The 144,179-nt window shown below is 39.4% G+C and overlaps 8 protein-coding genes across 12 annotated transcripts in view; 6 read left to right on the top strand and 2 right to left on the bottom strand.

Moving 5' to 3' along the window:
- Positions 1-94, top strand: part of LOC140317775 (neuronal acetylcholine receptor subunit non-alpha-2-like) — a 4,748-nt gene extending 4,654 nt beyond the window's left edge. The window contains exon 5 of the mRNA XM_072395286.1: positions 1-94. This exon is cut by the window's left edge and continues 848 nt beyond it. The gene's annotated coding sequence lies outside the window, so the exon portion shown is untranslated.
- Positions 95-331: 237 nt separating this feature from the next.
- LOC140318031 (uncharacterized protein C3orf85-like) lies at positions 332-1,660 on the bottom strand. The gene is made up of 5 exons (XM_072395633.1): positions 1,629-1,660; positions 1,497-1,532; positions 1,038-1,162; positions 866-951; positions 332-579 (listed from the first exon to the last, which is right to left on the bottom strand). The coding sequence occupies exons 2-5, from the start codon at positions 1,528-1,530 to the stop codon at positions 501-503; spliced, it is 324 nt and encodes a 107-aa protein (XP_072251734.1). The 5' UTR covers positions 1,531-1,532; positions 1,629-1,660; the 3' UTR covers positions 332-500.
- Positions 1,661-7,496: 5,836 nt separating this feature from the next.
- Positions 7,497-40,078, top strand: LOC140318032 (neuronal acetylcholine receptor subunit alpha-7-like). The gene is made up of 9 exons (XM_072395634.1): positions 7,497-7,603; positions 20,246-20,385; positions 24,319-24,363; positions 25,462-25,571; positions 35,242-35,489; positions 36,616-36,810; positions 37,438-37,524; positions 38,879-38,988; positions 39,099-40,078. The coding sequence occupies exons 1-9, from the start codon at positions 7,534-7,536 to the stop codon at positions 39,699-39,701; spliced, it is 1,608 nt and encodes a 535-aa protein (XP_072251735.1). The 5' UTR covers positions 7,497-7,533; the 3' UTR covers positions 39,702-40,078.
- A 12,688-nt stretch (positions 40,079-52,766) lies between these two features.
- On the bottom strand, positions 52,767-56,155 carry LOC140318029 (uncharacterized). The gene is made up of 5 exons (XM_072395631.1): positions 55,776-56,155; positions 55,495-55,671; positions 55,315-55,414; positions 53,923-54,053; positions 52,767-53,653 (listed from the first exon to the last, which is right to left on the bottom strand). Exons 1-5 carry the CDS (start codon positions 55,827-55,829, stop codon positions 53,366-53,368), a joined length of 750 nt encoding a protein of 249 aa, XP_072251732.1. The 5' UTR covers positions 55,830-56,155; the 3' UTR covers positions 52,767-53,365.
- A 172-nt stretch (positions 56,156-56,327) lies between these two features.
- polr2g (RNA polymerase II subunit G) lies at positions 56,328-60,110 on the top strand. Its single transcript, XM_072395632.1, has 8 exons — positions 56,328-56,562; positions 56,756-56,865; positions 57,130-57,289; positions 58,893-58,943; positions 59,054-59,119; positions 59,402-59,473; positions 59,643-59,676; positions 59,780-60,110. The coding sequence occupies exons 1-8, from the start codon at positions 56,551-56,553 to the stop codon at positions 59,791-59,793; spliced, it is 519 nt and encodes a 172-aa protein (XP_072251733.1). The 5' UTR covers positions 56,328-56,550; the 3' UTR covers positions 59,794-60,110.
- Positions 60,111-60,267: 157 nt separating this feature from the next.
- eef1g (eukaryotic translation elongation factor 1 gamma) lies at positions 60,268-68,036 on the top strand. The gene is made up of 10 exons (XM_072395630.1): positions 60,268-60,372; positions 61,204-61,362; positions 61,539-61,602; positions 62,130-62,272; positions 62,405-62,548; positions 62,680-62,809; positions 63,583-63,787; positions 64,499-64,671; positions 66,407-66,531; positions 67,656-68,036. The coding sequence occupies exons 1-10, from the start codon at positions 60,361-60,363 to the stop codon at positions 67,812-67,814; spliced, it is 1,314 nt and encodes a 437-aa protein (XP_072251731.1). The 5' UTR covers positions 60,268-60,360; the 3' UTR covers positions 67,815-68,036.
- Positions 68,037-79,595: 11,559 nt separating this feature from the next.
- ahnak (AHNAK nucleoprotein) lies at positions 79,596-111,450 on the top strand. 4 transcript variants are annotated; one of them, XM_072395628.1, is made up of 12 exons: positions 79,597-79,873; positions 86,570-86,634; positions 91,177-91,235; positions 91,357-91,513; positions 91,649-91,875; positions 91,986-94,140; positions 94,684-98,289; positions 98,848-98,925; positions 101,374-104,957; positions 105,516-105,693; positions 106,252-106,437; positions 106,612-111,450. In XM_072395628.1, exons 4-12 carry the CDS (start codon positions 91,357-91,359, stop codon positions 110,472-110,474), a joined length of 14,034 nt encoding a protein of 4,677 aa, XP_072251729.1. In that variant the 5' UTR covers positions 79,597-79,873; positions 86,570-86,634; positions 91,177-91,235; the 3' UTR covers positions 110,475-111,450. The 4 variants fall into 4 exon arrangements, with proteins under 4 accessions (XP_072251730.1, XP_072251729.1, XP_072251728.1 ...); XM_072395629.1 differs by having other exon boundaries at positions 79,596-79,873; positions 94,684-99,989; positions 100,287-105,231; ... (1 more) ...; positions 106,106-106,883; positions 107,064-111,450; XM_072395627.1 differs by lacking the exons at positions 105,516-105,693; positions 106,252-106,437 and having other exon boundaries at positions 79,598-79,873; positions 101,374-105,321.
- Positions 111,451-115,444: 3,994 nt separating this feature from the next.
- On the top strand, positions 115,445-138,696 carry klhl4 (kelch-like family member 4). Of its 2 annotated transcripts, none has more exons than XM_072395625.1 (11): positions 115,445-115,559; positions 126,900-127,061; positions 128,203-128,339; positions 128,787-128,983; positions 131,344-131,556; positions 132,670-132,856; positions 132,939-133,163; positions 134,509-134,671; positions 135,714-135,926; positions 136,746-136,917; positions 137,317-138,696. In XM_072395625.1, exons 2-11 carry the CDS (start codon positions 126,925-126,927, stop codon positions 137,374-137,376), a joined length of 1,704 nt encoding a protein of 567 aa, XP_072251726.1. In that variant the 5' UTR covers positions 115,445-115,559; positions 126,900-126,924; the 3' UTR covers positions 137,377-138,696. The 2 variants fall into 2 exon arrangements, with proteins under 2 accessions (XP_072251726.1, XP_072251725.1); XM_072395624.1 differs by lacking the exon at positions 115,445-115,559 and adding an exon at positions 118,618-120,076.
- The last annotated feature ends 5,483 nt before the right edge of the window (positions 138,697-144,179 follow it).

Raw genomic sequence — 144,179 nt, 5'->3', positions numbered from 1 at the left:
TTTCCCACAAGTGACTCATCAGAGCTGTTTGATTAGCTTGTGCGGGTTTTTCTGTTCAGCAACACATGAAACGGGTGTTTCACATACTCATCGAGCGCTGAGTTTAATTTTTTTTTTTTGCCATTTCCATTCTAAAAACTCAATGTTAAAAAGAAGAGTAGTGGAGTACTGAACATTTCAATGATCTAGTGCTCAGAGGTACAGAATTTAAGTTATCAAGAACTTTATCACATTAATAAAGTTGGTTTAAATGCACAAGTCTTTAAATGTTGTGATTTATACCATTTTTATTCCTGTTCCATTCAGGACATTCATACCAGCATTGCAGAAAGGTAAATGAAAGGTAAATGGTGAAAAATGGGTACAACTGATAGCGCCACCTGGTGGTAAAGCAAAGTACATTCCTTGTCCTTCTGTAGATCTGTAATTTTGGCTTTCCCTTAGGAATCTACTTTAGTTTTGTCCTCATTGTGAAGCCAAATCTCCTTCCTCTTTGTTTCCTATCTGTGTTGACTCGTCTGGCTGTTCAGGTGAGCTTGTGTATTGCGCAGCATCTCCATATAAAGCCTGGTGTTGTCACTGCAACATGGCCAGATAAAAGGAAAAAAATAGACAAATAAATATTTAACAAATCAATGACAAATCTTTTTGGCATCATATTTGGTCACGCTACAAACTTCGAGTTAAAACAAATTATTAAAAATAAATTTTTGTATGCAAACACGTTTTAAAACAATATGTAGTTACTATGTGGTGAACCTGATGGACAATGTCCCATGTAAGCCAGCTCCAGTAAAGTATAAAGAAATAATACAATGAATGTGCTGCACTTTGAGCAAGAGTGGACAAAAGTTATCTTACTCACTCAGCCACAGAGCGGTCAAACATCATGTTACTCATGTCCATGTAGTACTGAGCATTTGTTCGAAGGGCTGTCCACTGCTCATTAACCTGAGGAGGAAATACGAAAGCCTTGTTTGCTATCTCTTGTATGACATTATGTGACTTATTCTATCTATTTATTACATTACCATTACCAGTTCCTGATGGGTGTAACCCCACTGGTTCTGAGAGTGGTGTGGATCCCAGTATCCCGCCTGCCTTTTCAGCCTGATGAACTGCTTTGCTGCCTCTTCCTTCATTAAAGGAGCAGCAAAAACCCCTGGACACAAGAGTATAGACTTGCATTTCCAAAAAAAGGAGGAAAATACAGTCACAAAAAGTCATGATTTGAATTAAAAACATTCTGTAACATCTAAAATATCACAACTTTAGAACTGAAAATATAGAAAATCCCAAGTTGGACGGAAAAAATAGCTCAAAATGTTATCATCTTGAGGAGCTGTTAATGAAAATGTAGATGATGAGAGTAGGGTTTAGGATGTGCTTTCTGACTGTTTGAATGCGTTCATATTCAGCTAAGATCTAGAACTTTAAGATCTAGATCTAGAATATCAGCACATACTGAAACACAGCTGAGATAGAAAATGACTTACCACTCACAACAGCCAACAGGATCACAAACTTCATGTCTATTGAATTTTAGATACAGCAAATAATTTAGAAAAACTAAATAATCCTCTTCTCATGAGTACAAAAAGAAGCAAGTTGCAGAGAGTTATATTTACCTGCAGCGTGAGCAGTGAGCTGCTGGTCTGAAGCTCTGACTTTCTCGTATAAATGTGAAAGTGAACAACAGTTTCTTTCTCTGTTTTTTTTTTTTTTTTTACCAGGAACCAGAGATGAATGAATGAACTCTATCACCTGGCTGGGCTGCTCCATCAAAGTGAACATTTATCTGGTGCCAATGCTACACCAGCCTATCCAGACACACACAAGCACACACACGAAAATAAACAAGACACTGTGGCACTCACCCCCATGGGAACACATCAGGCTGTGAGACTGAGCAGAAAGGCAGCACTGTGTGGACAAATGTAAGCAAACAAATACAGTGCTGAAGTCTTGGGTTGAGAAAATCCAAATTTGAGCATTTTCCTCTCTGGATTTTTAAGTCCTAAAAGAAAAATATTTGATCAAAACATTCATTAAGAGCAACAAAAAATCAGTTAGTGTTAGTGCACAAAGTTCACTCATAAATCCAGTTTGTTTCTGTTGACTGTGATGATACCCTGAGTTTTGTTGGCTGCATTTTAAAAGTGGCCACTGATACTCAAAAGCATTTTTAAAAACAACAGGTTTTTACGACAGCATTTTCAAGAGCTTTCTCCATCTTTTATTGCTAACGTACTGAAACTGTTTATTGAAATCCTCGTGTTTTACAGTCCAGATGCAGGGCTGCAATTATTATCATCATTCATATGAAATCATTTGGCGTACATCAGCAGTGCTTCCACTGGGTGGGGTCATAGCCAAAGCTGAAGGCACTATGCGTTTAACTCTGTGTGTGACATGTGGGGGGATAAAAATAGAACTTTGGTCAGCAAACTGAGTTGGAGAAGACAACCTGTTATAAGAGTTATTCACAAAAGACACAGAAATATATCTGAGCACATTATCTAGCAAATTATAAATGTTAGGGATAAAAGTGAGAGAATTAAAGATATTATCTAAACTACAGGTTTTTGTGTGCTTTTAGAATAAGGGGAAGCTAACAACTTACAAAATATATGATCTCCAAGAGAATCAAAGGCAGAGACTTAAAAGAATTCAAAGCAAGTCCAACAAGTAGTCATTTAGAATTCTTTCTCGTTGAAGTGCAGCATTAAGTCTCTCCTTCGGAGTATGTGCATTGGCCTTCATGTGAATTTCTTTGTGTGATGTAATATTAACACGCTTATACAAATGCTGATGCAGCCACATGAAGATGAGCATACAAAAGCTGAAGTGGGGGATAGGCGTTAATTCACAGAGACAATAGCCAGAAGTTCAACGGAATAAAAATCATTAATAATTCAAACTACCTGTGAAGTGTGAGAGTGTGGGCCCTTCTTTGAAGATATATGTTTTCATCCACCCACACCCATAATGTGCTAACTCTTGTATGTATTGCTGCTGTTTAGTTTGTTTTCCAAAATGTGAAACTTTCTGCCTTCTTCATATATGACCTTTTCCTCAGTAAACTCCAAAGTGTGTTTGAAAGGTCTGACCTATTGTTGACATCCCATAATAATATGAAGTGTAATGGAGACAAATGGCAAACTGGCAGTAAGACAACCGAGGAGGAGCTGTTCCAAGAAGACCAAAGCTGCACTTCAGGCAGGCGAGATCTTCGCATATATGAAAAAAACTTTGCAGGCAGCAGCGACGTCATTTTGATTGAGCTTTTCATAACTTTTCAGGTTGAAAATATATGCACATATTTCTGAAAAAATTATAAAAGATCACACACACACACACGCATCTACACAGAAATACAGATTCACAAATGCACATTCACACCTTCGTTTCTTTTGCATATAAAACTGTAGCAACTCAAACCAGAACTAAAACTGACCCCATTCTATCAAGCACCTGCTCACACTGGCACCCCACAAGGACAAATATTTCAAATATTTCATTTAGAAACATCGGAAGGTGTAGATTTCATCTTTAACAACATCCAAATACAAGAGTGAAATGTTCAATTTTGACATTTCTTAAGGGGACCATCTGAGATAAGAAGAATATGCCTGTTACTATTATTCCTAACCTCAGCTCTGGTTGTGCGGTTCACAGATGTCGTCAGAAGAACATACTGCAGCTCTGATTCTGTTGTCAGTAATTATGTACGCTAGATTTGTTTTATGTACGCCAGGTTTACTGTAGAAGAATAACACAGGGGTGTAAGAGAAAAAAAACAGCCAGAGATGAGGGGGGGAGACAATGCAATTCCACAACATTAAGTGCAATAACAGAACATTTCTCATTTATAAAATATAGATAATCAGTGGCTTGCCTTTGTCTTCACACAGATATATGTGCCTACATTTCTTCTATGGTGCATTAAAGAAACATACCTTGATGCACACGTCTTTTCTGTACCAGCTCAGATGGTAGAGTTTTCTTTTATTCTAGTTTAGTACTAAGGAAGTAAAAAAAAATTGTTAGAATGTGAAAAATATGAAAGGAATCTACAGTATTATACTTATCGTTTTGTGCTTTAAAGAATTTGGTTGCTAAATCAAAATGTTGCACTGCAAAAGTCTGTTAACCAGGCATTCTGGTACAACAATCTTCCTCTGGACTCCTTTAAAGTCGTAGTTAAAGTTTAGTTTATCTGACTCAACACCAGAACAATGTTGTAATTATATATGAAACAGTTTGAGGGGAAGGAGATTCATCCTACCTTTGACCCCAGAACTCTTCCTGCTGCCACATCATGAGCTGACCAACCAAAAGAACACCTCATGAAATCACTTTTAGCAGCTCCCTTCTCAAGTGTAAGATTTATTGAGGTTGCTGTGTTTTATCTAAACAATAAGTTTGCTTCCCCTGATGAGGAAATCTTAAATTCAGACACTCTGTCTTTGCACACAGACAATTTGTACTGGGGTGAAAATCACTATAGTGCTTTGCTTTTTGTTTTACTTGATAAAGATGTGTTTTAAAAAGAAGTGGGAGCAAAGCTCATTTTCTGCGTCTGTGGTGTTTGGCTGAATAAGTTTCATCAGTTACCAGTTTGCTGTTGGCCAGACACACTCCAAGAAGAGAGATGTTTTTGTTTGTGTGTTTGTGCCGTTGCGTACAGCGAGCGTTCGCTCACAAGCTCTCCCTCCAGGGGTTCGAAATTATGTATAGGAGGCAACAGACACAATCAGGCTGGAAAAATACTCCTGCGGTGTAAATCATCCTCAGACTCACTGTATAAAGCCACCACAGTGCTTGAACACTGTATGCACACTCATTTGTAAGCTCCTCCAAACATAGGAGTTGCTGTGATGAAACAAACCTGTAAATGGGATGCAACATCAGACAAGCCCATGTCATGCTTTCAGACTTTTGTAGTTCAAAGCCCTTCTTGAATTTTAACAATGGTTTGACATTGTTTATCTTTCATGTTGTTTTGTTGTACATGTCATGCTGTCACACATGCCAAATGAATCTGATCCTTCAAACCAAGAGCTGTGAGATTAGGTTGTTGAACAACAAAGCATCACCAGAGTTTTTGTCAAGTTTCCGAGTGGAAATACTGTGATTTTTTTTTTCTTCCATTTTTTGTTATTTTTGACATTTTGATACCTTTAAGCATTTGCACACTTCTTCTGGTGATTTCAGCACTCTGGATAGATCTTTCTTAAACTTCAGGAAAATTATGGATGTTATAAGAATACTTATTCATTTTTAGTTGACAGTCAAAATATCTTCTGTGGCACTGCCTTTTAACACTTGCCCAATGAGAAAGCAAACAAGTCTGAAATCAGAGCTTTCATAGAGCCCACTGCGGGTACTGGTATAGATATGGAGATGTGGAAAGCTGCACCAAATCAGATCTAAAACCATAAATGTCCTCGATGGAGCTCCAAAACATTTCTCCACTCGTGGGGCAAAGAATAAGAAGAACTGGTCAGCACAACTGGCACAAGACTGGGTCCTCCCCTTTTCATTGGGAGGAGAGGGGAAACAGAGCCAGACGGCAAGAACATTTGGAGAAATATTTCCCCTCATTCCCTGTTGGATTCTATTACCGAATGAAATTATTTATGAACTGGAATAAATAGGCCACTTGGTTATGAGCCTGCTTGGCACCAAAAGGAGACAAATACAACAAAAATGCGTAACACTTGGAAGCAGGAAATTGCTGTGCGACACATGGCATGTTCATAAAAGCCAGTCGACAGCTGTGAGAAAAAGAGGGTTGACTGGTGATCTGTGCTCTCTTTATGGGCCAGAGAAGCTATTATTGTCCTGTACTGAGATACACAATGTGATAAATGATGGGTGTCTTTCCTGTGTTTGGCCTTGACTTCAATTCATTCGTAAAGTAACTGTTTTTGTTTTACTTCTTGGAGGAGCTAAACACATTTTTCTCATTATATTTAGCAACTTCATTGAAAAGCCAATAAATTGAACCGATTTAATAGATAAGCATGCAGTGATATGCACTATATTTATATAAGGTAAATGAACCCTGGGTCATATGTGTTACTCTCTGGTTGCAGATCGATACAATATAAGAGATTTGTTCAACCAGTCCAGACATACTATGTAAAAAGATGCTTTACTTGGGGTTTTATCAGATTGTTTCTTAGCCAGGTGCAGAGACTATAAAAATACAATTTGTTTTGTTCGTGCAATTCGGTTTTCATGCTGAATAAACTGACAACACCTAACCAATTAGTGAAGAAACAAACTGAGCCACACAAGCTGTTCCCTCCTGCTTCCAGTCTGTTAATCATCCCCTGGCTAAAGCTTACTGTTCAGACCTAAGATTAGCACGAATTTTCCAACCAAATTCTGTAAACATGGAAATGAGAAGATTTCCCAAAATGTTTAACCACTCGTCTCTATGAAAAACAGTCCTCTGGCATCACTGAATGAAGCACAAAAGCCATATGTCTTCATGAAATCTAACACCAAGTATCTGACACTGCATGTAAGAAATGCTTATTCATAGCCAGAAACTGGAAGGAAAGCAAACATTTAGGTCTTTATTTTAGTTGTTATGTTGGCCATTTGCGTAAATCTGTCCAAGTTTTTATTAAATTGGATTGAATTAGTTTATTAATTGTTAATTCAAGTTTATTTTGTTCAAAAGTTTCACCTCATGGGACTGAAGCATAAAATGGAAATCTTCCATCTGATTTAACCCAAGCAAAACTCCCTTTTAAGACAAAGAGACCTCCAGTGGACCCAAACTCAGGGATGATTGCTATCTGCTTTGACTGGTTTGATGGTTGAGAGGACAGGGCAGTGACTCTAACAAAGAAACAAGGGAAGGAGTACGTGCTGTGGAAGAGAAAGAAAGACAGGAACTGATTGACTGCAATTATGGCATGTATGGGGAATAAAGAGAGCAGAGTGAGGAGAGATGCTCAGTACATCATCAGAGTCAAAATTAAGTTTATCCAAAAGGAAAAAGTTAACTTTTAAATGGACTGAATCCACAAAAGTATATCATCAAACTGGAAAACTAAATAAAATCCATTTTTAAGAAAGACGATATCAACTATCATTTTTATAAAACCAGAATATTTTTTTTAACCAGCTCTACACCATTTTGTTAAATGTAAAATAAAAACAGGTTCAAACCAGTTAGATACATAACCATACATGCTAAATCTTAGTCCACATAGTCGTTTGTGAAACTTGAAGTTTTAATCAGTCATATACCGTATATATTTTTTAATTTTAGGCAGAACTCAGTCTGAGCATGTCTCTGTTAGCGCGGGACTGTGTGTACCTGAAGCTGCGTGAACGCGCCAATCTGAACTCCACACTGCTGTCTGTCTATCTCTGTTCTACACACAGTGTCCTCCTCCTCTTTGTCTTTCCCCAGCTTCGCGTTCATTCCTCCTCTGAGCCGCAGTCGAGTCCTTGCGTTGCCGACACGGAGATCCCACTGGCGGGTGGAGTTCACTGAGCAGTGCCAGCATGCGGTGCCACAAGTTTTGGGAAGCGTGTTCGGTTGGATTTTATATTTGGACATCCATCCTTTTCAGAGGTATGTTCGAAGTAAAGCCGTTCTTGGTTATTACTGGAGGTTGATTAGGGTCTATGAGAAAGATATACTGTATTTTTCTATCTTGGCTCAAGTGAGCTTTGATGCAGTTTTGCAGAAATTGTTCAGAATAATGGGAAGACGCAACCCTTCTCACGTCATCATAAACAAAACCAAGTTGGTTTAAGGTTTCATTTTCGAAGACTTACATGTAACTTTTATTTTTACATTGCTATATTAATTATGAAGGTCACAAAAGAGTTTGTGAAGGACTGCATATCTGTAATTTGTTAGTTGCCACTTGTGTGACTGAACACTTGCTGTTAAATATTGCTGTGATTTAAAAAATCTACTCGAGTCTGTTGTTTTGGACTTATTCATGGAAGAGCAATTCATCACCTAAATAGCTGTTTTCAAATATAAGACATGTCTGCACGCATGTGTGGATGGTAAAAATGTGCACATTAGCCTTTGCTTTTCATCTGTGAAGAAATGTGCATGCATGGCTCTGTAATTCTCCCCTAAGCCCTATCCCATCATCATCAGCAGCAGCAGCAGCAGCAGCAGAATCAGCAGTAAAGGCATCATCTGTAACATCTGGCTTGTGTACTTATCAGTTTCTAACATCGAAGCTTTGCTGAAGTTATGCTGTCAAGCCTCAGACTTATGTATGAATGTGCATGCACACACTGTTCTTTATAGCCACTGAGCACAAATGTAGACCCGCAACCTTCCACTGACCTCACCTCACTTTGTTCAACCAGTCAGTGGGCATGCTGTGGGGGAGAATGTGAGTGGAGAGGAGGGGCATCGGTGACTGAAACAATGACATGGAAACCCATGACAGGAGGCCTCTGCTGTCTGTTATTGCTTCCTCACGGTGGCACATTAATTGGTTCTAGTCTAGTGGCAGAAACACAGCAAAAGATGTATAGAAAGCTATACAGGTTGTATAATTTTTAAGTCTTTTCTCTTTAGTAATTTCTCCAAAAAATCTAACAAGGGGAAAATTCAGCAATCTTTAAGGATAATATACTGACATCTATGTGAAAAGAAAAAAAGGAAAGCTAGATAGATAGATAGATAGATAGATAGATAGATAGATAGATAGATAGATAGATAGATAGATAGATAGATAGATAGATAGATAGATAGATAGATAGATAGATAGATAGATAGATAGATAGATAGATAGATAGATTTGTCTCGATAATTTGGTACCATGCTGTTTCACTGTTGGAAGCTGAATAGAAGGTTGTGAGACTTTGAGCTTGGGAATTCAAGAGCGAGCTTGCCTCTTGTAAATCTTGTGTGTGCACATTCATTGTACCATTGATAAGCAGCTTTAGTCTGTCAAGGAAAGCGCAAGACAATTGGTAAAACTGGAGATAAAGGATATGGCAGCTTTCTTGAAGCTGAAGTGGGATTCTTGTAACAACTTGTGCTCCACACTGCTACACACACTTTTTAGACTCTTGACAGGGTGACTTTCATTCACTGATTCCTTTCCATCTGCTGTTGCAATTGTCACGGAATTAATTTACAGCTCAGTGGCTTACCAATTTTAAAGAATTATCAGTGATTCTGTGTTTAAATGTTCAAAGCAAAAATACAACCAGATCCAGTCACAATGAGCATCTAATGAGAGGGAATCTGCCTGGCACAGATGCTTCAATAATTTCTGCTTGAGTTCAAACCAACGCCTCATCTCCCTCAATGTCTTCCTCCGCCTGTCTTGTTGAAGCCTGTTTGTCTTCAATCTTCAATCTTCTACAGTTTGCTCTCTTCTTCTGTTTGCCATGGCCAGCCATACATACACTCTTAATTCATGGAAATTCATGGAAATTTGATATTGTCAAGCATTTCAGTCATTGTGTGTATGTGAGAGTGGACATAATGATAATAATAATCATTATTATTTTGTAGATGGTACAAAATGGTTAAAGGTTTTGCTACCTTTAGGTCAACCCAAGCTTCAAACCATTTTTGGATGCTAGAAACTGACAAAAAAAGACATGCTGATGAATCTCAGGGCCTCCTTTGAGTTGAATTAGTTGTACATTGCTGAGATGTGGCAGCCATCCACTCAATGTTGCCAGGCTCTTGCTCCTGGATTAGGATTAAACATTTATTGGTCTTAGGACCATAGATTATAAACCTCTCCCATACAAATTCATCCATCCTAAACTCCATTAACACACAACGCCCTTCGCTCTCATCCCCGCTCAGTACGGAGGCCACTCACATGATGCTGGAAATGATGTGTTAATGGATGAGACCGTGGCTTGTCAGTTAATCTAAACATCCCACACAAAATGCATCTCTGTGTGTGTTACACGGAGAAACATTACTAGTCAGTTACTGAAGTGTAGATGTTTAAAAGCCTTTCTGCTAATTGATGTTTTCAGTATTAATATTATCTCTGTGGTCTACTTTAGTGCTGGTTTCACTCATCTGTCCCTTTTACGACCATCGTTACTGATGTCACTACTATTTCTTGTCATAGACATACCGTCCGTGTCATTCAGCCTAACTCAGAGCTCAGTAGAAAAGGAGTGATTGTGGGGTAAGTAGGAAAGTACAAAGAGTGTTCAAGACATTGTACAAGCTGAGTATTGAAACAGCAATCGTCTGCATGAAAATGTTCAGAGCATCACAAAGGTCTTTGGATTAGTGCTCCCTGCCGTCACCTCCTCTCCTCATTCTAAGTGTTTGTGTTCATATAAACACTAGTGAGATGTGGAAATAGGATATCCTCACATAAAACAGAATAAAAAACAAATGTGGTGACATACAATGACAATGTGCTGACGCATAAAAACTTAAATTAAATCTGTATAATGTACATATTAAGCAAAATGTAATACTCCTAAAGTTTAGTAGAGTTTTTAAGCCTTTATTATGAACGTGCAAAGTCTGTGTAGGACACTGTTTGTACCCCTTAACACATTTTTTTTAAATCATCACAGGTCAGATTGATTCATTTCTGAGACTGTTGTCTCCACTCTGTATCTCCATCTGTATTTTGAAACAGTTTATGTAAGAGGCTAACCACCTGGACCAAGAATGGAGCATCTGGATTCTTTACTGCTGACCTCCCCTGACACACTCATTCCCCTTCCAAACGGCTGATAGTGAAATAATGAGGTGCAACACCACTGCCAATGTAGATGTGACCTTAATTCAAATCACTGCATTTTTTAATCTATCCACAGTGCTTTTTAATTTTTTTTTTTACAAACACACAATATATGTGTTTGTTGAGGCCCTTTGGACATAATAGCATCAGGGTATTATTTTTTTTTCCGTTTACTATTGGGTGTCAAGATGAGCCATATTCCAACTGATAACATGACAGAATGTAAAACACTGCAGAAGGACTATGTTTTCCTAACTCTGTTCCTCTTACAGATGCAGCTTAAGTTTGGATTCATCAGCACACTGATGTCCTACCTCTCCATATATGTTCCTCTGTAATGTAGATCATGTCCTCATTTTCTGTCTTCGCAGTGTTGAACTGATCATAAATGCTGATAAAGACAAGGAAAGACAGAATTGTGGAAAGAGCTACTTCACAAGCCTTAAAGGCGCTTTATGTAGAAAATTATAAAATATAACCAATACCTTTGACTTCATGTAAAAAATTATATTAATATACGATTCAGCTGAAATATACAGCTTTGAGACTTTAGGTATGGACTTGTATTTATATGTAATATCACTTTGTACCACTAGATGGGACATAAATCACCAGTTTATAGTATGCAATGTAGTCTTTAGATCATAAATCTTTGCTAGTTTGTTGAGAAGAAAGATGCACACAGCTATCTGTTGTGTGTTTTTAAAATCAAGGTTTTGTTAGAGCAGAACCTCAGCCTAGTGACTATGTTCAAACACTTAGTATAAGTGGTTTAGTATAAAGAAATACCATGTTCTAATGCATAGAAAAACACAAGATATCACAAATATGTTAATCTTGAATCTCGAATAGAAATAGAAAAATACACCAAGTAAAACCCTTTACTATACTGTCCTTTTGTGGTGATAATTTCTGAGGAACAGAGCTAAAATTCACTATTAAGACTTCAAGACATCACTAGTAGGAGTATGAGTTAACATTACATGGTTTGGGATAAAAAAAATGTACATAATTAGGTTTACATTTTATAATATATATTGTCACCTCAATTCTGCCTCACAGAAAACAACAACCTAGTGGCATAACCATGGATTGTGACACTTCTGCACCCTGAACCTGTCATAACTGTCATAACTGTTACATGTTGTCTGGTGATAGATAAGACCAACCTTTTTGTTTTGCTCTGTTATTCTGCCGAGGTGAAAATAAAAGCAGATGATATGTGACAGAAGCAATTTTTCTGTCTGTTAGCATGATTATCCAATAACTACTGGGTCAGATTTCATATAAGCTAAAAGCTCCTTAAAGCTGGTGGAGAGATGGGGCATGGACAGTTGGAGAACCCTTTAAATTTTGAATACAGCTTTCTCTGACAAACAGTTATCTCATTCCACATCACAGTTTGCTGTTGTTTCAGAGACCTTTCAGTCTTGTTTTATTTCAACATTCACACTGAGGACATTTGCATCAGAAAGACTGAGAAAGGCTCAGATATGTAGCATTTGTCATGGTGTCGACTGTGCAGGCTCTCATGGGCTGGTGTCTGTCAGTGAGGTCTTTGTGCTGCATTAAGTCCCCACCCTCAGGTATATAACTCTGGTCCTTGTATTTCAGAGCATTGTGGAATCAGAGCCTTTTTTATGTTCCAGAGCACGTAATAGATTCAGCTTTTTGTATCAATTTCTGAGATGTCATGCATGCATGATGAATAAAATAAAATTACTCGCTAGTAGTGAGATAAGGGATTTGTTGTTTATGTATTGTTTTAGGGATATGACTAAGAAAAGATCTTCTGGCAGAACAAATTACAAATTTTGAGCTAAACCAAAGTGATCAAGCGTTTAACTCATCTAATTTTCTGTACCCTCACATCATTACAACTCTGCAGTGTTCTTAGGGTAATTACTCAGGATTCATGTTACATAACTTGGGTCCCATGTTAATCCTGTCTACAGACTCTTACTAGAAACAACAGCTGGTGAGGTAAGTTACACTTGAGGCATTAAATGTCTTACAGAATGGAAATATTTTGTAGCCATTTTAAGTTTCTAAAAAACACCAATAATACATGTTTAGTATGTTAGTACGTCCTATCACACAGTAGTCAAGCCTTATCGGTGCAAAAAGGAATCCTTGTTAAGCCACCTCTATAGCGCTCTGGGAATTCACATGGACAGATCCAAAGTGCCTCAGCGCTACAGAACAACTTTAACCTCCCATTCCGCCTCTTTTCTTTCACACAGGACGCTGATGTGCAACAGAGGCCTGTCTTGAAATGTACTGTGTGAAAAAGGCTTGTAACAGGACTTATCACACACAAAGACATAAAATAAGAAGAGGTGAATCTTTTTATATGCTTGCTTGAGGAAGTTTTTGCTTTTTTGAAAAAAAATAAAAGAAAAAGAATTGATGTGTATGAATGGAACTCAAACATCTTTGCGAGTTAAGTCTGATCTGGCAAAGAATGAACTGACATGACTTACCAGCTATTTCTGGTTTTAGCCTGAGAACAATAAATTCACATGACTGACCAGCGTCTGCCCATTTATAATCTAACATCCAAGATATTCCCAGAGATGCAAGTGATTTCCTGAGGAGGAAAAGCTCGTCCTGAAGCTTTCTCACTGTTGTTGCAGTTTTTAACTCGGCAAGGTTATTTTCTGATTAGGACAACTATTTCTTCGAGTGAATTTCAACCACAAGCAATGTACTCCACCGTGTCCCATGTGTTATCCCACCTCCATCTAGCAGTACAACACAGCCAAGTTCATTAGTTTCAAACCAGTTAATGAAAGTATGTGATTCACTATTCTTTTTTTACAGCTTTTGAAAGAGCACTGAAGATTTGCTTTGTGGTGAATGGAATATCCAGGGTAAAACAATAGCTCAAAAACAGTTTCCTGCAGAACTTCAGACTTGGGTCTGTTGGGTCTGTCCCGGAACGGGCACTTGTTTGTTGATTGATGAAGATGACATGTGACAAAAGTTGCAGGCATGGATACAGAGAAGGAGTTTAGTTTCTTAGAGTTTAGGATCTTAAATTATATAATGTGCAATTCAAAGAATAAGGATTGTAGATTTGTTTCCCTCCAGTTGTGTTGTATTGCAGTTAAAGGAATCTCTTTGTTGTTAGTCCAACGAGTTGGGATTTCTCAGTCTAAATGTGTGCGAATGACTGCATAAAGACGAGAATAATCCTACTTGTGAGAGCTTCTCCATATTGGCCTTGATGCTCAGACATTTATCTGTTTTAGAAGTTTGGTGACATCATTTATGGATCTCCCCAAAGTGTAAGAAAGACCCTAATGGATTACCTAATTCACATAAGTGTGGCAGAAAGAGAGTCAGGAACCAATCCACTTTCATTTTTCGGCATCCCCTGTTTGTGTGTGTTCGACAGCACCTCTGTCTGGATGGGTTCAATAAGCCGCTTCGAGGGCACTAAAACACCCTAATGTGCAAGGTGGTCATTTCACGCTCTACCGAAAATAGCATTCCAGTTTTTTTGTTTTGTTTTTCTTGTTTTGGTGTATATCTATGATGTGTGGTGTGAGAAAGAGAGAGAAAGAGCCCCTCAGGCATTTGTGTGTGGATAGCCCAGCTGATGAGCATGTTTGGAAGACTCATCTGCATGGACTGACCCGGTATGAATAGGCCAGAATTGCATGGTCGAATTCCTTAGTATATGTTAATTTCATTAATTTTGGAATTGGATACAGATCAAGTTGGGTTGGTTGCCTTCTACCCATTATTTGGCTTCACATGCCCTCTTGATTAAGGGACTTTCTCTGCAGAGACAACGCTAACTCACCATGAACGTTATAAATCATGACAATATCATTTTTTTTTTTTTTTGCTTGATTCCTTGCAACCTAATCAGCTGTAGAATGTGCTCATTCAATGCAAACGAGAACTGAAAGGTTGGAAAAGCTTGTAAAAAAAAAAAAGGCACTGGAAGAGGAAGACAAGGGCAGTCCAAACAAAGAAGAATTAGGAATGTAGAGAAGAGCAGAGGGTAGAGGTGGGAGGCAATAAAGACGGATGTAATAAAATTAGATGAGAGATGGAAAACTTAACAGGGAGTGAAGGACAAAGAAAGGATGGGGATAATCTACAACTGATTTCCCCTTTATTAGTGCACCTAACATTTTAAAGTGCTTAAGAGTGCATTTATTTCCCTGAGATGTGAATGTGTGAGCATTTATCTATCCATCCATCACCTACAAGCTAAACTATATGTCATTTTACCATTTGGTGGAGAGTACTACACACACAGAGAAGTAACTGTGCAGTAGCTGTAAAAGAGTTGTATCCTTAACTTTGATCAGTCTTTACATTCAGGCTTTCGTTAAGTCAAATTGAACATTTAACCGATACTTTACAAGCTTATACCCAAGACAAAACCTAATTTAAGGTCTACTTAAATGCCTTTTTTGGAGGTGTTGGTGTATTTGTTGGTTCTTCAGAAGATAACTGCTGTGAAACAATTATTGTGCTCAACAGTTTGATTTTTCACATGTACTGATTTGTTCTGCAATTGCTTTCAGTCTATACTTATGTTAAGTACTTATGTCTTAAACTCACTTAAACGCAGCAGAAAGGCCAAGTTTCGGTTCCGTGTTTGCAAACATTTGTTAAAAAGAGTGGCATATATTAATTTCAAAGCATCTAACTTCGTTGCTACTTTCAACAAACCAACTTCAGTGGAGTCAAATGCAATATGAGTCTCCAGGAGTCTTCTCCCTTTCCCATCTGTTCTTTGTGTCTGAAATTTGATTCTATCATTTGCTTGCTCAAACTCAGATCTCCTTTAAGCTTGTAATATTTAAATTATTTTATCATAATCATTTTATCGCAACAGCTATATCACGTCAGTAAGCCATTGCTACCTGCATCAATTTATTGGACCATGTCCCTCTGCCGCTGGTGTCAGATAAGCAGCCTCAATCTCACAGAGATATAAGAAATAAGCACAACTTCTGTAACAGTGCATGTAATTGAGTTGTGGCCTATTGAAATTACATACTGGCATCACAGGAACAAAGTCAATAGAAAGTCACCTGTCAGATTAATATGGTGAGCACACAAATCTTGCTCGGTTGAGAAGTGATAGAGACACAAAACATTAGTTTTCTGGGGGAAAGTGAGGACGACTGTGGTGCACAGGAAAGGTCCCTGCTATAAATTTGAATTGGAATTTAAATTCCAATAGAATTCACATAAAATTTTACATCTGGTGCTCAGCTTTTTTCAGAACACCTTGATTAAAAAGATCAAAACATTGATAAAAGAAGCATAGGACTTAGAATGCAAAATGTCCAAATTAACATCTCACTATGTCTCAGATTTTTCATTTCCTGTCCAATTATTTTCACAATAATATGTTAGATAACGCCCACATCCACTATTCTTCATTCAAATGTTGATTTTCACAAAACACACTTAGTTAAAATGCAACTGGTATCAACAGAAAATTTTTTTGAAAATGTGGTAGATATTATTATTTTATCCTCTTGTTGATACCTTCAGGGACCACCAGGGGTGTTGGATCAGCGAGGGCCATTAACATGCACAGAGGTGTATACCAGATTAAAGACATCACTGTACAACATCAAAACCACCAATTACCTGTTTCTGTGGAATTTTCAACAGAAGTAATTCTCTATGTGCCTATGTGATATAGTGATATACATACATTTAAAATACATGAAACTGACACTTCAGGAATGTATGCCACATTAAAATCCATCAGTACACTTGTTAGGTGAGTCAAAGAAAATGGCCTGTGACATATATCTGTGGACTGTTAAGTTCTTTCACTCTCTATGTTCGCTGTCACTTGTGATTGATTCGATTTTTGGTTAATGGTTGGAGTTTGCTGTTCTGCGTCCATGTCCAAAATAATCGACAAAAAGTCGTCTCTTAAAATTAGGAAAGACTGTTTGATTGGTGTGTTCCTTTTTTTTTTTAAAATGGCATGTCTTTGTCACGGTCTTACTGAGAAAAACTGTCACAAATTCCTAAGCAATCCCCTGTCGGATTTTCTGTGTTCCCCTTTGTTTAATACCCGTCCCAGTCAGCAGTGCACTTTGTGAAACATGCAAGTTGAGCTGTTATGTTTCATGGTGCGTGAGCTGTGTAAATTTCATATGTGCTTAGCAACAGTGGGGGTGTGAAACACTAGGCTAACTAAAGAAACATTATCATTTTGCTTTTTTAATTTCTTCTAAATTCAGACAGAGCATTGAAGTTTTACTCAGTTTACCTCAGTTGTTTCATTCATGCTTCACTGACTCAGGTAGCAGTTAACTGTTAATGAATGTCCAGTCATATTTATGCAGGTGAGAAGGTGCCAGCTAACTGTAGCTTCCCTCACCCCTGTATCATACATAGTGTTTTCTATAAATAATTAATTTATTCAAGCTACTGGACCTGACTGAGATAAGTTTTAAAGTGAAACACGTAAAAATATGTCCGCTTCTTTTCAAAGATAAACATACAACTGACTTTTAACGGAGACAAAGTGACTAAAAAACTTCCTTTTTTCACAGCAGTGCTCAGCAGCTCTGTTGTGGTGTCTGAGTTATCTATAAGAAGGATTTGCAACCTTTCTCTGGATGTCAGATAAAGCCATTTTTTTTTGCATTTTCTAGTAACATTGCTGGGCTCTACATTTAGAAACATTCTAACTCAGCGTTTGGATGTAGACTGCGAAGACTTGTTTCCTGGTCTTCTCTTTTCTAATGATAACAACTTGGCTTTTTATATTCTGAGATTTTAAAAGGCCATAAACACGTTCTCTTGTGATTCACTAATTTTCAGTGATTTAGATAATTGCTGAGATTTTTATGGTCCTGATCTGGGCACGCAGGTATCCTGTGACATTTCCTATAATGACTCAGATGAAGTTGACAATGATCTGCACTCTATAGTTTCATTATCTTAATTTAGCAAGTGTCTACTTGCTAAATTAAGATTTAGCAAGTAGACACGGCTTACTCATGTAAGCGTTTCCTTTTTATTTTCTCTTTAAAAGAAATTCAATATTTCAATATTTCTTGTAGACGTTGACCATCACATACATCTTTATATTTTAACAAGACAAGAAAGACTCGGGACTGCTTAAGAGCATGTTTTCCATGTTTTCAAGATAAAAGAAAAGGAGTGGAGGGAAGGATAAAGAGAGAAGGTTCTTCTGTCGCCTTTTATCACCTCCTCTGTCTGCCTCTGCTGGGGCTTTTTAATGACTCCTCTCACTGTGTTTGGAAAGTGAAGTCCTCATGCCAACATGTAATATCAGCTTCATTAGTGAGATGATTAAAAATGAAACAAAAAGTACTCCTGGATATGTCCCTTCATCCTGACTTTACTCTACACACAGTTTCATGGGATTATCTAATTCCCACTGAATACATTTTCATGAAACAAGCAGCTGCAGAGTGCGCGCTTTCAATTCTTCTTCACTGCCTTTATTAGTTTAGTTGTGTTCACAACTCAGTTCAAATTTCACAGTAATGAAACATAAGAGACAGAGTTGGGATGTTGGCAGGATAGCAGCTGTTGATGAGGCTGCATTCTGAATTTGTGCACTCGCATCTATTAAAATGTTATTGTGCATGTATGGGCAGATTTATGATATTGCTTTTTATGATATTGCCTCTTGATTTCTTGATATTATGTATTTATTATGATATTATGTATTTATTATGATATTATGTATTTATTATGATATTATGTATTTATTTTCCTTTAACAGCTAAGTGACTATAATGGAATATTTAATGTTCAATACCTTAGATGTCCTGGAAAATGAACTTGAGCTACAGATTCAGAACTGAATAGCATTCAAATGGATATAAGCTAATTCCATCTGTGGAGGAACATGACTTTATGTTTAAAGCTTCAGAAAATATTATAGTAACATTGCAAGTTAACTGCACCCACTTAGGAACATGCGACATGTGAATAAATCCTAAAAAAAGCTAATGGAGTGAGGGAGTGAGTTAAGATTTTATTTTTAGAATATTAACAGTTTTCAGGGGTCCTTTGTGATTGTCCTGATGTTGCAGATCTGCCATGTTGTAGATCCCCCCCCCCACACACACAAAAAAAATAAATTGTATATTGAAATGGCAACAAAGCTTATTGTAAATGGGTTGTAATGTTGTTGAAATACTTCACAGACCCCACAAGATTAACGAAAAAGAAAAAGAAAAAAAAAATGATATGGTGCAAATATGGAAATCATCCATGTCTCATGTGTGGAGTCATAAATCCAACATTACAGCTTCCACAGAGCATAGTGTGGCTCAATAGAAGCAGCTTCTCAAAGTGCTTCTGCGTCTGACCTCAGGCTCAGTTATACCATAACTCTCCTCATTACGGCCTTAATGGGCCAATCAGCAGCATTCAGGCCGATGGCATACGCCTCACCTCTTTACGGCTGTATTTTTTATTTCCATAACCCATATTTCTCGTTCATGGTAATCCCCTATTTCTGATAATCATTTTCCCCCTTTTTAACTGGTTCCCTCCATCCTTTATTTCTCAGGGAATTGACCACTGAATGTTACTATGTGAAAATCATTGTGCTTCTTACGTCTGGATGTGACGTGCTTAGCATATGTTGCATCTGCCTGTCAGTTACCGTTTGTGTAGGCGTATAATTGTGAGTGGATTAGCGGCTGTCACCTCGCAACTGGCTTCAAGTCCATTAAGAATATGGTGTGATTGTGTATGAGTTACCTGGAGTAGTAGAGTGTGTGTGTCTGCTTGTTTTTGGGACAAATGGATAGGGCTAAATGTGTGTGAGAAAGGAGATAAAGAGGATCGATAACGGTGATGAAAAACGGGCCAAAAGACACATCATCCTAATCAAGATATTAAGACTACACAGATTCTCAAGTCCTGCCACCCTGTATGTGTCTGGGTATGTGTATGTGCGTGCTACAGTCAGCAGATATTAATGCAGATGTCAGCATGTGTTTATTTATTCATTATTCATAAAAACTTCGAGCTCAACAAATACACACTCTCCTCTTATACACTGTTCTTAAGTTTACAATATAAACTGCTGAAAACAAAGTCAAAGCCAGCTTGGCACAACGGAGTGTTTGGGCACAGTATGTGGAAGAGTGCTTGAAACTCCTCCAACTAAATTATAAACTGGCTTCAAGCAGGTGCCAAGAAAGGAAGGGTAAAAGGTCAGATGACCATTAAAGCTATTTTCTGGATTAGAATTCAGCCTCAGAGCTGATTTAAAGGAAACGAATGAGTCCAAGCCAAAATACTTAAGGAATTTTATATTTATTTAAAAAAAAAATCTTTTCTGGTTTGTCATCTTTAGATCTTCAAAAATTAAGAAATACGTTAAATAACAAAATAAAATAAAACAAACTTTTTTACTTTACCAGATTCTTTGGTTACTTTGTGCTGAACATGCAACAGATGTTTCTCTGTATTTAGTTTTAACACAAACCTCCCTTCCTTTTGCTTGTTTCCTCCAGGATCCTTGCAGGGAGAGCACCAGAGGAGGCTGTACAAGGAGCTGATGGCCAACTATAATCGATTAGAGAGACCTGTGGTCAATGATTCAGCTGGTATTCTGGTGGAGCTGGGCCTCACACTGCTGCAGATCATAGATGTGGTGAGGGAACTGCTTTCATTTGTATTCTATTTGTCTGGCAATGTGTGGGGCTTAATGTTAAGTGTGAGTTTTGTTGACACCTCAAGCAGACATGTATCGCATTTGTCTTAGCAGCTAAAGAAACTTTTGGACTATTTTTCTCAGATCAAGCCTTGACTCACTGAATACCATGTTGTATCAAAAACTTTTGTTACACTTCACAAACAGTATGTGCATTTGTGAGTCAGCCGCTCAGGAGACAGTGGAAAGAAGTGCTCAGTGCACCGTGTTTTACACCAGCCAAACGTCTGACCTCATCTATTAGAACAGTTTGTGTTTGTGTGTGCTTCTCCCACATGGTTGCATGTTTTTCACCTTGAATGGCTTAATGTCATTGTTCCTTGTAGTTCTCTCATAAAATGTCTGAGTGGTATGTACCTTAGTTGAATTCTTCAGAGCTTCTAAAAGACGATTTTACTTTGTTGACAAGCTGTGGTCGTTACTCTGTTGGAGAAGGGGAGGTAAGACTGCATTTGCACATCCTCTCAGTCACAGGGAAAATATGGAGGGGAGTGAAAATAAAGAATTTTCACACTGAGCAAGATATTAGAACATATTTGAGGATTCAATCCAGTCTATCAGTTTAAATCCTTATATAGGCTGAAATAGATTTCTGGCACGGATTCATCCACTGGAGCATTGCAAAGATGTTCAATTATCCTCTCCACAAGACTCAAGTTTCAGTCTACACAAAGCCTCTTTTTGCACATCTCTGAGCAATCAGCTTACATATGACACAATGTGGGACTTGTATGTTGGTATAGCTGTTGTCATATCTTTTACAAATCTCAACCTTTCTATGGCCGGTAAATTTAGCCAGAATAAGACTAAGTCTAGTCTGAGATTAGCTGCTGCTTTCAGATATGTGATCCTTATGTGAATCTAACTACGTCTCGTGTTGAGCCCTGCATGTTTAATCGTGTTGTTGTCTGGTCCAACTTTATAAGAGTTCACCCAGTTACAGGAGTGCAAGAGCTGTGTTTATCCTCTCCATCTCAACAATGAATGTCATTACATGAGTTGAGAAGCTGGTATGCAGATATTTGGGTTTCCAGGCAGCATGTTTTTTAATTTTTTTTTTTATCTCTTTGCATTTTCTTTGCACTTTTTACGTTTTTAACTGAGACACTGCTTTGATTTAGACGCCTATCTTTGCCTGTTGCAGCAGTTCCTCCACCACTCACACGTTTGGTTTTCCCGAATTCACTCTTCGGACATAAACCAAGAGCTCTTGTCCATACTGCACCATCCAAACTAGGTCAGCATTCTTGAGTGGAGCTTTTTTCAGTTGAACAGACTGGCCAGAATGTCCATCCTACCGCTGCAGTATTATTTGCAGTTGTCTAGATAACATTAGTGGATTCCAGAGGAATAATTTCTTATCTCACCATGATGTAATCGCCAGAGAAAAACGCACAAATGCAAATCATTCTGCAACTGTAACTCTGAGTTTCAGGGATCCTTCTTGATGCAAATAGACACTACCAAATAATAAAGGAACTGACTATCCTCTTTATGTTTAGAACTGGAGAAACAGGAGTATCAAATCCAACCACATTGGTAGTCAGTATTTGTTAATGAGTTTGTGGACCTCAATGGTCTCTTTTCTTTGCTTTTTGATAAAGTTTATGTCACTGTGATCTGCAGCTTTCTGCAGAATCTTAAGGGGGTTATGGAAACATTTGAGATCAGAGCCATAAAAGTCTACACTCATTCCTGAAAAAACACATTAAAACTACACAAAGGCAGTATGTATACACATTCTTTTAATATTATTAGCCCTATTGGCCTGTCTTTTTTCCCTTTTGGAATTTGTTGCAGGTCTTAAATGCAAAATTATATATATGTTAACAAATTAAATTAAGTTTGCCAGACAAAACATGAAAAATCTTAGCTTCATGCAGTCTGCAGTGAAACAAGTCAAGAATCACTGCGTTTTTTAATTGGCATTTAGCATGCAATTCTTTTTCTTATTTGAGATTGTATGTGTCGAGTATGCATATTCTGTCATTATGAATACCAGTTTATGTGGAGAAAAAGCTGTTTTTTCCATAGACATAGACAAGTGTTCAGAGAAGTTCTTGCTTTGATTAAATTGAGTCCATTTGAAGCTTAAATGAAGCATCTCCATTACTTGCGCATGTTTCCTCAGAGGAGATCCAAACCCTTGCTTTCCATTTATGTTCTTAGTTTACCAAAATGCCTGAAAAGAGCCAGTCAGAATTGGATTTTCATCACTTCTTGAAACAATCTAAACACGTGTGACTGGAAAAACTCAGTAGTGACATCCAGGAAAAATAAAGAACCGTATATGCCTATTTCTGTATGACACACTACATGATTTATAAGCTTGGACATTTGATGTCCAACTCTCCATCTCTGTGCATGGAATAATGATGATATTTTGTTTCATGTGTGGTTAATCATGTGTGTTCCCTTTTCACAGAATGCCACAGGCTTTCTGGCTCTCAATCAGCAAGCAAAATTTCTAATTTAGTGATACATTTTTATCTCAAACCGATAATTCCAATGTCATAATCTTATCTTTGATACACAAACAAATTGAACATTTCCAAATATTACTTTCACCAGTGACCTTTGCTCTTCTGGCTCATCTCTTTCCAGAAAACACTGTAATAGAAAAAACTGATCCAGATGTGCCCTCATCAGGTAAAGGTATAAAATGAAGAGAGTTAGAGACTTTTTTCTCTGCACTGGAAGCAGAATTTCTGATCTGAACTTCTGGTTTATTCCCACAGCTAAAAACAAAGCAACATAATTTCCTAAAGGCTTTTGCCATCTATCCATCCATCCATTTTCTATACCAGCGTAATCCAATTTAGGGTCACCGGGGGACTGGAGACTATCCCAGCCGTCATTAGGTGAGAGGCAGGGTACACCCTGAACAGCTCACCAGTCCATCACAGGGCCACACAGAGACAAACGTGACAAACGACCACACACACGCTCACACTCACTCCTAGAGACAATTTAGAGTCACCAATTAACCTAACATGTATGTTTTTGGATGGTGGGAGGAAGCCAGAGCACCCGGAGAGAAACCATGCATTCACAGGGAGAATAATAATAATCTTTTTATTCACTAAAATATATATTTCTGAACTTTATGATTAATTTAAGATACAGACCTCAGTGTTCCAACTGATTTTTTAATTTGGTTTTAGCTTTTTTTGTGTTAAAGGTGAAGAATAATTATATATTTAAACATATTCAATTTTAGTTTTACTTTTTCTAAATTGCAAAGGTCACAAATCTGTCGAGAGAATAACGTTCGTGAATGACAAATTACAGGACTATTTTCAATTCAGCATTGCCTAGAGCAGCCAAATACATATTTCAAATGTGCAGTTGCAGGAATATCCTTAATGCACCATAATAAATGCTTGCTTAATATTTGCTTTGTGAAACAAGAATCCGTTGTGTTCACCACTGTGCTCAAGGAATGTTTACTCTCTGTGCGCATGTTGGCACGTGTCTTAATAAAATCAATAAACAGACTAATGAACTAATGTGATTGTTGTTGGGCGAACAAACAAAAATCCATGATTAAAACTTTAGTTTGATTGTGTTGCGTTGTTTGATCCTTATAAGAACCAGTGTGACATTTTACAGTTCATCACCACTGCTCAAACCCACAGGGACCGGCAGGATTTCTGTTGTGTTTTAAAAGTGTTGCAAAACTGTGAAGCCCTTAAACCGAGCTTCACTTGAACCAGTTCTGCTGTTTTGCCTGATATGTTCTTCTTTAGAAATTCAAAACAGCTGCACTTGCTTGCTGATGACAAAGGCCTTTTCCACTTTATTTGATATAAATTGGTTTTCTTAAGAAAATAAAACGTCTGTCTTTTACTCTCCCTCTTATTTCCGTGTCAGGACGAGAAGAACCAAGTGCTGATGACCAATGCCTGGCTGCAGCTGGTGAGTCAAAGCTTTAGTGGAACACATTATCACCACTCTACTGTGATTTCATTATATCTTTATGATACCATTAAAATTACAGAGGCTTTGTTTGATTGTGTTTCTCAGATTATGACTGCCACAACATGAAGTGGATGTTGATGAATTAGAAGAAAAATCCATTTCTCCATTAAAATCTCAAAAGGCTCTGTTTATGATCTAAGTCTAACTGTTTATACAGCTAGCTCACACATCTGGGCTATCTGAAATCATTTTGTCTTATGTCCCTTGCTTTTCTGAAATGGATCTTTGCTTTGTTCCCCACATTTATTCTCTGAAAGTATCCAAAAATGTAAAAATGCAAGAAAAACTTTTTAAAAACATATAGAATGCTTTTATGTGTGTGTGTGTGTGTGTTAAATGCAAGCATTACCACACTCAAGACTCAGAATACACAGTGACAACAATATGCCAGAAAGGTTTGCACTCCTCGTGTTAGACGTGAGAAAAAGGAGATATTGGCAAGTCTGAGCACGCTTTTGATACCACAGGATGATACATTCCACAGACAGATTCACAGCCTCGAGACAATTCAGTCGACGCATCAGTTTTTTCAAATGCGACACAGTTTTGTTCTGCTATCAAATGAGGATTTGGGAAGTCTAGATTGCATTAAGAAATGGATGGGTTTTCATGAAGCAGAGAGAGACAACATCTCTGGCATAATAACCAACAGTGTTGTTGTTTTACAATGTTTCGGTTAGAGTTTCAAATGAAAGCCACATGAGATAAACAGCAGCTGTTTTACTTTTAATGTGGCTTGGGGTCTGAAAATGTGGACCACAATCATATGAAACAGCGTGGTATGTCCTTATGATTAGAGACACATTTCCAAGAAAAGCCTCCCCTCCTTCTTTGATCAGTTGTCTTATAATTCTGAAAACTTTTGAAAATGTGTGGAACTGTTTCTTCTAGGAAAGACGAACGGCCATCTTTGTTTCTTACACTTGCATAGTGACCCTTCACAGTTCTGGGTTTCGCACAATGAATGGCATTGTGTTGACACTGTATCCTCTCAGAGTCCTGTATCCAGTAAAAAATGTTCTCTCATTTTCTCAGTACTGGACAGACGTCTACCTGAGCTGGAATCCAGAAAACTACCCTGGTGTTCAGAACCTTCGGTTTCCCTCAGACCAGATTTGGACTCCTGACATCCTCCTTTACAACAGGTCAGAACTGCCTCCTCACACGCATCAAAGCCTTACTTAAGGTAGAAATATAACCTCGATCATTTTTCCATTGAATATTCTCCTGTTTTTCCTGTGGAAACCAAATATATGTTCATTATGACATTGTTAGTCCTCGTTAGCAAATAAACTCACTGGTCAATACATATTTTCCCGCAAAGCATGTTTTGTTTTTACCAGAGTGAATAGAATCATTTATTTATGACACTATTTTTTAAAAACCCAGAGCAGTATCAGGAATGCTTTGAGCCCAAAGTGATAATCGATCACACCAAATAAGATACAAATCCATCCCCTGCATTTGAATCATTCTTATGTACACACTAGAGGGTCCTCGTTTAAAGAACTATACTCAATTTGCACAATAAAATTCTATTAGGAAATACAGAGATAAATATAAACTGCCGTAGTGTTAAGCAACACAGCAGATATTACTTAACACCCCTTCCATTTTTGGTCATTGACTGAGTGGTGCCATCCTTTTCACATTAAAATAAAACTAATAAAACAAACCAATTAAAATTCATTTAATATGAATTAATGAGACAAACAGTAAAAATAATGAGCTCGAAATCTCAGTTTTTCTACACGAGACTGCATGGACTGACTGCATTTTGGGATTCAGGTCATGTTGGTGCTTTTCTTGAGGCTTCTTTGTGAGGTCAATTAAAGATTCAGACTTGTTGTTTTTCTCCAAAACAACTAATTGCACTGCATATGTAGGCTTTATTGCGAGACGGATGTTTGGGTTTGAGTCTGTGGGAAAAGATAAAGCCTATTCAGTCACAAAGACGGAGACCATTGCATGAATTCATTTTGAGCTAAACATTGTAAAAGCGAATGAATGAACTGATTTGAACTTTTCACATTGAGCTGAGAAACAGACAGCTTTGTAGGCGGTCCACATTGATGTCAGTGACGGATTGGCAGACACGCTTTTGAGGTTTCTCTCTATTACCTTGGATGACACACACCAACACACTCACATTCACACTCACAACAAACATGTCACATGGAACACATGGACAAAACAAAGGTTGGCGAGTATTAACCTAAATTTTAAAAGCTCAGCTTTTAGAACTACCAGGATTACCCATCATAATCTCCATGCTTCCACCCTCTCTTTTCTCGATCTCTGCCTTTCACCCTCAGCCTCCGCTCCTCTCTGTCCCTCCGCCCCACCCTGTTCCACCATCACTCTTTTCTATTTTTGTCTCCCTGCACCTCTCTTTCATAACTCACCCTCTCACCATAATTCACTCTATTGAATCACCTTTTTTTCCCTCCATATTATATAGTTCCCAGCCTTCTCCAACTCACCACTATGAATCAATCTACCTGTGTCCGTCAGCATTTCAGTCTCATGGTCTACCTGTCTTGTTTGACAGCTGGCTTCTCTACTACCTGCTCAAATATGCGAAAACGGCAATCTGATCTTTCCAGAAAACATAAAAACATTAGTAAACACCCTGTTTTTTGTTCTTGTAATAAAAAGTGTCTACTACCTTGGCAAATTGTTAAGGTCAGTTGTTGTACGCAACTAATTGAGCAGTTATGTCATCTAGAGAACATAACTGCCAGTAATTCAGGTAATTGTTCCTCTGTTACTGCCAGAGCAGAAGACTTGCTCTTCCTCTGGTGCTTTTAGATACTCACTCATGCATATTACAGCAGGCCAAAAGTGTTTCAAAATTTGTTTCAAACATACAACAATGCTTCTACAAAGCACTGAAGGATCCTGGTTTGCAGCATGCAACATGAATAGGTCCACACTGATGGGATGTCTTTCAACCTGCAAACTTTAATCATAATGAAATGAGCCACGCTGAGTTTCAATGAAAAGAAGAAGACAATAGCATATTTTAGCGTATTTTTTTCTTTTTTCTGTCTACATAAAATTTATGCAGCTTATATCAATCATTATAAGCTGTAAGGCTGGCAAGAATGACCTGCTGTAATGTTCTGTGTATGGCTCCGTCTCTATAGACATCTGTGTGAGACATCAAAAGCCAAGAAGGTACAGTTGGATATTGCTTATAAATTGAAATTATGCAGTCATGTATGAGTATGAATGATGTTCCTCCTGCACAATTCTTGCAAAGAAGCCAAGTAATTTTCTCAGTAGCACCACCTACTTTTTTAGAGTGAAGCATGTATAAAGCTCAACTTTTCAGTATCAATGGAAAATTTACAGTTTCAGCAGGATTGTTCTGGGAAACTCACCCCACTGCGTATAGAACGCAAAGGCACACACTGTCCAAGTCACTAAGTGCAAACACATGCTCAAAAGTTGTAAACATAAGTGCCAAATTAACTTGATTTAAACTCTTTACCAACCCACCTCATGCACACACATTCAATATCATGCAATTACAGGGAGCCATGGTACAACACACATCATTACACACATTGAGTCATCAGTGTGCAGTTAATAACATGCAGTGTCACAGTGCTGAACAACAACAGATGTAGTCAGACTTATCATGCTGCTCGGGCATAAGTTCCAAATCCATTTTTCATTTCTACAGTTTTAATATAAAGTTAATGATGTTTAGGAGAGCTCAGGGTCTGTGCAGGAAGTAGTATTCATCTGCTGTTGTTCTTGTGTAATTGAAAAATCCCAGATTAGGGGACATTGCCTTATTTCATTGTGTGAATGCATATTAATGTTGATGTCTTTGAGCATGTTCCACAGTCGTCAATGCTGCCTTGTTAACATGTGCTGTTGCATTGATTGACAACGTTCAATGCAGTTCAGCATGAAGTAAAAATTAAACAAGGATGAACTATGTAGTTTTGGGCTGTCTTTTGTTCTGCCTCCCTCCACTACAAGAGGAACATGGAACAATGCAAAATACTGGGGGAGATATTAGACACCCAGAATGACCCTGGTTGGGAGGTAGTACTTTTAAGAGAACAGGTATTTTGGAGGTATTGGCTAAACATTTCCAATTGGTCGAGTACTCACGGTGTTTTATTTAAATCCTTCTGTTTCCTGTGTTATATCTGTATTTAATTCCTCATTTATACATTTATGACCTTATGTGCATGCAGAACATGTGCTGAGTCATAATCCACCAGAAAGATTTTTATTTATTGATTTATTTTTATTCCTGTTGCCCATTTAAAAGAGAAGACAGTAAACTTGGAGTATTTTTTACACACTGGAGAGCTTATCAGAATAATTACTGTGACAAGTTCGCCAGCAATACAGACAAAGTTAAATGTGGATTCAGTTATTAATCTTGTCTATTATTTAGTTGAGCTCACTTTAAACTGACTGCTGTGCTCCAGAACTTGCAACATTTACTTTCAATGAAAGCTTTCAGGTTCTTGACTTATTTCATGCGCTTTACTAAGGATGATGATAGAATAAACTGGAACTTTATGGTCCGCATATCTTTTTTCAGTGCATAATGTGGGCAAAGTTTTCATTTGATCATAACCAGCCGTTGAAGAACAACCTTACAGATGGCAGCACACCGTATATTTCCATTTGCAGAAATAGCAAAATTAGATTTGACAATATATCCTACATAACTATTTCACTTTCACATTCTACGCTATGTGAAACTGCAGGTAAATTATGCCCCATGTGGTGACCACTTCAGATGCCATCTCAAAAAGGAGGATGTAATGCTATTCTGGAAATACAATCACAGTGTGAAAGCTCGTTCTTACCCTATATATTTATATAAATCACTGTGCTCACACTGACTCACGCTGTCTCACAATGATGTTTCACGCAAGGCTGATCTATAATGTTTGTCATGCATTTACCATCCACACTGCGTCCATGCACGTCGCCTGGGGAAAATATCTTGTTAATCACCATCTTTGCAGCAATTTTGTTTCGGGATTGGCAAACAAAACCTTCTAGCTGGGTAATTACTGTGTGTCTAATAGCGTGACATGTTTTTACATGTTTTTTTTTTTTTTTTAAACTTTGCCGATTAACCAAAATAGGTCAAGAGAGTATTGAGATATTGATTTAGAGCAGTTTTACATGATGGTATTTAAAGTAGCATTTTTAGTAAAATACAAATACATTTGGCTCTTATTGTGAAGAGTGACACGTTCTCCTTTTTCTTTTATGAGATCCAACTGTAAACTCTATGTTGACTCCTGCTTGTCTGCCATAATGTCTGATAATGATGAATGTGTGTTTGTAGACATTTTGTGTATGCTTGTGTGTATATCAGGCCAGCATGACTAGGAGTGTGTGTTTGTATACAGACTATATAGGTCTAAATCAACCATACAAGCCACTGACCTCCGCTTTCATTCAAGGGAAAAGTCAAGGATCTCACTTGACTGGGGATCAATGAGTCACACAAAGGACGCCCAGCTCAGGTAAACCCCAGACTGAATGTTAATCCCATCAGAGTATAAGGCAGATGGTGCATTGTGACTGGCCAAATAGATGAAGAGGAAACTAATGGAATGAATAAATCTGGGTTTTGAATGATTTCTTAGGATGGACAGACGATGGGATCAGTCACAGTGAATGAATGCAAACTTTGTAAAATACTGGAATGAATCACATCTTCAGGGCTGATGTGCATGTTCGCAAACATTGGTTTCAAACGTGATTAGTGAAGAACTCAGGAGGAGGAAATTAAAATCACCAATTTCTATGGGTTTGTGAATAAGGTCCAACCTGAATGTGTTTGTAAATTAAATGAACAGGTGAGCAGAATGACAGCATGGGTAGCAAGAAGCTGTTTGTGCATGTGTGTAGAAACAAGCACTGAAGTGCAATTTTGGGGTCAAGTGAGCAGACAGTGGAGTGCCTAATCACACCTGACAGCCTCACAGAAGTTCTGCTATTTAACATAAAGTTCTCATCATGCAGTCATGTTGATGAATACGTTTGATGAATAACATGTTTTCCTCTGTTTATTAAAATTGACATAAACTAACATGCTGTAGTTTTTTAGCAAAAAGAGGAAAATAAATGTGATTATGTAAGCTATCCTGACATTCAAAGTCTTATTCTCCCTGTTTTTTTCTCCTTTTCTTAATGATGTGAAGTTCTGCTCACATATGTTCATTTGTATACGCCTCTGTTTTCCTGACAAAAATACATCCCACTGTAAATTGGAAACATGTTGAGGATCTTGCGTGCAGTTTTCTTGTTCAGCGAGTTAGCTTTCAAGGCTTCAGGCTGACAAACACATAACGCCTGATGTCAGCATTCTCTGAGGCTGTTTAGTTTGTGGGGTATGACATAATGCACATGGATGGTAGGTTTTCCGTTATGCAGTCATGAGTCTGACGCTCTGTCCTCAAGTAGCTCTCAGCTGAGAACGGCTTAAAGCTTCAGAGAGCTTCCTCCTCTGGAAAAATACATATTCTTCAACACTATTTTTCATCTTTCTGATTTGATAAAAGTAGAGAAATTAAAACAAGGAAAGATATATCGTGATGTACTTTTTGTTGCTTTTTCACTCCCTTTAATCTAATGAGAGGCATTTGTAAAAGTACTAACTTGAAATGCGCACCATGCTTAACATACAGAAGTCCACGTGAAGTACATGCTTATATGCTTTTGACTGTAAGTTCTAACTTATCACACTCCACAGTTCTCTTATTGCCTCATGCCCGAAACTTTGTGACTTCCTTCTTATTGTTGCTGTGTTTGTGTATGTGTGCTTGTGTAAGGATAGCTTCAGGTGTTGAGCGAGTGGTGACTCATGTCCCATGGTGCAGGAACCTGTCACTGCCACCATTGTCACTGTCGTTCAGTGTCTGGTTCTTTCTTGCTCCACTCCAACATGTCCACAGTGTCCTTTCTCCTGTAAAAGTGCAAAGGCAACTGTTTCCCATCCTCCCAGGGATATCACTTGCCCAGCTGCATTTTTAATGATCATGATGTGTACATTGCAAAAAAAACAACATTATGAACATGTACATGTTCTGTAAATTTGCAATATGCAAGATGTGTTTGCTTTAAATTAGTAATTCCATTAGAGCAGGAATGGGTGTATGGTGAAGGTGGAAAAAAAATGTAGCAAAGCTAGTGTTTTAGACAAAATGTGCAATTACACATTGCATTAACAGGCCGTTCTTCCTTACGTAAACTCTTACTTTGGGACATGTTCTGCTTAGAAGGGTGTAGTTCGCACATTCAGATGAAGTAAAGCCAAAGCCTGAATAATTTATTCGTGGGTCTACCCACATATCCAAACGCCAGCACCCAGAGACACAGCTGATAGCAGCACACAGGGTAGAGAAATAAATTTAATCACTTAACCTTCCAGAAAAACATCAATCTGTCAATCTGAGAAAAGGCACGGACAAATAAAATGTATCCAGTCTACAAATTCTGTCAACATGCAGACCACGTTTCTTTGTGAGAGCTGAATGAGGCACCGGGATGTTGCAGACATGTCAATGTTATCTCCCTCTCAGGGGACTGAGATGTGTGTGTGTGGATATGTGTATGTATGGATGCATTGTATGTACCTTACATGAAAGTAGAATTCAGTGTGTGGACTTGAGTTTGTAAGGACTGTGAGTCAAGGGAGTTGTTAGATTACAAAAAGGCATTCATGTTCCCTGCATTGACAAGACTTATGTACAGTACTCAGCAAAAGTTTATAGTTAACTCTCATTTCTATCTTCCATGGAATCAAACTTGGTCTTAATCAATAGTTTCCCAATACATTTTTTGGCACTCGTGTAGTTTTGCTAGATGGGAAGGGTGGCAGAGATATAAAGGGATGACATGTAGCACAGGCAGCTTGGATTCAAACGTGGGCCAGCTGCATTTAGGAGCTTCAGCCTCTGCACATGGAAAATCCTCTCAACTAGTTGAGCTACTTGATGTCCGTTCTCCAGAGTTTTCAAAGGTCTTTCAGAGTTTTTCCTTGGGCTGGTTGCTTTTGCGCATTTTCAGTCCAGACTGACCATTTTCAGAGGAATATTTTTTTTTTGTTTCTTTCCTTGTGAAGCCATAAAAAGGCATCTAACTCAAGGGATTAATTAGTCAGTACAGTCAATTTAGAAAGGAACCGATTTTAAATGGCATCTCTCTGCGCTTTGTTACAAGCAGCTTCTCGCAAAGATACATTTTGTTCACGTTTCTTTAGTTGCATGAAAAATGTGTTGACAGTGGCATATTTATCACTGAGATTAATGATTTATTCTTTCAACAATCTGTTAATGTTTTGCAACCGAGGAAACCAACTTCTCCATTACTCAGGGTGAAATGTTTTCTCCATTACTGTTATTTTATTTTGTCCTAATTTACATTTTGTGATACTCCAAATGTTTTCACTGGCTGATGAGTCTGGAACACAGGCAGCCCAGTTAAACCGCTGGACTATTGCTACTGAGACACGCTGTTCTAAAAAAGGTCTGCATGTGGTTTTGCATTGTCATACTGAAATAAGCAAGAGATGTGCTAAAATATATATTGTCTGGATATCACAGACGCCGACTTTTGGGCTGTTCTTTAGCCCAGATACACTGAATTTCAGATTTTCATCATATTACTTAAAAGGTTGGAGCTCAGAGAAGGGAAGCGTTTCCATATCTTGTCTATTAGATATAGATAAGGGTGTTTTTCCGTGCATGACAGACTTGCATTTGAGGTTATGATTAAAGGTTTTTCATTTATTTAATGTTTTACATGTCTTACCAAATTTTCGAGAACTATGATTATAATAAGTTTAAAGTCAATAATACTTGACCAATACACTCTGACCGTGTGGAAGTTAAGATGCTTCCTTTCCTCAAAATCTCATCTTCCTTTGTTGATAATTGCATTTCCAAATTTTGTACCAATATGTTTTGCCTCTTCAGGCTTCACGATTTATTTTCATTTTTTTCTTATCAAACTTCCATTTCTTACTTGCAATAATAACACATTTCTCTCCCACAGCAGCCTGGGGAAGTTATTCAGATGTGAACATATTTATTTCAACAATCTGAATACACAAATGGGTTTAAGGTTGATTTTGTTTAGCTGCCTCCTCATTTTTTATGTACCACTGTCTCGTTTGTTTTCAGATGAACTCTGCATCATCAGTTGAAGTGCATTGCAGGAAAAAAAAAAGATTTGAAAGCATCTCTTGCTCTAGTTCTCTGTGTTTTACTGTCTGCTGGAGATTTGTATACAATTACTTGTATGCAGAAAAAGTAAAAAAAAATATATACCACCATGAGAAATAGTATTTTAGGTCTAATAGGTCTTTTCTCTTCTGCTACCAGCGTGATAAAAAGAGTGTATAGCATATTCTACCTGCGAGTCACTGCAGCGAAGTTTGTTATTTTAACCTCGGCCACTTACTGTACTTTCTCTGAAAGTTTAGTCACCGGTGTGACAACTTTTTAATTCTTAATTTGAGTTCAACCAGAGTTGAAGTGGATCTCAAATCATGTGCAGGGATTTTATTCAATGTGACAGGCCTGGAGTTGACTTGCTCAACCAAAACAATACAAATGCAACTATGTTAGCCTAAATTATTTTTTAAAAAGTGCTTGTTTTTAGCTCTATTTCTTATAAGTTAGACCAGTTAGTTTTAAATTCTGAAAGTTTAAAACCTCTCTTTAACAAAACCTATTCAAGGCTGCTCACAAATCACTCCCTCAGATTTACAGAACCATATGCAGTGTTTGTTTTCACATTGCTGATTTGGTTGCAGTTACAGATTTGGTTGCAGTTACTTTAATGTCGCTTCAGATTTCACACACATTTTCACAGTGTGGGGTGTGAACAGTGATTCAGGGTTTGTTTAGTAGATGGATGACGACAGCACTTTCTGGCAGGTGAGACTCAAACACATAACTTTTTTATATACCTAAATACAACCTATAGTGGTGTCCCCGTAAAGTATAACTCCTACAAGCAGCAGGAAGGAAACACGAGTCATGTGAGCGTTTCCACATCTGAGCAGACATAATCATGAAGTCCTTTGTTTAAGAAACCATAAAGTCCCCACAAGGCGGTGATAATTCAATCAATAACATGACCTCACTTTGCTAAAACACCTTTGGCACTTCTTGGTTGGGTTTAGATAATAACGATCCATGATTAGCATTCAAAAACGCTGTTAGGGCAAAACAAATATATTCTTTCTACAATGTGACTTTCACCCTCATCGACAGCACTTTGCTTGTTGCATTGCTTACTGGTAAACACAACACATTAGTGTGGAAAGTGTCACTTTCTGGTTGGCTTAAAGTTGGATAGCGTTACATAAAGACAAAGGGTAGGACTCAAATAATTTATTTAAAAAACATAACAGTTACCTCCACTTTTACAGTTTGTACTGAGTTGCTCCAATGACCATTACAGGTCACAGTTCTTTCAACATAAATATAGATTTATCGCCCTGCATTAACCAAAGACTTACAGGCATGTTTTAGGTTGGGCAGCCTCATGGGAGCGAAAGACACACAGAAGTACACACAAGCAGAAACTATAGTGTATCTGTGGATTGACTTAACAGTTTAACGAGTGAGCTATTTTCTTTATTAGCAAAGACAAATGACTTTTAAGAATAGATTTCTTGATTTAAAAAAGAAATTCCTTGTAAATCCCCGAAAGAACTTTGACGTCACTGCTAAAGCTCCATCAGCATACTTGTCTAACAAACACTACCGACCAGGTCAGTTACAAAATTGTTTGTTGCTCTGTTTGTAGCGCGGACGAGCGTTTCGACGCCACATTCCACACCAACGTACTGGTGAATGCGTCAGGTCACTGTCAGTACATCCCCCCTGGCATCCTGAAGAGCACCTGCTACATTGATGTGCGCTGGTTCCCCTTTGACGTGCAGAAGTGTGACTTGAAGTTTGGCTCCTGGACACACAACGGCTGGCTTCTGGACCTGCAGATGCTTGATGTGGACACGTCTACTTACATACCCAATGGGGAGTGGGATCTTGTGGGTAAGAGAGCTTCTATGTTTATAACGGAGAAATGACCATAGGGAGAGATGAAAGTGGTGATTGAATGCTTAAATTATCTCTTTATGAATTATATTCTTCATAATTACATTAGGTCACAAACTATTTTTGCAATAGAGAAACTTCCATCACAGCCCTGAGATGAGATGAAAACTAATGCTGGAAAGGATTGTTTTTGTTGTTATCAGAAGGAAGTTTTCTTTTGGAAGTTTTCTTTTCTGTTAAGTCTGACCCCAGTGAGTTAGTAACAACATCACTGCTCTCCTTAAATCAATACATCCCATATTTCTAATGTATTAGACAGAACTGAAACATTCAGACCCAACTGACTAAGAGGATGTTTCAAAGACTATATAGTACAACTTTTCTGAAAACATAGATTACCTCTCCACTTGTGCCCTGCTGTAACCGGCCTGGCTTTACCAACCTCCTGTATGCAAACAGAAATTGAATTAATTTAGGTTATTTATAGTTCTCACTGTGAGACAACATTTGGGTGTGTATAGCAGGAGAAATGGATAAAAGGACAATTTTTGGAAAACCTCCCAAGGAGTGTTTCCAGCAGGGACATTGTAGAAGAAAATCCCCGAGTCGAGGCCCCCTGGGTGACAGTTAACTGGAACTGGGTGTCAGACAAGACCAGATGGCATGAAATTGGAATGTTTGACACACTGGCAGCTATGTAGCTATTCCATACTTGATGTACCTCAACCCATTTCTAGTCTTAGAGTTGAAGGAGAGAAAGTTAGATTATTATAAGATAAATCAGCTTTTCTTCTTCTTGGCCACAACTTTTTAATATAAGGATGAGATAAGGGCAGGGCAAAGTTCCAAGACTGTTCTGACTCAGGTGCACTCCAGTGGAAAGTGTTCAGAGTAGAGGAAATAAGACTGAGGTGAAGCGTTTCTCATTTTGTCCATGAAATACACAGACTCCTGTTTTCTTTCTCTCATCAATGTAGTCACCACATGGACAGACATAGCATTCTTGTACTTTTGATTCCAGCATGTTTTTAGGTGGTATTCATGTTATAACATTTCAAAATCTTCAAAGTGAGTCACTTCCTGTTTCCACTAAAACACACCTGCATGTGGGTTTCTCCAACAGGTGTGCCAGCCAAGCGTAATGAGTTGTACTATGACTGCTGTAAGGAGCCCTACCCTGACGTGACGTTCACAGTCACTATGCGCCGCAGGACTCTATATTATGGACTAAATCTGCTCATTCCGTGTGTGCTGATATCTGGCTTGGCTCTATTGGTCTTTCTTCTACCTGCAGACTCTGGAGAGAAGATCTCTCTGGGTGAGAGAAAGATGCTGTACACACATAAAAAAAACAACTTTCTGAATGAGTTTCCCCCAAAATAACTAAAAGCTAAACAAAATAAATCTTTTTTTTTTACTTTATTCAGCAGGATCAGCTCCTGAACTTTCAAATAGTTTTACAACTAATTCCAGGCAATGGGAGCAGCAGACCTAAACATTTTTTTGCTTGTATTGTGGTCATTTTTCAGTGGATAGCTGTACCAAGTCCTGAAAGTCATACAAAAAGTAAATGAATAGATAAATAGGCATTTGTGTAAAGTCTAAATGGGCATTGATTGTTGATTGTACTCAGATGTTTGTGCATCCATAGAGCATCCAAAACCATGAATACATGCATGTCAAATCTCTTTAGAATAATGACATTACAAAATAAGTCCTTATCAGAGCAGTTCTTTCTGCCTGAGACAGGCAGATGTCTTTGTGAGGCAGACGGACAGCTGCCTGTCCTTAAGACCAGTCACCAACTGACAAACGGTTGTAGTCATGAGAACTGATTTTATACATAAGCAATTACAGGAATAATTTCATACCCTGATCACATCATTACTCACAAATATGCTCTTGTTCTCTCTCCCTGTTTCTCTTTCTTTATGTATGTCTCAAGGTATCACTGTGCTGCTTTCACTAACTGTCTTCATGCTTCTGGTAGCAGAGATCATGCCAGCCACATCTGACTCTGTGCCCCTTATTGGTGGGTTGTATTTCTGTGTTTGTCTAAGTGCATGTAACTTCTTTATGTGTGTGTAAAGTCAGACAGCAGAAACCTCTGCAGATATTCATTTTCTCTTGAATGAAATTTGATCATTTATTACCACTGATGTTGTTATCTCTTGCAAAAATACTCACCAAATATAAGAAAAAAATGTTCCTTAAAAAACACTAAGTGACAGTAATATCACTTCAGTGTATCTGCAGTTAGTTTTTAGTAGTTTTTCTTTTTTTGTCCTTTCACTCATTTAAAAAATGATTCAGTGTTTCCAGTGTGGGAAACTGCTTGATGTCTGTAAATTATGTACTATACTGTGAATTGTCTTCTTTAAAATGCTAAAAAAATCACTTGACAGCCTCTGAGGCTAAGATTTTAAGCCACCATAGAAGCGCCACAGACTGGAGTTCTTTGAATGGCCTCTCGCTTTAATGGAGCAGAAATTATGTTTAAAGTTTCTTATATAATATTTTGTCCTCTACAGCTAATTTGACCTTTTATGAGAACTGCACAAATTGATTTTTTATGTAACTAATTAGTTGAATTGTATCAAAACTCAAAGTGAGGCGTTAGTATGGGCCTCTCTGCTTTGAGGTATTGGCTGCTAACCATTGGACCTCTATAGTGTCCTTGGATTCTGGCTTAGATCCACCCCTTTCAATTCACTTCTGGTTGCAAAAACACACACTGGCAATGGCTAAATGCTGAAAGCCCAGAGTTTGGTAGTTCACAAACTAATTGATGTTGTCACAGAGGCCACGTGTCTTTTAAAAAAAAAGAAACTCTTCAGACTCTGGCTGGGTTTTTATTGATGTAGCTTGAGGGTGTCTACATCATTTCCAGTTCCTTATGTATGGATGGAGATTACTGCATGTCCATAACTAAACCTGTCAATACCACTGATGTATATATCAATATCAGCTTCACTGGATTAAAGTACTTATATATTCTTATGTGACGTGATGTACAGTGTGCGGTCATGTTCATCTTGATTAGTCCATTAACTGCTCTCACTAAGAAAAGCTTGAACAATTCTCACCTTTTCAGCTGTTGCTTTTGTTTGTTTATTCATATTTACAATATTCTGAATACAGCTTTTTGCTTCTTTTCTTCACCCTGGTTGAGTTCAAAAATGCATCTTTTCCCTTTGGCATTCTATTGCACACTGAGCAAATTTACTTTCCTTTCATGAACAAGGGCCTGTTTATTAGGATTTAATTCAATCCTGCTAATTGAAAGCCTAAAGGGATGCTCAAATGAAAATAAGAATGCAACAAATACTAAAGTGCATAGCCTTTTATATAACTGTAAGTTGTTGATGTTTTTGTGTAATCAACAGCTCAGTACTTTGCCAGCACTATGATGATTGTGGGAATGTCTGTGGTGGTGACGGTCATAGTCCTGCAGTTCCACCATCATGACCCTCATGGAGGCAAGATGCCCAAGTGGGTTAGTGACTTCAGCTCACTTATTCAGATGATTATGATAACATTCAGCACAAATGCATTTGAATATATGAAGTTTATGCATGTGTTCTGACACAGCCTTTATCTTTTCAGGTTCGGGTGGTTCTGTTGAATTGGTGTGCCTGGTTTCTCCGTATGAAGCAACCCGGCGATGAGCGCAAGAGGCCTCATTACAAGTACCGTCACCGCTCCCAGCAACTCTCCAGCACCAGCTCAATAGAGATGGGCACGATGCCGAGCCTCACAGTGCCACAGATGTCCTGCCCACCCTGCCCCACCGGCACTTCCAATGGGTCCATGAATTACTATATTGGCAGCTACCATCCTATAGAAACTCCACACTGCCCACCATCCAGTGATTCTGGAGTTGCACTAGGCGGACGTGCTCATGGTTCCCTCAGCGAGGAGGCTGAGCCGCCTGGTGTTGGCAGTCTGGGGATGGGAGCTGGAGCTGGAATCGGAATAAGCATACCCCCGCCAGAGATCAAGCGCATCTTAGAGGAGGTGTCGTACATAGCCCAGAGGTTCCGAGACCAGGACGAGGCTGAAGCCATCTGCAGCGAGTGGAAGTTTGCAGCCGCAGTGGTGGACCGGCTGTGTCTGGTGGCCTTCTCACTCTTCTCCATTATTTGCACATTCACCATCCTCATGTCAGCACCCAACTTCATTGAGGCTGTGTCCAAGGACTTCACATAACTTGCTGTAGTGGAATGGAGAGATAGAAGAAAGAGCAAACGATCAGGGACAAAGAAGAGATCACTTAAGACAGCGGAGGGGACCGTGAAGAGCGTAGTGCGTAGTCCACAAACAGCAAACTGAGCACCCATTTGATAGGTGGTAAGTTTCATGGTGTTTCATGAGCAAAACATGAATTTTGTTAGAAACTTGGTGCAAATAAATGGGAATACATATTGGTACTGAGTCCTGCAAAAAGTGAGAAACAACAAAAAAACAATTCAGGAAACATATATGAGATAATAAAGTAATTACAACTCTGTATACAAAAAAAGTCAAGATGCTTTGTAAAATGTAAATTGTAAAAACACAATTAAATTCTTATCCAATAATCTAAATCCCATATTGAAAATAAAATGTTGAAACTAACAGTAAAATTAAAAAAATTATTATTTTTTTTTTTCATAAATTCTTTCATTGGTAGTAAATATCATTAAAAAGATTCAGGGAATCCTGAAAAAATGTCTCTGTACCCATTACCCAAGGGGGAATTCCAAGACTGCATTAAACTCAGACATGATTTGTTGTACTTTAAATCCGTGTTTCCCAATCCTAATCCTTGAGACTCACTACTCTGCACATTTTAGATCCAAATCACTGCATTCTGGTTTTGTTTAAATGCGAAAGAGTTTCCACACTTGTTTGAGCGCTCTGAGGTTATGGAAAGACACGTATCTGCATATAATGTTGACACATTCCAAATTAATCTAAAAAATTTAATTAATCTTCTCACTCTTATCTTGATGTCTGTAATAAATCTTTGAAGCTGAAAATAGGGCAGGCATACAAACTTAACAACAGAGACTCTGAACTTAGCAAAGATAACATGTTAGGAAGTCAGTGAGGACAGTGATATATAGATGTATAAATCATTTCTCAGCACAGGGAAGGTTATACGGCTACTAATGGTTTCATAGTTTATAGTGTTTGCTTGCACTCTTAATTTGTCAATTTAACAAACGGCTCAATTTACTGTATATTTACCGGGTAAAGACACATACAGCACCACCGTCCACCTTGTTGCTTCATCCCGTAAGCTGCTATCCTGTATGTAGAAAAACAGTCTGAGCTGAACCACCAAATGTTCCCGTTTCAATCTCCTAATGTGGAAAAAGGTTCTGATGTTAAACCATTCATATTAGGCTAGTTACTGATTATTAGCAAGACTTGTAAGGCATTGTAGCATATGTGTTTTTTTTCACCAGCTTTTGTCATTTTATTACTGTCTTTGCTAAACCAGAGGGTGTCCTTAGAGGAAAAAAATGTTTGGACATGTCAGAGCCAGACAAATACAACATTTACCAGGTTATAAAGAACATCCTGATTCACTTTTTCAGTAAAGCTCATGGTTTTCCTTAGTAGTGGTTAGAAACTGCCTCAGAAAAGGGGAATAAAAAGGTCAATGGGAGGTTTCTAAAATTTTTGGATCCACAGAGCGATGGACAAAACATTATTGCTCTTATTGAGACAAGTGTGGCAAATTTCCTTTATTATCTATTCAAGTTTCTATTTTGGATCACGTCTAACTTTCTTTTGCCTGTTCATTTCAAAATGTAGAATCTGTAATATGATGAGAATTGTTTTGGTTGGTCTGTGTTTCATGATCATTTAATATCCTGTTTGAAAAGCACTGTGGAGACTGGCATCTTTTTGAGTGTTGACCAGTAACACAAGATGCACAGATACTTTTCTGAAGGGCATTCAAATAGTGTATGTTAAACTGTACAGTACATCTTTAAACCAAGAGCTGAAAGTGATAAAAGTAACAGGTGAAATTATATTGAGTAGTGGCAGCAGTTTTCAATAAAAACATGCCTTCCTGCTGTGGAAATGCTATGATTATGAATATTTCCAGCTCAGTCTCTCTTCAAAAGCCCAATTAACTATGTTTTTCCACAACACAATTATTATGTTGGTTTTATCATACAGATTATAACTTTCTCTGACACATACATTTTGATGAGCAGATTCATTGGACGGGAACTCACACAACCAGCGACTTTTAAAAAAAATTAGATATCGAGCTCATTAAGCTCATCGGTGTGTATTTAACATTGTGAAAGGATCAACAGTGATATTTTTCTTTAGATTCTTTAGTCTGTAATGACATAAAAATAAGTTTGGAAAAAAACTAGCAATAGCAAATTAAACAGATTTTTTTCTGAAAAACAAATTTGATCTAAATATGATTTGGAAAATGTAAAGATGAGACACAAACCTCAGTTTCCTGTATTTCTTTTCTTTTTATTGCGAATATTTAGAACCTAGACACATGCAAAAAGAAATAAAAGGTTGCATATTTACTGTAAATGAGCGGAGACTTGTTGGACTTTCTAAGTGGTCTCTGAAGATGAAGAGTGAACCTCTGACAATGCTAACAAAAGCTCGAGGTTCAAGCAGACAGAAAACCTGCCACCATTTCGCTTTTAGGATAAGATAGCGTGGATTCATAAATGCCCTACTTTCAATAAGATGTATCTGTTCTGTAGAGGCAGCTGGAAGTGAAAGAAGGTTGTAAATGTGTTTACATCCACCTCAACCTCCGAGTTTTTGTTGTAGCTGCAGCCATTGTTCTCTTAATCTCTGTCACACTGTGAGTTTTTGACTCTGTCAATAAAAGACTATTTATTCTCTGTACAACAGACCCTGACCATATCTGTGAGGAAATCGTGTGTGGAGAGGTGAATGCTTATTTTCTGTATAGTTCAAGGCAAACAACACAGAAACACGCACAAACACAAACAAAACAGAATAAACAGAAAATGTGGTGAATAAACAGAAAATATCCCTAAAACCTGCTTTTTAATCCAAATATACATGTTACAGGTTTAAAGATATACTGCTCTGCTGCAAACTGCTACAGAAACTAAGCAAACGGGGCCTCTGTTGACGAGGGGGATTTGAAGGGAAACTGGAATTAGAAATATGGCTGTGATGATAGTAAAATAAATTTAGAAACAAATTTAGAGATCAGCACCTGAACAATGTCCATAATCGTTGTTTTTTTTCAAATTCGAAAAAAATTAGATTTGATCATTATGCCACAAATTTGATGTGTCTGGATGTCCTTATTGTACAGCTTCGACAGAAAGGCCAAAAGTAAACCTAAAAACGGATTTAACAAGATCTCAAAACGGATTTAACAAGAAGTTCTTTTACTGAAATCTGAGGCAAAAAATATAAATAAAATGAAACACAGAAGAAATGAAAACATGGCCAAGAAAGTGGGGCATGTTTTCCTTCTGTGATTTAGGAAACATGCTCTGATTATGTTATGTGAGGCCAACAGAGTTATCCTTCCAACCTCCAATTGTTTGAAGTTTTGTGGATTATTTCCAATCGGACCCATGGCCCGAATTTCAGGCAGAATAGTTGCTGCATTAATTTCCTGAAGATGTTGAATTGAATTGCAACGAATAACCCAGACTGGAGGAAGCTTAAAAACCTCTGCTAGTTAAGGGAGAGAAGACTCTTTCAAATGACATCAACTACGTTCTGTGCAACGTAAACCTCTCCCTCAACTCAATCGTGACTTCAAAACTTTACATGTGGTAAAGATACTACAAACTTTCATCATATTTAGTCTCACGGTCACAGTATTTGAAAAGTCAACATTGAGTTCAGGATTTTTGTGACAAAAAAATTCATTTTTTTAAACTGAAACAGATACCTGTTACATTATACTTACCCAATATCATATTCAATTCCATTGTGTTGTCCTGCAGTCAAACTGTTTCACACTATATAGCACCCTATCTGCCGTGATATGATGCAATTTTATATTGCACAGAAACAATATGCAGTATTGATCTATCCTAATGTCTGCCAAGTCAAATAATTTTTAAGGAGAACACATCTGTTACCCAAACTATTTCAACTCGTAACATTCAAGGCAGATTAAGCTCCAACTAAAGCAACTCATTTACCCTAAGAAGTATCAGCTTTACTGTGGCAAGAGAAGGTAACTGTGACCTCTCAGAGTCACAGTCTCTGCCACCCATAAACCAGAGGAATTTCATTGTAAATACATCACATTGTGAGTAAGTAGCATGTTCAGACACTGAAGTAAAAGTTATGCCTCCTGTAGTGTGTCAGTGTTCTAATAATTTATTAAAAAGGTATGGGAATAAGAACAAGTGAAGCAGTCCACGACAGAGGCAGATGAAAGCACTGCATTTCTAAAGCAGCACTTTGAACAAGTTTTCTAAGAAAGGGAGTCAGTAGATTTTCCAAATCTAACCATGAATATATGAGTCATGAAACTCATCATCAGGCAGTAGTTAGAAATGATTGCAGCTGAGGTCTGAATTAATCATTTGCTACTGCGCACATAAGCAGTTGCAATAGCTATGTATCAATATCCTAATAGAATCACACTGTGACGGCTGCTTGAATTTACCAGTGGAACAAGGAGACTGTGTTAATTATTTTGTGATTTTTAAGGCCCATGACATACTGCCTTTTTGTTAAATCCCCACCTCAGATACTGTACATGCACTAAAGTATCTTCAATTCGTGACGGTAGATCATTTTACCTTTTGTTGAGGAGTCAAACGTCTAAATGTATGTACAATCTGAATTACTTCAAGATTAGCCAAAAAGGCCAAAGAGGAGAAAAAAAAACAAGATGACAAAAAACAGAAACTCCAAAATGGAAATCAGTGTCAAACGATACTTCTGATTCCCTCACATTGATTTGGATGACTTGCAAAATATAAGAGTCTGCTATAAACGATTGAGTGTGATTTAATTGGTCACCTTAACATGAAAGATAGAGGACGTGATGCTGAGAGTTAGAAACAAGTCACTGCACCACAAAAGAGGGTGCAGAGGCTGGATAAGAGAATGGAAACACCATCTTAAATAGCAATTTTCATTTTTCCGTATTGATTTGGTCTTGATTTGGCAGCAATAACACTTCGATACATCAAGGAATAAAGTCATAAAGGCTTTGTAAAGCAGATCGGGGGATTTTAATCCATTCCTCACACGCGACCTGTTCCAGGTTCTTTAGAGATGATGGCAGGATAAATGGTTCCTCCCTTGTTGCTCCAAAACACACCAGATGTTAGATTAGAGCTGGTGATTGCTGGGACACCGTTCCACATCACAGCTGTGTTGTTTGTGCCAGGTTTAAACTATTTCCAACAATTTCACTTGTATAAATCTCTGCATTATAATGCTTTGAAAATTACAACACCACGAGTCCCTGACAAACTATTTTGGTTGATGCTGTGTAGCGAGTTGTTGGTTATACTTTTCAGTCCTTTTAGCAGCTGTTGTTCCGTGATTTTCTCAACACAATGAGATTGAATACTCTGCAGTCTATGTCTCAGAATTTTATCCTCTGTGCTGGGCTATCCTTTCAGAGGCTTGGTTTTCGCCATTTTAGGTATGCCAGCATGACAGTTTAACCTCAGCCATAACTACTACTGGCCTAACTCCCGAGTTTACCCTAACTTTAAAACATGTCTTCACTTTAGATTTGTATGAGTAACGTGACAACGACTAGTTTTATGCCGCCATATTGGAAACTTGTCCTCATATTTTAACCATCTAATATTGGAACCACACACAAAACCACAGGGCAAGCAAAACTAAACAGAGGAAGGCCTGTGCTGCAGATATAGAGAGTATGGGATTGGCCTTTGACATGGCATATACAGTCAAGACAGGCTGCTCGTCTATCAGCCAAAATGCAGTAAGAGCCTCAAATGTGCATGCGTGTGTGTCTCTTGAACAACAAACCAAGCATCCATACACTAAACTCTGGAGCTCAAAAATAGAAAAAAATAAAAGAATAAGACAATAAAAGCACACGCAGAATCTGTAACAGGACAAGAAATGTTGTAGAACAACTATTGGTGGTGTGTTGGTGTGATGGTGCTACATTTATATGGTAACGTGGTTGTGAAAAAGTGTAAGAATCTGGGTTTGTCAGAATCATGCATGTACAAAATTACAGCCACGACTTCTGTACACCCACTAAAACAAAAACACATCATCAGCATAAATATTGTATTCACACACACTTTGCACAGCGGGGGCCTCAGTGAGAACAGATTGTATGTTCAGGGTGTCAGACTGCTTAGCTCGGGGTGAAAATGATCTGAGGGAATCAACAGGGAATCAAGAACTTGTGAGCCAAAACGGATTTTTTTTGCATAATTTTCTGCATAATACAGATTGGAATATAACTTGTGAGGGCTAATACCACAAATATGCAGGAGCATATATGTAATGTAGGTAAATTATTTGTTGGATCCAAATCATAAATAGGTCAAATAAAGTTATAGGGAAAAGTGATAAATTGGCAGGAAAGTGATGAAGTCCACGAAAAAGTTACAGAATGAACCTCAACCTTATTACCATCTAATAATGCTGGGCCAGCTGAACTGTTGGCCCAGCATTATCATTTCAAAGAAAAAACACAGGCTCTCACTGTGTGGGTGTTTTGTCTGCAGCAGATAGATTATTGGTTGGTGAAGTTGTGTGTGTTTATGGTGGGTGGATGGGATTTTGACTGCCAAATGTTACTGCTTCCTCCACACATTAGCTCGAAAGCAAAGTTTCTGCACATCACCTGAGGCAATTACCATCTCTCTCGCTTTCTCTTGGTGTTTTTTTTTGCTCCAACCACACTCGGTCCACCACTCCCACAATCCCTTGGAGGAGGTGTGAAGAAACAGCCTTGCTGGGTGTTCTGGTCCTGAGGTTCAAAACATCTCACACTCAGTTACGCTCCGAAGAGAAAATGAGTTGGATATATATTCAGTTCCCCTCTGTTCTTATTCTCTTTTGTTGTTGCTCCTTTTTTGTTTGATCATGGTTCTGGTGCAGCTTTGTTGATGTCAGTGACTGTCTGTCAGCTTTGTAGTCAGTCAGTGTTTTTGCACAGTGGCTGTGGCGTACATCATCTTATATTCGCAAAGATGGTCTCTATTATAGAAAGATATAAAATTGCCTATTTTCACTGGTGTTTTTAAATTCTAACTCCTCCCTTGTAATGATGACAAGGACACTTATAGCTTTTAAGAATTTTCAAAAAGGCCCACGCTTGTTCAGTTGAGCCCATAATGGCGAAGTCGTTATAGCTCAATTTGGGGTTTATTTTCAGGTGGACATCTATTAAAAAAAAACGTTAGTCCTGCACTTTAAGCGTTAAGATGGGATCTAATTATCTCTTTCATGACACTTTCATTACTTTAGTAAGCTGTGATTAATTTCTGAGGATGGGGGAAAAAGAACAGCTTGAATGCTAATGTGATGCGTTGCTAAATAAGAGAGAAGAGCTGACTTTAGTCGATCAGAGATTCCTGTCATTCATCAGTCTCATTTCCTTCAGTTTGCCTGGTGGTTGTCCTGAGAGAGCAGATAACTCCTTCCAGGGCTCTGTTGCCGACTGGAGCCAAAATCAAAAAATTCCACATGTGAGACATGTAAATCCCACTGAAAGGATAAGGCAGCCATTACACAAATTAATATTCATGGCACACTCAAACAAATGAGCTCAGCCTTTACAAGTGCAGACATCAGTCTGCCAAGTGATGATCTTGCCAAGTTTCAAGGACAACCCGAGAAGATAGACCTCTGAAATGATTACAAGCCAGCTTTAACCAAAATCCAAAGCCTAAAGTGTGTGCGAATGGGAATGGTACCAAAACCACAAACAAAATGGTGATTAAACAATGTTCCGTTTAATATTAGAGCTGTTTTTCCAGAGTGCCCACCAGCTAAGAGCAAAGGTTCAAGCTATATTCTTTGTCACTACAAATATAATTTCGCCAACAAAAAAACACGAAACTGCACAGATACAGACTAGAAAGCAATCAAAAAGTAAACCCAAACAGCATGAATCAGTTTTTTCCTGTGATAAACATTAGGTGATGCATGACTCATAATCCGCAGACATGAAGTAATCTGAGTAAATGTACGTTTGGATTATGAGTCTGGAATGGTCTGATCTGAAACACCTCAGCTGGTTGCCTGCGAGGCCGTGACAATGCTTAAGCCACGTGGAGATGTTATATAATAATAATAATAATAGCTTCAGTGTAGTCATTGTGCTATCGGTGCTCTATGGTTGCTATTTAGAGTTCCCTTTGGCTGCTGCTGCACTTTTGTCTGTATGTCAGTGACTTTCATCATCAGGATACATTCGGTGCCGGCTGCTATTACAGGGCCACCAGACACGCGGTCAGGTTTTAGATGGTGACATTTCTTTGTTACATCTACCTGCTTGCATCATACTTCCTTTCTTTGAATAGTTGCTTTCAACAATACAATGATTTTACAGGATACCCCAAATCTGTTCTTTACTCAAAGTTAAAGATGAATAAAACCAGCCCTTGTGTTTCAGAGGTTTCTCTCATTACATGGCTCCACAGCATGGGAAAATGCACAGACACAGACTATCGTGTTTTGAACCTCTTCCATGTGTCATTTGAGTCTACAGTTTCTGCTGTGCAGCATTGCTTTAAAATTTTTGACTGTAAAAGTACCCCAGCTGTACACATGTGGTGTCATTGCCTCAACTTGTGCTCTGGTCCTCAATAAAACTGTAATAATATAAAAAATGCAGGAGGTTGTGTTTTCAAGTGCTCACCTATGTCAACAACTTCGGATAGTGCAAATGCTTGAAATCCTCTTGGACCCTGATTTTTGCTTTTATTTTTTTTAAAGCTGTCTTCTCTATGTGGCAGCGGTGTGATGGGAGAGCAGGTTTGTGGATTGGAGCCCCCCATGAAGTGAAAAGTAGCCATTACATGTTCAATTCCATCAAACCAAAGTAACCACATAGTACATTACCTCAGCAGAACGACCCACATTAAAACAAACATGAAAACACACCCAAGCATGAACCGAAAAACAGGCACACACTTTGTGGGAGAGTTAATGCGCATATGGAGACTTGCAAACAAGCGTGCTTGCACATTGTTTTAACAGCAACTGACATTTGCTTAACAAGGACTGTAATGGTCCAGCCCTTGTGTGCATCCATTTGCTAATGTTCCATATGTGCTCGCCCTCTCTGCCTGACCATATTCTCTTCAATGGTTCACAGACTACGTCCTGCATTTACGTCAAAGAAGTCAAAGAACAACGTCGAGCTGAAATGGTCACTCTGGGCTTAAGGTTTATCTGGCAATTATCGAATATTGCAGGAATATTAATGTTGTGTACAACAAAGAAATCAAATAATTTAGTGATAAGACTGTCCTCCCTAAAACGTGCCCATGTGGTATTTGTTCATGCAGGCAGATGAGGGCAATAATTACATCAAAAGAATTTGCGACCTCGATGTCACGTCACACAAAGTCCCACATGGTTGAAAACTCTGCACTTAGCTGCTCCAACCACGCCCCCCTCATTCCTCTTTATGAGAACTTTATGGCTTCTTCGCTTGAGAATGTCGTCTGCTCTGATGTGGATTTATAGACTCATATCGACCGTATTTCTCCTCTGCTGCTTGTAAGGACAGTACTTTCCAGGATGTCATTTATGAAGGGAATGAACATATGACCTAAATAACCATTTCATTTGAAATACTTGGTTGGTTTTCTCTCTGGTAACTATTCATTCAAATGCATTATGCTTTAGTAAACCCGGATTTAAGCTGTGAATGTTGGTGCTGTTGACCTGATATCAGTGCACTCTGTTGCCTTCACAGTCAAGTGACTGGCTTGGAATTGGAAATTATGAGCAAACTGTGCACCGGAGTGGGATGAGACCACCAGCTACAGAGTAAAAACCGGACATGGAATTTTGGGCAAAATATCTTGTAAAATATTTATTTCAATTAATTTGTCCCACTTTGAATTCCTGAGCTTCCCCGTCGAAACTCTGAACGTGTAAAAGTGGGACGCTCATGAGGCGACGTTAAAACGATTGTTAAATTAAGGTGGACATGTCTTAAACACTCAGAAGAGGCATAAAAGATGAGAAGCGACTTCTTCCAGAACGGCCCCTCTCATCCTTCCTCAGGCTACGAGGCTGGGCTCTAATGCAGGTCTGTAGGCTGCGCTCGAAAGAAAGAGCATTTACTCAGCCTGTTGCAGAGTTAACGTTTACTTCCAAACCCCATAATAATAAGATACACATCATTCTAAAAGGATTTGTAAGTGATTTTAAAGATTCCCCACGGAAAATATTCCTGAGGATGCTTCTGATGCAAACTACAATCAAAGCAAAGCACCTCAGACCAGAACTGATAGCCCTGCTGGTAAATTTAACAGCTTTGTGTATCAGAGCAGAAAGTTTTGTTCAGCGTTCATTGGAGCATTTGTCACATTAGAAATTTCCCATTATTCTCATCTTGAATCCTGAATGAATCATTATCATCTTTATTTTCAAAATGGATCATAAAGCAGTTTATATGCATCACACACGATGAAAAGGTTCTCTCCTTCGTTAGCTTAGCATGTGCGATGAAAGATTTAGATTTTTTACACAAGCTTCTATAAAATTGTTTGCATTTGTGTGGCTGTTTGAAGCAGGTTTATTTATTGCATAAACATACACCATACAGCCATAGGTCAGTACTTGTTAATGTGTTTCTATATCACATTTAAAAACAACCTCAGTTGACCAAAGTGCTCCACAAGCACACAAACATAATCAAAAATCAGTAAATCAGTAATGAAGTCCCGCTCAGTTGGGACTTAAAGCCGGTGAGAAGAAATACGTTTTGAACCTCTTTGTGACTTTTTTTGGGACTTTTTCCACAGATTACGGGGCTGCCATTGATGTAGCCTGTTTCTGATCTTGGATTTAGGAATTAACCAACCAAAAGCCATTAGCTTGCACACCGCAGCACTGTGGTTGAAGTGTGAAACTGTAAGAGTTCAGACAGATAAGGTGGTGCCACGCTGTTGGCCGTCTGAAAAAAACAGAAGCCAGCGCTGGAAGGCCAGTATGGGTGGGATCTATTTTAGCCAATTCTTTACTGTCAGAATACGGGGTTATTGTGTGTGTCACGACTTGTTTTTACCTCTCCCAGGAGATTGCCTTGACTGGAATCCCCACACATGGAGGGTGTTCATTTGCTCATTTTGTTTTGTAGTAACATAAACGAAACACAGAAATGACACAAACACACACACAAATATATTCTATAGCTGCATATTCTGGCTTTGAGAAACACTCCTGAAAATGTTTTTGAAAATGGTCTGATGGTCTACATGTCTAAAAGAAGCCTAAATGATCTAAACCTGCTAATCTTTCTTGATTTCATCTGAAAAAAAAAGCAAAATTACAATTTCAAAGAACTATTTGTGTGGTATGCTTTACAAAACCAGAAAGTTACCAGGTGAAATTGTTTTGTGTCATGTCTGTGTTTTATTAACTAAATAAAAGCTGAATGAACTGCCTCCATGTGTGGTAATTCCATCATTTTTGCCAGCGGTTGCCAAATCTTATGAACCAATGTACAGAGTAGTGTAAGAAAAGGATAAAACACCTCCATCTGGAAGCTTTTGACCTCGATATCACATGACTAATCGACACTTACAGATTTTCAGTTCTTTTCTGTTCTCTTCTGAGTAATGCAGGACACCTGCAGACTATAAATTAGCCTTGTCTGGAGGCTGTTTTCTCCTTTCACAAGTGATATGAGACGTGGAGGTCACGACGGTTGGTGCTTAACAAGGACCTGCAATAGTACATGAGCAGTTTCATATGACACTTTATCAAGGCAGTGGCTACAGGACAGGCCAAGTGAGGAATGTGTCTGTGAAATGACCTTTACCATCATCAGTGGGCTGATGCTTTAATAATGTCTCATGCTCCTTGTGCGCAGACGTGTCCATAAAGTATCCCTTAGCGGTAAATATCCAGTCTGAGTGACTTTCAGATCCGCTGATACTGAGCCACAGTGTGTGATTCTACACACTGACGTGAGTTATTCACTGGAGATCTGTTCATATTACACAGTTTTTAAATAATCAAGTTTTCGAGTGCAGAAGCTATCACCGCAGCCATGTTGTACTCATGGCGTTAGATGGATTTTAGAGGTTTCATTTCACACAGACCTGAGATCAGGGACAGTTATTCATCAAAGTGGAGAAATTGGCAAGAAGATTTAAACGCCATGTACAACCCTCTTTTGCAAGTGTTTTTTTTTTAAGTTCTTTGTGTGTGGTTGGCTGCTGTCTCCATCCTGTGCGGCTATTAATTAACGAATATTGTAACTTCTTGTCATCAGCTATCATGTACGGAGAAATAGTGCCATCTGGTGGAAACACAAAGTACTTCACCAGGAACGTGACATTGGTTTTCTACAGTGCAATTAGATCACTTAATCCCAAAAGAAGTGAATATGGACTTTTTGTCAGTAAAATGCTGAAAATACATGTGATTAATTTCACTTTGGTATCAAGATTTGAGGTTTTTCCTTTATTTATTAGAGAGCAGCATATATCAAAGGCTCGGGAAGGCAGTTCAGCATTTAAACTTTAGAGTGCAATCTTACAAAGCTGGAAAACACTAAAGGTTTTCATACTCTCGTTGGCCAGCTCAGATACAATCAAAAACAAAACATGTACAAAAACATAGTGCACTTTTAAATGGTGAACAACGAACTGAAGGGCTAGCTTGAGATCCAGAGAGGGCTTGCTTTCTTTTATACGTTCAAATACACAAACTTTCTCAATTCAATAAAATCTAAAGAGAACTCAGGATCTCTTCACTGTAGGACAGCCATCAAATATGCCACAAAATCTCAAAACAGAATGATAAACAAAATGGACAGAGAAACTTCTGTTAAACACAGTGGGAAATTCCTTAAATGCAAGCCTATACAGCCCACCTATATATAAAAAAAATGTCCCTACAAAACACACACACACACACACGCACACACACACACGCGCGCACACACACGCGCGCACACACACGCGCGCACACACACGCGCGCACACACACGCGCGCACACACACGCACACACACACACACACACACACACACACACACACACACACACACACACACACACACACACACACACACACACACACACACACACACACACACACACACACACACACACACACACACACACACACACACACACACACACACACACACACACACACACACACACACACACACACACACACACACACAGAGAGAGAGAAACATCTCACGTCATCATATCATTCTTACGTCCCCATCAAAGTGCTCACATCTGTTAAGCGATAGGCATTCGCATGTGCTGTACATTTGTACACAGAAGGATAATCAAGGCAAAGTTTTTAGGGCTACGCTGCAATGTTAAAAAAAATATATCTGACTTCTAATTCATATTAAGCGTTAAATTCACCGTGATGTGATTTTAGTTTATTTCCACGTTAGTCTGTTTAAGTTCTACAAGCCGACGCCGGCTCTGCCAAGTTGCTGGAGAACCTTGATTCTGATCTCAGGACTTCTAATGGTGCTAATGGTTGATTTTAACTGCTTTTTGGCTGCACACCTGCGGATCCGATGCTGCGTATGATTTCATCAGAAATGGCAGAGGGAGAAAAGAAGAAGAACACGCAACTGAACGTTTTTTGGCTGCGGTGCGGACAGATTGTGCCGTGCGGGACTTTTACCATCAGACAATGTGTGTGTAACACTTGTCCTGCTTTTCACTTGACATCTCCTGCCTTGTCCTTGCTCTTATCCCGAGGCATGCGGCCCATATTGAAAAACTCCAGGTTTGGCCTCATGTCGGTGAGGTGGGCGAGTCGGTTGGACATTGCAAAGAAAGCAGCGATGGCCGCAATGTCCCAGGCGTCCTCGCGGTCGAAGCCAACTTTCTCCAGAGACTGAAAATGCTGCTCTGTGATGGTGTCGCAGCGGCACACAGCCATCGCAAAGTCCAGCATGGCGCGCTCCCGGGGCGCGAGCTCCGCATTCTCATAGTTGACAGTGACCTGAAAGCAGGGACAAGGCTCATTAGACAGAGCGAAAAAGACAGGTGTGGCTCTGATTGCACTGTACCGATCCAATAAGAATCCAGAAAATAAAAAGGTAAACGTAACAATAGGAGAAATGTGCTTTGCTTTGCGTTTTATGTCAGAAATGACATGAATACCTTAAATATACTTATTAGACAAATACGTATATAGTTATACGTATTATGACAACATGGTAAGAACACGAAGAGCAGAGACAAGAAGTGGAGATTACTTGAAGGTCATACCTGATCAGAAAGAGTGGGATTCTTTGAGTAGATGCGGTGCAGTGCACTGTGCGACACCACGCAGTACAGACACCTGTTGTGAATGCTGGTTGCCACCACTATCAGCTCACGGTCTGCCTTGGTTAACCTGCCTGAACGTCAGTAGATGCCAATTCAATAGGAGATAGGTTTAAAGAATGTAAAATGCACACGTTCAACAAATCATTCAGGTACAAGGTATCAAAGATGACTGTGGTCAACACACACAGATTTATCCTGACCAGCTGCCACTGTGTGATCATCACCTGAAACACCTGCCACCTCTTAAAAAAAAACACTTGCCCTCCAACAGGGGATCTCCAAACTGTCACTGGAAAGGGCTGGTGGCAATGCAAGGTTGCCAAATGAGTGAGTTACTGCGCAAAGGTCTTGAACCACCATTCCTGTGTTTACATGTTACCAGGAAAGTGTGGCAAAAACAGAATTTCTACAATTTTGACAAGCTTCAAAGTCAATATTTGGTATGACGACCTTCATCTTTCAACACAGTCTGGGCCCTCTTAGACAAGCTTTGCTTCAGGAATAGTTCTCCAGGCTTCTCGGAGGGACATTCCAAAACTCTTCTGAGGACATTGGCTGCCTTTTGTTCCGTTCTCTGTCAATACAATCCCACACTGCTCCAATAATGTTGAGGTCCGGGCTCTGGGGAGGATTCATCAGAAGACCTGTTGCCACTGATCCAGTTATTGTTATTGTGTTATTAGGCATATCTCAGCCTTTTCTCCCTGTTTCCCTGTCCTTAAGAAGGCCTTCTTGACAGCCACCCTCCTATGACTGCGGTTTCTAATGAGGCTTCAGTCAACAGTATTTTTTTTTTTTTTAAATTTCTTGAGGATATCATGTTCAGATACTGTTCATGTGCTGTATGAAGTGTTTTGGCCTGACACTTCTTCTTTTTTGCCCTCCACTTGTCCAGTTTCCTCAATTTTTTTCAGGACGCACTGTATATAAAGATGCTGAGATAAGCCACAGTTTTTAGCTAAAAGCTCTTTGGGAACCACTTTGTTGGTGCAAAAACACAATTCCATGCCTGTAAAATAGTGCTCTTTTTGACATATTTTCCCATAAATACAACGCGGACAACTACTGATCAAGACCACTTTGAATTATCCATCAATTGTTTGGGTTTTTGGAAGTTCAATATAAAGAATTGAGGAGCAGCTTCAAGACTTTTGCTCAGCACTGCAAGTGTGACTTATCAACTGAACTCAGAGGGGCAAAGGGTCCCTGAAAGATACAAGAATTACAGACTTTTTTAACCTGTTGCGTGCCCAACAGCAGTTATGAGGCCGCTTCCAAATCTTGAGACTGTTTTTGAGCCTTAAATTACTGTAGGGACAAACAAAAACACACCTGTCTCCTTGTTCATGAGTTCATTGTAGTATGCAAAGAAGGCTCTGAACTCTGCAGGTCTATGAGAGAGGACTTTGAAGACATTGGGCAAAAAGCCTCCCTGTAAGAGAAGGTTTGGCAGATTATCATTTCGTTGTGTAAAGAGGAGTTAACGCCCCGTACTTTTGTTTGTTTTTGTACCTTTGACTCCACTTCCTCCATAAGCTCCACTATATCGTAGGGCAAGTCCTTCTTGTAAGGAACGGGATAGCGACCGATTTTCTCCGGAGGAGGCTCGCTGGAGGACTGCCTGGTTCCTGTCACAGCTGCTGCTACAGCTGCCTTTCCTCGAAGAAAGCGGCTCGAATGGAGAGACATCTGCACGGAGGGCAGGGGGCAAATCACATGAACCTCCCAGACACAGAAGCACAAGGTAGAGCCAGACACAACACTCATAATGACAAATGCATTTGACAACTTACAAGTTGTGAAAACGCAGGAGGACCGAACAACTTCGAGACAAGATTCCTCGCCATGTCAGTTAACCGAACGGAAGACGGGTTGGAGATTAATTTTAGCCTCTGTCGGCTCAAATAGTCCCGTTTATCCCGGAATAGTATAGGAAATCAGCCAAATCCTCACGTGTATGTGAATATTGCTATAGCTAAATTATCCAAGATATGTATAAGTCTGTTAGAGATACTTGCGACTGATAATTCCACTCTTGTGTACGTTATCGTGAAGGTCTGTGACAGCAGCATTAACAGTAGCCGTTTTGTTTCCCGTCACGAAGATAAATACGCTGTTTTTGCTTAGTTATATGTCAGACGTTAAGAGTCTAAACAAATCATCCAATCAAAGTGCAGCATTGTGTCACGCCCGATCTGATTCACTAATTCCTCCTATTCGCCAGGGGGCAGGCTATGCGTTGACTGACGCTGTTACCGTAGTTGTCATGAGACGTTTATGATTTTGAATTAGGTTAATAACTGCCAAAAAGCCACACTGATAGATATTAGACTGTAGAATTCCACTTAGTAAAGGTTTTATGATGAAATTAGCAAAGGAATAGGGTTTTCAAATTGTGTCCATTCCATGAAGGAGAATTAAAGCGGAACAAAAGTTAAGCTGTCGCTCTTTGACCCGGAAAAAGACTGTGCTACAAGCGAATGCTTTCATGACTTCCATTCAATCAAGTAAACTGTTTAGATAGAATAATAAACAGGAATTAAGGAGGGATTGAAGGTTGAGAGAGACATGTTTTATCACGTAAGTATGTATATTATTCCCTGCTATGAGCTGGTTAATATTTGTGTTAGCGTGTTTTGTTTTGCAATGTTTACCCAACGTGGTGATGGCGATAGCTTAGCAGAACATTTACAAATCCTCCCTGTAACATAAAGTTCAATGTTGTAGAGCTCAATTAAAAAGAGAAATACTTGCTAATAAACTCTGTTTACAGATTTCTTTGGAACATGAAATCTTACTACATCCGAGGTATTTTGGTCCCAATTTGCTCAACACCGTGAAACAGAAGCTCTTCACAGAGGTGGAGGGTACCTGTACTGGCAAGTGAGTGACTCCACGTCTCAGTTCTTTTGATAACATAAGCTTAATATTTTTGTTGCAAGACGGTCCATTGCTAGAAGGGGCTGTAATTAGAATAGTGGCTGATGGAAAACAATACGGTTTAAAGTGTGTTGACAATTTAATGTTGTGTCTGTATAGAGTTGCATGACAATGTACTAAATTTGCATTTATATTCATTTCTGCATGGAAAAGCTTATTCTAGTCAATTGTATCAATTATATATGGATATTTTTTTCTGTTTTGCAGATATGGCTTTGTCATTGCAGTCACCACTATTGACAACATCGGGGCAGGTGTGATTCAGCCAGGCAGAGGTTTTGTCCTCTATCCAGTCAAGTACAAGGCCATTGTGTTCCGCCCCTTTAAAGGAGAAGTGGTGGATGCTGTGGTCACTCAGGTTAACAAGGTCAGTACACTGCAAGTTCACCAGCCTCTTTTTTTTTTTTCAAACTGGAACATTTTCATGTATTTCTTTTTTTTTTTTTACTAAGGATGCCACACAGAGGCTCCTTTTCTCTTCACTGGTGCATGAGTCAGCCAGAAGCGATGGCAAGTGGCGAAGGTTTAGGGCTTATCTCTCAGGGCTAAACACCAAATATGCATTAAGAACAAGCACTGAAGGCAGAATCCCTGCAAAGATAACTTCCAGCTGCTGAATCTGATGTACAATGTATGACACGACTTTGCTGAGCTGAGCAGGAGACTATAGATTATTCAAGAAGCTAAAAAAAAACGTAAAAAAAACTAAAGTTTGCATAAATTCATGTCATTATTACCTCAGCTTTTATCATCCAGCATTGTTTTAACTCAGTCATTGGCCGGTTTTAATGTGTTTAGACTTAAAGACCCGCGTTTCAATCTAAACTAACTGTACATGTATACCTTTATTAAACATTTAAGCCTTATGCATAGAAAAGTAACACGGCTGAGTTTGCATTACTGTACTACAGAGTTCATTCACTTCGCTGGACGTATAATCAGAGTTGCTTCTCTCAGTGACCTGCCCACCCGTGATTTAACATGCTGAATTGCCCGGAAAAAGGCCTCAGCAAGGTTTCACAGTGCATTACTCGCCAAAAAGACGAGTCACTTTAAAACAAACAAGATCTATCGGAGATATTGAAGGTCATCTTGTCAAAAACCCTTGACAAGATGAATGTGTCACAGAAGAAAAAAAAAAACTAGAAGCAATAATTTTCTTTTATAAATACACCTCCTGGAGTAAAATGTTTTGGTTTGGCATCCAAACAACCTTGTATTGTGTTTAAAAAGCAGGATCTGAGCAGTGCATGCGGTGCATGTGCCAGCTGACTCATCTTTGAAATGCGCATGCAGGCTCCCAGCTGAGTGATGCTTGTTGTGTCAGCATTTTCCCCCAAAAATGATTCAGAGCCACTGATTCTCTTTGTGACCGTACTGTCATCTCTGACTCTGCCCTTAAAAACTGCTTAAATTGATGTTTGCTGTGCTGGTTGTCGGAATATGGAGGCGTGCCAGAATTCTTACAAAATCAGCTGATGAAAGTTATTTCAGCAGCCCATGATCGTTGTGTGATGTTTTTGTTAAGATTGTATCCTTTCACCTGAATGAAATTAACAGGATTGTCTTACATGCGTCACCTTTTCTCAGTCGTTTTTCACAGTTTGCATGACCTTCTGCTGCCACAGTCAGCATCTGATCGTTTTACGTAAAGGCAAAGAAAGCGGTTGCAAATCCCAACACCAAAGCATTTCTGGTGGCACATTTATCCTTTAGGGTAATAATAAAAAAAAGTTGACAATCAAAGGTGCCAGTATCTATGATCTAAATCTCTCACGGTGACCTGAAATAAAAAAAAAAAGGATTAACTTTTTTTAAAGTTATACATCCACTAAAATGTGACATATTTGAAGTGTGTGACAGTCAACATGCTTCCAGTGACACGTTTTCCTCTGCAGTGGTTTCTGTCGTGTATATATATAAAGTAATAACTCCTGCTTCGTCTAATTGAATTTTTCTGTTGCTTGCAGGTTGGATTGTTCACAGAAATAGGTCCCATGTCCTGCTTCATCTCTCGCCATGTGAGCCAGTTTAACATCTCTAGCTGGACTTAGTTTGTTGCTTCTGACAAACACTTGAGTTTCTATTTTTTATTAAGTCTACTGTAACTAACCAGAATGTCTTTTCGCAGTCTATCCCCTCGGAAATGGAGTTTGACCCCAATTCTAATCCGCCTTGCTATAAGACGGTTGATGAGGTATGAATTTTCATTGTTTCATATTTGTGACGTACTGCCACTAGTTAAATGATTAATCTACCAAACCGTGCCCTGAAAAACCTTTGTTTCTTCTTAAGTATCCAGGGACTGGATACTTAAGATTAAATGATTAAATTTGTATTAGTAAAGGTAATTTCTTTGGGGGGAAGAGGAGGACTAAAGCATGTCTGCACTTAGTTTGGGCGCTGTCTGCTCTGCTCTTGTTGTTTTACTGTTGATAAGTTTGGCATTTTAGGATGTTTTCCCACTTTTCTTTGAAAGGACATTGTAATCCAGCAAGATGACGAGATCCGGCTGAAGATCGTAGGAACAAGAGTGGACAAGAATGACATCGTAAGTTGTTATTTCTCCCCCTCCGTAAGGATGCAGATCACTTTGCTATGTGTAAAAACCAAGAGGTTGTCTCTTATTCTCTATCTTCTCTTCTATTCTATTTATTCTATACTTACTAAGTGTACTATTCCAGAAAGTTTCAAAATAAATTGTCCCTTTTGGTTTTCAGTTTGCCATTGGATCTCTGATGGACGATTATCTGGGTAAGTATTAGAATTAGACTGCAATCCATTGCCCCACAAGTGAAAGGTCTGCTTTCTAATGTGTGGTTGGTTGTTGGACTTATCTTCTTTATTTCATTTTCAGGTCTTGTGAGCTGATCGGTGTCGGTAAAGCACGTCAGCAGGAGCATCTTTTGCATCTTATATTGATATATTTTTTTTACACTTACATGGTATGCTGACAGCTCGTGGAGCACCATGGTCAGTATTTCTTCATTGTAATGCACAGCCTAGTGTAATTTTTTTTCTTGATTTGTTGTAATAGTCTAAACAAATGTCTGCAGTTGGGTCATACAGTATTGCTGGTTAGGTTTAGAGGACAGGGTTAGGGCATATAAAGTAATATGTGGCAGAAATAACTTGTAACTTCTTTTGTTTTGTATGTGGCTGCCAATAAAGCTTTTTATTCGTTCTTACTTCCTTGTATTATTGTCTGAGCGTCACTGCACGTTGTTATCTCAACAGAGCATCAGTGCTCCGCAGCTGTTTCGACTCACGTTCCGAAATGCGATACTTTCTTTTTTTTTTTTTTTTTTGTTTAGGATATTTCGAGCGGGTCGCCGTCACGCAAAATGTGAACGTGGACATTTCGAGGGCGCGCACGTCATGTGGCCGTAAATACGTCAGTGAAGCACGCCGTCGTTCTTTCTTTCTCTCGTCCTGAAGATGGCGGCAGGGGTGAGTAAGATGGAGAGATGTGTAGTCATGGGGCTTTCTCAATTTCCTCAACTTCGCTGCCGCAATCCGCCTTAAATCAGAGCCATCTGCACTCTTAAAGAGTCTTTTCGTAACCAAACGACGTTATCTTAATGTCTGGCGGCTGTTCTGGGGTTTATTTACAGCTGTATCTTTAAAAATGAGAGGGTTCTGTCTGAGGTTAGCATTGCTAACCTTACAATGCATTGAAATAGCAAGCCCAGGGTTGTGCCACGTTACCTTCACTGTCGGAGATCTCTCTGCTCGTGCTTAACGCTTTCATGGCTTTTCTCCTAAAATTTTAGCGCTGAAATCTAGTTTACGTAAGCTAAACTCTGGCAACCGTCAGAGCTTAATAGACCTTTTAAGTATCCGGTTTTGACAGTCATGATAGCTAGTTAGCCTTTAGAGCAAGTTAAAAGCCACGTGAACTTTATTCGTTTGATGTTAATTGTAGATAAGCCTGTTTCAGCCTGCTGTTTAGTGTCGCTGACGTTTTCCAAACGACACTGCGTCCCATCTCTGTACAGTCATCTTTAAATGGTCGAGCATCTCGTTTGGTTTGGCTTCATTCATTAGTCAAGAGCACCGATGCTAAGCTGCACAGTGCTGAGCTTCTGCTGTTGTATATTTTATTGAGACGTGTCATCATGCTTGATGGCAACCACCCAGATTAAATGTATTAAACTATTATTCTTTCTTTATAACCCTCTCTTTAAGCCAAGCCATTTTAACTTTCTTTTTGCTTTTTTAAAATGTATTGGCCAAATGCTTTTGATTGTGAACTGCTGTTTTTGTATTCCCTGCTTCTAGACTCTGTACTCATACCCAGAGAACTGGCGGGCCTTCAAGGCCCAGATTGCAGCCCAGTACAGTGGTGCCCGCCTCAAAGTCGCCAACAACCCCCCTGCCTTCACCTTCGGGCAGACGAACCGCACTCCTGCCTTCCTCAATAACTTCCCTCTGGGCAAGGTGAGTGATCAACTCAACGCCATGCTATTGTATCTTAAATGTAGTCAATAGTTGATTGTGTTTGAATGGAGAAGAGGCGCTTTTCAAAATGGAAATGTCTCTCTTGACGGTACTTGTTTTTCAGCTTAAAATCATTAAATATTTTAAATGAGCCTCAATTGTGTCATTGTTTGTAGGTACCGGCCTACCAGGGAGATGACGGCTTCTGTCTGTTTGAGAGTAATGCCATTGCTCACTATTGTAAGTCTCATACTTCCAAATGACTGATTACCATCTTGTACGTTGCTTTGGTGTTCATCCAAAGGGTTCTGTATTTACTGAAAGAAGCAAGTTTGAATGTTTAGCTATCTCAGCTGTGATTGGGTGAAAGGCGGGGTACACCCTGGACAGGTCGCCAGTCCGTGGCAGGGGCAAACGGTTACAAATGAGACAAACAACCACACATGCTCGCACTCACTCCGAGGAGTCTATTTAGAGACGCAGAATAAAAGCCGGAGTTCCCCGGCAGGAACCCACGTAAACGTGGGGATAACATGCAGACTCCAGACAAAGGCACTGGCCGGGATTTGGACCAGGAACCCTCCTGCTGTGAGGCGACGGCGCTAACTGCCGTTTAGCCCAACATGTTAACATTAATCCTGAAATCAACGGTCCGTTCCGTATCTCCACAAAGTGTGGAGTTGTGATGAGTGACATTACTGCTGAACTTGCTGGTTTTAATGATTTTATTGCTGATCTTGAAGGAAATGACTGCCTCCTGTCCACAGTGAGCAATGATGCCCTGCGCGGTGCCACTCCTCAGGCGGCAGCCCAGGTGCTGCAGTGGGTGAGCTTCGCTGACTCCGAGATCATCCCTCCGGCTAGTGCGTGGGTCTTCCCCACTCTGGGAATCATGCACTTCAACAAGCAGGTATGCATGGAGTAGAGACTGAAGTAAATACGCGGCCGCTGTGAGGGAATGTGCCCGATGGGCACGATTCACTCGATTTTTAAGGTCTTGAGGTGAATTGAGCGCTGGGTTTTCTGTTTGGGGTCATTTCAGGCTACAGAGCAGGCCAAGGAGGATGTGAAGAAGGTCCTCACAGTGCTGAACCAACACCTGAACACCCGCACCTTCCTTGTTGGAGAGAGGATCAGCCTCGCTGACATTTCTGTGGTCTGCTCCATGCTCTGGCTCTACAAACAGGTTCGATATTCGCACAGCAGACGGTTCCCCCACGCGGCCGTACACTGAGAGGCTTATGACATTGCTTACAGCCGCGATATTCGAGTTAGGATGCCCTCCAGAAGGCTCTCATGTCTCTTTGTCCTCTGCAGGTCCTGGAGCCTTCCTTCCGTCAGCCTTATACCAATGTGACCCGCTGGTTCGTCACCTGTGTCAACCAGCCTCAGTTCAAGGCTGTTCTGGGAGAGGTCAGGCTTTGTGAAAAGATGGCCCAGTTCGATGGTGAGTCACCAGCACGGAGAGCAGAGCGGGCACACGCCTAAAGCCTGATTGTAAGAGCGTTCTTCGAAAGAATCGGCGTTGACATCTGCTTGTTTTTTCAGAACAGAACTGTGCAGCAGCCTTAGTGTTTAAAACGATATGATGAAGTGGCTTTATTAAAGTTCTGACAGTTTTTTTTACCCACGCTGACTTCTGTAACCCCCACAAATTGCTGAAGCTGCTTTAGTTTATTTTAAGAGTTTGCCTTGGTTTAAGTGTCTCCTTTTGAATCGTGTGATTCTGTTCAGCGTATCGAGCCGCAGGGGCTGGACTGAAACAACGTTGCATTCATTTGAAAACGCTGAAGTAATTTCTGTGACGTTGGTTTTAGAAGTTGAATATTTTGCAATTTATCTCTGAAATCCAAGCCAGAGGATTTTTTTTTCCCCAAAGATAAATGTTCTCCTCAGTGGGCAGCTGCAGCTTAGCGTATAGAGTGACCATCCTCTGACCGGAGCAGCTGCAGCCTGATCCCTGGTCGGGCCACGTGTGTCGAACTGTCCTCTGGACAGAAAGACACTGGATCCCCGCATTGCCCCTGATATGCTAATTCTTTTTTTTGGGGGGGGGGGGGGGGGGGGTGAATCTAAAATGAGAGCTGTTTTTACTGTTTGTGTGGGTGGGTAAATAAGAGGCATGTTGGAAAGTGCTTTGTGGAACCCCAGATAAGGTTAAGCCACTCGTGGACCGTCGGGTTTGGAACAATGAAAACATGTTTCGTTCTGTTTCTCCAGCCAAGAGGTTTTCTGAGATGCAGCCCAAGAAGGAGGCCCCTGCCAAGAAAGAGAAGGGAGGGAAAGAGGCAAGCAAGCCCCAGGAGAAGAAGGAAAAGAAAAAGGAGGAGAAGAAGCCTGCTCCAGAAGAGGAAATGGATGACTGCGATGCTGCTCTGGCTGCAGAACCCAAAGCCAAGGACCCCTTTGCACACCTGCCAAAGAGGTAAACATTTATTATGCCTTGGTTTTTGTTTTTTAAAGCACTTTCTTCATATCTAGATGGCATTGAAACTGTAACGCAAAGTGCTAATAGTCTGAAACTTTTGATCATAGCTAATTACCAGTAGTTTTCTTCTTTTCTTTGAGATTCTTAACATCTACTTGAAAGGAGGGCTTATCGTGTTCTTTCTGTGGTACACTTGAAGCCTTTCTTTTTTCTTTTTTTTTTTCTTTTGCCATCAAATCTTAAAATTGGGTGTGTGTAGTGCAGATTGCCAGTTGGGAACGACACAGGACATCAATTAGGAAACTGGCTTAAACCCAAGGGAAATAAAAGGTCCCCTGTCTTTGGGCAAGGCAGTGTCCTGTGATGGCACCAAGTCTTAATCTGACGGGGGGAGAGAAACGTATGACCATTTTCATCCCAGTCATCTCTGATTCAGTGAGTTTAAGGCTGGTTCATGCCATGGCCACAAATGGATTTGAAATTCAAGGGCGCCAAAGCCTTTTGGTTGCTCAAATATTCTTAGAGAACACACGGAGTAGTTTAATTACATCCGAATACTTCAAATAGAGCTGTTGACACCGTTCAAATCTGGGTTTAAGACGCTCGTAAAGTTGTCCAAAATGTTGTGGTTGTGACGGCTATTCCGCCGCTGTCCTTACATTCGTTTGACCCGATCTTCCTACTAATGCTCAATGTATCTATCTGAAGCGCATTCGTCATGGACGAGTTCAAGAGGAAGTATTCCAACGAGGACACCCTGACAGTCGCCCTTCCCCATTTCTGGGAGCACTTCGACCGCGAGGGCTACTCTATCTGGTACAGTCAGTACAAATACCCAGATGAGCTCACACAGACCTTCAAGAGCTGCAATCTTATCACAGGTGAGAACATCTTGATCTGAAGGGTTTGACTTTAAGCATTGTGTTGTGTGTTGAAGAACTTTTTGTGTATATATATTTTATTGTTGCTCAGAGGTAGGAAGAATCCAGTAACGTTGGCCTTGGTCCTGCACTTCCAGGTTGTTAGTATGTTTTCAGCTCAAGAATAACTGAAGTTGCCAGCTTACAATTACTAGCTTCCTGCTACGTTGAGCAGAAGAGTTTGTAGATCAGTTCTTATGTGTGGCACAGTTAAGTGAAGATTTACAAAAATAAGAAGTCTAGTTCTTTTTAAGAGAAAAGTGTACGAGGACAGATTTCTTTAAAAAAAAAAATAAAAATGCTTGCCTTGAAATACCTACTTGGCAGAGATTGGGGGAAGAAAAGAAAAAAAAAGACTTTAAATAGAAGGTACACAGGAACACAATAATGGCAGTATGGTTTGTGGCTTGCTGTTCCGGAGCCTGGAGACTCTGGACGTCGCCCGTCTTACTCGTTCAGAAGCGGGCTGAGGGCCAAAGGGTGGACCTGCTCGAGCAGCTTGGGTAGCCGCACCTTTAGAAAATAACCTGCCTCGTGATACATTTTTACACGACATGAGGCAGTATATTGGAGGACAAATCCTCAGGCTGTAATCAACCAAATAAATTCTCGGTCGACTGAAATTTCAACTAAAAATGGACTAATTGGGGAGAGGGGGAGAACTCTATGAGAATCAAAATGAAAAAAACTAGACTGGTGCAATATAATAGCCCTTGATTACCGAAAATACATTGATATCAGCACAAGAAGGCAGTTAAACAGAAAAGGCAATTCAGGGAAAATTATCTTTATCAAACATCCCCGGTCGAGACGTGGACATGTTTGACATGAATGGGAGAGGAGTCGTCGCTGTAAATGAAACGCTCGAAATGAAAATAAATATTCAGCAACGCACCAGATGTTGAATAACATGGACGTTCAATCTATCCATCTCTAGTGGGTTGGGCTAATCCAAAAAAAGGGGTAAACAAGGGGGGTGTTCTCTGAAGACGGGCTGTTACCTGTGAAACGGGTGCTCTGAAAACACCCCCATTAGCAATTAGCACTTGGTTCTTTGCTCCTGATGAAATTAACCATGGACTGTATGAATTTAACATGGCAAAAAAGAACATGTAGACTAATAAGTCGACCAGTTGACTAGGACTTTACAGCTCTAACAAATACTATACGACTGAGCATTAACAAGTCCACTAAAGTAAGGTTATTGTCTCAGATTTCTAGACAGTTTGAATTAGTTTTGCAGCTTGTTACTGCCCCCTGCTGGCCATGAGAAAAAAACTCCACATAATTATGGCAGCTTTTTGTACAAATCTAATCTACAGTCTGAAATACATAGAAATGTGCACTGGGTTCAAGTGAGGAGTGTTTATCAATGATACAGATCTGCACTCGATTCAAAGAACAGTAGAATTTTCCCCTGTCTTTGGGCAAGGCAGTGTCCTGTGATGGCACCAAGTCTTAATCTGACGGGGGGAGAGAAAGTCAAAGACCACATTCATCCCAGTCACCTCTGATTCAGTGAGTTAAAGGCTGGTTCATGCTGTGGCCACATTACCCCACACGTGCTCTGTGAAAATGAAATAATGTACAGGTTCTTTTTGTTCTTGGCAACAAGAGGAATGGTAGTTTGAAAGGGTTTTCCAGGATCTTTAAAAAGCATCCCTCCATATCTGAAGCCCCTCACTGGTCTTCACAGGTATGTTCCAGCGCCTGGACAAGCTGAGAAAGAACGCCTTTGCCAGTGTCATCTTGTTCGGCACCAACAATGACAGCAGCATCTCTGGCATCTGGATCTTCCGAGGCCAGGACCTGGCCTTCACTGTAAGTATACCAAGGCGTAAATACACTTTTTTCCACAGTGTTGAGATTTGATACGGTCTCCAGCCGCAATCACTTGACTGCTGTTTTTGGCTTACTGACGGGAACAGTCCCTCGTGTGGTTCGGCTTTGGGAAAAACGGCGTCGGGCTTGTTTATGTTGGCCCTTCCCATACGATAAGGGTTAGAATGTCATGCAGTAGAAAAGAATGGGATAAGAAGTTATTATAAACGGGAATTGATAAGTGATACAGACTATAAACTAAACTGTCCTTGTCCTTTTAACCACACACTTTAAAAATCATTTTACTTTGCTTCTAACTTGCAGACTTTAGATCATGCAGTAAATGATTGTACGGAACTGAAGGCACCATAATCTAATTTAGGATTTATTGTAGGATGCAGTCAGAAGGCCGTTTGATCTCATAAATCTGCCCACTTTGTATTTACTCTAACTTCGAATAGCATAATTGTTGAAGATGTGCAGGTTTCCCCTGTCATTGGGCAAGGCAGTGTCCTGTGATGGCACCAAGTCTTAATCTGACGGGGGAAGAGAAAGTCAAGACCACATTCATCCCAGTCACCTCTGATTCAGTGAGTTAAAGGCTGGTTCATGCTGTGGCCACAAAGGCTCCGGCTCAACAAACGAGTTTGCTTTGTCATCTTTAGTGATGGCAAGTGTAAAGATGGAGCAGGATGTGGGTAGCTGTCTGCACTGCTGTCTTCCAAAACTCTGTGATGGTGTGTGTTGACTTGATCCATGAGTTGATCATGCAACAGCACGCCAAATGCCAGGTGGGGGGGGGGGTTACTGTCCTGTAACGCTGAAAAGAGGACTGTTTCCAGACTTTTTTTGGGCAGTGAGCTGGAGTCCTGCCAAGCGGCGCTGGTGTGGGAGAGATAACGGAAAATAAGGGGAGCAGCTGGTTTGCTGTGTCATTTAGCAGCGGTGTGTTTTGAGATGCTTGGCGTAGCTTGCATTGCCTGCATTTGAATGCAAGCCACGTGATTAAGCTACTCCGTGCAGGATCAGGTGGAACGAGTAATCTGACGGTGGTGATAAACGCTCCACTTATATAAAGACTAAGGGTTATAGTCTGACTTCTTTTCTTTTGATTCTCTTCTTAGCTGTCTCCCGACTGGCAGATTGACTACGAATCGTACGACTGGCGCAAGCTGGATGTGGACAGCGAGGAGTGCAAGACCATGGTAAAGGAGTACTTCGCATGGGAAGGAGACTTCAAGCACGTCGGTAAACCTTTCAACCAGGGCAAGGTCTTCAAGTGAGAGGACGACGACGAGGCTAACGAGCTAAAGCATTCTGTGCTCCCTCTCTGCAACACTTAAAACAAAGGACTCTCGGCCACATGTGCTTATTTTGCTGCAAAAATTACTTTGAATGATGTTTTGAAGGCAAGTGAATTTTGTCTCGGTGGCCCACAAACTGGTTTTCTGAAGTTTGACCTGCGAAATAAAGAATTTCCCTCTATGCCAATTAGGGGAATTTAATTATGTTGTGTGTCTGAATGTTTTATTTTGAAAGTTGGGCCTTTTTGAGCTGGTATGTCATTAACAATGCAGTTTGAATTCCCAGGCAATCGTGCAACCTCTTGGCGATGAGGATTGTCGGTGAATCGGAGACATCCGATGATGGGACACTGAATTTTTTTTTTTTAATAGCCATGCGAGAGTTTAAGTTCTGTGCACTGTTCTGTGCTACCTGCAGGGGGCAGGCTAAGACTTGACAGTTGAACATGTGGAATGGAGCACATCCAACAGAAAATGACTGGGTTGAACACTGGGTTTGCTCAGATCGGTGTTGCCTGCCTTTAAACTATTATGGAAGAAATATTGAAACTTTTGGAACCCCTAATTTAAGGAACAGAAATGTGCTGGCAAAAGTTAAGAAGCAAAATGATTTATAAAAAAAAAAAAAAAAAACGTAATTTTGCCACAAACTTGAAGGTAAAACCTGATTTCATCTTGCGAGCCTACTCTGAAAATGTGATTTATAGATCACATTGTCTCCAACGTCGGGCAGGTTTTCGAAGGTATTCTTCTTAGTTTTACAGTCTTGCATGTATACAATTTAGATAATGCTTCTGAGAAAATATTTGTTTGAAGGACAGTTATAAAACTGCCGACTTCGACCACACCCAGCTCAAATACTGAAATGAAATTATTTTAAATTTAACTTCTGCAAGTTAAAATCACCAAAGAGGAAGAGGAGACTCCCTTAAGAGTTACAGGTCACACACACCCTGCTTTTTTTCTTTTTTTTTCAGCTTAGATTCGGTCTCATCTCGGCCGGACAAATGCTTGAATTAAAGTTTAGACCATCCTTTTATAAAGGTTACAGCTGCATGTGAAGGTTGTCTGTCAGAGTTGATGTTTGGATTCACAAACAAAGCGCTTGGTTTATTAGACACACCCAGCAGACCATATGAAAGTTTGTATAACACATCTGATCATTTGATGTTCCCACGCCTGCAGGTTGACTTATCCTTGATCTGTTTGTTCGAAGCTTCATTGTTTGTACATAGCCGCAGGTAAAATGGAACTGGATCGCACAACAATTTCAGTTTGTTTAATTCGTCACTTCAGCTTTGAGAGACCATTTTTGTTAGGTTCATTAGTATAATTGTCAAAGTAAATTGGAGCTTAATCACCATGCAAAATACTAAGTTTTTGGGTGTGGCCTTGAGGTTTCTCTGTCTGATTCACAGACACACGAGGGATGCACAAGAGAAGACTCTCATCCCACAGTGAGTCAGATGTGTCATTTTTTCCTACTTACTAAGCATGATTCAGGATCATTTTGGCGCAACCATCGTCCACTGTAATGTTGAATCAGGGGAGCCATTTTAGTTTGTTCTGTGGTCTCATGGAAATCAGAAAATGGAAATGTTCCCACAACAGTCAAGCGCCCAAGTCCTTGAACACATGACTCACCCATCCTGTGGATCACGGTGGAAGAGGGCTGTAACTTGAGCAAATAACTTCGACTTTGCAGCGGTTACAACACTGCTGCTGAATAACCCTTAAACTGCTGAAGGAGCTCTGTTACAAAAGTTTTGGAATCATGCAAACGCATATAAAGATGAATGTGAGCAGAGCACATGTCCTTTAAATCTTTTTCAGGAAAGTTTCTTGCTGATGGCAAATAAAATCAATACAATAATCTGGCCGTTTTTTGTATTTAGGAACTTCAGAGTTAAGAGGCTAAACTAAAGCAAGACACAAGAACAATAAGCAGTTCTATGCCAACAGCAACATTTTCTCTCCAGTCCTGCCAACCTTCCTCCCCTGGCCTTTATTTTTCTCGTTGCCACACACTCACTAGTTTTCTCTTCCTCCTTCTGATCCTTTCTCTCTGGACATTTTTTTTCTACGTCCTTCCAACGGGAGGCCGTGGGCGGGGGGTCTTAAAAGTAGTTGCAAGAGTGAGGAGTGCTCTGGTGAGGGTTGAACACAGTGAGAGGCTGTATTGTTTCGCCACACAAGGTTCCTGTGTGGCTGTCAGCCCTCAGTAAGAGCTTTAGACATGGTATGCATATGCTGAGCATCTGGTGGTGCAAGACACACATCTGGAAAAGGGCGAGGAAGCTGGTGCGGGGCTTGGAACAGCAAGGCGTAAAAGTGGGGAGTCAAACACTGTAAATCAACATTTTTTTTCTAAAGATCCTCAATTTACTGCAGACGATGGAAATACAGAAGTTCTTCCTGTATGAGTTTGACATTTTTGCCACTTTAAAACTGACACGTTATGATAAGACAGTGGATCGTGTTAATTCATTTTTGTTGTGTTTGCTTTAAAATTGGCTTAAAAGAGGGCCAAAATGAGGGCTATTGAGCACTCAGCAGAGGCTAAGTCCCAATAGATACCTGTAGTGATGAAAATTCCAATTATTTGCAGGGATCCAGACCTTTTGATCAAAAACAGACATTTTTGGCTCCCAAATGTCTACACGCATGATAACACTTCTAGCTTTTGCAATTAAACAAATATGTATATGTATTTGACCAAAATGATCAAGAATAATCATACTTAAGCTTATACTTTGTAATATATAATTGAAAATAAAAAGCAGCTCTCTTCTGAGCCAGAACATTAATCTAAGCTAATGGTTCACTGGATTAGATACTCCTACCACTGGCCATTAGCATAAAGAGGCTAACCATTAGCATTTATAGGCTACTAAATAGTCTACTATGTTGGCTACTAGCATGTCGAAATAAATTTGATTAGGTCCTAAGTAGGCTTATCCTGAAAGTACAACATACAAAATTGTATATTAATGTTACCTAAATATGTGTGAACTTTTCAATAAGTTAGTAATCAGTTTGCCAATAATAATTGGCGTGCAGTTTGTTAGCGTGTAAGCAAATAGTTTTTCACAACTTTCCTGGCACTCCAAAATGCCCCACAAAATTTTTTTGAATACTCAAGGCAATGTCTGAACGAGTGGGAAACAAATAACACAGAAGGAGATGTTTTGCAGACATATCAGAGATCACAGAGTCCCATAGGAATGACTGGCCCGCCGGTTGACACATACCCTTAAACAGAGCTATGTGTAATAAAGGCAACAGGCGATTCAAGAGTGTCACTCATATCAGGAGTGTCATAAGATGCCTACGGGCAGACAGAAGCAACATACTGTATGCATAGACCCACCCTCAGATTTTTATGGGGTTTCTCTTAAGCCCAATTCAAGATTCTAATCTTGAGTTGGCTTCAGGTCTTTCAACCACACACGCAAACTTACAGAAATGCATCCTTGCACTTCTGAGAACTACAGGCATTTCTGGCAGGATTTTAGATGCATCTGAGAACATGAACGCTGAACTGAAGTTCAAGAAAGGAAACATATGCGACACAGAGGAATTATGAAACCTTTATTGTTGATCCTAATGCATATCTACATGTAGGGTGTTATGGTGTTTTCATTTGAGAGAAATTATGTTAGACATTTCTTCCCATTAGTTGTTTAAAGGGTGTGAGCTGCACATTTTTCTGTGGCACTGAAACATAGCAAAGTAATTCAGTACTGGAATGGAATGAAGGGGGTCAAAGGTGAGTCTGCTGAGGGGAAATAGCTAAAGAAGGCAAGGAAAGAAGAGATGGTGTAATGTCAACAATACCAAGCAGACATGGCTGTACAACAGCTCCTGCTAGAAACATTCATCAGCTAAAGTAGTCATCAAGATGAGGTGCGATTATTAAATAGTTATTTACTGGTGAGTTTTTATTGCCCTGCAACGGAGAATGTGAGTGTGAGAGTGGAGTGTCGTGAGGGAGCAGAGAGAGGTACGAGCACAGAGAGAAAACGCACAGCCCCTGCACTTTTGAGCATGAAACCCCACAGTTGCATCTGGCTCATGTTACCAGAATCCGGAGGTGGGGCGTGTTGTCAAACTCAAGCAAAACTGTAACAATGCACTGCCATGACTACCAAGGGCAGAAATACTGATTACTACCCTGAAGCAAAATATGAACTTTTTAATTAAGTATGGCTTCTGTCCTACTTGTTGAGCACACAGTGTACACACACATAACATTATAATAATAATAACAAAGGGAACAATTCCAAAAGAACTTTTACCACAATCTGCTTTTTGGGTGTGTACTGAAGCTTCAGTGTCTGAAATTGCAATCTTTTATCTTCCCATAAAATGCAAGTGACACAGGTATATGCACCCCATTTAGCTTCTTTAAAGGCCTTTTATAGATGTCCTATCGGAACGTTCTGGGAAGAAAGAGGCCTTTCTGACCTAAATGAGCTTTTCTCAACAAACAGGTTGACTTCATGTATTGACTTGCTGGTGGTTTATATCTCACTCATGGTAAGAACTGCAGTGTTGGGAAATTTATAGCTATGACTGGAATGTGCAGTTCAGGAACATATCTGCTTGTTTTGAAACACAGCACACGAGAGGTCATATTAGGGAGAAACACCTTATCGCGCAATTTTGATCAATAATTGTGAGGAAATATTGATTGTCAAGGAACTGATCACAGAGAACTGAACACATTTAATGGTGTGCAGAATGGAAGGGTGTTGGCAAAGGAAAAGATGACCTGTAAAACATTGTTTCATAAGACCAGACTCGTTAAAACAATTGCCGAACAGTAACACGCCTGTACTTAATTACTCTGACTTAGCGCTGTGGCAGCAATAGCAGGACCTAACCTGTGAAAGGTGTTTCAGCAATGAGTATTGTGTGCTAACACAAGATCGTACGCTCTGAATTGCAAAAACAGGAAGAGCTGGAGGGATCATCCCCTTCAAAACAGTCACAAACTTTGTGCAACAATGTAGAGAAATTTTCCTTACTACGATATTTACCCGTAAACACACACGGGACATTGCTATGGAAACATTCACGGCTCTCGTTTATTATGTTGCTATAGCAGCCATCTCCATCCCAGAATAGTCCAGTTTTTTTTTTGTTTTTTTCTTCTTTTCTGTCCCTCCCTCGTGTTCGTGACTCACAACTTGCTGTGGAAACCACAATTCAGTCTGCCTCTCATTCCCCTTTTTCCACTCACATAATTCTCTGTACCAAAGGAGCAGCTTTGGCTTTCTGAATCATCGGCATATGTTCATTTAGACGCAGGATATGTGTGTATGAGTATGCAAGGGAGCTCGCGCAGTGGGGAATTCCAAAAAGATAAGCAACAACAAGTTACTATGGTGATGGGAAATATCAGGCAGTGTGACCTCCATGTTGCAAGATAGTGTGTCCTGAGTATGCTGTCTTCAGCTGGCGAGGATTTCTCTGTAGTTTTAATCTCTCCATGGATACATTCTGCTCTCAATGGTTACTTTAGGCCTACTTTGTTTTGACAAGTCCCAGCTTGTGGTCTGCTCACTGACAGGGTTCCAGGGCCAGGCTCCCATATGCATCACATGCATGGCAATACCTTGTAGGCAATGCTATGAATAATGCATGAGGGTGAAAAAGTTCTAGGAAAACTTTTTCATGACGTGGGGATCATGGGACATCATCACTCTGTGTTCAGCTTTATGGGCTGAGATGCTGAAAATTCAACTATCAGTGCTGATTAAATTCATTTATTTAGATTAAATTGGAGGGCTGTGATGGACTTTCGACCTGTCCCCGAGTGTTCTCAGCTTCCTTTACAGCGTCAGCACCAGCCTTCTACAATTCTATGCAGGATAAACTGATGCAAGAATATATAGATAAATTAAACTGAAAAAGTTTAAATTTTTAAAACTCTTTAATGTCTGCACTGAAAAAAGCAATAGAAAATTGTTTCTTCGCATTTTCTTTCCCATTTCCTTGGGGCAGTGATAATAAGAATAAAAACTTTTTAAACAACTCTTTGATATGTAACTTAATGGTAAAAGTATCAGCATTTGGAAAATTAAAGGCATTGTATATATATATATATACACACTTTTAGCATTACATACCTAAACCTACTGTTTGAGAAGAGTCTCGTAGGTTTAGCCCAATAAATTAGTAAGACACAGTAAAGTCACTGAAAATGCACAACAGGACTCTAAAGAGTCAAGTTATCAGGCAGCAGAGGGATCACTGCCTCTATTACACTGTCATATGTTATTGCATGACTGATGTATGACTGATACTAACAAAAATGTCTGTGTTTTGCATGTCAATTTTTGCAGTTATAGCTGGAAGGTAAATATAGTGGAGAAAACCTGTTGATAATCAGGAGCCTGCAGTTCAACAGCCATGCAGGCACAGCTTGTTTGACGTTATAAGCCTTATAAGCATGAGCCTAATTACCGGTTCTGTATTTGTCAGGTCTACTTTCATAAATAATCTCTAAGTTTTACACGAGCGCCATTAGACTTAACTCTTCAGTTGAACTCAATTCAAATGACTTAATGTTCTTTCAGTGTTCTGGATATAACATCATATGTAAGTGAGGAGCATTCGTTAAAGCCGAACATGCGGCCAAATACCAAAGACAATACTAAAGACAAGTTTTTGTGGTTACCCAACAGCACAGTATCACCGCAGCCTTCTTTCCACCTTAGGTTATGTTATTTCAAACAGCTATCGTTTTAGACAACGAAGGCATAAACCTGCTGGTGTGTCCCAAAGTCAAACATCACGTAGCTATAGTTGTAATATTCATCAGCACTCAGGGACAATGCCAGTGAAAATGTGGACAATATCGTCTCTGCTGTTATGGAGTGTTCTTTAAAACCAAACTAACAAATATAAATGAAATGAAAAGCAATACATGAAGAGCTCGCGTGACTCTTTTAGTTTAGATTTTAGCATAAATTTCCCTCAAATCAGTTCAGATTGATGCTGCTTGACAGTCAATATGTTCTGATGACGTCTTCTTCTGGTATTCCAAATCAATTGACCCAAATGGAAAAATATCCTCTTTCAATTTGCATGACTCATTTAAATGATTCCCTCCTTTTCTTTAACACTCTGAAAGGGACACCGACGCGAAGGATATGCAATGGGGCAAAACAAAATAAAAGTCTCCACGCCACTCTGTCGCTAACTTCCCTTTGCACCTGGAAGCAAACACCAACAGTAATTTCTAAAGGGACTGTCAGGGCTTGTGCCGGGCACCACTAACTTAATAAATTCTTCCAACTGCTACTACTGATACTCACTATTCTACAGGTATGACAGAGCAAAATTATCATGCAGTGTTGTAACTGCATTGGGTGTTTACTGGCATGACACTATGTTAAACCTTAAACGTACTGAAACTAAAACAGAGAAGATGTTTCAATTTGAGCGATTCAATTTCAAATAGCTCTGTGTTTTCTTATGAGATTTAAACACAATAAATAATGATCTTTTTACTATTGAAGCTGTGAGGGTGTGTAACAACATTCTGTTAATTTTTTTTACTTAAGAAAAAATGAATTTGAGAGGGGTTTTCCCCTTTCTTGCTTACATGTGCTTTGTCCTCAGGGGACTTAATGCAGAGCCACTGAAGTAAACAAGTACCAGCAGCAAATGTCACTGTTGAAGAAAAAACAAGTAGGAGTTGCACGTAGTATTATTTACACTGGAGAGAGCAGTGGGGACATATAGCTCACAGGTTGAGCTGCTTCACACTGCAGCCTTTTTGACTGATCTTCTACAATCGGTGCATTCAGTCATCAAAAACCTGAGCAGAATTCTTGTACATTTCCTTTGACGTTCTTCGTTGCTGACAGTGCCTCTTTGACAATGTTTATATGACTGCGCCTTCAGCGTTGGCTGGCGAAAACCCTTGGCACAAAAAAGACAATGATGCATTGTGTAAAGAGTTAATCGAATGAATGTTCGGAGAATATTTCCTCTGTTTGCACACTATTTGATTTGTGTGTTTGTGAAAATGACTACAGATGCAAGCAGGACTGTCAAAGTCTGTCAGTGTCCACAGACATTTTTTTGAAAAAACAAAGACAACAAACAAGACTAGTTTCAATACAAGCAAATACTTTGAATTCTTTTTTATTTTTATTATTGTTTATGCAAATGAGAGCTTGGGTCGGGATCACTGCCAATGAAAGTTTCCTTGGCTCTTCACATTGTTTCCATTTTGGAACAAAGGTGATAAACTGATTGAGCAGATACAATCATTTAAAAGATATGCACCCGGTGGTTACCGAAGTTGCTTATTCAACATTTCTTATAAGACACATTGTTACACATAGACACAGAGTTACCAGTAAAAAACATAAAAAGTAAGACAAAATAAGAAAAAATAAGAAGGATTAAAAACAAACAAAAAACAGTTGGAGCAGCAAACATTGAATTACCGTCTTAAATGTGTTTTGGAATAAACTCTTCTATTGGATCTCATGTTCTACATAATTATCTCAATGACTCATACAAACAAGCCCTTTTTTCCCAGTACACTGCCCTCATTGTCTGAATTTAGGAAAGAATTTTAGTCAAATATTGTGGCATTTTGTAAGTTTTGTCCAAGAATTTTCTCTCTTTTAGCCGGATCTTCAACTTTATCAGTTACTTTCACAACAGTTGCTAAAATCTTTGAGTTAAGACTGAGATGAGATTCAAAAATCTAATTCAGATCAGTCGTTTGTGTCTCCTTGAACCTGTATTATTTCATTGTATTATTAATTATCACAATACTGCACAATATCGCTATTAAATGTGCAACTTGCACAAGTTTAGCTGTTGTGTCTTGGGACGAAAGCCAAACAGTTGCTTCATGATGTTTGATCAAATGAAAATAATCATTACATCCGGGTGTTGTGCCACATTTCTTTCACCATATCACAAGGTACAGTTTCAATCAGGCCAGTACCATGTGACTTCCCTTATCCTGCAGGAGACATTAATGACACATTCACTCGCAGGCACTCATGCAATCATATATTCAACTGTCCATGCTCATCTAATCCTCTGATTAAGGTCCCCTCTGCAGTCTGAGCTGCCCTGTTTTCATTGTAGGACTGTGACTCATCGAGCGTCTGAGCCAAGCTATTTGTGCTGGTTCACACTGGCTGACACACCTAGGGCCAGGGAACACCCATTCCCACATATCCTTGTATTCAACCCGAGTGATCTGCCACAGTGCGGTGACAAGCAGAGGGATTCAGTTTGTAAAACCATCCAAAATATTCAGCACATTTCCCTCGTGTTTCATTTAATCACTTATGTGAAATTTACTCATAAACCCCAGTTCTCCTGTTTATCTTCAGCTGCCTCTCTTCTTCAACTCCAGCTGTAAACTGTTTTAGACTAGAGTCTTGCCAAAATTCTCCTCATCAATATGAATACAGGTTCTCAAAAAAAAAACAACAAAAAAAACAAGCATAATCATGTTCATCATGGGCTCGGTTGTAATGTTTTACAGTTTGGTCGTTATGGGACCATAAATGTTCCACGTCTGCTGAAAAGGTCCCGCTGTTTACATGCGGACACTCCACAGAGTTCTCTGTCTGGAAACAGCGTTTGTTGTAAAGTGAAACTCAAAGGCATTAAGAGCCTCGCCTCAGTGGCAAAAAAAGTGCAGTGAAAGGACAATTTAGAGAAGATATTTGCAGCTCAAAGCACTATGACTCCTATCATTTTAAGTTTTACATTGCATCTTATGAACATGTTTAGCTGCTCTTCATCTTTGTTTGCTTAAAACATTGGTACAGTCCAAACTGTGAGGAAATTCCACATTTCATTCACAGTTCTTCCGAACCGTTGCTTATATTCCACAAGGTTGGAATTACAGAGCTGCACACACATAGTGGGTCCTCTTTTTGGGGTGGAACTGCACCCTTTTTTTTTTTTTTTTTTTTGTTACGAAACAAAATCTGAGCTGTCTTGGTTCAGGGCCGTGTGGCAAAATCAAAATATGTGTGTACTCACAGAGAGGCACATATGTGGGTGTGTGTGTGTGTGTGCCACTCCCTGTTCTCTCCCTACAAAGCGACGCTTACTCTGTTCTTTGCATGTTTGCTATTTTACCTCTGTGAACATGGGAGCGACACGAAGGGGAGGATGAAAGAGCAATCTCAAAAGACGGTCTCAAAAATGTCTCTCAAAGAAATCTTTGTGCGAACACATCCGTGACCCATGTGACATTGCCTCTGCAAACTTGGATTTATACATAAACAATAAGTCAATGCGTTTTGGCCTGAAGGCACTGTATGTGGAAATGTTAAAGATAAGCTGAAGTAATGAAAGGAAAAGATATATGTATGCATGACATTTTGATTAAACATATACAATACCATACAGAGGGATGCGGTTAAGGGTACATGGTTGATAAAATTCATTAAAACGTTTCTGTAAACACGAACAACACAAATGACAAGACCTCCAGTGTGTGAACAACTACGGGAACAATATCTACCTATAGCACTGTATAAACAATGTCAGTGCAGTAGTGCAGCACAGTGTATAAAATCCCTTCAAAGAACACAGCACGATGGTTGTTTGAGTAAAAGAGCACTTCGGGTCATCTGATATTGCTGCAGAAAACATCTGAAAAAAAAAGAAGAAAGAAAGCAGGTTAGAAATAACACTCTTATTACATTCCTTTAGTTACTGAACTCGTGTTTTATCAAACATTTTCATTTATGAGCCAGTTGCTGACCCAGTTATGCCCATAACTCCAGGCTGAATTCGTCTTAGGCACCACCCAGTATGACTCTTACACAAGCTATCCTGTCATGTCTTCAGCACTGGATAGTCATTATCTATTTCAGTGTTTCTAGTTCAATATTGGATCTATTTACTTTGGTGGGTCCTACAACAGAGCTCAAAGAGAGGCGGACGGTAAAATCCTTTGAACATACTTAAAATGATTGCGGGTCATTGGAGGTGAAGCCCCTCTAACAAAACCATGTTTCACTCTAAATAAAACCTTTGGAAGGCACTGGTCATTCCAAAATAATAGAACAACCCTGCGTCATTTCAGTAGCATTGACGACTCCTGTTTATTCCTGACAAAAGCACTGTTAAACATAAGAACCTACCGTAGGTAAATGCAAACTTTTTAATTATTGAATATGTTTTACAAACCATAACTGAATGAAATAAATGTGAAATCTGCAGTTTCTCCAGTTCAGTAGTTCAGGGTAGGCATTCTCAAAACAAAAGATTTTAGTAAAACCTCTCTTATAAATAGACTCTTTGCCTTTGGTATGTCAGAAAAGGACTAACTCCTGAGTCATTTTGTAAATGATAGTTTGTGTGCTGTGATTTAAAGGCGGTAATAACATGTTTACGTCATTGTTTATCATATACTGCTCACTTTGTGGGATGTTAGTCTGTGTATTTCAGTGTCATTCTGAGATCAGAGCTTAAAACTAAACTGATTAGAAACACGTTTAAGTAGATTTACTGCGTTCACTGCATAAAAGAATGTTGTAAGATCCCAAATACTGCTAAATTGGTTATCATAAATGCAGTTATCATACTATAAATATACTTTTCTTTTTTCAAAGTAGAACTTTCCTTGTTACATGTCTTTGCAGCCCTCTACGTGGAGCAGTGGGTGGTCCACTGCAAAGGACCACTCCCTCGCACGGGTCCCCTCCCTTGCATTCCCCTCCCTCTGCAAATCAGGAGCCATACCCAGCTGTCTGTCCAACCACTCTGCTCAGCCCAGAGGAGCAGCTACACAGAAAAAAAGAGAAGTTTAAATCAACTCAGAGCAGAGGAAGGAGGGCAAGAGGAGAGGGAGAAAACGCCCTGAAAAATCTGGTTGATCGAGAAATAGGAAAAGAGCAACAGACTCCTGGCAGACTGCGAAGGTGTGACAGTGAAAGTGCTCTTCTTGGGCTGGGGAGAAGTGGAGAAGACACGTTTTAAAGGATGCTCGAGCTGTTGTGAGGCTTCTTGGGCGCAACGATTGCGCACAGGTAAAGATGCAAATTTTGAAGTAAATGTTTTTTTTTTAACTGCTGAGCTTTTCTTATGTTGTTCTTATGGAGAGCATGTCCCATTTGACATCTTGGACAAAGTTTAGATAGCTCAGTTGCAAAAGTGTCAGAGTTATCTGTCCAAAATTCCTTAAGTATATCATGGAAAACTTGTGGTGATTGTGTGTATCAGTTGTAAGATGACAGTAACTTTGTCCCACTGTGTAACATGTGCTTATCTGCTGTGCTGTCCTGTGGTTTTTTCTTTCCCCAGAGGGCAGCTTTGATGCAGGAAAATTCTGTATGTTTCTTTGCTTTTTTTGTATGGTTCTGCTTCTGTGTAGGTGTAACTTGGCATTAGATTAATGTGGAAATCATTACATCTTTTAATTCTTCAAAAATAGTGCTGGGCATGAGAAGTGGGTGTGTACCCACAAGCAGTTGACTGGAGTTGCGCACTTCATTTCTCCTTCAACAATGGCTATCAACCATACGTGTAAGCGTTGAATGAGTGTCTTTTAGAATGGAAATGAGAGGTAACATATAAGATCAATATATTTTGTTTCATAAATGCAATATTAAACATATTGTACTTTTTGTGAATGTTAACTTATTCACAGGGCTGGAATTTCTCCCCCACTAGATGTAAGTTGAATAGAGGATACAGCATGACAATAAAACAGTCACATTGTGCTTGCTGGTGTTATGATTGATCTGTTTTTCTTATCTGTCCACCGCCCTTTTCTAAGACTTGGAAGTTTAAAAAGTAAAGGTACTTCCCTTGGAGAGCTGCAGCAACAAGTTTGGGTGTGGATCCCTCTTGTTCACCTCCCTCCGCCTACTTCTTTTTTCCTTCCCTCCCTTCTTGCTTTGCTGTCTCCTCACAGAGGCACACCCTTCACAGCCAGGAAAAAAAAAAAGGAAAAGAAACCTATACGCACACACTGTTGTCGCTGTAGGTAGCTCCTGGTACTTAATGTTAAGGGTGTTCAGGCAAAATAAAAGGCATTAATCTTAAGTTTCTTTGCTTAGTTAGTGTGTTGTTTGGACACTGAAAATCTCATATATGGTCACTTTTAATGCAGCGGCTTTTTGTGAACCATGTTAAACGTGATGTGAAACGTGTCTTTTACACAATAGAAAGTTGGAAACTGTCATGGCTGCTTGGCTCTGAGGCACGGACATCTTTTATGACTTACTTTTCTTAAGTCATGGACAGAGGGTGATTTGTCTTTCTCTCTTTTACCTTGGGTTTCTTGACCTGGGCTCCCTGCCAGGGCGTACGGGGGGAGAAGATGTGAGGAAGACAGGGAATGAGAGCCAGGGAGCGAGTTAGAGAGGGGGGATGGGCGGGACTGGGGTGAGGAGGGGAGTTATGGAATGTAGTGGTTTGGAAAGACAAGCTAATTGAAACCAGGTTTGAGGCATAGAGGGGGGGAGCTGAGACTTTGCACTTTTGGAGGAAGAGAAAAAACGTATTTCAGACACCCAAAAATTGGGGGAGCTTTATGGCTATCTGCAGTTAAAGGACATCCTTTAAGGTTTGCTTGAGAGTTGTTATGTAGTCTAGTCTGAGTATAAAGTGAAGCATGTGTTTAAGCCGTGAAAAAAAGCATATCAAGAGATCAGACATAATCCCTTGTTGAATATCAGTTGGAAGTCAAATTTCACTGTGTGGAGTTCTCCTCCACCGCTCCCTTCTGCCACACCCAAAAGTCTGAGGTACTTTTTTTCTTTTTTTTTTTTTGTTCCGTCTCTGGACAGTGTTTTCCACAACTTAACCCACATTTGATGCCCTGCAGCTGAAAATGTCTGGCACTCTTTGAAATTGCTCTTGTCAAGGTGATTGATTATAAAACATACTGCCTGAGAGTTTGAATTATCATGCAGAGTTAAGAAGTATTTGAGTAGCTGTTTTTAGCGAAAGTGTCATTTTAATTTAAAAACGTTACATTTAGGTTATAGAATGGATTTGAAATGTTTCAAGGTTGTGGGCTCAGAAATGCTTATTCAATTTGGAGTGTAACTCACACTTAAAGCTGTTAAACAGTCAGTTTCTAACTGCCAGTACCTGAAATGCTCGTCAATTTACAGGGCCTCAACTTGGTTTAGGGCGGATACTGTTTACCTAAATACATGCACCGTCCACAAGTGCGGCAGCACAGAGTCTACATTATGTTGTAATGTAAACTAAAGTAAGCCATTTCGAATACCAAAAAGGGCACTGTGAATTTTTCAAAAAATCTTAACTGGCCACATTTTGCTCAGTCACAACAGTTGACAGCTGCAGGTCACAGTGCCCCTGAAGTTGTTGCACTTGCCACTTGTGTGACGAGCAGCATCTTATTGGTCTGAAGAGAGGGCCGTGCCTCTTGACTGTTTGTAGTCTTAACTTGCATTAGAATATTTATCACAGGGCTACACCCTACCCAGCTACATAATCTTGCAGTGTTGAGTGACAGCAAGGACTAGAGGAGTGGCGTTGCTTGTACAAGCCAGTGTTAAACTTAAGGAAACCGGCCTCCAGCACACTTCCTCTGCCATTTCCTTATGGGTTTCTAGAGTGAGTGGTTGGAAGAAGAAGGGATGCCGTGGGTTGATAAAACAAAAGGGGGGCGGAGTGGATGTATTGGCTAAGATGAATGTAGAGAAAAATTTATTGCAATCAAACCATATAGCTAATTTTTTCAGGCATTCATTCAGACTCAAAGCCGGGCTCTCTGACATTTTCAAACCAGAAGACTAACTGAAATTCCACTTGAGAGACTGCTTAAACTTTCGTTACCCTTCTGTTGCAAAATAAACATTTAGCTACAGTATGCGATTTTAGAAAGTCTTTCGAGGGATTCCAACCAACAGCCACACCCTTCTCACCCATCCAGTGCTGCTTTGGAATGTTTCAGCCTGTGCTCCGTACTCTCTGTGGAGTGCCTATCATTACTGTTACTTGCCTTGCTGGTAAGAAATAGTCATTTGAGAGCCATGATGAGAAAGTCATCACGAGTCATGATACCTCTGCAAGTCCTACCCCTGCATGTGCACGCAATTCACACTTGTTTATTGTATCTTTTTACGCTTGTTGGAGCTTTTGCAAACAGAGAACTCAAAAAGGGAGTGGATCATTTCACACACCACCGCTCTTCCTAATATCTGCAATACCGAGCCATTCAAAAACAGTAGTTCTTACAAATGCCGCTGCACTGTACATTCTACCTGCCTTTCACTGTTTGACTCATCAACTTGCCCCATGCAAGGAATGACAGGCGGCATCTGTTAATGGAACTATTTGGAGTGGGGGCCCAAAATGTCAGGCTGCAGCGCTTGGAATGCAAAGTTGGAAACGCATTCGGCTTTGTTTGGGCTTTCTTTATCTGGCGCAAGATACTCAAGGATGGTACTCCTCACCATATAACACGCTATCTTGTTTTAAACAAGTCTCAGAATGCTCTGCTTGTTCTTAAAGTTTTCATAGCAAAGGAAGTTTTATGCATGTGTAAACATTCTGCCACTATGGTTGCAATCTCGTCTTGTTCCCCGTTTCCCTGTTCAAACAGCATCTGTGGAAAACTAAAATAAATCCTGAATTATTGCCAAATTAAACTGACACCCTGTGACCTACATACGTTTGCTAGAGGTTTTCAGTAAGCTGCATATAATATCCCATTTAAAACGTCATCCTCTTCTTTCCCCCTTGGGTGCAACTAGCTATGTCAGTTTAAAATTTGCATGCCAAATGCCTCTGTGCCAAGGAAACAACTCATTTCATATTTGACCTTTCTCAGTTGCTCAACGTTCTCGGCTCTAAAATGGCACCAGCCCAGGATCACTTCTCATTTCATTTTTCATGTTTCATTTTTGCCAAAATCTTATGGCTCTGGTCTTTTAGATACTAATCAAGCAAAAAGTGAGAGAACCTTTGTAAGAGGAAATTCTAAGTAAAATCATCCCCTCCTGCATGTCGGTCCAGTCAGAGGCAATAAGCGATATAGTACATCCTCATACAGTGTAGAACTTTTCTGTTACTGTCCTTTTGAAAGCACACTATATGGCTTTAATGCGGATTTGAATAACATGGAAGGCAGAATTGAAATGCGCTTTTAATGCAACCCTTGGTCTTGTTTGTGATCTCGTAAAAGCAAGAGAGGAGGATTTTTCTTCAGTTTTTCCATTTGTTGCCTGACTCCTGCCAAAGTCACAATGGTTTAATCAGGAGCCGGCCAAGTTGGCGTCAGTGGGCAGGCTTTGGTCTTAAGCAGGACTTGTGGTTTGGTTTAGGACTATGTGGACATGGGGAGCAGAAAAGAACCATTTATTTTGACACTCATTCCTTTTATATGTGTCATACATGCATGCCCTATCTGCTTCTTTCAGGGAGGACTGAAGGTTGGGGCCTGCTGTGTCTCTTTCTGTGTTTGTTGTACTTCACGTGTCAAACTACAGTGTGGTGAGAGGAACAGAGGAATCTATTCTGTTTTGACAACAAGACTGATTTGGTCACTGCTGTTCTCTCTTCTTGTTTGCCCTGCTAGACTGAGGTCTTTCTATTTGCTCGTAATCAAATCTTATCAATTTCCAGCACCGCTGTGCATGATACACTTAAGGGTGAGACGTAATCATTGTCACACTGCTCCTCTTCTTTGAGCACCAAATTACTAAACTGATTGGATTTGGCAATCAACTTGGTGGAGTAACTTCAACCACTTTGATAAGTTTCTTTTGCGCTGTGACCTACTTAGGAATAATCCATGACAGTTAAACAGTCAAGGTTTGTGCCCTCAGGTACCATTTGTTATATCAACAGAATGCACATTTAGAGCCAAGTAAATTAACAGTCGTCACTTTGATGAAAGCAGAGTGGGCACTGTAATTTGTGCAGTGTATCCACTTTCATTTCTCACTAGCAAATGTTCTTATCTGATGTAATGTGGTGTTCTTGTTTATTTGAGCAGAACCTGGTGGTTGGGGTGGGGGGTGGGGGGGTGACTCAAGCAGGGTGCTGGGTGGGTGGAATAGAACGAAGCTGGAGTCAGTGTGAGAGAGAAAGAGGACATTTCTTTGGAGTTAGTCACCGTGGGGAGAGGCTGGGCTCCCTTCCAGCTGGCCTGACAGCTCTATCAAGGAATGTGTGTGACTGGAGGCCTGGGTGGGGTTGTGCGGTGGGCTGTTCCCGCTGCAAGTAAGGAACAGGGGCAAAATGACCTGATCTGAGTCATGAAGTGTGTTGTGGTACCTCTATACGTACAGCATGTGTTTCTATTTGCCTTCCCCACTTTGGTGACCACATTTCACCTTACTATAATACCTGCATGTGTTCACGTGTGGGGCTTCACCAAGCTGTTACGTGCAGAGGGTGGGGCAACCTTTTTATTATTCTTTAAGTTATTTTAATCTCATATAACCACTCTCAAGAAATACTTTATAAAAATGTAATCATTACAGAACTCAGATACAGATCTTTTATCTAATTTTGCTTTAGGCATCAGTGATCCAGGCAAATTCTGTTTCACCCTATGTTTACACAGCTACTCCTACTTTTAAATATGTCTATCAGCTGGTATCTGAATGAATCCTGAAATGGCGGTCTGTTTAACATGTCTCTGTAACAAGAGTATGAAGAGTGGAGAGTGTACACAGCTGCTGTGGTGCAAGTCCCCCCAGACAAACATAATAGCAATTATCTATTAGCTGGCATTTTTCTCAGCTATTTCTGCGTGGACCTTCTGTGTGCACTTTCTCTTTATTATATTAGATGGGTAATAAACTTTGACTGTTTAGAAATAGTTTCAGTCCACAAACACTATAATTTGGCATAATTTCCATCCAAGTAATGAACACTTTAGCTTAAGGGTAGGGTATTGTTCACGGGGAAGATAATGATAGAGTTGGAGAGGCTGTCGCAGAAGAATTTTTTTCTGAGGGACATGTTAACACCGGTAGATGCCTGTCAGCGCACGCATCAAGTCTGGTTCTGTTTGTACCCTCACCAACAAAGAGAAGGCTTTGTTTCACAAAACTAGGCACTAGGTTGACACAATAACCCTTGTGAAACTTAGAAGAAGCTGGGCCAGTTACAGCAAATAGAACTAAGATTGACTAATACATGTATACTGATAGAATCCAAATGAGGAATACTGCAATGGCTTTGTTGGCTGCCTGTCACTGGTTTTGTACTACACAGAATTGATGAGCATATGTAGGAGTGCATTTCCTTTTTTAATTCTTTCAAACGGATCCTGTGTAGATGGAGTGGATATGCCCATCCCATCTTCTTTTTGCATAAGTTAGAGCTACCACAGAAGCAGCTGGCTTTATTTACTTAGAGGGAGTTTTGCACCTTTGCTTAACAGGGTCAAAACTACTACCCCTAGATGGTTAAATATTAAAGCATCTGAAGGCTCTGATTGGCAGTGAAAGGTCTATTGTCTTTTGAGGCTAAAATGTCATGAAGGAATGAGCATGCTTAATGTATTTCTGAATTTGTGTCATTTGGAAACACTCCTCTTAATGTGAGAATGACTCATATGTGAGTAATACATTTCACCATCTGTCAAGTATGGAACTGAAATATGGAATGTTGTTGCATAAGAGAACATCATGTTGAATTCAGGAAAGGCTTCTTTTGAGCCTCATCTATACTTGTACGTTTTTAACACAACGTTTGTTAAATCCAAATTCTGTCTGTTTTTCTCTTTACAGAAGTCAAGAAAACAAGAAAACAAAGAAGCAAACGGAAGCCCTTGGCTTTGCTTGAGCAATCCAAGGTAAGTGTCCTTAAAAATGACTTGATGCCAGTGATCCAAACCGCACTGTAACTGGCTAACACATCTACTCATCAACTCACTCCAAGGCCATATGGTCATTGTCACGTCAGAGCAGAAATCTATTATGTGGCTGGATTCCAAGCTATCGTTGGAATGTCTGTTGCAGGGCCTCCTTTAAACTTGGAGATGGTCAGACCTTCACTATTCAGCTGTGAAAGGGGCTTCCTTGTAGTAACCTGACACTTGGCTGTTTCGGCTTCCCGCGCATCCTTTTTTTGCACCCCTCGTTCCATCGTGATTGACCACCTGTTCCACTTCAGTCCTTGTTATAAAACAACCTTGTCAAAAGCCTGCAAAGCTCACAGTTTCTAAGCGTTTGTTGGTAGTTGCGGGTTATTTATTTCTTTTTGGTCGAGAGAAAAGCTGGCACAAACGGCAATATAAAAATGTGTGCAGCTTCTGTATGTCAATGACAAGGCTTGAACACCCAGAAATGTTCTGTGGTTGCACTCTAGTAAGTGAAGCTTTTGTCTGGCTTGCTGTCCCCACGCCCCCCTTTCACACACATACCAGACCATAATAAAACATAACAGACAGGCAAGCTTGTCTCCCTTTACTCTTACTTTCTTCCAGCCTCCATGCCTTTGAAGCTTTGAGTAAAAATTGTCAGAAATTTACAAGAATCAAGAATTTACAAGAATTTCTTGTAATGTTATTCAACTGAAGACATCAATAATCAAGTAATTAGACATGTGGCACGATAACTGTAACACTATGGTATGCGGGAGAAATAAAAGAGATAGAATAGAGGACTAGCCGATTGTAATGTTATCTGATAATTTTGAGTCATAGGCTGCCTGCCTGTCTTATGATTTCAAGAACATAGACGCATTCATTCAGCATCTGTTTACAACATGGTCCATATCTAATCATATGATCTTTATTATTGAGTTAATTGTTCATTGCTGTACTTCCAAATGTAGTTTAAGCAATGTTAAAACTTGTACTAAGCTTGTCTAGAGAGGGGTGCAGAAGGGAAAGAGTGAGGTAAGGAAAGAAAAGTGAGAAATGAAGGGAGAACTTCAAGTAAGAATACAGTTTGCCCTTTGCACTGTATAGAGTTGTTTCTGAGGAGGCTTTTCTCTTATAGACCCACAATTTCATTTCTACTTTGATTCTTCTTCATTTCTTAACTGTTAATCTGTAGGCTAACATCCACATAATGGTCTCACAGTAATTCCTCTCACTTTTTTCTCTCTCTTTTTTTAAAATTCATTTTTATTTATTTTTAATACCCCCTCCCCCTCAATACCGCTGCATGCCTTAGCTTCTCCCTAAGGTTTGCCACTCAAATGTGCCAAAACTGTGAGAACAGCAATGGCCCAAACAGCTCATTCTCATTAACTGTCATGGAAAGACTGTCTATGACAACAAATGAATGGGTTTCTAGGAAGCGCAAAGAAAGTGAGACAGCTGCTTCCAGAGCTTATGATTTTAAGTTAAGAGAGGAGAAATCAACAGAAAGATTTTTTTTTTTGTCAATATGTGAAAGTTGTCGTCCCCCTCCCTCTGCAAGATCATTTTAACATTGAATGGTTACAATATCAGTAAATCTATACATGTTGAAAAGTAAGAACAAGTGTGGGAACCATGTGACCTGCCTCAAGCTTAAAATATACAAGCCAATCATTTTATTCTTTCTTTCTTTTTCTTTCTGTCTATTTCTTGTCAATTTTTTCTAACAAAAGGCAAAGAGGACATGTTTTTGTGTAAAATGAGCTTTATACAGACCCATGGGGAAAACACAAATATCTTTTGGTCCGCTCAATCCAAGTGCTCCCAGGATGGGGTCAGAAGGATGCAGTTAAGGAACCATAAGAGGCAGTGTCAACTGACCTGAGGAGAATTTGCTCTACAAAAGTTAATTGGGTAAAGCTGGGTCTTTGGCACAGCAAATTCCTTTGTTTGTCCCCTCGATTCACACACATTTCAATAATTGAAGCATATCATGTTGCAGCTTGAGGTATTAATAGAGTCACATCGGAGTCACACTAACAGATACAACAGAATAGAATACGTAAGAAGGAAAAATGGAGAATGGAAGAAAAGAAAGCTCAGGTTGTAGATGCCTGCAAGTACTTGTCGTCATCTCTGGCATAAACACCAAACCGCTGTTTGGTGTTATCGCTGTCAGTGACCCTGGCATGTGTTATTCAGTCTGCAAAAGGTTGCTTAGAGGGTTTAATATTACCTCAAAGCATTGCAGGCATTCCACAGTATTCTCAATCACACAAAACCAGTCTATTTATTGACTCGTGATAATTAGTGCCCTGCCTGTTATTTGTCCTTGGACGGGGTTCAACAAACTAGAGAGACAAGTTTAAGGGCCAATTTGTTGATGCTTCCTCACATACACAATGTTTATATGCATTTATCTGCCAAAAAATATAGTTTATTAAAAAATTTCTAAGACTATGTTTATAGTAAGTACAGGTCAAACAGTATAAACTGCATTCCCAAATCAGCCTTGAAACACTGCAATACTCAAAATTAAAAATTAAACATAAAAGTTTTTTTTTGTCCACTTGCAAAAATCCTAACAATTTAAACTAAAAACAAACTTTATTCATTACATACATTTACTGACTATTTCACATTCTTGTGAATTGCCTAGGCAATGTTGTTTTGGTCTAACATTGTGATTTCTTGAAGAATTGTATATTGGCAGCATTGCAAAGATGTTGAGCGAGTGGTGCTTGTTACGGATCCATTTGAAACAACAATTTCTTTGTCTTTGCCTGGGGTTAATTTTACATCCAGAGTTATATAGTATGTTTTTTTTTTGTTGTTTTTTTGTTGTTTTATGAAAGCAGAATCTAGCTTTGAGACTTTGGATCCGGTTTTGAGGTTTTACAGGTTTCATCTTGCAATGTAATGCTTTCAGGTATACGTTAACCACACTGGCAGCTGAGATGGTCTCATATCCTGTTTCTTTTGTGCCACCTGTGGGTAGGCTTTTGCCATTTGTTTTGGCTGCCTACAGGCAGAACCAACTGAAAACCAACAGAATAGATGCTGCAGAACAGTTCTTTAGCTGAAATGACTGTAGTAACAGTTTTGTGTCTATCAATGGAGTACAGTTAACTGAATTTTAAAAAAGTACTTAACAAACCTAAAAATTTCCTACAAAGTTTGCTGTCACTATCCATTTAGATTTGTTGCATTAGTCACTGAAGCATTTAATAGCTAGGCAGTGATAGTTGAAGTTGTAGCGAGGGTAATTTGTTTATATTAAAGCTGATAAATTCACCCACGGGTCTACACGTACACTTTTAATTTTGAGCAAATAATCAATTCTCAAGTTACTCTTAATCCATGTACAAATATATAAAAAAAATAATTGTTAGTGTTCGTCTTTGTCAGTGGTAGTTTGGAAAATATTGTATTGTAAAAGTATAGAAAAAAAATTATGCTCAATTGGTAGAAGCTTTGCATAATTCAAGGGGTGGATTGTGGAGAATTTGGCATCAATGAAACAATAAGCTGTTTGTTATAGAGATAAGAGTGTGTAGGACTAGTAAACATGTCTGGGAATGATGTAAACACATGTTGTTGCTGCAATAACAGCAAATGTGCTCAGAAAAAGTGGACATGAAAATAGTCAGCAACAGTCATTTTAATTTCTAAACAGGGGAGGTGGCCCCAGTCCCACACCCTCAGATCCAATCAGCACATACATATAGATGGCATGTTAAAAAGACATTTTGGATCATTTTACAAACAAGTGAGATGACTAACCCCCTGGTTACAGAAAGCCTAAGCATTATTTACTTTTGCTTGATGTTAGTAGATATAAATATTGTGAATTTTGCATAACTGTTGCTTAAGGGACACTGTATTCCCAATAGTTTTCACATTGAAATTCAAAGGATGTCATTATAAATATGTAACCACTGCATTTTGAAAATTATCAGTCTTAAAATTTTTCTCCAGCAGCAGTCATAACCAAATATGGATTTGCTAAACTGTTACCAACATTCAAACCTGCCATTAATGAAAATACATTGGTTTGATGCAAACTGTTTGTATGGCCATATGTTCACTTGTACTGTTTAAACTGAGCATTTCTGCAGATCTGTGTGTTTTTATGAGGCTGGGCAGCTTTAACTATCATTGTTCTTTCTATTGACTTTTGAGTTGGGGTGGAGGCGCAGGATTTGGCTGCTTTCCTTAGGGCAGGGTGTGGTCTGACTTCAACCAAATTTCCAAAACATAAAGCGTCAAAAGAGAGAGAGAGCTGATGGTACAGTGTTTGGGGAGATGGTGGGTGTGTCGCCTGAAAGAGTGCTAACACCATCTAGTGTTCAACTTTAGACTCTATAAGCCGCTCTAACTACAGAGTGGTGTTGGTAAAAAAACCCAAAAACAATAATTTAGGAAAAGAAAAAAAAACATTGCGTAAAGACTGAAAAATATCTTGTTTATAACAAAATATCTTCCATATTGTTTTTTTCTTACTTCTTATTGTATTTTTTCATTCAGGAAAACAATAGTAGCGTTTCCATCACACCAGGGCTGAAATAGAGGAACGCCAGAACAAGGTATTTTATTGAGTTATGGTTATGATATGTAGTCTTTTCCATATTTAATTCTGTTGTAAAATCTTGGAGCTATTTTGTGCTTTTTCTGTTGAACTCATTATTTTTATTGTTATGTTCAAAGATGGCTGAGGAAGAGGAAACCAGGGAGGTGCTTTTTCCAGACTGGGAGGGTCCAGACCAAACTGGCTTGACCATTGAGCACACAAGTGGAGGAGAGATCTTTGTCAAGGAGGTCAAAGGAGAGTCACCTGCAGCACGGTCTGGAAAAGTATATGAAGGTAAAAAGGCTTTTGCTTTTTTTCTCATTTAAAAAAGGGTCTTTATTTTAATATAAAGCCAGACTTGTTTCACCTACAACTATTCTTCAAAATTAGTAACCGACTTTCTGACTGCTGTCTCCACATTATTCATAGGTGACCAGATTGTGGGTGCCACTATCTACTTTGATAATATGAGCTCAGAAGAAACAGCAGACCTGTTGAAGACTTTGAACAAACACAAGGTTGGACTGAAACTACAAAACAAAGGAGACAAATCACCTTGCTACTCGCCCTTGAGCACACCATGTCGTTCACCAATGGGCACCCTCACGTGGGAAGGAAAAACCCATTTTGGAGGTTCCAGTCCAGATATCGTTCTTGTAAGTTCCTTTTTTTTTAATACTATCCATGTTGTAACTGTTTCTGAACTAATGCATAGGAGTCTAACAATGCCATGTTCTGTGGTTACTCAATTTTTTTCAATCAACAGAGTGGGGATGATGAGGACTACAGGAGGATATACACAAAAAAGATTAAACCAAGACTGAAGTCTGAAGACCTTGCAGAGGGTGTGGATGTTCGCACAGAACGGCATAGCAGCACAAGCAGCGATGGCAGCACAATTACCACCATCACTCGTCGCATCACTACCTACACAGTAGACATGCCAAGTGGCATAAGTGAGAATTCTGAAATGTCAAGTCCAGACTTGAAGAGGCTACGGCATGACTCTGGAGATGGCTCTCCTCATATCAGAATTTTACATGGGAGCCCATCAGGTAAAGTGGAATTAGAAGAGGGAGTTTTTGAGTCAAGTAACATGAGTTACACTGGGCCACAAGTCAGCTCGACAGAGACACAATGGGGTAGTGGGGGAGTTCAGACAACAACAGTTACAAGAGAGGGAAAAGACAGAAATATAGATCTCAGATTTAAAGGACCCAACTTTCGAGTTACAGGCCAAGAAAGCACTGAGATCTCAAGAGGGGGTGTGAGGCAGGGAGATGAAAGCATTCAGGTTTCAGAAAGAAATGTAACACTAAGAGACAGCGCAAACACTGGGAATAGACAAATAACAATAGGAGGGCTGGAAGGTGCAGGGATAACCACAGCTGATGAAAACAAAGGGTCAATTAGTATGTCTTTACCAGGAAAAAGCATACAGATTTCAACCACAACTATGGATAAAACACAAGTTGGGGGTTCTGACACCAGTTTAGGTGAGATGACTAAAGCAAAAGTATCTGAGATTACCATCGGTCACCAACAGAAAAAGGGATCAGGCAATATAGATGTCAGACTTGGTGGAGTTTCCAAAGATGTTGATAGTGATTTGAGATCATCAGTCACCTTGTGTAATATTCCATCTGGAAAAGTGACAGATATTTCAGGATATGAAGCTGAGGCAACTATGAGTGGCACTAAAAAGGCAACAATCAAAATGCCTTCACAACAAATGAAAGGAATCCTGGAAGAGGGAAGTAGATCTGTTAAACTCACTGGTGGTGCAGATATGTCAGTACCTGAGACAAATGAAGAGGTGAAGAAATCAAAAGTGGATATCAAATGGACAGATATGCAGATAAAAAACATTGATGTAAAAGTTCCAGAGGTTGACATTAAAACAACAGAACCTTCAGTTGAAAGTAGTGATGAGAACAGAAAAGGACTTAGATTTAATTTGCCATCCATGCCAGTTCCAAAGATTAAGGGAGACACAAAGGATCCGAAAGTGGAATTTGGAGGAACGCAAATAAACACCACAGATATCAATGTAAAACTTCCGAAGTCTGAAATTGACAGTGCCACATCAAAAGTTGATATCAAAACAACTGAGGCTGATGGTGCAGGTCCGAATTTAAAACTTAGAGGACCGACATTCACATTGCCAGCTAAAACAGTTGATGTCAAGCCAACTCAAGTGGTAATAAAAGAGAGAGGAGGAAGTGCAAAGATAACGGATGTGGATATCAAACTGAAACACTCTAAAGGTGAGGGGAATGTCAATGTAACCTCTCCTGAGGTGGACATCGAAGGATCAGCTATTAATACTGAGGGCCACAAAGGCGGGTTTAAAATGCCAAAATTTAAAGTTCCATCATTTGGTACGAAAGGCGCAAAAGTTGAAGGTCCTGAATTTGAAATAAACCTTCCCAAAGCAAATATTGCTGTGGAAGCACCTGATGTTGACATGAAAGGGACAGATGTTGAGAGACCAAAATTAAACATGCCAACTATTTCAGGGACAGAGTTATCCATGCAAGATGTGGAAGTGAACCAAAAAGGTCCCAAACTCAAAGGCCATGTGGATGTTTCGACTCCAAAGCTAGAAGGAGACATAAAGACACCTGACATCAACATCAAAGGTCCCAAAGTTGACATTGAACAGCAAAAGGGTGGGTTTGAAACACCGAAAATCAAGATGCCATCACTGAACATCAAAGGTCCGAAAGTAGAAGCAGCAGGTACGGACATAAAACTAAAAGGTCCTAAAGTTGAGACTGATGTGGATGTTAAAGTTCCAAAAGTGGAAGGAAATGTAGAAGTTCCTGAGATGGACATTGAGGGACCTGATATTGATCTTGAGGGCCACAAAGGTGGGTTTAAAATGCCAAAATTCAAAATGCCATCATTTGGCCTGAAAGGTCCTGAATTTGATGTCAACCTTCCCAAAGCAAACATTGACGTGAAAGCACCTGATGTTGACATTAAAGGGCCAAATGCTAATATTGAGGAGTCGAATGCAAAACTCAAAGGACCCAAATTCAACGTACCAACTATATCAGGATCAAAACTGTCCATGCCAGATGGGGAATTCAACTTGAAAGGTCCCAAACTCAAAGGTGACATGGATCTTTCTGCTCCAAAGATAGAGGGAGACCTAAAAAAACCTGACATTGACATCAAAGGTCCCAAAGTTGACATTGAGAGGACAGAGGGTGGATTTGAAATGCCTAAAATGAAGATGCCATCCCTGAACATCAAAGGTCCAAAAGTGGATGCTCCAGATGTGGACTTCAATATAAAAGGTCATAAAGTTGAGGGTGATGTGAATGTTAGAGTTCCAAAGATTCAAGGAAATGTTGAAGCTCCTGAGGTGGACATTGAAGGACCTGATATTGATATTGAGGGCCACAAAGGTGGGTTTAAAATGCCAAAATTCAAAATGCCATCCATTGGCTTGAAAGGTCCAAACGTTGAAGGTCCTGAAGTTGATGCCAACCTTCCCAAAGCCAATATTGATGTGAAAGCACCTGATGTTGACATTAAAGGACCAGATGTTGACATCAAGGGACCGAATGCAAAACTCAAAGGACCCAAATTCAACATGCCAACTATTTCAGGTCCAAAACTGTCCATGCCAGATGTGGATTTCAACTTGAAAGGTCCCAAACTCAAAGGTGACATGGATCTTTCTGCTCCAAAGATAGAGGGAGACCTAAAAACACCTGTCATTGACATCAAAGGTCCCACAGTGGACATTGAAGGGCCAAAGGGTGGATTTGAAATGCCTAAAATAAAGATGCCATCACTGAACATCAAAGGTCCGAAGGTGGAGTCTCCAGATGTAGACATCAATCTAAAAGGCCCTAAAGTTGAGGGTGATGTGGATGTTAAAGTTCCGAAGATTGAAGCACATGTCAAAGCTCCTGAAGTGGATATTGAAGGACCTGATATTGATCTTGAGGGCCATAAAGGAGGGTTGAAAATGCCAAAATTCAAAATGCCATCCATTGGCTTGAAAGGTCCAAAAGTCGAAGGTCCAGAGGTTGATGTCAACCTTCCCAAAGCAAATGTTGATGTGAAAGCACCTGATGTTGACATTAAAGGACAATATGTTGATATTGAGGGACCTAATACAAAACTCAAAGGACCCAAATTCAACATGCCAAGTATATCAGGACCAAAACTGTCCATGCCAGATGTGGATTTCAACTTGAAAGGTCCCAAAATCAAAGGTGACATGGATCTGTCAGCTCCAAAAATAGAGGGAGACCTAAAAACACCGGACATAGACATCAAAGGTCCTAAAGTTGATATTGAAGGGCCAAAGGGTGGATTCGAAATTCCTAAAATCAAGATGCCATCACTGAACATTAAAGGACCAAAAGTGGATGCTCCAGATGTGGACATTAATCTAAAAGGTCCTAAATTTGAGGGTGATGTGGATGTTAAAGTTCCGAAGATTGAAGGAAATGTTGAAGTTCCTGACATGGACATTGAAGGACCTGATATTGATCTTGACGGCCACAAAGGAGGGTTTAAAATGCCAAAATTCAAAATGCCATCATTTGGCTTGAAAGGTCCAAAAGTCGAAGGTCCTGAATTTGATGTCAACCTTCCCAAAGCAAATGTTGATGTGGAAGCACCTGATGTTGACATTAGAGGACCAGATGTTGACATTGAGGGACCAAATGCAAAACTCAAAGGGCCCAAATTCAACATGCCAACTATATCAGGACCAAAACTGTCCATGCCAGATGTGGATTTCAACTTGAAAGGTCCCAAAATCAAAGGTGATGTTGATCTTTCTGCTCCAAAAATTAAGGGAGACCTAAAAACACCTGACATTGACATCAAAGGTCCCAAAGTTGACATTGAAGGGCCAAAGGGTGGATTTGAAATGCCTAAAATCAAAATGCCATCACTTAACATTAAAGGACCAAAAGTGGATGCTCCAGATGTGGACATTAATCTAAAAGGTCCTAAATCTGAGGGTGATGTGGATGTTAAAGTTCCAAAGATTGAAGGAAATGTTGAAGTTCCTGACATGGACATTGAAGGACCTGATATTGATCTTGACGGCCACAAAGGAGGGTTTAAAATGCCAAAATTCAAAATGCCATCATTTGGCTTGAAAGGTCCAAAAGTCGAAGGTCCTGAATTTGATGTCAACCTTCCCAAAGCAAATGTTGATGTGGAAGCACCTGATGTTGACATTAGAGGACCAGATATTGACATTGAGGGACCAAATGCAAAACTCAAAGGGCCCAAATTCAACTTGCCAACTATATCAGGACCAAAACTGTCCATGCCAGATGTGGATTTCAACTTGAAAGGTCCCAAAATCAAAGGTGATGTTGATCTTTCTGCTCCAAAAATTAAGGGAGACCTAAAAACCCCTGACATTGACATCAAAGGTCCCAAAGTTGACATTGAAGGGCCAAAGGGTGGATTTGAAATGCCTAAAATCAAAATGCCATCACTTAACATTAAAGGACCAAAAGTGGATGCTCCAGATGTGGACATAAATCTAAAAAGTCCTAAATTTGAGGGTGATGTGGATGTTAAAGTTCCAAAGATTGAAGGAAATGTTGAAGTTCCTGACATGGACATTGAAGGACCTGATATTGATCTTGACGGCCACAAAGGAGGGTTTAAAATGCCAAAATTCAAAATGCCATCATTTGGCTTGAAAGGTCCAAAAGTCGAAGGTCCTGAATTTGATATCAACCTTCCCAAAGCAAATGTTGATGTGAAAGCACCTGATGTCGACATTAAAGGACCAGATTTTGATATTGAGGGTCCGAATGCAAAACTCAAAGGACCCAAATTCAACATGCCAACAATATCAGGACCAAAATTATCCATGCCAGATGTGGATTTCAACTTGAAAGGTCCCAAACTCAAAGGTGACATGGATCTCTCAGCTCCAAAGATAGAGGGAGACCTAAAAACACCTGTCATTGACATCAAAGGTCCCACAGTTGACATTGAAGGGCCAAAGGGTGGATTTGAAATGCCTAAAATGAAGATGCCATCACTGAACATCAAAGGTCCGAAGGTGGAGTCTCCAGATGTGGACATCAATCTAAAAGGCCCTAAAGTTGAGGGTGATGTGGATGTTAAAGTTCCAAAGTTACAAGGAAGTGTTGAAGTCCCTGACATGGACATTGAAGGACCAGAGATTGATCTTGAGGGCCACAAAGGAGGGTTTAAAATGCCAAAATTCAAAATGCCATCATTTGGCGTAAAAGGTCCAAAAGTCGAAGGTCCTGAATTTGATGTCAACCTTCCCAAAGCAAATGTTGATTTGGAAGCACCTGATGTTGACATTGAGGGACCGAATGCAAAACTCAAAGGACCCAAATTCAACATGCCAAGTATATCAGGACCAAAACTGTCCATGCCAGATGTGGATTTCAATTTGAAAGGTCCCAAACTCAAAGGTGACATGGATCTGTCAGCTCCAAAGATCAAGGGAGACATAAAAACACCTGACATTGACATCAAAGGTCCAGAGGTTGACATTGAAGGGCCAAAGGGTGGATTTGAAATGCCTAATATAAAGATGCCATCACTGAACATTAAAGGACCAAAACTGGAGGCTGCTGATGTGGACATCAATCTAAAAGGTCCTAAATTTGAGGGTGATGTGGATGTTAAAGTTCCAAAGATTGAAGGAAATCTTGAAGTTCCTGAGGTGGACATTGAAGGACCTGATATTGATATTGAGGGCCACAAAGGAGGGTTTAAAATGCCCAAATTCAAAATGCCATCATTTGGCTTGAAAGGTCCAAAAGCTGAAGGTCCTGAATTTGATGTCAACCTTCCCAAAGCAAATGTTGACATGAAAGCACCTGATGTCGACATTAAAGGACCTGATGTTGATATTGAGGGACCAGATATAAAACTCAAAGGACCCAAATTTAACATGCCAACGATATCAGGACCAAAACTGTCCATGCCAGATGTGGATTTCAACTTGAAAGGTCCCAAACTCAAAGGTGACATGAATCTTTCAGCTCCAAAGATAGAGGGAGACCTTAAAACACCTGACATTGACATCAAAGGTCCAAAAGTCGACATTGCGAGGCCAGAGGGTGGATTTGAAATGCCTAAAATAAAGATGCCATCAATGAACATCAAAGGTCCAAAAGTGGATGCTCCAGATGTGGACATCAATCTAAAAGGTCCTAAAATTGAGGGTGATGTGGATGTTAAAGTTCCAAAGATGAAAGGAAATGTAGAAGTTCCTGAGGTGGACATAGAAGGACCAGATATTGATCTTGAGGGCCACAAAGGCGGGTTGAAAATGCCAAAATTCAAAATGCCTTCATTTGGCTTGAAAGGTTCAAAAGTTGAAGGTCCAGAGTTTGATGTCAACCTTCCCAAAGCAAATGTTGATGTGAAAGCACCTGATGTCGACATTAAAGGACCAGATGTTGATATTGAGGGACCGAATGCAAAACTCAAAGGACCCAAATTCAACATGCCAAGTATATCTGGACCAAAACTATCCATGCCAGATGTGGATTTCAACTTGAAAGGTCCCAAACTCAAAGGTGATGTTGATCTTTCAGCTCCAAAGATCAAAGGAGACCTAAGAACCCCTGACATTGATATCAAAGGTCCCAAAGTTGACATTGAAGGGCCAAAGGGTGGATTTGAAATGCCTAAAATGAAGATGCCATCACTGAACATCAAAGGTCCAAAAGTGGATGCTCCAGAGGTTGATGTGAATCTTTCTAAAGGTAATATTGACATATCAGCAGCTGATATTGATATCAAAGGGCCACAACTTGATCTTCAAAGTCCTGATGCAAAACTGAAAGGACCAAAATTCAAACTGCCATCAGTATCAGCTCCCAAGTTGCCTGACTGGGACATTAGTCTCAAAGGTCCAACAATGAAAGGTGATGTTGATGTGTCTGTTCCAAAGACTGAGCATGACATAAAAGACCCAAAGATGGATATTACAGTGCCAGATGTTGATATTGAAGGTCAAAAGGGAGGGTTTAAAATGCCAAAATTTAAAATGCCATCATTTGCAGTGAAAGGAACTAATGTTGATGGGCCAGAGGCTGATGTCAGTCTTCCCAAAACTGACATTAATCTAAAAGCACCGGATCTAGATGTAAAAGGACCAGATGTTGCCATTGAGAGTCCAAGCGGTAAGATCAAAGGACCAAAATTCAACATGCCGACAATTTCAGGACCTAAAATCTCGATGCCAGATGTGGATTTCAATTTGAAAGGTCCCAAACTCAAAGGTGATGTGGATGTGACAGCTCCAAAGCTTGAAGGGGATATAAGAATGCCCAAGGTTGATGTTCCAGATGTTGATATTGAAGGAACAAAAGGTGGATTTCAAATACCTAAAATCAAAATGCCATCATTTGGAATCAAAGGTCCAAAACTTGAGGGTGCAGATGTAAACATTGACCTTCCTAAAACTAACATTGACGTTAAAACATCTGAAGTCAACATTAAAGTACCTGATGTTGATGTTGAAGGGCCTGATGCAAAACTCAAGGGAGCAAAATTCAACTTGCCATCACTGTCAGGACCTAAGTTGCCAGACTGGGAGATTAACCTAAAAGGACCCTCAATGAAAGGGGATGTATCTGTCCCAAGTATAGAGGGAGATATTAAAACCTCTTCAGTTAAAACTGAAGGTCCTGACCTTGATTTTGAATCACCAGAAGGAAAAGTCAGTGGGCCAAAAGTGAAGTTCCCAACAATATCTGGACCCAAAATGTCACTGCCAGATGTTAATATCAATCTGAAAGGACCAAAATCAAAGGTAGATTTGAAAGGAGATATTAAGTTACCCAAGGCTGAAGTTGAGGGACCAGATGTCACCATTGATGTCCCAGAAACTGTCTCAAAGAAAACTAAATTCAAAATGCCAAAATTTGGATTCAAAGGACCAAAGGTAAAGACCTCAGAAACGGATGTGAAATTGGAACATGGAGATATAAACATAAAAGGAAAGACTGGTAGCTCTGAAGGACTCGATATTGATGCTGGATTGACTGGTCCAAAAGTAAAAGGATCCAAATTCAAGATGCCAAAATTTGGTTTCAAAGGTCCCAAGGTTGACATGCCTGACATTGACATTAATCTTCCAAAAGCTGGGGCTGAAATAAAAACACCAGAATTCAATATTGACAGATCAGAAGATGGCATTGAGAGTCCAAGTGGAAAGCTCAAGGGACCCAAATTAAAGATGCCAACTATCACAGGACCCAAATTATCTATGCCAGATGTGGATTTCAATCTGAAAGGTCCAAAACTCGAAGGAGATGTGTCAGTTCCAAAGACTGAAGGAAAAATATCACCTGCAAAAGTCGACATCAAAGGTCCAAAGATGGACATTGAAGGGCCCAAGGGTGGATTAGAAATGCCCAAATTCAAAATGCCATCATTTGGACTAAAGGGTCCAAATGTTGAAGGGTCAGAAGTTGATGTCAGCCTCCCAAAAGCTGAAATTGATATAAGAGGACCAGAAATGGACATCGAGAGTCCAAGTGGTAAAATCAAAGGACCCAGATTTACCATGCCAAATATTTCAGGACCCAAACTGTCCATGCCTGATGTGGATTTCAATTTGAAAGGTCCAAAATTCAAAGGTGATGTAGATGTGTCAGCTCCAAATATAGGAGGAGATGTGACATCACCTGAGATTGACATCACGACTCCAGAAATGGATATTGAAGGCCCAGATGTTAATATTGAGGGCCATAAAGGAGGATTCAAAATGCCAAAGTTCAAAATGCCATCATTTGGGGTTAAAAGTCCACATATTGAAGGCCCAGAAGTTGATTTAAATCTTCCAACAGCTGACATAAATATCACAACATCTGATGTGGACATCAAAGGACCAGATGTTGACATTGATAGTCCAAGTGGAAAGATCAAAGGACCGAAATTCAAGATGCCAACCATAACAGGACCTAAGATTTCAATGCCAAATGTGGATTTCAATCTAAAAGGTCCCAAACTTGAAGGTGATGTGGATCTTTCAACTCCAAAAATAGAGGGAGACCTAAAAACACCTGACATAGACATCAAAGGTCCTGAAGTTGACACTGATGGACCAAAGGGTGGATTTGAAATGCCAAAAATAAAAATGCCATCTTGGAATGTTAAAGGTCCAAAACTGGAGGCTCCAGATATAGATATCAAACTAAAAGGCCCGAAAGTTGAGGGTGATATGGATGTTAATGTTCCAAAGCTTGAAGGAAATGTTGAAATTCCTGATGTGGACATTGAAGGACCCGACATAGACATTGAGGGCCATAGAGGAGGGTTGAAAATGCCTAAATTTAAAATGCCATCATTTGGCTTGAAAGGTCCAAAAGTCGAAGGCCCAGAATTTGATGTCAACCTGCCCAAAGCAAATGTTGATGTGAAAGCACCTGATGTTGACATTAGAGGACCAGATTTTGATATTGAGGGACCGAATGCAAAACTCAAAGGACCCAAATTCAACATGCCTAGTATATCAGGACCAAAACTGTCCATGCCAGATGTGGATTTCAACTTGAAAGGTCCCAAACTCAAAGGTGACATGGATCTTTCAGCTCCAAAGATAGAGGGAAACCTAGAAACTCCTGACATTGACATCAAAGGTCCCAAAGTTGACATTGAAGGGCCAAAGGGTGGATTTGAAATGCCTAAAATGAAGATGCCATCACTGAACATTAAAGGTCCAAAAGTGGATGGTCCAGATGTGGACATCAATCTAAGAGGCCCTAAAGTGAAGGGGGATGTGGATGTTAAAGTTCCAAAGCTGAAAGGAAATGTAGAGGTTCCTGAGGTGGACATTGAAGGACCTGATATTGATATTGAGGGCCAGAAGGGAGGGTTGAAAATGCCAAAGTTCAAAATGCCATCATTTGGCTTGAAAGGTCCAAAAGTCGAAGGCCCAGAATTTGATATCAACCTGCCCAAAGCAAATGTTGATGTGAAAGCACCTGATGTTGACATTAAAGGACCAGATGTTGACATTGAGGGACCAAACGCAAAAATCAAAGGACCCAAATTCCACATGCCAACAATATCAGGACCAAAACTGTCCATGCCAGATGTGGATTTCAACTTGAAAGGTCCCAAACTCAAAGGTGACATGGATATTTCAGCTCCAAAAATAGAGGGAGACCTAAAAACACCTGACATTGACATCAAAGGTCCCACAGTTGACATTGAAGGATCAAAGGGTGGATTTGAAATGCCTAAATTTAAGATGCCATCACTGAACATCAAAGGTCCAAAGATGGAGTCTCCTGATGTGGACATCAATCTAAAAGGTCCTAAATTTGAGGGTGATGTGGATGTTAAAGTACCGAAGATTGAAGGAAATGTTGAAGTTCCTGAGGTGGATATAGAAGGACCAGATATTGATATTGAGGGCCACAAAGGAGGGTTTAAAATGCCAAAATTCAAAATGCCTTCATTTGGCATGAAAGGTCCAAAAGTCGAAGGTCCTGAATTTGATGTTAACCTTCCCAAAGCAAACATTGATGTGAAAACACCTGATGTTGACATTAAGGGGCCAGATGTTGATATTGAGGGACCAAACGCAAAACTCAAAGGACACAAATTCAACATGCCAACTATATCAGGACCAAAACTGTCCATGCCAGATGTGGATTTCAACTTGAAAGGTCCCAAACTCAAAGGTGACATGGATATTTCAGCTCCAAAAATAGAGGGAGACCTAAAAACACCTGACATTGACATCAAAGGTCCCACAGTTGACATTGAAGGATCAAAGGGTGGATTTGAAATGCCTAAATTTAAGATGCCATCACTGAACATCAAAGGTCCAAAGATGGAGTCTCCTGATGTGGACATCAATCTAAAAGGCTCTAAAATAGAGGGTGATGTGGATGTTAAAGTACCGAAGATTGAAGGAAATGTTGATCTTCCTGAGGTGGACATAGAAGGACCAGATATTGATATTGAGGGCCACAAAGGTGGGTTTAAAATGCCAAAATTCAAAATGCCTTCATTTGGCATGAAAGGTCCAAAAGTTGAAGGTCCTGAATTTGATGTCAACCTTCCAAAAGCAAACATTGATGTGAAAACACCTGATGTCGACATTAAGGGGCCAGATGTTGATATTGAGGGACCAAATGCAAAACTCAAAGGACCCAAATTCAACATGCCAACAATATCAGGACCAAAACTGTCCATGCCAGATGTGGATTTCAACTTGAAAGGTCCCAAACTCAAAGGTGACATGGCTCTTTCAGCTCCAAAAATAGAGGGAGACCTAAAAACACCTGAAATTGACATCAAAGGTCCCACAGTTGACATTGAAGGGTCAAAGGGTGGATTTGAAATGCCTAAATTTAAGATGCCATCACTGAACATCAAAGGTCCAAAGATGGAGTCTCCTGATGTGGACATCAATCTAAAAGGTCCTAAAGGTGAGAGTGATGTGGATGTTAAAGTTCCGAAGATTGAAGGAAATGTAGAAGTCCCTGAGGTGGACATTGAAGGACCTGATATTGATCTTGAGGGCCACAAAGGAGGGTTTAAAATGCCAAAATTCAAAATGCCATCATTTGGCTTGAAAGGTCCAAAAGTTGAAGGTCCTGAATTTGATGTTAACTTTCCCAAAGCAAATGTTGATGTGAAAACACCAGATGTTGACATTAAGGGCCTAGATGTTGATATTGAGGGACCGAATGCAAAACTCAAAGGACCCAAATTCAACATGCCAACTCTATCAGGACCAAAACTGTCCATGCCGGATGTGGATTTCAACTTGAAAGGTCCCAAACTCAAAGGTGACATGGATATTTCAGCTCCAAAGATAGAGGGAGACCTAAAAACACCTGACATTGACATCAAAGGTCCCACAGTTGACATTGAAGGGTCAAAGGGTGGATTTGAGATGCCTAAATTCAAGATGCCATCACTGAACATCAAAGGTCCAAAGATGGAGGCTCCTGATGTGGACTTCAATCTAAAAGGCCCTAAAATTGAGGGTGACGTGGATGTTAAAGTTCCAAAGATTGAAGGAAATGTTGAAATTCCTGACATGGACATTGAAGGACCTGATATTGATCTTGAAGGCCACAAAGGAGGGTTTAAAATGCCAAAATTCAAAATGCCATCATTTGGCTTGAAAGGTCCAAAAGTTGAAGGTCCTGAATTTGATGTCAACCTTCCCAAAGCAAATGTTGATGTGAAAGCACCTGATGTTGACATTAAAGGACCAGATATTGATATTGAGGGACCAAACGCAAAACTCAAAGGACCCAAATTCAACATGCCAACTCTATCAGGACCAAAACTGTCCATGCCAGATGTGGATTTCAACTTGAAAGGTCCCAAACTCAAAGGTGACATGGATCTTTCAGCTCCAAAGATAGAGGGAGACCTAAAAACACCTGACATCGACATCAAAGGTCCCACAGTTGACATTGAAGGGCCAAAGGGTGGATTTGAAATGCCTAAATTTAAGATGCCATCACTGAACATCAAAGGTCCGAAGTTGGAGTCTCCTGATGTGGACATCAATCTAAAAGGCCCTAAAATTGAGGGTGATGTGGATGTTAAAGTTCCGAAGATTGAAGGAAATGTTGAAGTTCCTGAGGTGGACATTGAAGGACCTGATATTGATATTGAGGGCCACAAAGGAGGGTTTAAAATGCCAAAATTCAAAATGCCATCATTTGGCTTGAAAGGTCCAAAAGTCGAAGGTCCTGAATTTGATGTCAACCTTCCCAAAGCAAATGTCGATGTAAAAGCACCTGATGTTGACATTAGAGGACCAGATGTTGATATTGAGGCACCAAACGCAAAACTCAAAGGACCCAAATTCAACATGCCATCTTTATCAGGACCAAAACTGTCCATGCCAGATGTGGATTTCAACTTGAAAGGTCCCAAAATCAAAGGTGATGTGGATCTATCAGCTCCAAAGATAGAGGGAGACCTAAAAACACCTGACATTAACATCAAAGGTCCCAAAGTTGACATTGAAGGGCCAAAGGGTGGATTTGAAATGCCTAAAATAAAGATACCATCACTGAACATTAAAGGTCCGAAATTGGAGGCTCCTGATGTGGACATCAATCTAAAAAGTCCTAAACTTGAGGGTGATGTGGATGTTAATGTTCCAAAGCTTGAAGGAAATGTAGAATTTCCTGACATGGACATTGAAGGACCAGATATTGATCTTGACGGCCACAAAGGAGGGTTTAAAATGCCAAAGTTCAAAATGCCATCATTTGGCTTGAAAGGTCCAAAAGTTGAAGGTCCTGAGTTTGATATCGACCTTCCAAAAGCAAATATTGACATGAAAGCACCTGATGTTGACATTAGTGGACCAGATGTTGACATTGAGGGACCGAATGCAAAACTCAAAGGACCCAAATTCAATATGCCAACTTTATCAGGACCAAAACTGTCCATGCCAGATGTGGATTTCAACTTGAAAGGTCCCAAACTCAAAGGTGACATGGATCTCTCAGTTCCAAAGATAGAGGGGGACATAAAAACCCCTGATATTGACATCAAAGGTCCTAAAGTTGACATTGAAGGGCCAAAGGGTGGATTTGAGATGCCTAAATTCAAGATGCCATCACTGAACATCAAAGGTCCAAAAGTGGAAGCTCCAGATGTGGACATCAATCTGAAAGGCCCCAAAGTGGAGGCTGATCTGGATGTTAAAGTTCCAAAGATGAAAGGAAATGTAGAAGTTCCTGAGGTGGACATTGAAGGACCTGATATTGATCTTGAGGGCCACAAAGGTGGGTTTAAAATGCCAAAATTCAAAATGCCATCATTTGGCTTGAAAGGTCCAAAAGTTGAAAGTCCTGAATTTGATATCAACCTTCCCAAAGCAAATATTGATGTGAAAACACCTGATGTTGACATGAGAGGACCAGATGTTGATATTGAGGGACCGAATGCAAAACTCAAAGGACCCAAATTCAACATGCCATCTTTATCAGGACCAAAACTGTCCATGCCAGATGTGGATTTCAACTTGAAAGGTCCCAAAATCAAAGGTGATGTTGATCTTTCAGCTCCAAAAATAGAGGGAGACATAAAAACACCTAACATCAACATCAGTGGTCCCACAGTTGATATTGAAGGGCCAAAGGGTGGATTTGAAATGCCTAAAATCAAGATGCCTTCATTGAACATTAAAGGTCATAAAGGGGAGGCACCAGATGTGGACATCAATCTAAAAAGTCCTAAATTTGAGGGTGATGTGGATATTAAAATTCCAAAGATTGAAGGAAATGTTGAAATTCCCGACATGGACATTGAAGGACCTGATATTGATCTTGAGGGCCACAAAGGAGGGTTTAAAATGCCAAAATTCAAAATGCCATCATTTGGCTTGAAAGGGCCAAAAGTCGAAGGTCCTGAATTTGATGTCAACCTTCCCAAAGCAAATGTTGATGTGAAAGCAACTGATGTTGACATTAAAGGACCAGATGTTGACATTGAGGGACCAAACGCAAAACTCAAAGGACCCAAATTCAACATGCCAAGTATATCAGGACCAAAACTGTCCATGCCAGATGTGGATTTCAACTTAAAAGGTCCCAAAATCAAAGGTGACATGGATCTTTCAGCTCCAAAGATCAAGGGAGACCTAAAAACACCTGACATTGACATCAAAGGTCCCAAAGTTGACATCGAAGGGCCAAAGGGTGGATTTGAAATGCCAAAAATGAAGATGCCTTCACTGAACATTAAAGGTCCAAAAGTGGATGCTCCAGATGTGGACATAAATCTAAGAGGTCCTACATTTGAGGGTGATGTGGATGTTAAAGTTCCAAAGATTCAGGGAAATGTTGAAGTTCCTGAGGTGGACATTGAAGGACCTGATATTGATCTTGAGGGCCACAAAGGTGGGTTTAAAATGCCCAAATTCAAAATGCCATCATTTGGCTTGAAAGGTCCAAAAGTCGAAGGTCCTGAATTTGATATCAACCTTCCCAAAGCAAATATTGATGTGAAAACACCTGATGTTGACATTAAAGGACCAGATGTTGACATTGAGGGAACGAATGCAAAACTCAAAGGACCCAAATTCAACATGCCTAGTATATCAGGACCAAAACTGTCCATGCCAGATATGGATTTCAACTTGAAAGGTCCCAAACTCAAAGGTGACATGGATCTTTCAGCTCCAAAGATAGAGGGAAACCTAGAAACTCCTGACATTGACATCAAAGGTCCCAAAGTTGACATTGAAGGGCCAAAGGGTGGATTTGAAATGCCTAAATTGAAGATGCCATCACTGAACATTAAAGGTCCAAAAGTGGATGGTCCAGATGTGGACATCAATCTAAAAGGCCCTAAAGTGAAGGGGGAGGTGGATGTTAAAGTTCCGAAGATTGAAGGAAATGTAGAAGTCCCTGAGGTGGACATTGAAGGACCTGATATTGATCTTGAGGGCCACAAAGGAGGGTTTAAAATGCCAAAATTCAAAATGCCATCATTTGGCTTGAAAGGTCCAAAAGTTGAAGGCCCAGAATTTGATATCAACCTTCCCAAAGCAAATGTTGATGTGAAAGCACCTGATGTCGACATTAAAGGACCAGATGTTGATATTGAGGGACCAAACGCAAAACTCAAAGGACCCAAATTCAACATGCCATCTATATCAGGACCAAAACTGTCCATGCCAGATGTGGATTTCAACTTGAAAGGTCCCAAAATCAAAGGTGATGTTGCTCTATCAGCGCCAAAGATAGAGGGAGACCTAAAAACACCTGAAATTGACATCAAAGGTCCTAAAGTTGACATTGAAGGACCAAAAGGTGGAATTGATATGCCTAAATTCAAGATGCCATCATTAAACATTAAAGGTCCAAAATTGGAGGCACCAGATGTGGATGTCACAATTCCAAAACTTGAAGGAAGTGTAGAGGCACCTGAGATGGACATTGAAGGACCAGATATGACTGTTGAGGGCTACAAAGGAGGATTCAAAATGCCTAAGTTCAAAATGCCATCATTTGGGTTGAAAGGTCCACATATTGAAGGCCCAGATGTTGATTTAAGTCTTCCAACAGCTGACATAAATTCCAAAACAACTGATGTGAGCATCAAAGGACCAGATGTTGACATTGACAGTCCCAGTGGAAAGATTAAAGGACCCAAATTCAACATGCCAACTATATCAGGACCTAAGATTTCAATGCCAAATATTGATTTCAATCTAAAAGGTGCAAAAGTTGAAGGTGATGTGGATCTCTCAGCTCCAAAGATAGAGGGAGACCTAAAAACACCAGACTTTAACATCAAAGGTCCTGAAGTTGACATTGAAGGACCAAGGGGAGGTTTTGAAATGCCAAAAATCAAAATGCCAACATTTGGCCTAAAAGGTCAGAAAGTGGAGAGTTCAGATGTTGACGTAACTCTTCCCAATCTCGCCGCTGATGTCAAATCACCAAACATTGATGTTAAAGGGCCAGAAATTGACATAAGAGGAACTAATGAAAAATTCAAAGGATCCAAGATTAAACTTCCATCAGTGTCAGTTCCCAAATCCCCAGATTTAGACATCAGTTTGAAAGGGCCAAAAGTGAAAGGAGATGTGTCGACTGCAAAACTTAAAGGGGACATAAAAGGCCCACAGTTGGACATTGAAGGACCAGCTATGGAGTTCGACAGCCAAGGTCGTAAAATTAAAGGGCCCAAATTCAATATGCCAAACATTTCAGGGCCAAAGATCTCTCTGCCAGATGTGGATTTCCATGGAAAAGGTCCTAAAGTGAAAGGCGATGTTGATGTTTCAGCTCCAAAGATAAGAGGAGACATAAAGACACCTGACATTGATATGAAGAGTCCAGAGATTGGTGTTGATCTAAATGATGCTCATGCAAGTATTTATAATGATCCTGAAAAAACTGGTATTACATTTCCCAAGTTCAAAGGTCCAAAGTTTGCAATGAAATCTCCAGAAATGGACAGGCCTGAATCCACAGTTAAGACACCTGTAGTTAGTATAGGAGCAAAAGGTTCCAAAACAGAAGTTAGTTTTCCAGATACTGAAGCAAGTCTTGATGCCCCTGACATAGACTTTAATGTAAAGGGGAAAAAGGGAAAGTTCAGATTTCCTAAAGTGAAAGGAAAGGCCAGGAAGCCAGAAACTGACATTGAAGCACCAGCAATGCACTTGGGTGAGGACACATCCAATATTCATGTCAAAGGAACAAAGTCAAAAAAGCCTCTTTTTGGCAAGCTTCATTTTCCTGATGTGGAGTTAGATATCAAATCCCCAAAACTCAAAGGAGATGGATCTTTATCTGATGAATTGAAATCATCTGAAATAGATTTGCCATCTACAAGCTTGAACACTGCCATAGATGGTTCTGGTACCGGTGGTGCAAATGTTCATTTGGAAGGGCCAGATGTGAAAGTAAACACCTCAGGTGTAAAAATACCAAGTGTTTCAGGAAATGTAACTGGTGGCCTTCAATATCCAGAGGGTACAATAACTTTCCCCAAAATCAAGGTACCAAAATTTGGCATTTTATTGCCTGAGTTGAAAGGCCAGGGGCAAGGTGGGGGAAAAGTTGAATCAAAACTTACAGCCAGTGGAGAGATAAATGTACAGCCTCCCTCTGTCAGTTCACAAAATATTGAGATTCCAAGCCCAGAACTGAGGCATAGTGAAGGTAAAGTAAAGGTAAAGATGCCAAAATTCTTTGGCAAATCAAAAGCAAAAGGCAGTAGTACAGGGGACCTTTGTGGACCGGATGTAGAATTGAGTGCAAGTGGGAAAGGGAATAAGGGCTCTAAAGAACTAAGTGTACCTTCTGGTGAACTATTAGGAGGGAAGTTAGAACTGGAAGGTAATTCTGGACTCAGTGCGTCAGCTAAAGGCAAGTCAGCCTCACTGGATTTATTTAAAAAATCAAGACACCGGTCCTCCTCTCTGAGTGATGAGGGGTCGCTTGCAGTTAGTTCTCCCTCTGCTCACTTAGAAGCTGAGGGTGGTGACATTTCATTAGATCTTGGACCAAGCAAGGTCAAAGGAAAGAAAGGCAAGTTGAAGTTTGGCACGTTTGGAGGATTTGGTTCAAAGTCAAAGGGCTCATATGAGGTGACACTTGGAGATGACAGTGAAGCAGGGACGGAGGGGAGTGCAGGTGTTTCTGCACCTCCTAAAAAGTCAAGATTGTCTTCTTCCTCAAGTAGTGACAGTGGTTCAAGAGGTGGTTTCAGGTTCCCAAGAATTGAGCTATCAGTTTCTCCAAAAAAGTGATTGTGAGACAAATCAAACTCTCATGGACACTCCAATACATTCTCCAAATACAGAAAACTCTTCAAAGTTTGGTTCTTTAAAATTTGTGGGGGGACATGCACAGTCATCTCAGTTTGTTAATCACAATCTTTTTTAAATAATTAGACAGTTGTGCATGAGATTGTTTAAAACTACTTCAAAGTGTAAATAAGATTAATTTGTATTGTAATAATAAATATTGCTTTTGTACATAGTACAGATTTATTGAACATATGCCATCTTACAAAATGATCAGCGATAGTTTGTCACTGTCAGCTTTCATTCTGTTAAATGAATGTTTTTAATGAATGGGTGTGGTTTATTTGTATCCAGGGGTCTATGCACAGAACAGATACTTACAATAGTTACTTTGAAGGAAAATGTTCTTATACTTCAAAATACACATTTAAGCAGTTCATTTTTTTTTACATATTAAATGGTGTTATTTTCAAGCTTTGTTAATATATAATCATTGCAGAAGCATATTTTCACAACATAGAGCAGACCCTTTATAACACATTCTAAAGAGTGACAATGTTGTACATAGCATAATTGCAAAGACAATCATTTGGTTATTTTCTGAAGTGCTGTGAGTACTTTTCTATTCATTTAAAAGAAAAAAAGTATTTGCTTGAATTCAGTGCCATTTACCACAATACAAACTAGCTTTGTTTATCTTAAGCAGGTTTTCTAAATCCTGTCATTTCCACAGTTTACTGATTCACTGTATTTTATTGAATTTTTTTCATTCTCTTTGTATACATAAAACTGTTGCTTACATAAAAAAAAAATTACACAAATAAACAGTCACTTTTTGATGTCATTTGTTTGCAGAAGTTCTGTGATTATAGAAAGTTGCATAGCATTGATCAGATGTGGTGGAGAAATGGATTCTTTGGGTCAATTATTTTGTGTGCATTCTGCTAAATAAACTCAATAAACAGATTTATAGAATTTATACTCTGGAGTCTACTTTTCTGCACGTGATCCATTGAAATTAGTATACGTGTTTTTGAAACCACTTTGAGATCACTTTTTCACTGTCAACAAAGGGACAAGGGTCATGAGGGATACATTAACCCCAGCTAGTAATACAGAAAACATACAAAGACAGAGGTTATTCATGGGACAGTATCACTGCAGTTATAAAACATTGAAAAGATTTACCATTAACTGCAACATAGCAATTCATGCTTTACTGTATTAGTATGATAAACTAGATATAAGAAATATTGAAGACCAATAATAACAAAATATTAAATGTATGATTTCTAAGTGTACACTGTTGCTATTCAGTCATTAAACTAGCATAAAATGAAGACTAGAAAAAGATAAAGGAAAATGATAGATGATGATGGGATAAAAGCTGTTTTCTGCATTTGGTTTTGAGATTGTCTGTCCTAATGAAAAACTGAGTAAGTCTTGAACAAAAGTCTTTGAAAAAAAGTCATATCTTATTAAAACAAAACATTTATTTACTACACTATTTATGCACGGCAGGGAGAACCATACTACAAAACCAATCACAAAGGCATTTTTGTGTCATGTGACTTGAAATCTTTACATAAATACCCAGCTCTATTAACAGTTTGGCATGATATGTTTTCACTAAAATGACCTTTGTGAAAAATGTACCTAACTTGCAGATTAAAAGATTATGGCTTGTTATGCAGCCAAATAATTTGCACCTTACTTACTTATTTATTTATTTTTTTACCAAATTGCGTCCCTAAATGCTCAGCGTGCCTTAAAGTGCCAAAGCGTGCCAAAGCGGTGCTAGAGGTATAAGCATCAAAGTGTTGTGTTGCTGCTCCTACTGCTTGGACAGCAGTGCCATGGGTAAAGCAGACAGCAGAGATGAGAACAACAGGCATTGAGCAGCAGAACAACCAAGAGGTCTCCCCCAAAGGACAGAGCAGGGACAGGGTAAGGTTGAATGACACGACAGGGCTTGTTTGGCTTTCTTGTTTTTTGGAAATATCACTCGAGGTGGCTTCCAGCTAGGAAACAAGATGGCTTCCTGTTTTATCAGCAAAAAGAACCACAACACTGATATCTCTGGGTTTGATAACAACAACAACAACAACAATAATAATAATGATAATAATAATTAATCTGTGAAATTTGTATATATTCAGTACCATTGTCTGGTTGATCAACCTCAATACATAACTTACTGCATGTTGCATTCCAGTTTGGGCAAAATCAGCTAACATTGTTCCTTTTATTAATTGTATTACTACAATTACATCTCATTTTAGTAAATTTTATCCAGTTTGTGCTCTCCGGTTTCACCAAAGTGAACCTAAATGTCTGCTTTCACCTTCCTCAGAGCTCTCTACATTGGCAGATGTAGTTGAAAGTAATGTAACAGCTTTATTGTTCTGCTGGAGCAAAAATCGCCAATTGTTTGTCTCATAGTAAAACTTTGTGTAGGCTTTAAATGTTCGATTATCATCTGTTGCTGCATCGATGCTGAATCGTTTATGTCTGCATTGAAATACATCTTAAAACTGAGAATTTCCCACACATCTAATACGTAATACTCAAACAGGTTGAGGAAGATCCAGATGTTGACAGATGTTGACAAAGATCAGAGCACCTTTGAATTGTCTAATTTCACTCAGATAAATAATGTTTTTCATTATCCTTATCAGCTCATACGCTTATGTGTGTGGAGTGAAAAATATGCTGATTATTCCTACATGATCCAGCTTGTTTGGAATAAATCATCTAAACTTCAAGAGCAGTCTGCTTCAAGTTTATTACAGTTATAACAAAAGACAGTGACATCGAACCGAAAATGAGGTGAAAACATGATTCTGTCATTTATCTGGACATACTTCTGATTACTTCAATTATAAACTAGAAACTCGTATGGTTATAATTTTAGTAGCTTTCAAAAACAAAGACATATACCTGTTAAATGAATGAGACAGTATGGTAAAATTAAGGAGAACAATAAATCAGAACATTTCAAGCACCTTTTAGACATTTTAGTTTATGGATCCTGAAAACTTCAAATCACTTATCAAATTTCTGACCTTGTTGGAACTGATAAATATGAAAGCCCAGACTCATTCTGTGTATACATTTAGGGATCCTTTGTAACAATTAATACAATTTTCACATGTTATGAGATATATATAAAAGATATGAGATATATATAAAATGAATTAGCCGTCATAGATGAAAAATGGTGTACTCTGATGAATGAGATTTATCAGCAGTATGAAATAAATCCATTGTCTATAACTGACGTAGAAGTTGAGGGAAAGGTTGCCATGGCCCTGTTTAGAGGTTAAAGGTTGAGCTTTCATTTCTGATAAAAATGTTATATCTGATCTAAAAAATTAAGCCAATAAAGCCCTTTCTTCAAGTGCTCCATCCTAAGCTGTGCATCGTTTATATATATATATATGCATATTTCCACAGATCTAACATTACCAGCACAGTTTACTGACCAAAACATGCGATAGGTGTCTCAAATTTTATTAAACTACTGACACACAAGCACACAAACAAAGCTTCCAAACACAACAATTTAGAAAATATAGCTATGGTGGTTTAGATTTGAACAAAAGTGCAGTCAGAAGACTGGAGGCATGGGTAAAGTTACCCAGCAGGATATTTTTAAGTGTGCATCAATCCATATAATCCTGCTATGCTAACAAACTGGTTTCTTTAGGTCTTTGTGGCTACATAATCTTTTGCAGGTGTAGTGAACAGGAAATGGATATTACAAATAGCATCAAACAAGACAAAATAAAAGTAGCCAACTTGTGATCTGAATTAAAGTGAAATTAGTATCAACTATCCTACAAACATAATCTCTGCATGTCTTTGGGCCTTTCATGTCCTCAAGGTTTCAATGGAATTCATATCACCCTGTCTGATGATGCCCTCATATTCATTTTGCTTTCTCCTGACCCTCAGTTTCTCGTGGTTCCTACCAAAAATATGGAAAATGTGATTATGTTGGGAGATTCCGCACAAGCCCACCAGGGTTATCATACTCCTTGCTACTACTGGTCACTTTCCTCCATATTTTCTTCTTCTTTTTCTGTGCATAAACATGTAAACCCTTACTGGTTGACACAGGAACACTGATATCTTGCTTGGGCCAAGCAATTTTGTGATTTCTCTTTGAGCACAAACACAGAACACACAGAATGCAAAGCTGTCTATAAAACAAGTCTCCAGGACTCTGAGTCTTTACCTACACATGTAGTTATATTAGAACCATCTTTTCTCAAAGTGAGTAAAAAATAAAAAAATAATCCATGCATTTATTTCTTCTAAGTTGGACTATTGTTTTTCCTTTTTTTTTTATCAGAATGTTCAAATTAATAATAAATAAATTAAATAAAAAAAGTAAATTCAGATATTTTCTGGAAAAATGAAAGTTCTTGATGACTGACCCTTTCTTCACCAAATATTCTGCATGTAGTGTCTCAAAAACACATGTTAAACATGCCACCCAGTGGCTGAAATGTAATGCATAACCACAATCTTTTGAGCAGATTTGAAAAATCTTAAAATGAAAATGAATCAGCTCTCCCATCTCTTTGTTGGCATGCAATTTCTTACAAAGCTGCAGAACCATATGCTGTTTTAAACCACTTTTTCCCCCTTGTAACTCAATTGACATTAAGAGAACTAAAAATGCCTTATCAGTGCACGTACATGATCTAGTTTCTGTATTGATGGCTGTAACAGGTATCATTTTTCAAGTCTCTGTGACAATAGTACTGGAGAAACAGTTTGTAGAGTAAGTCTTTGTGAAAGCAATGTTTTGCTTCAAAGACAGGATGTGGTTCCAGTGTTCCTGGTTGCTTGAATGCAATTGTTCTAGTGCAGAGGAAGGAAATTAACAGGAGTTTCCTTTAAAAGAGGAAAGTGCCCCTTTCCCTTCTGCAGGAGCAAACATTTTTGTAGTGAAAGAAGGACAAAGGAGAAGAGAGTTAGAACAGTCATGCACATCGTCTTTGTTGGCCATTCATTTTAGAAGTTAGTTCCACCATCTGAATCTTTGAATGCTAAGGAACACGTAGCATTGGTTTTAAGGTAAGAGGAGAGATTACTATTATTTCAGAGACTTTGTTGCAAGTTAACAATTATTACTTCTTGCCAAAGAAGAAAATTGTGTGATTTTTTTTTCTTTCTTTTAATTTTATTGTTACATCATGCATTTTGACTATGGTATGTCAAATGTTTCTATTGTCTCTGCTGTCAATATGGCAGCTACCCTTGTCTGCTACGTCAGCCACAACTTCTTCATTTTCTCGTATTGCTGACTCTAGTTTGTGAATGGCTACATCCCGTTTTTAGGCTACGCGTTGATATAATTAGACAACTATTTGAAAGTATTACTTTATGTTGTGATGGAATAGCAATATAGAGAGATCTGAACATAGTAGGTATGAAAAAACTGCCTTTTTTCACAAGTTTCATTCCAGCATATTCATGCTTAGGCTACAGTAGACGTTTTGAGGTATCTAACAGGGCATGTATGTTCACTGGGGAAGCAAATTAGACTTCCCCAGATGATAATGTAGTTTACCACATAAAACTGACATCTCACATCACGTGTCCTGCAGAGAACTGCCAGATGGTGTCCTTGACTCTTGTGAGAATAAAATAAGTTACACAGAGTGATTGCTTGTTACTATACATTAGATCATATCTCACTAAAATAGACTTTTATTATGGTATTACACATAGAATTGACATTTAAATAGTGTATAACAGGAGTGCTTTCATTGAGAATCCATTTTGATGTGCTGGTACACGTTTCATTAATGCTCCATGCTAATGGAGATTTTGAAAATGTGCCGAATGTCAGTATGAATCTTCTTTTACTGATAATGAAAGACTTTAGGTACAAGGTCCTCACTTCTCTGACTTTTATTTTTCAAATTAATTATTTCCATGTTTCCGAGTATAATACCTGATATACAGCTAAATCTGAATGAATTAGATTTTTATAAAACGTGAATGTAAAAATGAACCTTTAGACCAAAATGAATGCATGGAATAGAAAAATATGTGATTGGCAACAAAAAAAAACAGGAAATTTCTAATCTCACAGGGTTCTGGCTTCATGAGTTTATGAATCCAGATAATTTATGGAGTGTTAATTACATTCAGTGATAAACAACAACAGATCTGTTTTGAAAATTATGATAATCAAACCAAGGAACAGCTAATTTAATTAGTTTCAACATTTTGTGGAGTCATTTTGTGCAGCTGATTAAAATGAAGTACGGTCCACTTCTGATTAACAGCATAGTGTCGTTAGTGAAATCTCTGATTGAAAATAATGTATTTAATGTCATCATAGCAGTGTAGCAGTGTAGTGCTAAAAGATATTTGCCAAATTCTCAACCCTATCATTTTCAAATAACATAATATGTATCTTTTTAGAAAAATTAAATATATATATTTACAGAGAGCTTAATATATCTGTCTTTTTGTCTCTTGATGGTTTGCCATTATGTTCTAAGCTCTTCCACTGCTATAGTATCATTAACTTAAACACTTCAGTATAAAAACAGGGTGATCCCCATGCTTGATGCAGTCTGTCAACATTCTGTAGTCCCTGCCATAGAGATGATTTGAATAATGCACTGGCCAGACCATCTTTAATGATGATGTCCTAATTTTACTGGAGAAATCACCCCCACTGCAAAAAAACAAAGTTAAGCTACTAATAGCGAGTAATAATACTAACAACTACTTGGACTCTAATTGACTTGAATTGGATTGTCTCTTTCAAGTGCCCTGAGATGACATTTGTTGTGATTTGGTGCTGCATAAATAAAACCCAAATTAATTGAAAAAAAATAACCCATTTTATTCATAACCAGAGAATGGATTACTGTGGTATTTAAATATATTGCATGTTTACCCCAGAAAAAAAATCTTGGGCAGTTAGGATTTTAAAAGGTGCATGTTGACGCTGTAGCCGGTTTAGGCCAAATCTACAGTGGGAGGTGGTGTAGGCGGATGAGAGCAATTGAGTGCCAGGTTCTCCTCTCACCTCTGTAAATGGGGGTGGAATTTAGGAACAACAAAGACAGCACTGCGTTTTCATATCCATTTATATTCACAGGAATAGAGGTTAAACTTGGTTTGTTTTTGTTATCCACTGATAAAAGCCATGAGGAAATATTCCTAATATGAAGGTATGGTGCAAAACATTACTGGTGATGCACTTATGTGACCAGATGCTATGGAATATTAGGCTGGTAGGATAAAAACTGTTGAGTTTCTGATTAGTTTTGTCGCTCACAGTTAATGGGGCACATACATTTCTTTTGACAACAGGATCACAACAAAGTACTTAAAGGCTCTTATACACCAAATTGTTGTGAAGAACCGGTTCCAACCAGAGGCCCCCTTCTGGGTGTCCTCACATCGCCATGGTCTAAGCAAACAGAATCTGTAATCTGCACCTGTGCAAGAAGATATAGCTTGCCAGTTGGCAACATTATACAATTAGGGGAAGCAGGTACACAGGTAAACGTAGCAGTGTGTGCTTTGTGTTTTTCTGTAATTTCAAACAGAGCTATTCTCTGATGAGTCATGGTTATCAGTTGGTCTTAAGTTTCTTTATTCTGCATGTCCACATTGCTGTAGCTTGTTATAGAGAAATGAAGATGACAAATAAGGGAAGATTGGGGTTGTCATGTTACGTTTGTCATTAGCTTTCTGTCATCACTACAGGCTCTCTTTTTGTACAGCCATTCACTACAATAGACTGCCAATAAGAGCAAGGACTCTTACTGACAGCAGTGATGCCAATTCTTCAATTGGAATCAGTTGAACAAAATATGAGACAGACGTCCTCTGATGCTCCAGATGTCTCCAATTGGGATTGTTGGATTGGTCTATAAGGGCACCTAGAATAAAGATGCACCCTAAACCATGCTTCCATACCAGTTGTCATATGTTGCTGAATGTCCCAGAATTACCAAACTGTGCACTCTTTTTCTGTGTTTTTTACTAGCAATAACAATAATGTAACAATAAAGTTTAATAGTGTCAAGTTAATGCAGAAGCGAGGTCTGATGGTGAAAGGAAGAAAGAAAAACATTTTTCAGATGCTCCGACTGTGGAAGAAGCAGCTTACTGACCTTGAAGGTTCATCAGTATGTACTTTTTCACTTCTAATCGCTGGGGGCTTTCAAGATAGTTGACTGAGGGAGAATATTTTTTCTGCGTGGCTACCTACATTGAGACATTCCCCCATGGGATTCTGTTTGATGTGAGAACAGCAGACTGCACAGATGTGTGCTGGAGTGAAAATAATTTATCTTGCCCTTGTTGGTGTGAGTTGACGTGTGTTTTGTATTAATGAGAGATATTAATGTATCCCATCTCTGTTTGCTTAGAGTAATATATTTGCAAAATCATGTATTTAGTACAGAGGATTTAGTAATAATCCTCTGTCCCTCCTTTAGTAAGCAGCTATTTACTTTGTTAAGGTGTGACCTCATCATCCTGGCTCCATGATACCCCACCTCCCCCTCGCTGCAAGAACAGGCAGCCACCTTATCCCTCACACATACAGCAACATACACATATTCATACAGCAACAGAGGGGTTTAAGAAGGGATTGTGAGATTTTTTTCATTTTGATTTCATATATGTGCCTGGCTCTTGGAGAGAGTGTGTGTGGTGTGTGTAAGTGAGTGCACATGAGAGACAAGCTGAGAGGGAGAGAGAAAGCGAAACAGAGGAGGCAAAGGGGAGGGAGCGTGGATCATGCATGTGCATTAACTCAGCTCCAGCGGCACAGCAGCAGCAGCAAACAGAAACAGCAGCAGCACAGGAGGAAAAGAGAGAAAGAGAAAGACAGAGAGGGAGAGTTGGAGGGAGGGTAGTAGTCTCAGGCACAGGAACAAAAGCTGCAGAAAGCCGCTTTCTATCTCCACTAAAAGAACAACGGAGGAGTGATTCAAGGAGGAGGAGGTGGTCATGATAGTAGTGAGACAATAACGGAAGAGAACAGGCATATTGTAATCAGTGAAGACTGAAATCAAGGCTGTTCTCTTCTCTACTCTCCATGTTTTTGGGGACTCAACGTACCATTGCCTTCGTCTCCAAATCCAGAGGAGGATGTCTGTGTCAGGGAAGAAGGAGTTTGACGTGAAACAGATCCTCAGGCTCCGCTGGCGTTGGTTTAGCCATTCATCTCAAGGTTCTGCTGGTAGTGGAGGGGGCGGAATTGGTGGCGTGGGAGGCTACATCCAGCAGGATGGTCTGGACCACAGAGGAACGCCTGTCCAGGGACGGCTGAAGAGCCACTCGCGGGAAAGAGGTGTTGGAGGACTACGGAAGACTAACAGCCCGGTCCACAGCATTTTGGCACCAACACCAGGCCCGACACCAGTCTATGTCAGAACGGGTCATCAATCATGGCATCATCAGCCGAGCACCATCCAAGGCCTCCAGGTTAACGAGGAGTCTTCAAAGAGCAGTTCCTCTCCCAGTACTACAAGGAAAGAGGAAACAAAACCTGGCCAGGAAGATGTGAAAAGCAGCACAGAGGAACCTGCAGAGGTGCAGGCCAGAGAAAGGTATGGCTATTAATGAGATTGAGAAAAGTAAAAATACTGTCATGCCTCATAGTCCCCTTTCAGTTAATGGTCAATAAGTGAAAGCAGCAGCTAAATAAAAACAGAATATAAGTCTGATGCCTGAGGCAGCACCGCAAAATGATAAGATGAGGTTTTGTTTTATTGATATGTACAGCACTGCTCAAAACAATAAATGATGTTTACATAGTAAGAGACATGATGAAAATCTGTTTAGATTTTCTTAGACTAAATACACACATAGAGTGCATCTGCTACATTTGAACTTAATATTTGCAGTGCCATCCTGCATAAAGATCCTTTAATCTAAGATTAAGTTATCTACACAGCTTTCATTTCTACAGTTTACACAGGCTCGTCAGCTGCCACCATGGCTCACTTTGGGGACAGCTCTATCTCACTTTGTACAGCATGTTAGACAGGATAAAAAATAAAATCTATCTTTCATAATTTAGTGCACTGAAAGCCCAAATCATGCACATAATATGTATTTGCCTGATTCCTCTAAGTGTTGCGTTTTTATATGGCAGACTCATTAAGTTAAAAATGGATGACAAGAAAAACTCACAACATCACGTTACAGAGCCTGGACCTATAAAAAGAAGCAAAAGTGCAATCACATGAATTATCTAGACAGCCTGGTACAACTATGCCCACTCTGAGCTAAAAACTGTTATCACTAGTGGTTCTAATCCTTATGCTGAACTCTCTCAAACCAGTTTCCCAGTGAGAAATCCCATCCCCTGCCTCTCCATGTTGCATCTCTCCTCATGTCATCCTAGTGTTCCTACATCTTCTTCCAGGTGTAAACAGGTTTGGATTGTGTGTGTGTGTGAGTGTGTGAGTCTGACAGAACACTAGAGCACCTCACATGATAGATGAAAAGACCAACTCTCCTTTTATCTTGTCTGTGACATTCTAAGGTGATTGGTCCTTAAGCTTTGCTGACTCCCATGTGCTTTTGTTCCATGCACCTGGTGATGAAAAGAACAATGAAAGTAAACCGTCTTTTTGTTTTCATACGGGGCTCACGTTGATTAGATACGTAATTCAGAAAACATTGTCTCTACCTGCAGCCAAAAATGTGTCAATGTGGATTAAGTGAATGCCACAGGCAGTGGATGGTTGAGCTCCCTCAAGTAAACATAAATTATTCTGAGTTAAGATACGACTTCAGATTCAACTCCACACTCTGCTCCTCGTGTTGGCATAATTGGCAGATGTTCATTTTTTGGAGTTCCTATGTGTGAAAACTACATGCATTAAAGATGTGCCTCACAGTAGAGATGTGTAGCTCTCAAGCTCCCGGGGACCTTGAGTTCATGCCGGCCATGTAAAATACAGCAAATCCAGCATATTTTGACAATGATACTGAATTATTGAAACAGTTCTGCTCTACTGGATGAAAAAAATCCATCCTTGGCTCATATATGCTCTACTTTGGGGATATTGATTTATGGATTTAACAATGACAGATAATCAAAAAAAAAAAACATCTTTCCTGAAAAATGTAACCATTACAGTCTAAACGAGATTCAGTCTCAAGAAAATTGATACACATCTTTTCCTCCTTGCATATGAAAATTTGCCCTGCCAGCAACTTTTCCTGATCATTCCATGCAAGAAATAGCAGAAAGCGGTTTCAGTAGGAGTATTTAGTAGGGAAAACCATATGTTTAAGTTGCTTAATGCTGTTTCTAATCAAAGGAATGCTTAATAAACACACAGCCAATCAATAACTGTAACTTTGGGACGAGTACTGCATGTGTAGATGTACAACTTAGCCTGAATTATAACAGTGCCTGTGTGACACATCATGGCTCACACGTTTATCTGTAGCTTAGCAGATGTGTGGATGTCACTGAGATATGTACATTCATTTACTTCACCAGCTGTGTGGCCCTATTATGTCTCACATCATAAATCCTTGACATGTAATTTGTCACAACCCGTCAGGCTAAATCTAGAAAATCAGCTCTGCTGGTTGTGTAAAATGCAAAATTTTAGCTGTTCCTCTGTAGTTGAAAAATAGGTGCCAGTCATTTTTTGGTGTATGCCTCACAGTGACAATCTTATTACACAGTTTTTATGAGGAAGCCCTCTCATCAGTTGCTTAGTTTTTTTTTCTTATTAATTTGGTTTCTTGCTCCTCTTATTAATATTTCACATTGGTGTCAAATTTAATTAAATGTTAAGATAAATTAAAACAGCTCACAGCTTGTAGCTGTAATTTCACAAGAATCACAAGAAACCATATACATTATTTTGTAGTTGAAGATTTTAGTTTAATCAGATGATGTATTTTTTCTTTTAGGACAAAATGTAAATTTCTATGATTTTTCTGTGAGTTTTGTATGTTTTGCATTGATTTCATGATTACCCCAAAAGTTAGTGACTTGTTCATGTGTGGTCTGGGCTGTTATCATTATTCTTGCTCCATTAACTTCCTCCCTCTAAATTTGAATAACCTTCTTGATCCAGCTGACTGCAATGGTACAAATCTACAGAGCAGTTAAATCAGGCATAGTGAAGAAAGTATATGTAGGTAATGTCTCGTTTTCCATCTATATGCACTATATTTGTATCGTCGTTTCACAGAGAATATAAGGCACAAGTTAACCCAAGTGGAATAGAAACCCTGACCTCCTCCACATAAACACTAACAGAGACTTGAGTCAGCAGGCTGTTAGTTTGAATGATATCTCAATTCCCTTTCCACTGCCTTGGAAAAGAAATACCACCACCTATCCCCCTGTCGACAGCAGTAATTCAGATATTTATTGAATGCCTCATAACGCCACAAGTCTCAAATGGTCTGTGTGTGACACATCCAGCGGACACCTTCTTAAGATGCTGTAAATTGCAAAACTCAGTTTATCTATCATAATCCTCTTGAAGTTTGTAGATTTTATGGTTTTGTATGACAAATTTCACCTATTTTTCTTATCATGTCAGCATTCTGTATCACCAAGGCCATCTTACACGGAAGTCATAGATAAAGCAGGAAGTAGAAAATCTTGGTGCTTCTGAACAAAGCTTTAAATGGAGGTGAGAGGACATGCAGTCACATTAAATGCTGAACACATCCTGTCATTTCTGCTCAAATACGAATCACCCTTTTTCTTTCACCCAAATCGAGCTAATTCAGAGAAAATAATCCCTGACACTGTTTTCCATGAATTTATTAGTAAGGGCCATGCCATTATTCAAACTGTGTCCTCAGTCACCTTGCATACAAATAAAGTCATGAGACATTGTCTGTTCTCAACACTGGCTGTATGAAAGCGTTAAAATTGCCACAAAGTATGTATGATTAAAGGTCTGTGGAGGTATTTGTGAAAATGTGTAATTATTAACAAGTTCTTCAATAAAAATCCCAAATAGGTCATTTTCTGGTTGGATTTAGGCATCTCCTAATGGTTAGATATCAAATGATTGGGTTTAGGTTAAAAAACATCATGGTCAGAACTGAAACATATTCTTTGTATCATGCCACATCACCATTTTAGCACAACTCATTTCAGTATGTCATTTCTTGTTTACTGACGTAATGTCATCAGTGTCCTTGTGAGGATCATAACTGAGTTTGGAAGGACGGAGGTGGAGAATCAAATGATTATGAAAATAATCAATTCAGCAACAGACTTCATATGTTTTAATTGTAAGTATGAATTCCAAAGTAATATGAAATTAAAACCATCCTTCGAACTCTGAAAGCGCTCTTGAAAGAATTACAAAATGAGAACTGGGGAGTCAGATGTAGCTCTAATATGACCCCTGCTTTGTGTAATATATATTTACATAAAATTAAATGTTGTTGTGCGGGTTGTGTGGTTGTCGTTGTATATGTGTAAATATATGTTACATTGCAACTGCAAATACATTTCTTTGAAATAGATGATGGAACATCCATCAGTGACATACACTCTGCAAGTTAACCTGCCATCAGTACGGCAGTGAGGAGTTTTCTGCCAACATTTGCACATTTTTCAGCTACACCCCCAAACTCCCAGCACATAAACACTCTCTGTATCTCTGAGGACACTCATCGACATAACAACATTCAGTGTTTGCATCACTTTACAGAATTTGGTTCTAAGTTCCAGCTGCTCTGAGGGCCACCATAGAGAAGATATAAGATCAAAATTTCCAGTAACAGCAGTGACAATTTTCCATTACATCTACTGGTATAAAGGGTCTGCTGACTGCACTGGGAACAAATTTCAGAGGACATGTTCCCTATATGTTGTGAAAGGTCCTAAGTCATTATCACTGCTATACAGGTATAACAGTGCAACGGTACCTTCAGAAGAGAAATATCTGTTGTGAACCTTTGTGAGAAAGGAAAAAAATCAGTTCCTGTGCAGAGTATTCATTTAAGTCTCACTTTCTGGATGAAGTTCTTACAGTCAGTAAATGTACTTCTCTCAATACAAAGCCCTATAGTAGAGCAGTGCCTGTGAATGTACAGAGGCATAAAGGTCTCATAGAATACATAGACTTGGCAAATGCTGCATGGAGCTTTGTAATTTGTTGGATTCTCAACCCAACTCAATCTGCTCTGCAGCTTTCTGGGGAAAATAGCTGTTATAATCCATTTTGAAAGACACATTTCCCATTTGGCCCAGGCAGGCACAACTTCCTCTCTTAGAGAGATGGAATTGACACTGGACGGAATAAGACTGAAATTCTTAACACGTCTGACATTTACACTTAAGAGCTAATCTGGGCTGTAGAAGGCACATCTTGAAACTTCCAACCATTGATCTGTTTATCCTCACAAAACTGCTTTATGTTGTTTATTCACGATTGCTGCATTTGTTTGTATCTTGTGGGAGAAAATAGCATATGGAAATTCAATAGAGCAGTCTTGATGAAACTGTGAATGCTGCATAGCCTCCTCATCACCTGCTTGGCATTAGTTATGCAGTGTCATTGCAGTGTCTTGGGGGCAACAGTCACATTGTGGTGAGAGAGCTCTGAGAAAGTGTGAGGAGCAAATGACTTAAGACTTAAGGTGATATTGGCTTACTAAAGAAAACCTGCAATGGGACGATGTGTGATGATAAATGAAGCAGGGTATTCTGCTCTGGTATAACTCATTCAGTTTGTAGTTAAATTTATGTTCTTTTTTTGTGTTTGTACACAGTAAATTAAATCTATATGGTCCCTTCGACTCTCTGTGAACTGCTTAGTAATGTAGTGTAGCAGCATTGTCCTCACAGCAGTTTTTCTGTCGCGAGGTGTTCTGAGTTTTTAGTGCCTCAATAAAATTGGGCTATACCACTGATGATCCAGCCCTCTACAAGAAGTAAAATACACACCTTTGAGAAAATTTATTGCTCCCCAGAACGTGATATCAAAGCAATTAGTGTCGGAGAGATTGGTAGGCATGAAAAATCCTTACAGCATGCCTTGGAGCCAGTACAAAAGCTATGGATCTTAGTTTTATGGCCCGATTGCTTATTCAGTCTTGTTTGGTGTTCCTTTGCAAGACTACAGAGTCAGTGGGGAATATTGAGACAGGGCAATAAATTACTCTTGCATTTAGCATAAAGTCTCCCAATAAAGATTAGACTACGGGATACTGCTGTGACCGCAGTGCAATATAAACAATTCCCGGGGGTAAAATGTTGTTGCCTTTGGTAAACAAAGAGGAGAAAGTTTCACGCTCTGCTGAAAACTTTATACTAGAGTGTTAAACAGGATGTCAATAAGAGCCATAAGAGCCACCACCCTCTCTGTCTTTCCTGCAGTATCAATCTTAGAGTGTGCCAATACACGTTGCTGCCAAGCTGTTTATTTGCATTGACAAATATGTAACTTTACTTGTTAATGTGGCTCTCATGTCAGCATATGAGTAGCATTAGGAAGTGTTGCTTTAAATTGCAGCAACTTTTTTTCTTTTTTGAACACTATCAGTCTTCACACAGCAGAAGAACCATGGGATGACGCTGAATTCTCTTGGAGAGACGGCTAGGGTGTTTATATAGCTTAACAAACATCCCTAAATGTCAGTGAACATACTTTGTCTGTGAAGGACACCAAAGTGACTGGGCTTTATTATTTGTCATGAGTGTGAGGGATTACTTGGATGCCTGTTTAACAGCGTGTAATCTAGAAGCCTGTGGGGACGGGGACTCAGCTTTGCCACAATGCCGTAAAAAAAAAAACAGGCTGGTTCACTCGTTAAGTCCCTGTCTTTTGGAAAACAGACATGTACACACAGATATGCAGATGCACCCAGGAACAGACAAAAAGCTGTGCACATGTTCTTTCTGGAAAGCTGTTGCATCGATTGAACAGCTTGTTTGTCCCACTGGATGGTAGTGCTTATTGAGCCACTTATGTATGGGGTTTAGTCCATAGCAGTTTTAATTTCAGCTTAGAGTAGCAAGAAAGATGCAGATGCACCGCAGGGAGAAAAGGAATCAGGGGTGCCATGTGCCCAAATAAGCTCTTTTGTGTCCTCAGTAATTTCTTGCTTATCTAAATGTGTACAGCTATTTTATTTGTTTCTTGCTTTGTACTTGGACAGGAAGAGTGAATATAATGAATATAATCAATCAATAATCAATTTGTCTAAATTAGGATTTATTGATTCAGTGATTCACTCCCACTTCATAGTTTATTATAAAGTATATTGAGTTTTTATTTTAACACAACAAGTGCTTTCAAAATGTATCACAACTAATAAAGTCTTCTGAGTTTTGCTCTTAGAAGACATTGCATGCCATGTTTCATTGAAGTCAGATGAGTGCTGATGGAGTGTCTCTCTTCTTCCCTTGTTTCTTATCTTCCACAGGTTGGTTCTGAGCAATTTCTCCAGGATGAACTCCTCCGATGAGTTTTTCCAGGCCGCAAATCATGCAGAACAGACCTTTCGTAAAATGGAGACCTACCTCCAGCACAAGCAGCTGTGTGATGTTCTCTTGATAGCAGGAGATCACAAGATACCAGCTCATAGGTTGGTGTTTGTGCTTCTATCGGCTTTGATTCCATTAATTACTCTGCATTTGCTATAGCTTAGAGGTAAAGCAGCTCATCTGGATGCAGTTCATTAATCTGGTGACGAAGGTGTTAAAGCTTTGGTCTGGATCGCGGTTTGCAACGAAATTTGTCAGCTCGATCCTTCTGAGAAATAATTGGAAATGCAAATCAAGTATCTTGTGATTATCAGATTGTAGCTGACATGCAAACTCCATCGTCACTGATTAGTTTGTAAATATCGACACTGCTGAGATCTAATTAGATCTGCCCTTCCTCATGTCCACATTACTTTTGATACCTGAAGGAACACTGAGCCACAGCAGAGAGGTGTCAATATTTGGGCATCAAGTACCCAGTAGACTGGCTCAGTTGAAAACATCACATGACATCTCCTTAATGATTAAAACCATTGAGTTCACTGAGTGCATCTGCTTGAATGCAAATTTATCGTTTTTTGTTGGTTCATCCAGACAGACTCATGAAAGACAAAGTGTCCTCAGAGACAGAAAACGAGCTCACTTGTAACCTCACTGCAGTGATTGGCTGATTTAAGTGCATCTTCATTTTTATGCTATTCTCCAACAGTTCCCAAATGTAAAGAAGTGTGAGGCACAATGAATGACACATGATACATGTTTTAGAAATGTTGATAGGCTATGGTTTTCCTGCAGCGTCATATGATCTATCCTTTCCTTTGTGAATACACCACTTTGTTATGTGAGTGAGACAAATGAGTTAACATAATTAGAAGTCTGACTATTATAGCTTTTCGAAAAAAAAAAGATGTATGTGGGATAAAATCATTTATCATCCACTGACAAAGTGGAGTCATAAAGTAGAAGGGATTGCATTTCTTATGGTGACCTCAGATGGAGTTAAATCACTCAAGCAGCAGCACAGCATGACACATGAAACAGTAGCCGCATGAAATAAATTTTCTCTGTAATTTGACTGAATAAATAATAGTAAACTGTGAAGACGTGCTGGTTGTTAATGTGCAAAACTACATGTGAGGGCATGAAACGCACGCTTGAAATGACCCCTCATCTAGATTTTCTTATTAACATGTGAAGCAATGATAGGAAAATTTATCTTATGCATTTTTAATTTTATGGCAGACTGGTCTTAAGTGCTGTTTCAGACTACTTTGCCGCAATGTTCACCAGCGATGTGAGAGAGGCAAAGCAGGAGGAGATAAAGATGGAGGGAGTTGATCCTGAGGCCCTCAGATCCCTGGTTAATTTTGCCTACACTGGTGAGTGCTCATTAAGAAATTCACTGACTATTGTAAGTCATTATGAGATTCTGAAATCCTGCATGACTAGAATGGATCAATAAGACAACTCATCAGTGGGATGACTGAGTGGGCAACACTTTGGTAAATCCACTTCCATGTGTTGGAATTAGAGTATGCTCTTCTGCAGTATTAAAAGTGAGAACTGACATGATAATCATAACTATTAAGTATGTTTTGTTGTCAGGTTTAACAGCAGAGCAACTCACATATTACTGAGGCTGTATTTTTTTAAAGAACCTCAACGGGAACTAATGTTCATTTAACATAGGTCCACTTTTAGGATTTTGCTTGAATTACTCTTTTTGCCATTTACTTGACTGAAATGTTGTTTCAATGGATTTTTGCAGTTGTAGATATCTTCAGTCATGTCAGGAAAAAGGTATTTTCTTTGTCCTGACATTGCAGGTGTCCTTGAGCTGAAAGAGGAGACCATCGAGAGTTTATTGGCGGCAGCTTGCCTCCTCCAGCTTTCACAAGTCATCCAGGTCTGTTGTAGCTTCCTCATGAAACAGCTTCATCCCTCCAATTGCCTTGGAATACGATCCTTTGCAGACGCCCAGGGCTGTGTGGACCTGCTGAATGTGGCTCATAACTACACCATGGTAGGACCGTGAACATGTCCAGGCCACATTTATATGGTGGGCTAAATAATTTATTTGCAATAAGAGACTGTAATCCTCACTGGCTGAATGTACATTGGCAGCTATAACAATGAAAGCCATGATAGCAAGAAATGTTTTTTAAAAATTATGTTTAAATCTTAAATATACTTCACATGAAAGTATAGCAACATTAGTGAAGAAGTGAATTTACTTTGCTCAAAATGATGGATAGTATTCTGACTTCCTCTCAGAATGTATCTAAATCTTGTTGTGCTTGCATCAACTCTTTTTCCTTTGTATATTTATCACATTTAATAAAATCAGTCAGTAAACACAGATTGTGTAGATAACATTTTTTTCTGGATTCACAGTTCAAAACACATTAATCTTTTTCAGCAGTTCTCTGTTTTTGGCCCAGTTAATTTGAATAACCCGCCATGAGCTATAAAGGAATACAATATTGCCTTCCTAAGGTTATTTTCATTTCATAATTTCAGCAGAGATGATGAGCACATTTGAATAGAAATGGAATAGTTTCACGCCTTCAATTTATACAGTTTGGCTGTGTGTTGTCAGAAGAGACACCACGTTGCTGCACATTGATTAGTGCACAGCCATACGAGCGTTTTCAGTGTATTTCTCCAAGGAATATTTGCACTGGTTTAAAATTCATCCGCATATTTGTCAGATCATCTTTTTTGCCAGTCATGCAGAAGTGGCAGCGCGAGGCAGGCGTTATCTCCTGAAGGACATCTGCTCACCCAGTTTACATAGCCCCCATCCCGGAGCAGGAGGTTAATCTAATCATCAAACTGCACAAGAGGGCCAGCTTCCTGTTCAATCACTTCAGTAATGAAGAGGGAGAGCTGTGGGCTTCCTGGTACACCATCCGCTGCGTCCTGAGTGGACCGAGTTGTGTTTTGATAAGCTTGGTTTTCCTATTTGAGCGAGGCAGTCAGGATCTGCCTCTAACATCCCTTTCCTCTATGAAACAGTTGCATGTTTCATGTTGCAGTACATAGAAATATTTTGTTTGATTTAATTGATCAATCTGTTTTTAAGAGAATACTATTAGCCGTATGTTTCTGTTAGCCTCTGCAGATGGTAATCACAAAGGTTTAGTAAAGTAATCCTCCCAGCTGCAGACTGATTAAGCAACAGCTCTCTTCCTTTAAAACCACTGATTTTACACAATTACTGTTTTGTTGTAGTTAAACCCGTTAGAATTCTTTCCTGCTGATTTTGTTTTCCAGGCAGCTAATTCAACAATGATGATCTGAAAACATGATTTTTGATGGAAATGAAACAACCTCAGTTAAGCTTTCAGTTTTATTGTCAAATGTTGAAAAATGGTCACAACTAACTGATCCAAAACAATGTCAAACAGTTGGATGGAATTTCTGCCCTCGGCTTTTACCAGAGATCAATAGATGTCCCTCATTTCATTAAGCCTCACCATGTTAAGCTCTTAAAACCTTCCCTGATTAAGATCAGACCAAGACACTGTGATTAGTTGCAAGTTGATAATCGATAGCTTGTTTGTTTTCTGTAACTCTGGAGCTTCCACTCTTAAGTTAGGGCAAAGTTATTGTGATAGCTTGGTAATTAATGCTCAGTCGCTTTGTTCAAAGAGTACACAGGACAGAATTACAGCCAAATATTGCTCAGCATGTCTTTCAAGTGTTTTACTGCTGGAGATACTATAGATGCATAGAGATAGGAGAGGGTTTTATACAGTATATCATCTCTAATGGAAGTGCCCAGAGACAAAGACCTTGAAGTGGTAGTCATGCAGTGCTGTCATACTGGCTGGGCTGTGGCCAATAAATGGAAGATTAATCATTACTAAGGTAATAGAGAACAGCTTCCACATAGCTCAGAGCTGGACACAGCATTGGTGGGATTCCAATGTCGGCTTGCATGGCCATACTGTTTCTCCTCAAAAGGCATGCAAAGGCTTATTTGTATCAAGTATGATTAGCAACAAAAATGTCTCATTAACTTTTAAAAAGCTTTTTTAAAGGAATGTTTTATGGCAGATTTGATTTCTGTTATTTGGGTAATTTTCTTAAATGAGCTAAATGAATTAGATGATTGTTTTTTTTTTCTTTCAAATTAAAAATGTATTGAGTAATGTATTGATGTATGAGTATTTAACAAATTATTAAGATAAAAAAACTCCCAAATGCCACTATCTTACCACTTGAGGCCATTTTTCTTCACCTCCCTGTCCTTGTGCTACTTGGTCCTCACAGAGACACACACACACACTCTCACACACACACTCTGATGCAACGACCGTACCATTCGGCTAATAACTGATGATTATCTGTCTCCTCTGTGTCTCCTCTCTGTTCCAGGAACACTTCCTGGAGGTCATTCAGAACCAGGAGTTCCTGCTGCTCCCCACGGCGGAGATTGTTAAGCTGCTCTCCAGCGATGACATCAACGTTCCCGATGAAGAAACAATCTTTCAAGCATTGATGATGTGGGTGAGATATGATGTCCAGCTTCGACAACAAGACCTTGGGGTGCTTCTGGCTTTCATCCGCCTGCCTCTTCTCCCTCCTCAGGTAAGTACACTGAGAGGCGAGCATGTCTCTTTACTGCCACTCTTTTCTGACACTTAACCACTTAAAATCCATGGCCAGCTGCTACTTCAGTGACCGAAAAAAGAATATTCTTCCTTCACAGCTTATCATGTGACAGCTTTTCATTTATTTATATGATTATTGCCAGGCTGTGCAAAAAATAGCCCATCTTTTGCAAAGATACGTAGTATAGAAATATTCCTGCCACTGAATAATTCATTTCTACTCATAAGTTGCCTTCCCAAACTAATTATGCACATGTGCATTTTACATGTTATTTCACAGCAAATAAATTTAGGAAGAGAGAAAACCCCACACACACCCACGGCACTATTGTTTGAAAAAAAAAACAATGAAGCAGCTGCTTTTATAAATGAAAAAAAAAAAAAGATCTGGAAAATATGATCTCACACACAAGCTATTTTCTCCTTTGGCTTGGAAGAGGCTGTTTTCTGTGAGAGAAATAAACAACAGAAATTAATCATTGTTTTTGTCAAAGCTGGAACTGATGTCAGCAGCGCAGTGCAGGCATAGCAGGATGAGAAAATAGATATAGAACTTTAAAATCATGAATATGAAAGTGTGGGGAAATATTCAACATTATAACATTTCATAAAAAGACAAAATACATCAAAAGTCTTAATCGAAAAGTAATTTCTTCAGTGTAGTTTCAGAGTCGCAGATAAGTGGATATTACAATCCATTTGCTGAACAGTTGCAATATACTTCATGTTTGATGAATTTAACTGCAATACATATCATCGTATCTTACTTAATGGTAATCTTTGGTTGAATATCTTATTATGATTTTCTTTCTTCTTGCCTTAAACAGATAATACGTTTGTGCACAAAAGTAATTCCTTCAGTGAAAAAGAAGTTTATTTTGCTCTTTAGTCAGATTAACAACATCATTTAACAGCTTAATCGGATACCACAAACTTCATAAAACCAGCACAACTTCATCCAGTAGTTCCCTGCACTGAGTCAAAGGTTATTCCCTTAACACTTGGCACCGTCTCCGCACATAGACTCTACATATTTTAAGGCATTTTTGTCTTGTTGTGCAGCTGATTCATGTGATTCCTTGCAATGTAGCTCCTCGCAGATCTGGAAAACAACAAGATGTTCTCTGATGATCTGGAGTGTCAAAAGCTGCTGATGGAGGCCATGAAGTATCACCTGCTGCCTGAACGACGCCCCATGTTCCAGAGTCCAAGAACAAAACCCAGAAAGTCCACTGTGGGTGCGCTTTATGCTGTGGGAGGGATGGACGCCACCAAAGGTAAACTCATAGAAAGTGGTTGCCAGTATATTGGCCATGAGTTTACCTAAAAATGTAATGCTTGCTGTGTTTTTTATTGCAGGCTCTACCACCATAGAAAAGTATGACTTGAGGACAAACACATGGGTCCAAGTTGGAGTCATGAACGGACGGCGGCTGCAGTTTGGCGTGGCGGTGATAGACAACAAGTTGTATGTTGTCGGAGGGAGAGATGGACTCAAGACATCCAACATGGTGGAGTGCTACAATCCTATCAATAAAGTGTGGTCCACCATGCCCCCAATGTCAACACACAGACACGGACTTGGTAGGTTGTCTTGGTCAGACAATGACAGGAAGTGATGTAGACTAATGATGCAGCCTGTATTACAGCATTATTTCTTTGTTCAGGGCAATATTGCAAATTTTTTCACAATTTTAATAAAAATTCAGGAGAAATATATATTTTTTTTACAAATGTAGAACAGCTCTCATAAGTGGTAATTCAATTGGTGGTTTATTACCCTCATTAACACATTAATTAATCTATCAAGTGTCAGAAATTAAAGTAAAGCAATCAAATATCTTGTAATGCTTTCAGATTTGAGCTTTTTACCAGGTGTTATGACACTGAAAATAGGACGCATGCTCAGAAGGGCCGCAAATTATATGCTGTTGAAGAAAAAAAAATATCCCACATTTCTTTGACGCATACCTTTGATATTTTCCTATTCCAATATCAAAGTCTGGCAAGCTGTGCTGGCCCTGCTCTCCCTTACCCTTCCCTGCCCAGCTCGACTCATATCCGAATCGTTTTGATTTACAGTTGAAACAGGTCCTGCAAACTGTGCAGGGAGATCTTGTCAAACATTCAGCTCACTCACCCGGTGTGATCGGAGGTATCAGCGAGCCCAGGAGATCACACTGCACAGATTACCTGGGCTGTCTTTGATCTACACTATAGCAAATGTCTCTTGCTGCTTTGCTTATCGTGTGCATATTTTTAGTCTGAATATATTTGAACTTAGTGTCTGTGAGCATCCCTTTATGGACATTACCTGCTGTGTGAGTTGTGGGTGAACACAAGAGAGAGATTACGCCCTTCATTCCAAAACCAAGTAATAAAAAAGTAGCTTCATTATAAGAATAGTATAGCACCTCACTGAGCTTCTCTATGAGTGCAGCCATGCCCACATGTTCCCTAGAAACAACTGAACTCTCACCCGAGGAAATGAGGGTTGTAAAATAGTTAAAACACAGCTTGCATTGTTGCTAGTGGAAACTGCTTTCCTCTGTGACCTGGGAATGAGGAATAACAGCAATATTTTATAGTCTTCCTGTTTTCTGAATAGATTTGGGCCGCAGCATGAGTCACACTGCTCTAAAATGGGAACTGTGCCTCAACTCTCCCCTCAAGATCTACAGGAAACAATTTTTGTTTCATTTAATATTCACCAACATTTAAATTTACTTTACAGCGTGCCTCATAATCAGAAATAGAAAAAGAGTAATACATCATTTCATTCAGCCTAAGTGGGGGGTGTGGATTTCTGGCTATAATGTATGATTAGCTATGATTTTTGTGTAATTACTTGTGCTGAAGCATCATAAACACACAATCTCACAAAATCAAAGTGAAAATGGAACGTTTTCTGTGCTTATTCTCATTCTAGGCATTGCTGTGCTTGAGGGTCCCATGTATGCCGTAGGAGGCCATGACGGCTGGAGCTACCTTAACACGGTGGAACGCTGGGATCCACAGGCCAGACAGTGGAACTATGTGGCCAGCATGTCAACTCCACGGAGCACCATGGGAGTCACAGCACTCAATGGAAAGTGAGTTGCTCTGCTCCTTCTTTACTACACTAACTAGATCATCTGAACACACTAAATATAGTATACATTTTACTAGCTGTAAAAAAACTGTTTTTGTTTGTCAAAAAATATGTTTCTACTTATTTCCTAGCATTGATATTCTGACCTCAACTGAAAGAGAGGTGGATACGTTGATGTACTTGCTCACTTTTAAGGCACTAAATGGCTTTTGCACCTAAATAGCCCTCAGTTTTATTGACTTGCTATAAGCCCTCCTGAATCCCTAGATCCACTTGTTACTCCCAGCTCACAGTTTGTGACAAACGGAGATGGAGCTTTTGTTGTTTGTGCCCTCATGGAGCTCTCTGCCCACTGAATCAAACGCACACTCAAACTTCTTCTCAAAAGTTTTGCAAGAATTTGGGGGGAATAAAAACCATATATATTTCAATTGTATAATTTTATTAGTATGCATTTCATCTACTTTATTGTATTGATACTGATATGATTTGCCCTTATTATGTTTTTATCTAGCTTGTTTGGATTTATTCTTTTTTTGGAGTGCTTACAACATTATACTTGAATTTGTTTGTGATATGTGTGAAATAGTCTCCAGCTCAGAGCATAGGCTACTTTGATATGCATGCAGTGTAATCTTAACTCTAAAAGAAAAACATTTCATGTATATTTGAAAGTATAAAATGCATTACAACACAATTTAACTAACTCAAGCGAAGAAGTGACCGTCCCTCAGCTTGATCCAAATATGTTTGTGTGCTGAAGGAGAAAAGAGGCCTCAGCTCAGCTACGTCCAACATTCAGTGTAAGAGTTGATGCTGGGTTATTTTTGCAGCTGGGTCAAAAATAGACAACAAGGAAACATATTCTCCAGCCTCTGAAGTGATTTTTGTAGAAAAGAACGCTCTCAGGGATGGTGCCTTTGAAATGTGCCCTCCACCGCTCAATACCACATCTTTTAAATCTATCACACGATCATGCTATCATGACTACTTCTACAGACAGCGTCTGTCAAGATTCAGAACCCTTTTGTTTCATCTCTCAGACTCTTTGCAGTTGGTGGTCGTGACGGCAGCTCGTGTTTGAGGTCAATGGAGTGCTTCGATCCGCACACCAACAAGTGGAGCATGTGTGCACCCATGGCGAAGAGGAGAGGAGGCGTGGGTGTAGCCACATACAACAACTTCCTGTATGCTGTGGGAGGACACGATGCCCCCGCTTCCAACCACTGCTCGAGACTCTCTGACTGTGTTGAGAGGTCAGTAAATGCTTTACAAACACAATGTTGTCGTTGGATCGCTGTTAAAGGAAGTCTGCACTGGCTTAACTTTCTCATCATAACAAAAGAGAGAAAATACTTGATCCCCACCCTTTTCCTGCGTTTTTAGACATTTTCTGTATAGCCACATAATTTCATTTCATCGTGTCTGGCACCATCTGGTGGCCACAGTGTCCACCAAAAACACAAACTTTTAAAGTCTCTTGCTTTTTTAAACAATGCAATTTTCTTACTTACTTTAACAAATTATCAAATATTTGAATTCAGATAAAGTAGATTACTGCCTTGTTTCTTGTTTTTTTTTTTCCTGTTACATCTGTTACATCAATATTTGACCTAAAGCTACATGAATGAATGAACTTCCTCGCTCATGATTTACAAATCATTAAACGTATCGTGTTTGGTTCTCTGTTCACGCCGAAAAGACTTTACCTCAGACCCTTCAGATATCTGTGACTGAAGAGGGTAAAAATGAGGCCGTATCCGTTAGTGGGGGATCAGGTTTGTCACAATATCAGATTAAATCACACGCAAAACAGGAAGCAAGAAGCTGTAGAGACTGTTCAAAACCCCCAATTTACAATCAGTCATGTTTAATTAGCTGGGATCAGCTGATATTATATCAAATATTATTGATATAATATTACGAGTGTTATATCAACACAATGTCGATCTTTCATTCTCTTAATATCTGTTAATACTGGTACATAACGACACCCTTGGTGGTGATTTGATGCTGTTTTCCTCAGAAGGCCATAACGATGTCATTCAGCTCAGCTATTTGTATTGTTTCTACAGATATGATCCAAAGACAGACACATGGACCACTGTGTCCTCCCTCAGCGTTCCCCGGGATGCGGTGGGGGTTTGCTTGCTGGGTGACAGGCTTTATGCGGTGGGTGGATACGATGGCCAGTCATATCTGAACACTGTTGAGTCCTATGATGCTCAGAACAACGAGTGGACCGAGGTAATCCCAGCAGCTCATAGTAGTTTTTTTTTGCTTTTATTGCGACACACTCCCGCATTCCTATGACTGTAATACTTATGTCTTTATGATGCAAAAAAAGAAATATCACAATTCAGATTTCATTTGAGATACTGTAACTTCTGACATTTAAAATGATTCAACTGAAATTGTACTTGCTCTACAAGAGCTGGTATCATATAAGAGTAAAGCTTCAGTTGAAATCCCTCAGGAGCATAATTCCAATGAAGTCACAGAAGCCTATCAATATTTTATCGTGGCTTTTCTAGTTCCCCCTCCCCATCTGGGCAGTGTAGCCTTATTATCTGCATCAAGGGAAATGGGAGTTTCTGAAGGCAGCCTCTGATGAAAAGCTGCATGTTAACCTCTGTCTTCCTCTAGGAGGTCCCTCTCAACATTGGAAGGGCAGGCGCCTGCGTGGTGGTGGTGAAATTGCCTTGAGCGGTTTGTCTCACGACAGCATGAAAAACAAATGAGAGAGCGGTGGCGAGGAGTGGACAAACAAAACAACAGATCGAGGACACATCCTCTGAGAGTCTGTTTTCATTTTTTTCCTCCCCTTTAACTCTGCTCTCCAGTTTTTTTGGAGCAAAACATAGACAGGGCCTTGCCCATAAACCATTGTTTCTACCATTAGTGAACATATCTGCCCACTGGGGAGGACTGAAACTGGAATGCACTGCACAGTCTTCACATTCTCAACTGATCGAGAACTTTCATAGACTTTACTAAGCCGCAAACACATCAGCACCAAGGCTTTGTTGTACTTGTTGTTTGTTACAGTGGTTTTAAGAAAAACTAATGTCAGTGTCCTCAAGATTAAAAAGTAAGTACATTTCGAGCAAGTAAGCCCAACTCCAGGTTAGTTTACAATTATACACAAACATGTCTTATCAGTGCCATCTCATACAGTATATTTTTTGGCTTCGTATGTCCCTTTATAGCTACGATAATAAGAACTCCTGTAATAAACAGATGTAATTCTGTACCAGTATCTTTTCCTAAACAGTGGTCTAAAAATATTTTTACTCCTTGGTGATGAAGACCACTGATATGAACATAGGGGGCGCTGAGTTTGCCTGACTGGTCTGAAGTAAAAACATTTCTTTTTTTATTCCTTTAGCCTGTCGCTACAGAACACCAAAGTCATGCACCTGTCTTGGATGTCTTGTAACACATTGCGCAAAGGTTTCACAAGTTTGTGAATCACATAAGATATATCATATTGATATTTCACACTGCTATACAGACTTTTGTTGACTTTCTGAAACTACATTTGTGTTTAAAGCATCATGCCTGAACCAGTGTCATCTGGTGACTTCAAACTGTATTGTTTATCTGGCTTTACTCCTGGAGTTGTTAGCGAATCAGTTGTTTTGACTTGTATAATATATAATCATCTCATCTGTATTGTTTTTCTTTACAACACAACGCCTTCTTGTTATCGTTTATCATCCAAACTAACACACCTCAACCTTTGGATTACCCTTTGGACGACCATGTGGAACCAGATGCTCCTATCTGAGTCTGACAGCTATTGTTATACATTTTTACATGCTGCACAAAGATTTCCACAGCAATTTCTACATTTGTAGTTCGATGACCTGCTCAAGAAAATGAAAGAATACTAGTTTGTTCACAATGAAAACAATTTCTAACTGTAATTATGAATCGTCTGGGGGCCAAATGTTACTTTACATGATTTTGTACAGCATGCAAACCGATAAATAAAATTACTTCAGTCTTCTCTGCATGATCAAATCTATGTTTCCAGCTGTGGCCCCACAGTGGGCATGTTTTGATTCCTTGTTCTCCTTTTATCAAACAAAACCGGTTTCGTCAGCATTAACCTTATTTTTGTTCTCATCACAGCACCCACTTCTTAAATCAAGTAAACATGTCTGTTGATGTCATTCTGTTTTTTTTCGGCTCTCCCTCCAGCAGACTGCAGACCAACTGCTTCTGCTTAACTTTGTTTTTTTGTTTCCTATTGTTTACCCTCCAAATCGCCTCTCTGAGTCAGAGCATTTCATTGTTTTTTCTGACAAAATAACAGATTATGTGTCCACACGTAAAGATTTAATTGAGAAATCTGTTTTTGCTTTCAAAACACAAAATATTAGACAAACGTTTGAGCAAAACCACTGAGTAAAAATGTTTCTCACACTCTGTCAGATCTCAAGCAAAATCAATAAAGGCTTACCTATTCAAAGTATAATATTGAAGGCCACAGCATGTTCAAATTCATCCGAGAATATCTCAGTGAAGCTCACGTAAAAAGCATAGCATAATGACTGTAGAAAAATGTGACCATCATGATGACAGTAGCTTTATTTATTTTGACCCTGGAGCTATTTTTAAGCTTTGAAATTTTTCATTAATTTGTTTTACACTCGTCTAATGCAAATTAGCTCAGCAGTGCCTCATCTTCAACTTCACATCGGCTTGGATAAACGGCTCTGACACATTAGTCAAGTCAGGGGTCAGCAGCTTCAGCTTAAAACACACAGAGATACTCAGAGACAATCAGGGCAGCATAATAAGGCCATGAAACACTGCCTCCAAGCAAAATCAGGTCTCCAAGCCTGATTCTATATTCAGCCAACCATGATGAATTGATATATTACCGAACACAGCTGGACAAATTAAAAAACAAATTACACAAAGTAAATGGAGTGAGTCCACATTTACTAAGATCTGCTGGGGTTTCTGGAGATCAAAAATATTAAACAATAATTCAGAAGTAAGAGGGAGCAGCACTATCTCTAATCATGGCTGCAACACTGTTTTAGTTGCAACACTGATCTTATTCAGATTAACTTAAATTGTTGTTATTCAATCATTTTAGGTATTCAAAGTAATCAACATTTTCTAGAGATTAAACAATACATGCAATGTGTAATATATACATTTTACATAAATGCTTTATTTTCTTTATTAACACATTTGAGTGGCAATTGCAAATATGCCATCACATTATGCCACAAAACACTTACTTCCCTGCAGCAGTGTGTATTCACACCTTAAAAGATGCATCCCCTTTAAAGTTAGAAACACTGAAAAATTACTAAATGAGCTTTGGTCATTCGGTGAAAGAAAATTGAGGCACATCTTTTTATTCAAATCTATTTACAATAAAATCCTTTGTTTTTCGCTGATTTCTGTTTTGTAACACGAGAACATCACAAAGAAGAAAAAGAAGCACTCGTGGCTGAAAGAATAAGGAACAAATTTTGAGAGGTTGAGAAATGAATTGTGTGTGTCCTCTGTAGAAGGACATAAAACAAATGAGGATATGGAGGATTTAGTGCAGAGTTGTGAAATCTTAATGTATGCAAAGATTCAGTGCAAAAAAGTCTAAATATGCTTCCGCTAGTTTGAGTCTGTCGATTGTCTGTTCGACACTAATAAAGAGTCCCACCCGGTGATGTAATTATATCATAAATGATCAAAAGAGGGTGCTGTTGCACTGCAGAGGAAGGATTCCCCGCCCCATACAGAAGATCAAAATCTCCAATACCATTACTGTTCATAATAAATGTCAACCAGCATTAAGAATGCTAAAGACAAATACTTGAGCTAATAACCCTGCATAATTATCGAGACATGATGATGAAATGTTGGGAAATTGGATGTTAAGGCTTTTCATTCTGTTACTTTCAATGAGCGTCTTTCTGACTTTTAAGGGAAGCTTGAAGGCTGAATAAGATGAATTTTGACTGGAAAGATGATTTGTCAGGTTTTAAAAGGATTTTGGCTTTATAAAATTTCCAACAATTCTTCATAATTGTATGAGAAAGCTTAACAGATTGTTTTTTTTACCCCTCGCTGTGCCACCAGCCTTTTCAGGGAGTTTTTTTTTTTAAAGTGGAGGAGCATCTTGTATCTCATTGTTTTTGTGACAGCGAACAGAGATGGAAAGCGATGGGAGAAAGATGCAAAAACACAGTGTGAGTGCCACAGTATAGTGGCTATTGGTGGTAAGACAAGTGCATGTGCAAAAGTCCAAAGCTTTTTTATTTAAAATGTATTTCTGGCTTAAGCAGGGATACAAGTTTTCATAAACTATAAACAACTGAATTACAAAAATAACATGCTTCATGTGTGGAATTTTGGATTTCACTCCATGTTTTATTTCAGATAAAAGATAACACTGCACAATTGTTTGCTGTCAAAATACAGCCTCAGAATCCAGAACAGATCATTCGGCATACTGCTCACTGAAGAATGAATGGCTTTTTTTTTTTTCAAGGATTTGCATGGTTTACGTGTCACAACACGGTACTCTAAGAAAGAATGAGAGATTTAAAAAAAAAAGCTTGCAAGAGATCTTCGCCACAGGAAATAAAGACAAGTGCCACAACAAACTGTCAACTTAGAATAAGATTGTCTCGTCATGCCTGCTTAAGTAAGCCCGTTAAAGTGGCACTTTGACACATTGCAGACGAGAATGATGTCAGGCAAACTGCTGTGTCTACTTTTCACAGGTGATGGCAAATTTTTGCCCTGCAAGAATATCTAATAAGAGACTGACTTCCAAGAGGCAACATATTTAACACATGACACATATCTAACCAGGGAGATGTTTTCATTCAGCGAGCAATCCAGCTGAGCTCTGAAAAAACACCTGCAAGCGGAAGTACACTAACAAACTGCAGCCTCTGAGTGACACTGACAGTGGTAAAGTGGTTGACTGAACTTTCATGTGTCCAGCACTGATACTAAAAATGACAGTCGCTTCTCCTGTCTGATCAAAGGCAGCGGACCAGTACGGTAGAGTGTTTCTCCCTCAACCCCCCCCCGCCGAACACTGTCTCTATCTAATCATAGTTGAATACATTGTCATCTCATTATCTTTGAAGAGCGGAAAGATCCCTCCCATATGAGTGGGCACTGTGTCTCTTGCCCTCAGTGGAGCCCAGAGACTGGTGAAGCGCATTCTGGACTCATTATGTTGAGTGAAAGATATCAGACACATCCCATCTGCCCAACGCCTTCCACACACATGCTTCCATGGTTCAGCCACACAAGCTGGAACTGTTCAATTGTAGCTCTATAACTCAGCAATAAGAGCAATGAGGCTGATATTCTAAGCCGTTTTGGACACTGACAGTAAATATGTCGTTGCTTGGTTAGATTATCTATAGACTTAGTTTTGATTGGATTGATACAAGCAGGGATGGTTTTCACCATAGGAATTAATAAAAAGCACTTGACATTTCGACATCCACCTGCTGATGCTGCATCTTACGTCATCATTAATTTAGAAATATACAGTATCTTGTAGTTTATTTCTTCATATTTTCTAACTAAGAAAACAAACATATTTACCCCCAAGCATCTGAAACGAAAACAAAACACTGCTGCTTTGGAATTTTCCAGCATGAAGTTGGCCACAGAAAAAAACCCACAAATTTCAACCTGAAAGAATCAACATGATATGCTTTGTGGGAGCAAAATAATTACATTGAAAATTTCAAAACTATTTTTCTGACTATTCCATAATGAAAGTATTGCGCTCAAAGCCAAAAGCTAGCAATAACTTGTGACACAAATGCCAAATTGGTCCCAGATTCTCTTGACTGGCTTTAACAGATGTCATGGGCTGGTTGCCAAAACATCTTATTGTGGACACAGTACAGTGGAACCAGAATGCTGATCTACATGATGGATGTCAGATCAAAATGAATCCAGCCATGGTTTTACCAGCTTTGAATTCATGCATGGGGAAGCCTGTCAGGGGCGAGAGATGATGTGGACGCTGGCTCTCACTGTTTGTCAAGATTTTACATCCCTCCCCCCTGCTACCCGTTTGAAGCTAGTCATCTGCTGTCTCGCAGCTCACTGCCAATACGCCTGAGAATCTAGTTTCAACATTTGTGCACTTCTCGCAGGAATGAATGTGATTAGACTGCTTTGTGGGTGCAAAGCATCCTATGGGTACACCTTGCAATCTATCATTTTCAAGAGAACTTGCTTAAATTTGGCAAGCACACTTGTGTACTCCTTGTTTTATGTGTCTAATTCAGACAGCAATATGGTGGCCGATCAGTGAAGCACTTTCTCACACACACACTGTGCGTCTTTTGAAGGGTCTGTGGAAGAAAGAAATGCATAACGAAAAGCAGACTTTTGAAAGTTGAGCATCAAAAATATTTTGACATCAATGAGAAAATGAGGAAACATCAAGACATGAAAAAGATCGCATGCATGCAACCAGCCCAGTACTTTAAATGAGTGCTGTTTGTTTTTTGACAGATACAGATGTGACATCAAGGTTTCTGTCCAAGCCACTTTCTAAGTCTTTAGCATCCTTATTCATAACACATTGTGTCGACTTCAATGACTCGAGAACTAACATGTTGAAGGAAACACATAATGTGCATTTTCATTGCTTCTTTTTTCTATTATAAATCCTTGCAATGGGAGAAAAAAAACATGCTACTATTGTGCCTGTTACTCCTCTTACCTTATATGATCTGTCTCTCTGGCACATTACTGCTGCCCGTGCAACGACTGCTTACGGATTGCCTCCAGAGCTAAATCACTTCCTTTGTCAGACACGACTGCCTCTCTTTCACAGACCCATGGCTTACTGCTATTGTTAGTGAAGATGAACAGCCCACGACAATTAAAGGTGTGGACCATTACTTCTGCTGTAAGGAAGGTTAGACCTGACTCTTTACAGCCGAAGGGAAAACACCAGCGTATCTTCATCTGTTATTCACAGCCATAATGGAGGGCCTCGGAATGGATGAAGAGCCAACAAATGTCCACAGCTTTGTAAACTCTGGGTCCTTTTTATGCAGCCATGTCGGAGGCAAAGGATCGAGGGGTTGAGAATATTAAAGACAGAAAACTTTGTGAAACTTAGTTAAAGCAACGCAGCCTTCTATAAGGGAACACAACAAACTCCAGCAGATGCAATAAAATAAGAATAGTCAGGACCAGTTGAAAGAAAGGCATCTGCTACTCTTGACAAGTGGTAAATGGGTCTGTCTTTTAAATCTACATTGTGTTTAGTTAATCTTGATATCATAATAAGGATACGGCTTGTTTTGTTGGACCATAATGGGGTTTTAGCAGACAACTTCGAGGTATCCTCGTGATGACCATCACCGTTTAATGTCAAATACAAATTTTTCCCCTCATGACTTTTCATGAGAGACAAATTAGTTACCCAGAGGATGTACATAAAGGTCATTTCTTAGATGTCACCTCTGGCAGCAAAAAACTAAAATAAC

The sequence above is a fragment of the Leuresthes tenuis genome, unplaced genomic scaffold, assembly GCF_036924035.1.
Source record: "Leuresthes tenuis unplaced genomic scaffold, fLeuTen1.0.hap1 SCAF_11, whole genome shotgun sequence".
Classification (NCBI taxonomy): domain Eukaryota; kingdom Metazoa; phylum Chordata; class Actinopteri; order Atheriniformes; family Atherinopsidae; genus Leuresthes; species Leuresthes tenuis.
Note: the sequence above shows the minus strand (reverse complement) of the source record. Positions and strands in the feature narration are given on the sequence as shown.

Bases quoted from the DNA above. Each gene is read 5' to 3' on its own strand.
- LOC140318032 (XM_072395634.1), top strand. From the start codon at position 7,534: ATGCGGTGCCACAAGTTTTGGGAAGCGTGTTCGGTTGGATTTTATATT. The intron at 25,572-35,241 runs GTCAGAACTGCC...CTCTGTTTGTAG, and splicing joins GACATCCTCCTTTACAACAG to CGCGGACGAGCGTTTCGACG. The intron at 38,989-39,098 runs GTTAGTGACTTC...TTATCTTTTCAG, and splicing joins GAGGCAAGATGCCCAAGTGG to GTTCGGGTGGTTCTGTTGAA.
- LOC140318029 (XM_072395631.1), bottom strand. From the start codon at position 55,829: ATGGCGAGGAATCTTGTCTCGAAGTTGTTCGGTCCTCCTGCGTTTTCA. The intron at 54,054-55,314 runs GTGTGTTTTTGT...ACTGACGTTCAG, and splicing joins ACTCATGAACAAGGAGACAG to GCAGGTTAACCAAGGCAGAC. The intron at 53,654-53,922 runs GTATGACCTTCA...CCCTGCTTTCAG, and splicing joins ATCCCACTCTTTCTGATCAG to GTCACTGTCAACTATGAGAA.
- klhl4 (XM_072395624.1), top strand. From the start codon at position 119,616: ATGTCTGTGTCAGGGAAGAAGGAGTTTGACGTGAAACAGATCCTCAGG. The intron at 128,340-128,786 runs GTGAGTGCTCAT...CTGACATTGCAG, and splicing joins GGTTAATTTTGCCTACACTG to GTGTCCTTGAGCTGAAAGAG. The intron at 134,672-135,713 runs GTGAGTTGCTCT...TTCATCTCTCAG, and splicing joins GTCACAGCACTCAATGGAAA to ACTCTTTGCAGTTGGTGGTC.
- ahnak (XM_072395629.1), top strand. From the start codon at position 91,357: ATGGCTGAGGAAGAGGAAACCAGGGAGGTGCTTTTTCCAGACTGGGAG. The intron at 91,876-91,985 runs GTAAGTTCCTTT...TTCAATCAACAG, and splicing joins CCAGTCCAGATATCGTTCTT to AGTGGGGATGATGAGGACTA. The intron at 94,141-94,683 runs GTCCTGAATTTG...TTGGCTTGAAAG, and splicing joins GCCATCATTTGGCCTGAAAG to GTCCAAACGTTGAAGGTCCT.
- eef1g (XM_072395630.1), top strand. The intron at 64,672-66,406 runs GTGAGAACATCT...TGGTCTTCACAG, and splicing joins GAGCTGCAATCTTATCACAG to GTATGTTCCAGCGCCTGGAC. The intron at 66,532-67,655 runs GTAAGTATACCA...TTCTCTTCTTAG, and splicing joins GCCAGGACCTGGCCTTCACT to CTGTCTCCCGACTGGCAGAT.
- polr2g (XM_072395632.1), top strand. The intron at 57,290-58,892 runs GTCAGTACACTG...TGTTGCTTGCAG, and splicing joins TGGTCACTCAGGTTAACAAG to GTTGGATTGTTCACAGAAAT. The intron at 58,944-59,053 runs GTGAGCCAGTTT...GTCTTTTCGCAG, and splicing joins CCTGCTTCATCTCTCGCCAT to TCTATCCCCTCGGAAATGGA.
- LOC140318031 (XM_072395633.1), bottom strand. From the start codon at position 1,530: ATGAAGTTTGTGATCCTGTTGGCTGTTGTGAGTG. The intron at 952-1,037 runs GTAATGGTAATG...TTTCCTCCTCAG, and splicing joins GTTACACCCATCAGGAACTG to GTTAATGAGCAGTGGACAGC. The intron at 580-865 runs GTGAGTAAGATA...GCCATGTTGCAG, and splicing joins TTTGACCGCTCTGTGGCTGA to TGACAACACCAGGCTTTATA.